Here is a 140896-nt window from a genome sequence, read left to right on the forward strand (position 1 = left end):
CCTATAACGAATGTTCCTATGTGACGAATTACCCTGTCACCAGTCGGCCCGCAACAAGTACGCTTGACAAATCGTCTTCATCCCATATTTGGTTGTAGCACGATTCCCCCGGTGGCAGTTCCCCCGTCCCAAATGCCCCGTGCCATTTCCCCCGAGTGTCGAAATCCCCGTTGTCAAATTCCCCGTCTTGCCTCCCCCGAGCGCCAGCACCCCCGTATGCAATTCCCCCATGTTGCAACTTTTGTGTGCCTCTCTATCCAGTGGCAATCAGTTGATCGAACGACGTTTCATCGACATATCGTTTCATCAAAAGTTTGTTACACCAACTGCTCGGATTAGCTTCCTTTTGTAATAAGTCGCCTGTGTCTGACGCCGCGAGGCGGTGTGGGCGGGTGGTCCGCCTGGATTAACATGGGTCCCTGTGATGCACGTGCGACGAAGCTAGTTTTTTTCACGAAACATGGTGCCGATGAAACGAGTGTCGACGAAACTATACGGACGCCCTTTGATCACCTCCGATGTTCTTTGAAACCAACGCACACTGTTATTCCGTGATCCTGTGTCAGTTCAGTGATTGACAATATTGCAAATTATGGGAGATTTATTAACATGTTAATGTATACAGTTTTGTTGAAGCAATGTCCACTACTTAGATACCGCAATATCGCTGCACCAGCCTCAGGAACTCTTGAATGTTGAGCTCTCCATTGGACAGACGCTGCTCGAGCTTCCTGATGGCTTCGTCCTTCATCTCCCACTTCTTTTGTCGCTTTCGGGCTTGGCCGCCGTTGGATACCTGGAGGAGGGTGACTCTGCTAGTGGCCTAGTCCCGCTTGATGTGCTCCACGAAAGTGTAGACATTGGGGTGCGCTTTCCCGATGGCGTTGTTAATTTTTCTGAAAATAAAAAGCACAAGGATTACAACTCCTGGTAAATAAACATTCTGATTTTTTTATAGCAAATTTATACCATACTGAAAAATGAACTGACCGGTGCCAGGCCTCCTTTAGGTTGTTTGTCCGGGCTCCGCTGTTTTGGTGGTGGTTCCACTGCTGGGTGTCGTAGTTTCCTAAGAGCCAAGTATCCTCGAAGTACAGGATAAATTGTGGGACTCCAAGGGCTGGTGGTGCAGTTGCCTTCAAACCCCGCCAAGCAATACGTACGAACGCTGGCGGGACAAAGGCCAAACTGATTGTCTGGCGTACAAACATCGTTACCGAAGAATCAGCTGGTAAGCCTTGGCAAGTCCGAGTTCTTGAACCTTCCTCCAGATTGCTTGAGCGAAGTGAAAATGGCAACCCTGGTGCCGGATTCCAGGAAAAACGAAAAGAAAAGCCTGGATAAGGGCCAGTTCAAAGTCCGTACGGACAACGCTGAGTGCCAGAGGTGCACGAAGAGAGTCCAACGCCGTCTTGAAGTTCGTGAAGGCCGACACATATACTTCTCGAGACTTCCCAGGTAGAAGAAAGTAGGCGATATTGAAGCGCAAACCCTATTTGACGGCGCTTATTGTGACCAGTTGATAAAACAATGACGGGCAGGAGAAAAACGTGCCATCGATGAACACTTCAACCATTTCCGAAAAATGAAAAAGCAGCTCCTGTGTGCAAAAGCAAAGAACACGGCCTGCACTTATGCTGACGTCGAACAGCAGGAAGCCTCGCTTGTCGAGTGTCTCCGTATGTAGTCTTCCAGGGTTAATCTCGGCCATGTCCCTTGGTAGGCTCGGTTGCTGCTTTCTCTTCTCCCTGTACATGGTGCCCCTCACGCTCTCAAAAGTCGGCAGCTCAGCCATCACCGTCTCGTCAACCTAGAACAAATTGGTCCCGTCACAAACAATGTTCAATCGCGGACACCATGAACACGTATACGCGTGTAATAAAACATAGCATGTAAAGACGAGACAATGTTTTTGCTTACTTGACCCACAAGGCTCAAGATCTCTCTGCTGTACACTTGCGGTGCTGGCAAATGCGGCTCCAACCTAACCCTTTGCTTCAGTGCATTCTTCAGTCGCGCTTCCCGAAGTTGGCTGCTATGAGGTGGATGGTTGTGCTCTGAAACACATAGACGTGATGATGATGAAACGCCGCAGCAGATTTTAGCCTCATTCATTCAGTGCCCTTCAAGCTGAACAGCAATACGAGAGTTTGCGAAAGTAAAAAAGGAAAGTCATTAGCTCACCTTGTGTTGTCTTGACGACTTTTCCGTGCTTCGTGAGAACTGCTGCTTTGCAGTTATTTGTCCAGTATTTGGCACATCTCCAGGCAGTTTTCTCACCTTGGTTCTTCCGCTGAAAGCAATACTTAAATCCGACTAGTACTAAGGCCTCCTTCTCTTTTTCCGTTTTTAAAAATTCGACCCGCATCTCCTGCACCTCAACCTCGTCTGGGAAGCATCCAATGTTGAAAGTTCCTTAAATAGAACTCACCTGGTCGCGTTCGAGGTTTCTTTGTTTTTGTTGACCCTCGGTATGCACTTTTTCTTTCGTCCCGTAACGAGAATCGGGGGCAGAGGACGGGGGGAACTGATAAGGGGATGGGGCCACGGGGTTTTTGGAACCCGGGGGAAATGAGGTCGGGGGAGATAACGCGGGGAATTTGCAGCGGGGATATCGACACGGGGGAATCGGGATTGGGTTATTTCGTGCACCACCCCCATATTTTAACCACCCCTCCACTCCCCTCAAAACTTAAAGGTTCACCTCGCTTCAGGTAGACTACTATTTCGTCCTACACTTTCCATTTTATACAATTTAGTTATGTTTTATTGCAAGATGAAGAACAACCTGCAGGCGAGCACTTAAGAATAAGATTTTTGGGAAAAAATTTGATCATATGATACGGCTAAACAGAAGTTATTTTGTTGCTAATGACAGAACGCGAAAGAATGCTGATGACGTCTTTGTCAAATATAGTTTTGAGGTCGACTACCCTTTTCCTGTGGCCAAGCGAGCGGTACACAGAATGTCAGAAATATTTTATTTATTTATTTATTTATTTATTTTTTGGTGACCCAAAGTCATGCTCATCGCCTTCGCTGGATTGGCTATACAGAACGATAACTACAGCAGAAAGGGTGTTTCATGGCAAAGGATTAATGCTAGCGTCGTTTTCATCGCCACTTTGATTGCCTGCTCCCCTTCTCCCTGTACAAAGTAGCAAGCCGCGACTTACCTCTCAGGTTAACCTTTTCGCCATTTTTTTCCGTTTTCTCTTTTCTCATATTCGCACTATAATTTTCGAGGAGGGTCACACGCTTCCGCCTGACTCGAGAAATAGACAGTACAGATATAAAGAAACAAGTTGAAAATGTATTTATTATTCACGGATTGACCTCTTGGCCAAGTTCAACATTTAACTCGTAGCAATCGCGGCTATGGCATATCAGTGGCGCGTACACTGCGAGCGTAGGGCTGTTTAATAACACTGTAGGCGATACTAGTTTTTTATTTTGATATCGCCAAGTTGTCGCAGAAAAAAGAAGCGTACCTACACATAGGAAGCCTGTAGCTAGAGTAGGCGTTTAAGTACGCTTGAGTCTTTTCATGTAGGTGTCTTTTATGATAATGCAATGAGTGACTCACAAAGGACTCTAATTTGAAGTGAACGTCTTAATTCTTCAACCAATTAACTTAATATTTCGGTACCAGTACTGGGCAATTAAGCTCATTAAAAAATGTCCATCAGGGCAAGTGCACAGCGAAGCACTCACAAACCCGTATCTGGCCAAAAAGGGGTCAGGCAAATACTGTATGTTTTTTTAATATTGATATTTCTAGCTACCAGAGTCTCTTGCAGGAGAGAAAAATTATTTATGACAACAGTTATTTCTGCAAAATTAAAACTTAGATTTGCTGTATTTTAAAATATTACACTAAATAAATAAATCTAAAAAAATTCTTAATGTTTAGTTGTCACAACATATTTGCCTTAGTTAAACAAAAAAGGTCTGGAATGTTCCGTAAATAAAAATATATTCATATTTGCACACCACAAGCCCCTATGAGGGCATATATGCAAACGTTTCAAAAATACGACGGTAATTAAAACACTTTAAAAGATATATATCCATATAATAAATTTTCCCACAATTGCAAGATGTTGCTACGGACGCGCCGTGCCCCCCATTTCCTGCGTGCAAACGTTTTTTTTTTTTTTTACTTCAGGGTTTACGGCGTCAGCTGGTAACCTCAAGCTCTCTGGAAATTGTTGTCGTATCAGCAAACTACTCTGATCTCTCCACGCCCCAAAGTTGGGATTACAGGTCACACATGTAATGTATCGTTTATTGTACTTAAGCGCCTTTTCGTATATCTTATAAAACTATTATCAGCGTTTCTTCGACCATGACTTTCAATGAGTAACATGCCCACTCTACTCCGATCGCGAGGGGGCCTCGCATGTTTCGCATCGACCGGGTGAATAAGCAGAGATTTCGTCGAAGCGACTCTGGAAGCCAGCCACTGCGTCTTCCTGCCGGTTATTTTAAGGAAATATTCGTTTACTGATTTACAAAATTAAAAAAGGGGTCAAATCGGAACTAATAAGAAACCAGCATTCACAGAACACATTGAAACCAACAGCATACACAGAGTCGCTTTCACTGAAGTGTTTACTACACACGCAAATGGTTCTGGAGTTTCGCTTTAATGTTTTCCATTTGATGAGACATTCCTTTCTTAGTTTAATTTTGTCCGAATCATAATCAAAAATACACCCTACTCGCCGTGGTAGATGTTGTAGTAGAATAAAGTGCAGGATATTTTATTTTCACCATCAAGCTTTTTGTCCATTCTGATGTTAGCCTGAGACTGAGGCAGGAAAAGAGGAAGTTTCAAAGTAGAAGAAAAAGGAACAGTCGAGGATACGTCTCTAACACAGCTAAAGACACGTTTATTCGGTCACCCTCTTATATACACTCCACAATCTTCACCACAGAACCTTCGCGACCTCCAAAGCCAAAAGATAACAAAGAACTCATCTCTTTCCACCACAATAATCAAACGACCTTGACAATCCTACAAAGCCCCCTCACCAACACAACCTATCTCCTCTCTCCCGGAAGACGATCGACCTTCGCGTACATAGCACACCCTCCTCCTCTCCTCCCCGGCCCACAATCCCGAAACAACCCGGCAACAAAAGATACCAATCCACCTGATCCAAACCAAAGACACAAAGGAGGAAACCACTTACACCCTTTCACAATCAACAACCACTTAACAAAACTCTCAAATCCGCAAGAAGGTTTTTGCACTGCTGCTAAGCTGTAACGACACTTGACTAATGCAGTTGCCCATTGATTTCATTCTTATTGTTTCCTTTACAACCCTTTTGATGTTGTTTACTTCCCTGTGTATTATTTCTGTTTCGGACCAGCGTGGTATACAATTATTACATTCTTGAACATGTTTCGCTATTTCCGAATCAGTCGCGTTGTTTTTTACATTTCTTTTGTGTTCAGTCAATCTATCATTTATACACCTCGACGTTTGACCCACATACTTAAAACCACATTCCAGGGGAATTTCGTATACCACTCCATTATCACACGGAATAGACTTTTCTCGATGCATTTTTGTGCATTCCCTTACACTTTTGTGGAAGGGCGTGAGCTTACTCAATTTATAGTCGGAACTAAAAACCAGACCAACATCGAACTTTTTTGCACAAGCCTTCAAGTTGTGAGAAATTTTGTGATAGTACGGAATTACAGTAGTTCTATGTTTTGGCCTTTACTTTGGTTCTGCTCTACATTTGTCTGCGAATTTTACGGATAACTGTTTCCCTACGAATTCATCCTGATAACCAGCACTGTTTAGCCTTCTCCACTGCCTTTTCACTGATTCAGCCAAGAAATGAGTACATGATCTGTCCATTGCATTTGTGATTAAAGACCTGACAATACCTGCTTTGACTGTTTTTGACGCCCTTCGACAAGAGTGTAAGGGAATGCACAAAAATGCATCGAGAAAAGTCTTTTCCGTGTGATAATGGAGTGGTATACGAAATTCCCCTGGAATGTGGTTTTAAGTATGTGGGTCAAACGTCGAGGTGTATAAATGATAGATTGACTGAACACAAAAGAAATGTAAAAAACAACGCGACTGATTCGGAAATAGCGAAACATGTTCAAGAATGTAATAATTGCATACCACGCTGGTCCGAAACAGAAATAATACACAGGGAAGTAAACGACATCAAAAGGGTTGTAAAGGAAACAATAAGAATGAAATCAATGGGCAACTGCATTAGTCAAGTGTCGTTACAGCTTAGCAGCAGTGCAAAAACCTTCTTGCGGACAGAGCTGGCCAAATTACTCATATTTTGTAATTAAATTACATTACTAATTACTTTGCTGAAAATTGCTGAAATGTAATGAAATTACATTACAAATTACCACAGCCAGAAAGTAATTAATTACCATTACAAATTACTTTTAAAAGTAATGACATTACTTTAGCATTACTTTTGTATACTTTTGAATATAAAGGAGCTATTGATAACTTCCTTTTACAGATAACTTTATTTACATTATTTACACAGCTGATGGCACACAGCTAGAACTCTCTGTTGCATGTTTACCGATGGATAGAGGAACGCACGCGACTGATCCGTTTCCCACCCCAACCCGGACAAATATTTTTGGAGATGACTGAGGACCCTACGCGGATTATCTCTAGGAGGGGGGAGAACAATTGTCATTGCTCGCAAAATCGCGTCGAGGGCCGTTCCACCAGGGGCCTTAGTTCGACCTACTTCACCTCCTTCGTTTCCCGAGAATGTCGAGCAGAAAAGCTCGAATGGAAGGCACTTACCAGCCCTATTTCTCACAGTGGAAGATAACACAGAGAGGGTACGCAGTATGCATCAGAAAAAGTAAGCGGAAACTTTCAAGAGGGGCCAGAAAACGTCGAATGCAAACCGCAAAACATAGGTAGAGAATCGCGCTGAGCGGGTTTTCATAGTTCAAGAAAGTGGCAGAAAATGTCTAGCTGATAGCGGGCGCGAGAGTCGCACCAGCCGCATTAGCATCAGCAACATAGCGGCGGCCAAAGAGAGTTTTTTGGAAAGGTGTAGAGGAAAAAGAAAAAGTAAAATAAAAAGAAAAGCGCTCTTGTGTATTGTGGACACAAAAAAAATATGCGTGGTGCGAAAAAGTAATTAGGTAATTTAATTACAATTACCGTCGCTGGAGTAATTCATTACATTACTAAATTACCTGCTACAAAAAGTAATGAATTACATTACTAATTGCTGGAACAAGTAATTAAATTACTATAATTTCATTACAGTAATTGCATTACTGCCAGCTCTGCTTGCGGATTTGAGAGTTTTGTTAAGTGGTTGTTGATTGTGAAAGGGTGTAAGTGGTTTCCTCCTTTGTGTCTTTGGTTTGGATCAGGTGGATTGGTATCTTTTGTTGCCGGGTTGTTTCGGGATTGTGGGCCGGGGAGGAGAGGAGGAGGGTGTGCTATGTACGCGAAGGTCGATCGTCTTCCGGGAGAGAGGAGATAGGTTGTGTTGGTGAGGGGGCTTTGTAGGATTGTCAAGGTCGTTTGATTATTGTGGTGGAAAGAGATGAGTTCTTTGTTATCTTTTGGCTTTGGAGGTCGCGAAGGTTCTGTGGTGAAGATTGTGGAGTGTATATAAGAGGGTGACCGAATAAACTTGTCTTTAGCTGTGTTAGAGACGTATCCTCGACTGTTCCTTTTTCTTCTACTTTGAAACTTCCTCTTTTCCTGCCTCAGTCTCAAGCTAACATCAGAATGGTTAATTTCCACCAGCTCGCCTGCGCACTCACTACAATAAGCTTTTTGTACTGGGGTAGAGAACAGCACACCACCTTCCGAGCGCTTCGACATTCTCAGCGCTCAGAATGTTTGTTGGCCCGACTACGCGTGCCACATTCGGTTTCAAACTTTGGTAAAATGTTCTACTACAAATATCGCTTCACCAAATAAACACGAGTAAAACCGGCTTTGCGGCGTGTTACCCAAATCAGCGCAGGAAGCGAGCTGACAAGCCGAGGAATCCGAGATCTGCGCGGTCTGTCCCAGTCTGTCCTACCCGTGACGTCACAAACGATGATGATGATAGCTAGAGGAGCTCTCCCTTTAGTCCAGATACGCCGGCAATATGGTTGGAGGTCACCAAAAATGCGGCTAATTAAAAAAAAGACAAAAAGACGCACTTAGGAAATCGAGGGCGCCCCTTTGATCTATCGCCCAAACGTCCCGTTTGCCGACGCATCCGCGCACGGCGCGACGAAATTTACAAACTGCGTCGTTAGTTTAAGGCGCACACGACGGTGTTTTTGAGACTCCGTGGTGCCTTTTTATACGCTACGACGAAATTTTTAAGACGATGTTACTGTCAGCTTTCCTATCCGATGCGGTCCGCTCCAATACCCCTCTACGACACGCTCCGCTGCGGTCCGCTCCAATACCCCACGCTCCGCTGATGATATGTGGCCCGCTCCATTATCAGCTATGGCCACTTTGCAGCTATCCTATGTTGCCCACTACGATATCTGCTGCGTCCCGTTCAGGAGCGGCGGAAAAAATCTCACCGGAGAAAAGCTCACCGCAAAACCGGCAGATGCGGAGAAAAGCTCACCGGCATTTGAGCGGATGCAGAAAAAAGCTCACCGATTTAAAAAAAAAAAACTGTTAACTTAGCGGATTGTCTGTCACAAGTTGCAAATTAACACAATTAGAATTCGTCACTTCATTAAAGATAAGTGTCCTCTTTTTGTAAGATTCTTGAAGTTTATTTGGCATATTTACTAATTCCTCAGAAATTAGTAATCACCCATTTTGTATATTATTCTATACGCACACTCCAAGGTTTCAAACACAACTGAAATTTTATTTTCCAAAACCTGGACAAACAGGAAAAAAGTTCAAGAAATCGAACGGATAATGGGACGGGAAGACCCCCAAGGACACCTCTTTCTACAAACGTACATTCCGTTAGTCACCAGGACAATAATGGCCTCCCGCGACATCCTTCTCCTCTCTTATCTTAGAACTCTGTCATCCCGACCGAAAACGAACAAGTCTCGCATTCCTTTTTCGAGTTAGTCTCCTTTTATGTTTGGGGCGTGTTTGCTTTTGTGTGCGTTAGTCGGTATAGACCGACACGCTGTTTACAAACAAGCCCGCATTCGCCCACACCAGGTGTGGGCATTGCGCAAGCGCAGAAACCAGATTCGCATAAGGTGACGCTTCTGCGCATGCGCCGTGGCGACAACAGCGCCACCGCAGGAGCATGACGTCAGAGCCGCGTGCTGGTCTTGAGGGTGGGGGTACACTGTGAAGTGGGCGAGGAGGTCTTTTGAATTGTGACGAAGGTCTGTGACATGTATAAAAGACGATGGTTCTTAAATAAATTTCAAGCTGTGTTGGAGACTTCGTTGTTCTGTCCGTTTTTTTTTTTTATTTTCCTAAGTCTAGGGTTACTATGGATTTCATTCATCAGCTCGCCTGCGTTTTTTACCTTTCCTCACAACTTTTCTTTCCGGAAACTTGTAGACACTGAAGGACAGCAGTTTTCACAGCCTAAGAAATTGCCGAAGTTCCTGATCCAAACAAAACCAAGACTTATTAATAGCGTTTTCGTGACGTAGTATTGCGAGCGATTCCATTATCAAACGCTTGTGGTCATCTTTTCCCCTTTCTTTTACTCACATCCCACAACGGAATACAATTATTTTATAGTCGAAATCTATATTTGTGAAAAGAGGTTTTTTCCTTCCCCTTATCCGTTCGTTTTTTTTTCGTATTTAACCAGGTTTTGGAAAATAAAACTTCAGCTGTGCATGACACTTCTGAGTGTGTGTGTCGTTACCTGCAGTCTCGTTTTTTTTAAAATAATTTTTAATGTACATTAGCTCATTTGCCCCCCTACATTTATTTCATAAAGCTACGTCGGTTCTTTCTCATATTTTATTATGTTAAGCCTCCACGCCTGCTTATCGGGTACGCTGAAATAATTTTTTCTCTGAATATTCATTTCTGTTTTTGCTCCAAAGCACGCGAAATAAACGCCGAGGAGTCAGCTTGGGGAGAGACAATGAAGGAGGGTGAACGGTGAGAATTGGACAATCCACAGTGCCAGGACAAGCCGCGCACAAAAGGCGAAGCCCTACAACTGAATAGGCAGCCGGCAACGGCCAGGCGGCGCCAGCAGGGTGAGAGCGCACGGTTATACCCAATCTCGTTGTAACTTGGCAAACGGCGAACGATAAGTTCCACATTGCGTGCCGAATGCTTCGAAATGCGAGACGTATACGAGTGCAACGCACACATATTGGAGCATGACGCAGCGAAAAGCCTGATACTTCTTCGGAGTTGAGGCGCGCTCCTGTGATACGCAGTCACGCTCCGATTGGCCCGCCAGGGCCGTAGCTCTCGCTCTACTGGCACGTTACACGATCACGGCTTCCTGGGATACCCAGTATTTCTTGCTTCGGACACTAGGCTCAGCGGCGCCATCAGAGTAATAGCTCACGTTTGAACAATGCAGCCGCCACTCCCAGGGGTACCCAATATTTCTTGCTTCAGTCGCTAGATGGCGCCAAACCAAACAGCATTGCAGGTTGCCTATACCCTAAGCGATTGATTTTTCACGCGTTTTTTAAGTACCTTCGTGACATGTTTGGACACAACAGTGAAATAGGCTTCTCGAATGAATCTGGTTTCTCAGAGAAGTTTTTATCTTTTACGCGTCTTTTTTACCCTTTATTTTTGTTTCACGATGTTTGGGCCTATTGTCCGCATTAAGCGGACTTTTTTCTTCTTCTTTATTTGATCGCTCCAACGTTTCTTGCACATGACGCAGCACACGGCAGCAGGAGCAGACTGAAGGCGCAAGAATGAGAGGAGGTCACCGGCGGACAGTAGCAGGACGGTGAGGGGAGGATTGGGTATAGAAGGTCAAGATTGTGATCGACGCGCGATACTACATTTTGAAAATGCGTAAAGGTCGATACGCCACGTGTCGCTAAAGTCTGGAACTAAACTGCCGTGTCCCCGAAAGTTGGACTTGATTATTCCAATCTTTCGCTCTCTCAATTGCGTTTTTATAGGCCACCCTCCTATTTATGAGTGAGCTAGAGCTGACTTTCTCAAAGTGATTGTGTATGCATCACCTGTTTAGTGGGTGATTTTATTATAGATACACTAAACACAAATAATACCATCGTATGTGACTATTAAACATTCTGTCCACCTCTGGTTTAGAATGTGTGATTACTGCCCCAACGAGAGAACTCCTAGGCACTAAACCAGTCTTTTCCTGCATCGACCATATATCCATACGAGCGCCAAGCCCCCGGGTGGATAGCGCTGTGATTCATGAAAATCTTGCAGGTCACTACTTTGTTGGTTGCCGAGTAACACGACTCAGCGTCCACTCTGGAACCTAAAATTTCTAATTAGGTCAAAATCATTGATACTGCATTGCTCGACAAATCAATTACCTCATATGACTGGGACGGCTTCCTAGGCTCTGTCAAGAATGAATATTTATCCACGGTTCGTGCAGGCCCTTCACTCTTTAACTGAGGCTTCTAAACGTACTGTTATTTTGAAAAAGCGCAGTCTACAACGCAAATGGCTCAACTTTAATATCCTGGAAAAAAATAAGGAAAAGGATATTTTGTGGAGTCGGTGTAGAAAGTCTCCAAATAAAATAAACTTGAGAAATGAATTTTGGCATGCTAGAAACAAAGTCAACGAAATAATTCGCTGCGCAAAAAGACCGTATTTCAAATCAAAATATCAGGAGGCCAAGCGTAGCTTCTCTTAGATATGGTCATTAATTAATCAATTCCGATGCACTGGTACTGCGCGATCTATTGATCAAACTATCGAACAAAATTTCGGCGCACTGTCATCATCTTTAGTTGAAGCTTTCAACAGCCTCTTTGCTACGTACTCTAGTGTGAGTCGAAAGAATGATGACCACTCTTGCACTTTGCACAACACATCACTAGTATCAGCTTTTCTTCCCACAATAGAGAAAACAGATTTTCATTCTCTTCTGTTTGATTTCAAAACTAACAAGTCACCCAGGGTTGATGGCATTTGCAAGTATGACCTCCGAAAAAACTTCACAAGGATTAAGAATGTTCTTTTAGTTTATAAATGGTTTCATTACGTGTGGTACCATACCCACTGGCCTCAAAGTAGCAATTGGTAAGACTTCGTTTTAAATGAGGAATACGATTTAAAGTTGAAAACTATCGCCCTATATTAATATTGCCCAATATAGGACAATTACTTGAAAAACACATATTTCAATCGATGAGCAGCTTTATTGATAAGCCCGGTATCTTTACGTCAACTCTAAAAGGCATTATCACTGGACGAGGCACCCAACCAGCTCTGGATGACTTCGCTGATTATTTGTACTTATCCTTAAAAAAACATGTTCGCTTGTGCTCTATTTCTTGATGCATCTAAAGCCTTTTATACTGTTAGCCACCAATTGCTTCTAAGAAAGTGACAGAATTTAGGGTTTTGTTGTCTGTTTTTTTCTTTACTAGAAAGCTTCCTTTCTGATAGGCCCAACCTGTAGTAATCGGAGACTTTAAAAGCTCTCGTATTTCTTTAAAGGCGGGGGTCCCTCAGGGTTCTATTCTTTCACCTTTGCTCTTTAATATTTTTGTGAACGATATGGCCCATGTTATAAATGGATGCAAAATTTACCAATATGCCGACGATAACCTCTTTGTCGCGCGTCATATTGATTTCTCTGATTCGCTCAACGCATTCCAGGTCAACTCCACGCATTTATTGAATCGCTTTACGAATTACCTTCTAGACATTAACAGTTCTAAAACAAAAGCTTGTCTGTTTTCACAACCCCTTCAAAAACACCGGGGTAATGTGCAGTGCTTTCTCCATGCATCAAGCTGCAATCCTTGTAATTGTGTATCCATCGTATCAGTTGACCATGTAAAATACCTAGGCGTATATTTTGATTATGATATATCATGTAACTCACACATGTCTTACCTTTGTGGTAAACTACGATCTATTGCCTGTACGCTCTTTAACACTCTAGTTTTTCTGCCTGTCGGTATTCGATTTCTTATTGTGCACGCGCTTGCTTACAGTATATTCCGTTATGGTTTAACGGTGTACGGTAACTGTTCAGGACGGTGGCAAGGGAAAATTGATATTTTACTTAACTAGTGTTGCATATAATACGGATTTGTCTAACCGCGCTGACATCTTTAAAAACCTCAAACTACCGAATTTTTGTTCTCTGTTTATTCAGACCGTGGTGCATCGTTACTCTTGGAACAGTGATTTCAAAACACAAGTTATTTCATCTCGCACATTGCGTCGCTTCTCTTGTTTTGAAGTGAAGCTTTGTTCCACTCGATATGGCAAATGCATGCAAGAACATTATGTCCCGTTTTTGTTCAACGCCCTCCCGGACTCGATTTACCAAGTTACATCATTGAAGACGCTGAAACAAGAACTCAAGTTCTTGAATTTGGACACTAGCTAACTGCCTTTTCAGGAGATGTGTATATACTGCTTGTGAGATATTAGTTTTGTGCTAGTTGTGTGGTAATTTAAATGTTAATTTTTTAATTTTCTTAATTTTTTTATTGTGTGTTAGTTTTATTTTATCTTTGTACCTAGGCAGACAGATATGTCCTTTTTCTAGGGTGTCACACAAGCCTTCATTACACAAGCCTTCATTGGCTTTGATGTACCCGTATTCACATCCTACTTCTCTCGTATTAATGGGTAAATAAATTATTATCAATAATATAATATTATTATTATTATGAACTAAATGAACTATATTCTCCTTTTTATTTTCATTTCTACACAAAAGCTTATTGCTTGACTCCCACGTTTTCAAAATTTCAGGTCTATTTTTTTTTTTTTGCCTTGGCGCCGGTTTTTTTTTTTTTTTTTTTTATCTACACAAACTTCTTTGCTTTGCTTTTTTCCGAGATATAACTATTCCCTGAAGAACTCTTCGAACCTTGAAGCCTGTGTCGTAGAAAAACGCAAACAAGTGTGTCAGTGTTTTTTTTTTTTTGTTTTTTGTTTTTTCTTGTACGACAACGATTGCTAATTCTTTCCAGCCACATCTTCGAGGAGCACTTTTCTAATCGCTTTGGTGCTGTGCATATGACAACGTGCGCGAGTGTATGCATTTTGTATTTACTTCATTTTTTATATCGTAACTTTTCCACGTTTCAAAAACTACACTGTGTTTCCAACGAAACTGGAATATTTCAATACTCGTTATTTTTTTTAAATTTTGTTTATTGAGTTGCATTTTTTACTCCTGTTTGCTTTTTTCTTAATGAAATCTCTAGGCCTGGTCTTACAAGCCCTCGGTGGCTTTGACCAGTCCGACATCAAGTCTGCAAGATCTGCATTCCTAAATGAAATATATTATTAGTATTATTGATATTATTATTATTTAGGTTTTAAGCTTTATCCGCACAAGCCAGTTTTGGCTTTGGCAGACCCAAATCATACTTCGTGGCGTCCGAAAAAATTATAAACCTTCATTAATATTATTAGGAAGGGAAGAAGAAATCTCCGGAGAGCGGTCGGTCTTTTCGAGTGCACTCCGCATTCTAAGCAGAAACTCAACAGCCATCAGCCAGTCCGAAACTCAAGAAAAAGCCCAGGGAATTCGACGGCAACGATCCTCAAGCCAAATCAGGTCACCAGAGTTTTTGCTGGCTCTAGTTCCCGGGAAGGCTTCCGCAGCATCTAAATTCCCGGCTTTCGCTTTCGCTTTAATAGCGCAGCGCAGCTCATCTAGCGCTACATTTTTTGCGGTGAGCTGAAAAACGTTTCTCTTCCATCTGCGCGAACCTTCTGACCTAGTGCAAGGGGGACTACAGTGAGCACCTCTCGAAACAGCATGAAAGTGGCAATGACTGGCTGACCGCTGAACCAAGCCCGGGCTCCATTTTGAATATCTCGCCTGCTGACTTTTAAATGAAGCTTCCATCGATTCTCGGTTCGTCCGAGCGCTGCGAATTTTCCCCAACAACCCCAGCATTCGTCGTATTGAGTCCAACTGTACTACATTGTGCGGCGTCACGTGAGCAAGAATTGGCAAAAATCTTCTTGCTAGCAGCTGGATTAATCTTCTTTTCATCAAGCGCACACTAGAGCCGGCAGATCTTCGTTGGTGGTCACGGTAAACACAGTAAGGGCTCATTCACACTGGAAGCGGATCCGCGTTCGCAAAGCGGTTGCGAACGCGGTTGTATAAGGATTCAGTACAATTGCACGCGCACACGATGACATCAAATGCGCGTGCAATTGCACTGGATCTTTATACAACCGCTTTCGCAACCGCTTCGCGAACGCGGATCCGCTTCCAGTGTGAATGGGGGGTAACAGTACTCTGACTTTGCGGCTGAGCCTGGAAGGGTGTTTCTTGCTTGCTTTAAAGATGATTCTTTTTTCCCGCTTCTATCTTCAACTTCGTCGTAAAGTAAACATTATGGCAGGGTCTGAGATTTGAGCTCAATGCTCCGATTAGGTTCCAAAAACACTGTCACTTTATGAAATGTGCGGATTGCGCGCTGGCCTACCATTTACGAAAGAAATGTTCCGGTGTCTCGGAAGGCACATTCAAAGGAATGTGTGCCGCCGCAAAACATGAGAAATGGCGCTGTCTCGGATGCCGGGGAGAATTGTCTAAATCAAACCTTGAAGGCAATCTTACTCCGTCGTCTCAAGTGTATCCCATTGCCCTTTTGGTAGAGCTATCGACGGTGAATAAAAAACGACCTTCTGCTTGCGTGGAAGGACACCGTTGATTCCCTTCATGAACTACACCCGAAGGTCGACGTTTTATTACCAACGAAGCAGGTGGTCGCCACAATGCGCCGCATACGATGCAGGAGTCAATTAGCTTTGTCTCGTCACAGTATGACTCCCTTGTGACATCAGTTAAATCACGCGCCACAATAATCAAGGGGCTACACGTTGAAACGTGTTCCTTGCACTTCATTGTGTCTGACCAGGCACGTGATATCCAACAGCTGAAAACAAATCAGAATGACACAAGGCAATCTAATCATCTCTCCAGCTTAGGGGTGCTCGGCATCTCATTTTCGATCTAGGAGAACATTATGAATCTTCTAACTTGGCTTGCCCAACAAGTCAACATTGAGGGTTTTCACCCGGCACATATCGTTGCTGCACATGGTTTGCCAGTTCACTCTGGCGCAGTGCCACCCGTCCTAATCCAGTTCTAGTCTGTATCTATTAAGGAGCGCTAGATGGGCCACCGGGGACGCCTGGGTTACGTACCTCATGATGATTCCCATCCTCGAATATATTTTAACGAATATCTCAGAGAATCCAATGCAAGCTATTTTGGATGGCAGGAACCAGAAGGAAGGAAAGTAATGTTAAGTTTGTATGGGTCCGACACGGAAAAATCTGCGCCAAACAGAGCCAGAACTCTCCCCTCCTCCACATCACTGACACTGGTGCACTGGTTCAAACCACTTGGACATCGATGAGTAGCTTTCTTACAACTTGTTACTCGATTCCAGATTGTAATTCATTTAATCATATTTTAGGTCCAATTTCTAGTCATTCCTTAACAACCATTCATGTTAATCTTAGAAGCTTAAGAAAGCATTGGGAAAAGTTCCGAATAGCCGTAAACAACTTAGTTCCAGCTGCAGGTATGTTTGTTTTACCGAGATTGATGTGTCAGCTTTTAAATTTAATCAGTTTATCTTGAATGGGTATAATGCATTTTTTACACGCGTGCCAATCGTAGCGGCGGTGTATTGTTAGTATATTAAAGAGAAATGGCTATCGCCGAGTTCAAATCTCTCTTTCAATATGCAAAATTAGTGGCCATCAAACATTCGTCCTGGACATTCTCTTTATTCTTGTTGGCAGCGTACAGGCCACCTTCGGAAAACCCTTCGCTTTTTCTGGCAGAACTGGACATTGCCCTCAAATACTTGCGGTCAAAAGTGCAATTTGGTTTAGTAGGGGACCTGAATATTGACACATTGGAGCCTAACTAATGTGCAGTTTGTGACTATTTAAGTTTGCTGTCAGACTATGGATTTTAAAATACCATTAACATCCCAACAATAGAAAAAGTTATGTCTGGTAGGTTGGTAGTTTCTTGCATCGATCACATAAATATCAGAGCCCCAGATGTACTTGGGAAAACCGATGTCATTCGTCAAAAGCTTTCTGATCACTACTCGGTAGGTTTTCACTTGGAACATCAACTTGCTGTACAGAAATATAGTAGAAGAAGCTGCGCATGTGTAATTATAACATATACCATAAAACTTGACGCTTTAGGTGCAGTTTTCAACTGGAATGACTTCCTGAAATCTACACAACCTTGTAATGTATTCCCTGCTTTTGTTGCAAGTCTTGAGTCTTTTTATAAGGCCTCCCTGAAAGTAGTAAATTTCAAAAATCGATCAGATAAGCCTTCGGTTGACATGAATATCTTGAGAGCCATTAAGGATAAAGAGGCGTTAATAATAATAGCTTTATTTTTCAACAGTGAGGTAGCGTGTTTGTGGGTGCTTGGGAAGAAAGCTGTTAAAACAGCTTGACTGATCCCGAGCCCCCATAAGCGTAACAACAGCGGAAAAAGTCCACAGAAAAATGATATTATACATCAACAAGATGCTCAAAACCGAGAAGTCACAGTAGAGATAGCATTGATATAACGAAAAATGAAGATATAAGCATGCCACTCAAGTTTGATCGGTTTGGCTAAGAATTATTATGTTCCTTCGGTTACCTGGGCAGACATATTTTCAAGTTCTATGCGTTGCACACAAAAATAGTTGAGAGTGTTTGGGAGGGTAAACGCCGCGGTTTGAAGGCCGTAATTAGTCGTAAGAAATGGGACTTCTTAAGGTGCTGTGACTTTCGTTGTATATGCATATGCATTATTGTTAAAGTCAGATACCCTGACTTAAAGGAAAAAGTAAAAGAAACTTAAAAGGAATTTGGAGCTAAGAGGACAATTCGGTTGCGCGACAAGGAAAGTAAATGTGATGATCCGATCCTCAAACCGTTATTACTTCCAAGAAAAGCTTTTCTTGAAAAGAGGTCCACTCCACGAGAAACCTGGGACTTAGCGAATTTCAAGGATGGACATCTAGGCAACCCATAAATGCCTTCCTACTGAAGTATTTCGGTTCGGAACTGCAGTTAACTATTAATGACTTCCTCAAGCTCTTTGCGACATCATCGGAAACCGCCAGATATTCTGAAGTGGCATCAACTGCTTCTAGTCATGTTGACAAAATATCTCCATCTACTTTTTTGCTGCCAATCAATAAACACACATTCCGACCAATTTCATTTGGTATCAAGCGGAGAATGTCTCCAGGTACCAATGGCATACGAGTTGGATACCGCCGCCGACATTTTGAAACTATCAAAAGTGTCATTCTTTTTATAATGTTTAGTGTCTTGTCATTTTGCAACATTCCTGCTGGCTTAAAAACCGCACTCGTAAAACCACTCTCCAAGTGGAGAACACCAAGTCGGCTGGACTGCTATCTCCCCATCTCAATCTTACCGTGTATAGGCGAAATACTGGACAAACGCATGTTCAATATAATGACTAGTTTCGTCGACACGTCTGAACTTTTATCAGACAGCAAATACGCTTTCAAAGCTGAACGAGGCACTCAGTCCCTGATTTAGGATTTCACCGATCTCATACACACTGTATTTGATAATAACCTATTTGCGTGTGCCCTTTTTCTAGTTTTTCGAGATGTTGCTAAAGCGTTCGATACGGTCAGCCATAAGTTGCTCCTTCAGAAACTTTATAACTTTGGCTTCCTCTGTTCATTTTTTGCTTTACTAGAAAAGTTCTTTTTGGTCGTTCGCAAATTTTAAGTGTTGGAAAATTTTAAAGTTTGTGCCCAATGATAAAAGCGGGAGTTCCTCAGGAATCTGTACGGTAACAATCACTTTTTAATTTGTATGTGACCGACATCTCGAACCGGGTATTCAACTGCAGAATATTTCAGTATGCAGACGATAGTGTCCTCATCTCTCGTCATCTGAATTATGACGAAGCATTCTATCGACAGAGGACGCGACACAGTTAATGAACTGGTTCGACTAACATCTAATTAGAATTATGATGTCCAAGACGCAATTTGTCTGCTTTATAAATCCACTAAATAAATATAATCCAAGCTCGTCAGTTGTTCCTTATAAATCAATCTGTCGTAACTGTAAATGTCTTCCATGGGAGTGTGTATAATATGAAGTATTTGGGCATACGTTTCAACTCAGATATGTCCTCCCCGCAGGGGGCACCTGTGAAAGCAGGTGTTTGGAGAGTGGCGTCTCCACGGACCCCGAGCCATGCGGGTTCGCCCGCCCACGTCTGACTGTGCGTGGCTTTCCCGTGTCTGGGGAAAAGGGCATCCTGGTGGTTGAGCCGAGCCCGGGGTAGGTTTGGACCCTTCGGGGCCCCCCGGGCGAGGCAATACACCACTTCGGCCCCCGCTTCTCATAGACGGGAGTCCTGGTAAGACCCGGCCAGGATGATTCAGTCTAGTCGCCACTCCTTCTACTATCCCCTCCCTTCTTTCACCTTTGTCTTCTCCTTCTTTTCACTCTTCTCATTTCTCTTCTTTCCCTTTCAACTCCTTTGGCGGCAAGGGCTAACCTTGGGTGGTGATAGATACTCTCGTCCAGATCCACACTTGGTTATAGTTTTTGGGTAGCGCTAATAGAGTAATGCTTCCAGCAAAGCCATATTTGTTATGGGGTGTTAACTATTCCCTCGTTGGGCTCCGTGGTGGGCGGCGCGCCACAGATTCCGAAAACCCTTTGCCTTTTTATGGCGCCTCTCTCTTCTCAACCCCGAGCAGAGCGACCCCCGAAAAGGGTTCGCCCCACTCCCCTTACTTTTGAAAAAGCTAATGAACCTGAAAAATATCCTCGATTTCTTGTAGTACACTCCTGAAGTGACACTGTGCATTTGTCAAAAGTTTCTCCCTTTGTGATTGCAAAGCACCTAGAACAAGTGGTTGGAAAATGTTACAAGGCAAAGAAGCTTGCTGGAGACCTCCTTGTTGAGGTAGAAAACAAGTCACAGAGCACAGCACTCTTGAAGATGACAAGCCTGGGAGACTACCCGGTTACTGTCACCCCCCACCGTACCCTGAATACTGTTCGCGGTGTCATCTCAGAAGATGACCTTCTCGAATGCAGTGAAGACGAGATACTCGAAGGTCTTCGCAAGAGTGCTGTCGTTGCTGTTCGACGAATCACCTTAAAACGTGACGGACAAAAAAAACCAACCCGCCATCTGATACTCACATTTGAGCTCCATGCCCTTCCATCCACCGTGAAGGCAGGGTACTTGAACTGTAGAGTCCGCCCTTTCATCCCAAATCCTCAGCGGTGTTTCCGCTGCCAACGTTTCGGACATGGTTCCCGAAACTGCCGCGGCCGAGAAACGTGTGGAAAGTGCGGTGGTACTGACCATGTAGCAGACATCTGCGAAAATGAAGTCAAATGTGTGAACTGTAGCGGAGCTCACCCTGCTTTTTCTCGCTCCTGTCCAAAATGGAAAGAGGAAAAAGATGTCCTCACTTTTAAAGTAAAACATAACCTTAGCTACCAAGCAGCCAAAGAACAGCTTGCCTTTCAAGCAAGGGGTTCTCATGCCCAGGCAGTGTTGAGGGGACCCCCACTGTCTACGGCATCTGTGGAGACACAGACTTCTTCGGAAGACCTGTCCCCTCCACATGGGTCCCCTTCCGAACCTCTGAAGGTGACGCACACTCAGCCACCTGCATGTTCTAAGGGTGCTGTACCCTCCAAGGAGGGTACCACTCCCTCCAAGGTACCAGAGGTGTCATCAGCGGCCCAAGCTGGCCCTTCTGGCAGGGGTCGAGGGCTCTCTCCTCGTGCTTCCTGCAGCCACCTGAAGCCCAGGCGGACAGAATAACCTCCTCCTCCGTCCAAGGGCCGAACGCTCTCGCCGGATGAAAAAATGGACGAGAGCCTACCGCTCTCTGAAGACGACCAGTCTCTCCCTGAAACAGAGTCTCTTCCTCTGGTCTCCTCTGAGGTTGTAGGACGACCAAAGGACACTTCTAAGAAAAAAACAATCCCACGTGTTGAAGCACCAAAAGCCCCGTAAATTTATAGCTTTCTCTGGTATATATATAAATATATGTATATATATTGATCTGACTTCCTTTTAAAATATCAATGTCCGTTTTTTTTCAGTGGAACTGTAGAGGCCTCCTTCCTAACTATGACGATGTGAGCCAGCTACTAGACGATCACGGCCCCATTGCATTTGGCTTGCAGGAAACACATCTAAAAGCGAGCCACACTACTATATTAAAGTACTTCCAGGTGTTTCGCAAAGACCGGTTACAAGCCGTTCATTCATCTGGAGGCGTTGCCGTTGTAGTGCAACGCTCAACCCCATGTAGCGAAGTGACTCTGCAGACTTCCCTGGAGGCTGTGGCAGCCCGCATTTTGTTAGGTCGTTTAATTACAGTTTGTTCCTTATATCTACCCCCCAGTTATCAGCTAAAGATTGAAGAGCTTGAAGACCTTGTTAGCCAGCTCCCACCACCTTTTCTGCTTTTGGGAGATTTTAATGCACACAATCCTTTGTGGGGGAGTGGCAGACGAGATCCCAGAGGGGCTCTCATTGAACGCTTTCTTCTTTCCTCGGGATTGTGCCTAGTTAACACAAATGAAGCCACATGTTTTAGTTCAACAACTCAGACTTTCACTTCCATTAACCTATCTATTTGTCACCCATCATTATTCCCATTGTTTTCATAAAAGGTCATCCCGAATCCTCACGGAAGTGACCACTTTCCCATCATTTTAGAATTTAACCATCTTCCCATGACAGTCCCTACGCGCTCTCCTCGATGGAAATTTGAAAACGCCGACTGGTCAACTTTCAAAGAATCGTCACTTTTGGCATGCACATCACTTGACGATCTCGATATCGATAGAGCCACTGAACATATCACGCACCACATTTTACAGGCTGCCATTCTTTCCATCCCCATAACGTCCTCGCATCTACCTAGGAGACCTAAGCCCTGGTGGAACAAAGATTGCCGTTTGGACAAAAAAGAACAAAATCGAGCTTGGGGTATTTTTAGGCGCTACCCTACAGCACACAATCTTATTGAAATTAAAAGAAAAAGGGCCGAGGCGAGGTGGATTCGAAGACAAGCAAAGAAAAAAAGTTTTAGAGGGTACCCTTCCTCAATTAACAGCACTATACCTGCGAGGGAAGTCTGGGAACGCGTACATAAAATTGACGGCTCATACCGGGCATTCACTGTCCCACTCCTGAGTCGAAATGGAATGTGTCCTGCAAGTCTTGAGGAACAGGCCAACATCCTTGGCGAGCATTTCGAGTATGTCTCCAGTTCCCAACATTATACTCAGACGTTTCAGCGACACAAGACAAATGCAGAAAAAAAAGCTGTTAACACATCAGGTGGCACGCACGAACCCTATAATACTCTATTTACATTATATGAGCTTCAAATGGCACTTCTTTGTCCCAAACAAACTGCCCCTGGACCAGATGGTATTCATTATAAAATGCTTGAACATCTTCATCCATCCACTATGGAGCTAATTTTGTACCTTTTCATAGAGTTTGGCTCGAGGGCCGCTTTCCATCCTCTTGGAAGATTGCTATCGTTGTACCAGTGCTGAAGCCCGGAAAAGATCCCTCTTGTGCGTCTAGCTTCGGACCAATAGCTCTAGCTAGCTGTCTTTCCAAGACACTAGAAAGGATGATTAACAAGAAACTGATGTTTTTCCTAGAACAAAACAACTGCCTTGATAAGTTCCAGTGTGGCTTTCGTTCAGCACGGTCCACTGTCGATCATCTCGTCCGCTTTGAGACCTTCGTACGTGAGGCGTTTGTCAACAGGCAACAGTGTCTCTCCATCTTCTCTGATTTGGAAAAGGCATACGACACGGTTTGGCGTTACGGCATACTGCAGGATTTGTTCGATCTTGGTTTCCGTGGCCGAATTTTGAGTGCTAGACAGAGTTACCTGCAGCAGCGTACTTTCCGCGTGAGGCTGGGAAAAACTCTCTCTAAGGAATTTTTACAGGAAAATGGAGTCCCTCAGGGGGGTGTGCTGAGTGTCACTCTTTTAGAGCGCAGCTCTTAGGGGCCCGTTTCCGGCTTGAGCGGCGTCGCCGTCGGCGTCGGCGTCGGCGTAACCGCGCGGTGCATCATGGGAAATGTCCCATAATGCACCGCGCGAGCCCCCCACCAAGGTCACGTGACCTCGTGGGGGGTCACGTGACCCCCCGAAGTCACGTGACTCCCCTGAGGTCACGTGGCCCCCTCCTCGAGGTCACGTGACCCCCGCCGATGTCGCGTGACCCCCCGATGACGTCATCGTCACTGATGACGTCACCGGCATCCACATCGTCATCGTCATCATCACTGATGACGTCACCGGCATCCACATCGTCATCGTCATCATCACTGATGACGTCACCGGCATCCACATCGTCATCGTCATCACTGATGACGTCACCGGCATCCGCATCGTCATCGTCATCATCACTGATGACGTCACCGGCATCCACATCGTCATCGTCATCATCACTGATGACGTCACCGGCATCCACATCGTCATCGTCATCATCACTGATGACGTCACCGGCATCCGCATCGTCATCGTCATCATCACTGATGACGTCACCGGCATCCACATCGTCATCGTCATCATCACTGATGACGTCACCGGCATCCACATCGTCATCGTCATCATCACTGATGACGTCACCGGCATCCACATCGTCATCGTCATCATCACTGATGACGTCACCGACATCCGCATTGTCATCGTCATCATCGCTGATGACGTCATCAGTGACGTCACTGATGTCGTCACCGGCATCCGCATCGTCATCGTCATCATCACTGATGACGTCATCAGCGACGTCACTGATGACGTCACCGACATTCGCATCGTCATCGTCATTATCACTGGTGAAGTCATCAGTGACGTCACTAATGACGTCATCGGTACCCGCATCGTCATCGTCACTGATGACGTCATCAGTGACGTCAGTGATGACATCATCGGCATTGGGGGTCACGTGACCCCCAAGGTAACGTGACCCCCCCCTGGTTAGTTTAACCCCCCCCCAGTGCCCTTCCCTCCTCCTCCTCAAGAGCTGCGCTCTAATTCGGCGTTACAGGGAGTTGTAAGCGGCTTTCATTTTTTTATCGTCGAACTTAATTCCATTGGCCGTGCAATTCCTCCTTCGGTACAGTATTCTTTATATGTTGATGATCTCCGGATCTCCGTTTCATCCTGTAATTCCTCAATTTGTGAACGTCGCGTCCAACTTGCGGTCAATAATTTGGTCAGATGGGCCGATACAAATGGTTTTAAATTTTCTCCCAAAAAAACAGCTTGTGTCAACTTTTCTCGTCGACGTGGTACTCTTCAGGAACCATCTTTGAACATGTATGGTTCTCCTATTGTTGTAAAAAATGAGCACAAGTTTATGGGCCTTGTGTTTGATTCCAAGTTGACTTTCGTTTCACACATTAAGAGCTTAAAATTCAAGTGCCTTAAATATCTAAACATCCTTAAGGTCTTGTCACATGCATCATGGGGCTCTGACCGACTGTGTCTGCTGCGTATCTATCACTCAGTCATTCGCTCCCAGCTTGATTATGGTTGTATTGTCTATAACTCTGCTCGGGCATCCGTTCTAACGATGTTAGATCCTATTCATCATCAAAGACTGCGACTGGCTACTGGTGCATTTCGTACTTCCCCAGTGCTTAGCCTTTACGCGGAAGCAAACGAATTGTCCCTTGAGTATAGGAGGTTTTCCCTGGGTTTTATGTACTCTGTCAGGGTTCGCTTGGTCGCGGAGCACCCCGTTCGAGATAATATTGAGACGATCAAGTTCCGACGCACATTTGAAAACAAACTTTCCACAGTTCCCCCTTTTTCTATGAGGAATAATACTGCAGCACAATCGGTTGGGATGGATGCAAAGCCTCAGTTAGTCCAATACCCTCCAGATATAGCTCCATGGAACAACTGCCAGATGCATTGCGACCTTACACTGACCAAGTATAACAAAAAGAATGTTCCACAGGAAGTCATAAGGCAGGACTTCTTTGAGCTTCAGACCAAATATCACGAGTATGCCAGTTTTTATACAGACGGGACAAAAAAAGACTCCGTAGCAGGCTGTGCTATGGTGGGACCATCGGTAAATCAGGTGAGGAGAATAAATTTAAAAGCCTCTATACTAACAGCAGAGCTTTATGGTTTGTTGTTAGCTGTTGATTACATAATCAAAAAACGCCTTTCTCACGCTGTAATCTACACCGACTCTTTAAGCTCTCTGAAGGCTGTCGCATCAATGAACCGTGTAAAAAACCCACTGGTTTCCGATTTAAATTACAAGATAATCCTGGCTGCAACGAAAAATTTTGACATAGTCTTACGCTGGGTTCCTAGCCATGTTGGCATTCCTGGAAATGAAGCAGCTGATAGTGCAGCCAGCTCTGCTAATGATAGAGGAATTGACACACACCGAATACCCTACAAAGATTACCACAATTCTCTGAAACGTTGCATCAAAGCAAAGTGGCAGCTGCAGTGGCACGGCGAAACCGGCAATAAACTACATGCAATCAAACCTCTCCTAGGCGAGTGGGAGAGCGCCCGACATCGGGAGCGCTTTTATGAAGTCGTACTGTGTAGGCTATGAATCGGTCATACTCGTCTTACACATGGACACCTCTTGAGCGGGGAGGATGCCCCTGAATGTGTGCACTGTAACCTACCTCTAAGTATTATGCGCATACTCATTGAATGCCCTATGTATGACCAATGCCGATATAAACGCTACTCACTGCTTTATAAAGAACACATTCCACTACACCTTGCCCTACTACTAGGTGACGAACCGCTCATTCCATACAGTTGTGTTTTTAATTTTCTCACAGATATCGGCCTTCTACACCGACTGTGATTTTACTTTCCTAAATTTATTGTCATATTGTTTACACTTATACACATTCATGTTCATCATTTTATCATATATTTCGCTACTATAGCTCTTTCCTCTTCTTAAACCCGAATTGCAATAGTCTAAGCTTGGCGCAATATAGCCTTAGTTGCTGATGCGCCATAAACACCCAATCAATCAATCAATCAATCAGATATGTCCTTGAACACACATCTCACACATATGTAACAAAGTTCAGAGTGTTAGTTGTTTATACTATTTAATCGAAAGGTGTTTATGCCATTTACTGTCCCAAAAAAAAACACAATTTTTTTCACAGCTCTGTACTAGTGCTGTATTATTGAACTCCATGGATGGTCTTTTCAATGTGAGAAATAATTTGGGTTTAAAAAGTAAGGTACGCTATTGACAGCCGTATCTCTAAAGGTAAATTCTTCATCAAAATTTTAATCCTGCATTTTTTGCCGAAGATTGAATGAATACCGGCTTTGTGAATTTTTTCTTCATACTTGTGACATTTGAAGATTGGTCGTGCTGGCTTAGAATATAGGATGTGGCACGATTTTGTACTTTTAATTACCACAGCATTAAAAAATACCCACACAGTGTGCAGTAGGTCGGATGTAGCAAGTACATGATTTTTGTTTAATTCGATTCTAAGTATTTTACAGGTTTTGTCGAACAAAACGCCCCGTATGAAGGTCGCCAACTTGAGCACTCCACATGCTGTCAGATAGAAAAGTAATTCCAATGCATTATAGTTTAGCCTCCTTTTATATAATATAATAATAATATTAACAGTTAAAATTGTAATACATTTATTTCCATCTACATTGGTGGTGAAGGTCGAGGAAAAAGTTGTGAAATGCAACTTGTTCAAGCAAAGCTGATCCTGAATTATTTTACGAGTAAAACTAACAGAATACATTCAGCATTAAAAAAAAAACACCGAGGTGCGGCTAAAAACGACACGTACACTAAAATACCTTTTAGTGTATGTGTCGTTTTTACCCGCCGTCTAAGGGTTTTGTCATGCCTAATAGGGAGTATTCACTAAACGCCATATTTGTTGGTGCTGTTTAGAGCGCATGCTCAGAACGAGCTCACATCAATAGGCTGCTAAGACCGGCACTTTGATGGTGCGGAATGCACGTTGCAAAAGAACTATGGAAGCTCGCCATCAGCACGCGCTCAGCGTTCGCGCACACAGCTATGGCCGCTAGTGTATACTCCCTATACTCACCAGCTGGTTTTCGCACTTGCATTAAGTTTATGAATGCGTTGTTTTAGATTATGCTACATCATTCATTCACAACGTCAATGTTCAATTCGAAGTAGTCAACCAGCGGCTGCCTTTATCCCTCCTCGTCTTTAAAATGCCTCCGAATTAGCTGGAAAATAAGCTGGGCTCTCAGAGGAAGACCAGGCTCTACGTGTTGGTGTTCGAACATGAAGTTTGTCGATTTCTTGGCGGGAAACGGCTTGGACTGTTGATATGGAAATCGCTTTTGGCTCTGCAGCAGAGTGGGAAAAAGCATTGGGTGGGAGCATTGCTTCTAGCTCACGACGAACAATTTTTGCTAGCTATGTTTCCGATGTTGGAGTTTCCTCACACGTGGAAGTGGCTGTCGTGTTAGGGAGCCCGGTGAAGTTCGAAGTTATCCGGCGCTTCTTGACCTCTTCAAATCGCCAGCATTCTTTCACTAGGGTTTCGACGGTGGACCAGTCCTTGAAAACAAGAAGTTGAAAGGCGTCATCAGCAATGCCTTTGAGGATGTGTGAAATTCGTTCGGAGTCGGCTATGACCGCGTCTGCTTTGTGCTAAAGCGACAAGATGCTTTTCACGTACGCCATGTACGACTCGGTCTAGGTTTGGACACGGGATGCAAGTTTTCGTTTTGCAGATACTTTTCGGCCTCTGGGATCGCCGAAGACGTATCCAAGTTGTTTCCTACACATATCCCACGAAGTGATGGTTTCTTCGTGGGTCAGGAACCAGATCCGTGCCGTGCCCTTGAGATAGAAAAGGAGGCTGACCAGCATAATGATAGGGTCCCATCTGTTGTGGGTGCTGATGCGCTCATAGAGGTGGAGCAGCTCCTCGACATCTTGGTCTCCGTTTCCTGCGATATTTCCAGGGTCTCGCGGTTGAGAGAGGATGAGTGGTCGTGCAGGTATTGTTGGAGTGCATTCGGGTGTGGTACCAGTATTGGGCATTTCGGTCTGCAGCGGACTGCGGCGGTTTCGAAGTTCCAGGTTGGGCGAGGTGTAGAGGTAGGGGGAAAATATTCACCTCCACCAAAATGTTATGGTGATTATGAGAAGATTCAATTTACACTGAAGGGGACACCGGAAGAATAAAGGTTCTGGTAGAAAACCAGACGAGCTGCTGCTTCTTCGTCTTCTTTGTTGCGCCGCTCTCGCTCTGCTTTCTCATCTTCGTATCCATGTTGTTTACTTTATATTTGTACAAAGGCTGGGGAAAAAAAAAAGAAGAAGCTTACATAAACTTCAAGCATAAACTTCACGAGCCCTCCGACACACAGGCAATTTGCGAGCCAATATTTTGTGCAATGAACGAGCACACAAAACGCCGCGCACAAAATACTGTTATATGGGAATTGAAGCAACAGTAAAATTCAATACTGGCGCCAGAACAACAAAAAAGGTTTGATTACAATACAATAGCGCGTTTTGAAGGCGAAAAACGATTTGACTATTTAAATTTGGATGATAGGGTTTATATTAAAATTCCCAAATTTATAATGTACATGTGAATGGTTATATTTATAAAACCCTGCGAGAATCAAAAAACAAAAAACACAACATAACAACGTCTCGAAGTGGCAGCCACTTTTTTGTTGTTTTCGCCCCTTTGTCTAGGTGTTTTATAAGCCTGACCATTCACCAGCTAGGCTGGGCTATTACCCTTATTTAAATGTAAATGCGAGACAACCAGACGGGTGCCGCCTTTACTTTTATTGCTTCCTATACTTTTTTAGGTCAGTCATCTTATGAGGGGTTTATAAACCGGCTATATGCTGGTTGCCAACATCACACTTGAGATTTTAATCTTCTTCGTTTAGATGCTTTTTTTTAATTTCAACACGTGGTTGAATTTAGTAAAAAAAAAAAGAAAGCGAGTGATGATCCCAGCTCAACACAGATTCGTGCACCGGATGTTGAGATGAGGCGCACCGCTCTTGCAGCTGTGCTGTATAATTGCTGCGCTACGGCTCGTGAAGCTACACTATACAACCTGCAATGCGTAATGAAAAACGAAAGCTGACGACATGCACCCTATGACTCTTTAAGAGAGCATCCTGTTTGAGCAACGCCCGAGTAATTATATAAGAAAGTTTGTTTGACCTAATTTTCCATTCATATCGTGAAGTGAATTCTTTTGGGACCTAAGGTGGAGCATGGGGAAGCCGAGAACGAACGCAGCATTGTAAGTACTCTGGAATGGTCATGGTATTTCATGATTTATCTTTTTTAGTATAACAGTTGCGTGGCTGTAGATATTTCATGTCGTAACAAAAACTAAATGTGCGCTTTAAATTGGTGATATAAAGAGTTTTAACGATTTGACCACGTTTAATTGTTTGTGTGACGTATGTTTCGCTCGTCCTTTCTACCCCCAAAACACAATTTAACATTTCGCTACCTAGATTGTGGAACTGGAAATCTTATTGGGTTCTATCTGTATTTCAGGATTACAGTAACAACTCTAGTTATATTTTTTAGTGCAAAATACAGTTACCGAAATGTTATACTGGGGTTTAGGGAATGGCTCTTGTAAGACGAAAAAATTTACTGTTAGAAGCATGTGCGTACAAACCGGGGGGTGCTTGTTCCCCAGTTGTCAGAGTGGAAGGCATGTGTTTTGCACCCTCCCCCTGTAACAGCCGCTACGGGTAGCTCAAACACTGGCCGGCGGCGCCCAAGGGATACCAAATACCGAAGGCATCGCCCCCTGGCCCTGGGGGGGGGGGGGGGGGGGGGGGGGAAGTGGGGATGGTAGGGGGAGCCAGGTTGGCCCCCACTAAAAAACAAGTTGGTACGCCACTGGTTAGAAGTTTAAGAAGAAATAATAACCTTTTTTCTAAGCGAAGATTGATAGACTTGACCACCAGTTCACACTATATGCGGAATATGCATGCAGATATCTGATGATATCTATTATGTTAACCGTATGCAACCTGGTAAAATAATCTGCAATTTTAGCTTGTATCAAGATTTGCAGTTGCTAGTCAGCGTAGTCTTTTCTTTATCTGTCCTCTTTTTTATCCTTGTGTTTTCGTTAAAAAAGATTAAACTTTCTACATTGACGAGTATGGACCAAATAGCTCAACAAAAGCCCATAATCATTTCTTTTTTTTATTAATAAAGACATCAATACGAAAAAAGAAACTTTAAATTTCCGGCAATATTGATCTTACCTTGATATATGAAACCTACTTTTCACCTTAAAGGTGAAATATTTTAATTTTCCTAGTTCTTGCAAATTTTTCAACTTTACGACCACATTTCTAACAAAGAATTCTCCTTTGATATATTGTATATCATACTTTACTCCTCTGCAAACTTTCTTTTTATGGCATGTGCCCAAATCTTTGTGAATGGTTCAGGAGCTACTTGAGTTTAAGCAGTAATACTTTTCGTGCTGGCAACTTTTTTTTCGAAGTGTTTTACATTAACTTTTGTGTACCCCAATGTTTGAAACTGGGACCACTCTTGTTTATTTTGTTTGTAAACGGCATACCATCATGCGTCAAGCACTCAAATGTCCTTCTTTTTGCAGACGACATAAAAGTCTTGTTAAATGTCAATGACTATACTGATTGTACTTTATTGCAAACTGATATTGGTGCAATGTCAGAGGGGTGTGGAAACGATGCTTTTTCCTTAAATCCCGAAAAAAACTAAAATGATTTTTTTTTCGAGAAGGCGGGACGGTTTCTTTTAACCTTATGTGCTTGAGGAAAATGTGATAGATCGTGTATCTCTGGTAAGAGACCTTGGCGTCTATATTAATAACACTCTATTATTCACTGCGCACGTTTCTAAGATCGTTGGATCAGCGATAAAAAAGTTGGGTATGATCGCTTAGTTATTAAGTTCTTTCACTTCACCATTATCTGTAGTGCGTCTGTTCTGTAGCCTTGTATGCTCAGGACTTGAATTTGGTTCAATTAGTAGGATTTCACTATCTTTAACACAAGTTGAAATGATTGAGCGTTTGCAGAAGAAATCTATTCGAATTATTTACGACGGATACATTGGTCGGAAACTGTTTTAGTTAAAGTTTGTTGCTGCCTTTATTGAGCCTTGAACGGCTATCAAAAAGGAGTGTTGTTAGATACATTAATTTTCTGCATAAGGTAGTGCATGGTATTGTTAAAACTAAAAATGTACTAATGAATATGGACTTCCATGTGCCCTTCAGAGCTAGTCACTATTTTTTAACATTTTATCCTACTTGAATGAGTGAATCATCGCCATTATTTCGTATGCAGTCTGCCTTTAATATTATATGCGATTGTGGCGTAGATATGTTTCTTGATTTTGTTGGTTTCAAGCTGGCCTTGCAACAGTATCCTTTATCCAACCAAGAGTTAGTGTAAGGTTGTATCTGCTCTACAAACTTTTATTTGTGTCCTTACAAATGTCTGTGTAATTTTGTGCATGTTTGTATTTTAAATAGCGTTGCTATAGACACGAAATGACCGTGCACCACACAAAAGACGTTACAGCTGTTTGTGGGCACTCAAGAAAAACTTGTATATTATAAAATATTATATTGCCTCAAAAAGAAACTAATTGTCTTGCTTTGTTAATGTAATGTTTATATGTAGAGAATAACAAAACAGCCCTCATCAACCGCGATCGGGTCAAAGTACAGTTGACAAGCTGTGAAGCAAATCCCGAGCTAGTGAATCGCTCGCGGCTGGCTGCTCCCAAGTATTAGTTTAGTGTTAGCTTTAAAAATAATCTTAACCTGTTTTTGCAATCTATATTTATTGATAAGCGACGAATAGGGTTTGTTTTAATATGTCTTAATGTTTTGAAATGGACATGCATCAAACCATTATGTTTGAAATAAAAATATATGAACGGGTCCAATATACGCATGAAGACAAGATAACATACAAAATTATATGCACATTATATGTGCCCTATATAATTTCTGAAAGTGTTTATTGGGTTTATTGGCGAAATCATGAAAGAAACGTTTTTTCTGCATATAAAAATTCGCAAAACAAAATATAACGGGTTGACCCTCTGTAAATTTTTGAACCCTCTGTTAAACCCTCTGTGAATACCTTATTGAATGTATATTTTTTGTGCCTTTGTGTTTCGTAAAAATTAAAACAAATTCTTTACAGGATGTGCCTCATCCTGGCCTTGCAAACGGCCGTGTTCTCCGAATCTAGTACAGTTCCGCCAAACATAATCTTCATGCTGGCGGATGATTTGGTTTGTAACATTTCAGTAATTCCTTTTTATGGAATCTTCTTTTGATTTAACACATTCTCGAAACAACGGGCAATGAAGTTAAGAGTAGGCGTAATACAAGCGCGCATATTTGTGAAAAAGAAATAAGCAAGTTTTCACTTCTAACGGTTAACTACATCCCTTAGACTGAAGTTCGTGCTTTTTCTTCATGTGTTAGCTTTGATCAATGTTTTTTCTCGTACTTCTACCGATACACTGTGTGTGTTTCTCTTGCGCACTGAAGACGAAAGCAGGCCTCTTACAAGGTCAGCATAACTTTAGTTTTGAATTTTCCCATGAAAACGTTCTCAATGCACTAGTTTGATACGATGGGACACTGCTGCTTGGTCTGCTGGACACCAGAACTTTACGCTTCTTTCCATTCCAAGAACAGAAGTCGGCACTTTAGGTCGCCCTCACTCACCCTCATTCTCACAGCCACACTCACCCAAGCCCCTCACTCACCTTCACCCTCACAGCTACACTCACTTTCAGCCCCTCACTCACCCTCATCCTCACAGTCACACTCACCTTCGGCTCTTCACTCATCCTCACTGAACCTCACGGCACTCATGCCCGTCACGCACTCATGGCCATCATGCCCCTCACGGACTCACCGCCCTTACAGCCATCACGCACTCAAGGCCCTCACGCCGCTCACCGCCCTCACCACCCTCACGCACTCATACCCCTCACGCCCCTCACGGACTCATGGCCCTCACGCCACACACCGCCCTCACGGCCCTCAAGCACTCATGGCCCTCACGCCCCTCACGCACTCACCGCCCTCACGGCCCTCACGCACTCATGGCCCTCACACTCCTCACGAACTCATTACCCTCTCGGCCCTCATACCCCTCACGCACTCATGACCCTTACGCACTCATGGCCCTCACACCCCTCACAGCCTTCACGCACTCATGGTCCTCACAGCCCTCATACCCCTCACGCACTCATGGCCCTCACGCACTCATGGCCCTCACAGCCCTCACGCACTCACGGCCCTCACAGCCCTCACAGCCCTCACAAAGCTCGCTCACCCTCACACTCATGAGTTTTCCTGGTTCAGAAACTGACTCACCCTCACCTCACTCGTGAAGATGAGGGTGAGTGAGGGTAAGTGAGGGCCCTCATGAGTGAAATTTGCCGACCTAAGCCCAAGACGAGGGAAGGGGGGGGGGGGGGTTGCACACAGAAAAAATATGAACGGAGTGTACCATGATGATTCTAATCTGAGACTAGAGCAGAAGGAGGACATCTTATTTACAGTGGAAGAGAACGTCACAGGGACAGACAGCGTCCTCTGTCCCTGCGGTGATCGGTTGCAAGTGCGCCTGCGCTGAGTTTTGACGTGGAGAGGAGGAAAGCAAGAGGGGAGCCGGAGACGTTTGCAGACGATCAACGCTTTTGTTACCATCGTCGCTGCTGGTGTTGCAAATGCGGAACCATAAACCACTTGATTACAATGGAGCAGTCGGACATTCTTTGTAATACAGGCTTTCCGGCGGAACAGCTGAGATGCCCCACAACCTCTCGGCCGGGATGTAAACCAGCACGGTCTCTATTGGGGAGGAGGACAGACCGTTACGCCCCAAGCGGTTAACTTATCAACTACACGGATGGGGACAACAAATACAATGACGCAGCGCACGGCCGACATAACCGAACGCGGCGTCAGCGTTCGACTGGAGTTCGTGTTCTCCGGTGAGGGGGAGGAGGGGCTCTTTTGTTTCCACGACGGCCTGCATGAACAATGCAGCATGCACGATCCCAGCTTAGCAAAAAAGACGAAGTGGGTCAAGCTCGCATTCTCAGAAGATAGATCCGGCACTTAACGTCGCTTCGTCGATTGTTAGTATTTTTTACATTAAACTGTGCCCCGCGCTCTATTGTAGAAGATGACATGGCCATGCCCATAAGGCCTGTTGGCGTGTGTACAGGCCTTGTGTTGAGTAAACACCGAGCGTGGGGAAAACAAACGGGTCAGAGCGCCCCCTATAGTTCGATCTCCTGCCCAATAGGCAGGCGCTGTGGTAGGCGCGTGTGACGCGGTGGTAAGTGTACGGGAGGTCGTGGTCTGCAGACAGTTCTTGTGTGGACAATATGGGACCACCATACAAGGAAGGAACATAACTCAGAGAGTGTATGCAGAGTTTGGTTTGTAAGACAACTTCTTGAATATTCCCCTGAACTAGGTTCTCTTCTACGCACGTCAAACAACGTATATTATCGCTGCACGAAGTGCCATTCGTTCGATGAAGGCACGGTGGCCGCAGAACGGCAGGCGGCAGAAAGCGGTTTGTCACTGTACCACCAGAAAACCTCAAAACTTTTACCAAAGGCTGCCTTACAATAAGATGCCGTGGCAGCTGCTGTTCCCGAAGAGAGTCCGATGTCTATTATTTGCTTGTAAAGAAATTTTATAGTTAGAGGCTACTGTATTCGATCATTTTGTGTATTCGTTGCCTGATACGAGGTCCCCATTGTGCAGGGCTGGGCGGACGTCAGCTTTCGGGGAGATCCGCAGATACCGACTCCAAACCTGGACGTCCTCGCCTCGCAGGGAATCATCCTCAACAACTACTACGTGCAGCCCCTCTGCGCTCCCTCCAGAGGGGCTTTGATGTCGGGTCTATACCCCATTCACACAGGTATGAGATAGCGTTACCTTGCAAGACAACTTTCTGAGAATCACGCGTTATAGTAGACCCTCTTGAAAAGAGCGCTCCATCTAGTGGCTGCTGCACCAATTATCCTTATCCGCCATTGTTTAGGCACGTATACTCTGAGCACGTAATGGGCACAAGGGTCATGTCGGCGTTCGGCAAGGACTCGGATCCAATCGCACGCTTCGTGCCCAATTAATGGTGACCGCCAGTGTTGCTTGAGAGACTTTTGAGTAGGGCCCATTATCGCTCCGCAAAGATAGTACTTGTTTCTATGTTTATATTGAAGCAGTGAATGCGTACTATTGACATATTTAAAGAGCACGTAAGGCGTGATGATTATTTACCGCTTTCAACGCGCTCGCTGTACGAAAGTTTTTTTTCAGACGTGTTTGTGGGATCAGTTCTCCGCGTTAATTATTATTTATTTACCCGAACAACTAAAGAACTAGCATGGTGTCGGGGGTCTACATTCGGTACTGGCACGAATAGTACCCACTAATGCTCGCTCTATGATGGTCTACAGCTTTATCTGAAATAACAGAAAACGCTTTTCCGTGTTCCACAATTAATTAAGCAGTTCGCGACGCTGCAAGACAATATAACATGGGCTTCCTAACACCGGATCTAATACTGATGGAGTCACACTTTTGAATCATGACGATCAGCAGTTGCTCCTGCTCTGTATTAAGCACCAAGATGGCGTCGCCCATAAAAATTTGGGGGAACAGAGTGTCGACAATCTAACCATAGCTCATTTAGTGGCTCTGGGCTGAACCATTGACCCCGCTTGGGCCTGACTACGGGCTTAGCCCCAAGTCAGAGGGCAGCGGAGCTCTGGAACGAGAGTTTTAAATTTAATAATACAACAAAGTTCAAATCTTTGTATTCTTGGCGCGCAGAGTGACCACAATTCTCATCTAAAAGCGGCCTCTCTCATTCAAATATTCCGAAGGCGCTTTAAAGGGATACTAAACCGAAGTTTTGAGCTCAGAAACGAAGGCTGGGGCGATATGCGGGAAGCTGCAAAACTCAAAAGCATCACTCATACAGCGATATCTCTAACGGATGGCCCTATTTTTGGAAATGAAGTGTGCGATTGAACACGACCGACGAGGCCGACGAGACAAGTGACATCATGATTCTAATTTCCTTTCCTCTTCGCTTCGTCCCCTCGAGCTAGTGAACCGACACGAGGAGGATAGAAGCGAGGCCACTTCCGCTCATTCTCGACTGTTCCAGAAGTATAGTGACGTCATAGTCTTCGCTTGATCGCGCCCTTCTTTTAAAAAAAATACAGCCGTCCGTTTGAGCTATCGACGTACGAGTGATGTTTAAGAGTTAGCATCATGCCGTTCAACGCTTCTGTGGCCTTATTTTGCTCAATCCAAATTTCCAATAAGTATCCCTCTGTGACTTCAGGATGTAACATGACGCTACATCACGTAACCATAGAACATGGCGTCGCAGTGCTAAGTGAAAGTCAGAAAAACACGTGTTTACGTTACCTTACGTCACATGCCCACTTGACTTGAGGTAAGTGTCACATGACGTCACGGTATGGCGTTACGTCATGCGACCATTAGGAAAGAACGGGGCCACGTGACCTCGACGTGACGTTACAGTGTTGCATGACTTCACGGTGTCACGTGACGGCGCGATGTTACGGAACGGCATGATGTCGCGGGACGTTGCGTCACTTTACACCATGATGTCACGTGACGACCGTCACGCCTATTATGGTCGTCACGGGACCTCATGACGTCATCGAGGCTACATCCCAGGTACAGACACGAAAGCCCTAAAGAGCTGGCCTTGAAAATGCCATGTATTGAAAACGTAGTTGGTGCAGTCAACCTCAACTTTCTCTAAAAGTGCAACCTTCGAGAATAATTTGCACATTTACGTGTCTGTTTGTCTCGATCAGGTTTACAGCATCTGGTCCCAGGTCCGGGAGAGCCGTGGGGGTTGCCGACAAACTTGACCATCATGCCTGAGTACCTGAAGAACCTGGGATACGCCACTCACATGATCGGAAAGGTAAGGGCGTTCCAACGCCACCCCTTCGTCTTCCCCTAATCATTCCTTATTTACTTACAGTGGCATCTGGGTTACCACAAAGAAAGCTACACGCCGACCCGAAGAGGTTTTGATTCGTTCTATGGCTATCTTAATGGTGGAGAAGACTACTATGACCACACAATATTATGGGTAAGCACGTGCTTTAGAACGACGGCGCAGTTGGTTAAGATACTATGTGCGCTATATACATGAACGGACTGAGATTAATTTTAGGTTTAGACCTGAGCTAATGACCATGTAGTCCCCGCTCCTTCCACCCCGCTGCTACACCAGTGCAATATTTAGTTATTCGAAGGAAAATTAGAAAATTGTCTCGAAAATTAGAGCAGTCCAGCAATATCCATCTTGGTTTTAAAAGCGCACAAAACACGAGGACAAAGTAAGAAACACAAACGACGGACGAGCGCTCACTCGCAACTGATAGGTTTTATTTAAAACCAAGATTTAAAACCAAGATGAATAACTACCAACTAGCCCAACTTTCGACTCTACTCCAGAAATATCACCCCGGAATAGCAGTGTTCGACACTGTCTTTTCGTGCATGAACTTTCTCATGTTCTCTCTTTAAAGCGCCGACCGTATGGCGCGTTTTTGCTCGCGATTTAGGCGCGTCGGCGTCAAACCGACGTCATTTCCTGCGCGCGGGCGCGCGTTTTCGTGGGAGCGTTGGTTTCTATAGCCGACCCAGAACAAGACGCGCGCGCCGAGGCGTCGAAGCGGCTCTCGCCCAATGAGGGTCGGTCGAACTATGACGTGTCCTGCACAGTACGCTGTTTCGTATTCAGCACATTTCAAAGTGTTCAAAAGCATTTTTATTTTTCATATAAAATTGAAAAGGCGTTTCTTTTGATACACAAACCTGTTTTATTTACTTATTTGTTCATTTAATTCTCACTTTGTAGTATTGTCACGGGTGGTGAGTCGTGACCAATAAACAAGAAATAAACAGAAATAAATAAACGTTTAATGTGGCGAACTTGTGCCAAAAATAAAGAAGGAAACAGAAGAAAGCAGAGCGTCGCGGGCGTCGAAGTCGGCGTGTCAGCAGAATCGAGCGCTGGGGCGAGACTGACTCGACAAGGTCGCGGGCGGCCTCTTATCTAGAGTGAGTCAGTATCTCGAAGATTCGGCGGAGAAGGTTCGAGCGTAGCGCGCTCGGGCGAGAATGAACAAGCACTTTCTAGAACAACAAAAACAGGGATGAACGATAGTTATGTCCGCAGCAAGAGTTGAACGAGAACTTTCTACAAGTCCGTGACCCTGCGCGCGGCATTATCCCCCCCTTTAAAAAGTGCATCGTCCCGATGCAGCACAAAACGAAAAACAACAAACAAAAACAAATCCAAAACAAAAAGGCAGCAGAATCGCGAGCCGCAGTTCACAGTTCACCCGTCGACGAGAGTGGAAAGTTCTATCGTTCGTAATACGGCTTCAGCCGGACGACGTGCACCACCTCGGGTCGCGGCTGACGTCTTGCAGATGGGCGCGTTCCGTCGGGGAGGACTTCGTAGTTCAGATCACCGAGGCGACGAAGCACTTTGTAGGGTCCAAAGTATCGTTTCAGCAATTTCTCACTGAGGCCGCGGCGACGGATGGGCGTCCATACCCACACCCTATCTCCGGGCTGGAAGTGGACGTCCCTGCGACGAAGGTTGTAGCGGCCGGCGTCGACGCGTTGCTGGTCTTGAATCAGGAGTCGGGCGAGCTGGCGAACTTCTTCGGCGCGTTGAGCAACCGCCTGGGCGTCGTCGCTCTCGTTGTCAGATGGCTCATGGGGCAGCATGGCGTCCAGCATGGTCGTTACCTTCCGACCATGTACCAGCTGGAAAGGGGTGAATCCAGTGGTCTCTTGAACCGCCGTATTGTAGGCGAACGTGACGTAGGGCAGCACCTCGTCCCACGTCTTGTGCTCTACGTCGACGTACATAGAGATCATATCGGCGATTGTCTTGTTGAGTCGCTCCGTCAGCCCGTTGGTCTGCGGGTGGTACGCAGTTGTACGACGATGGCTGGTGTGACTGAGTCGGAGGATTTCTTGGGTCAGTTGTGCCATGAACGATGATCCGCGATCTGTAATCAGAACTTCTGGAGCGCCGTGCCGGAGGACGATGGACTCAATGAAAAACTTGGCAACTTCCACAGCAGTCCCCGAAGGAAGAGCTTTCGTTTCGGCGTACCGCGTGAGATAATCTGTGGCGACGATGATCCAGCGGTTCCCCGACGTCGAAGGCGGAAAAGGACCAAGTAGATCCATTCCGATCTGCTGGAAGGGTGCAGTTGGAGGAGAAATAGGCTGCAGGAGTCCGGCCGGCCTCGTCGGAGGTTTCTTGCGTCGCTGGCACTCGTGGCATGATCGTGTGTACAGGTGGACGGTCTTGGGGAGCTTGGGCCAGTAATACTTTTCACGAATACGGGCCAGTGTCCGGCTGTATCCAAGGTGTCCGGACGTCGGGTCGTCGTGACATGCTTGAAAGATCTCCCCTCGAAGGTCGGTCGGTATTACCAGCAGCCACGGCGAGTTGTTGTTCCCGAAGTTCTCTTTGTAGAGTACACCTTGCCGAATGGTGAAGGTCGGCACGGCTCGTGAGAAAACACGGGGTACGGTACCGCCGCGCCCTTCCAGGTGCTCGATTAAGGCTCGCAGCTCCGGATCGTCTCGTTGACGTCGTGCCATGTCATCGGTGTTCACTGCCCCTAGAAAGCACTCGTCATCATCGTCGTCGCTGCTGCCGGAAGGTGTTTCGACAGGGGCCCTGGACAGGCAGTCAGCGTCGCTGTGCTTGTGTCCTGACTTGTAAACCACAGTCATGTTGAACTCTTGTAGCCGGAGGCTCCATCGAGCGAGGCGTCCTGACGGGTCCTTGAGGTTCGCAAGCCAGCAGAGCGAGTGGTGGTCCGTGACTACGCGGAACGGGCTTCCGTACAAGTACGGACGAAACTTCGTGATTGCCCAGACGACCGCAAGGCATTCTTTCTCAGTCGTGGAGTAATTTCTCTCTGCCTTGGACAGTGTCCGACTTGCATAGGCGATGACTCGTTCGGTGCCTTCTTGTACTTGAACTAGTACCGCGCCAAGTCCTGCGTTACTTGCGTCAGTGTGAATCTCGGTGTCCGCATCTTGATCGAAATGTCCAAGAACCGGAGGCGTCTGCAGTCGTCGCTTCAGCTCGTCGAATGCCTGCTGCTGTTCCACGGCCCATTCGAACCTCTCGGCGTCCTTCGTGAGGTTTGTGAGCGGTGCGGAAATCCGTGCGAAATCCCGAACGAAGCGACGATAGTAGGCGCAAAGTCCGAGGAATCTTCGCACGGCCTTTTTGTCTGTCGGCACTGGAAATGACGCGACGGCGCGAGTCTTCTCAGGGTCTGGGCGCACGCCTTTGTTGCTAACCACGTGACCTAGAAACTTCAGTTCGTCATAGGCGAACCGACACTTTGACGGCTTGAGGGTGAGTCCAGCGGTCCGTATGGCTTGAAGAACAGCTCGGAGTCGTCGCAAGTGCTCGTCGAAGTCGCTGGAAAACACCACGACGTCATCGAGGTAGACCAGACAGCTCTGCCACTTCAGTCCTGCCAGTACGGTGTCCATAACACGCTGGAAAGTTGCTGGCGCCGTACATAGTCCGAAGGGCATTACCTTGAACTCGTACAGCCCATCCGGCGTGACGAAAGCTGTCTTCTCTCGGTCCCGTTCGTCGACTTCGATCTGCCAGTAGCCGCTCTTCAGGTCCATCGATGAGAAGTATCGAGAGTGGCGCAGCCGGTCTAACGTGTCGTCGATTCGGGGGAGTGGGTAGACGTCTTTCTTCGTCACCGCGTTCAGCTGCCGGTAGTCCACGCAGAACCGAAGCGTTCCGTCCTTCTTCTTAACCAGTACGACTGGAGAGGCCCACGGACTGCTTGATGGCTGGATTATGTCGTCGTTCAGCATTTCTTGAACTTGCTCCTGGATCACCTCCCTTTCTTTAACGGAGACTCTGTACGGTGATCGATGCACAGGGCGCGCGTCGTCCTCGGTAATGATGCGGTGCTTCGCAACGGCTGTTTGGCGTACCTTCGACGACGTCGCAAAGCAGTCACGGTATTCGGCGAGGAGGTTCATCAGCTGCCGTCGTTTTGGGTCCGGAAGCTTAGAGGCGATGTCGAGTTGCGCTGGCGACGTACCGTCTTGCTGAGGTGGCGAGGATTCATCATTAATGGCGGCGATTTCGGCGGAGTTTCGGAGATCCTCGACGTGGCCAACGGCTGCACCTTTCGTGAGGTGTTGCGTTTCATTCCGGAAGTTCGTCACGAGGACCACAGTGCGGCCATCCTGAAGTTCAGCTACTCCTCGTGCGACGCCTATTCCTCTTCCCAGGAGCAACTGGAGGTTACCTTCCAGAAGAACTTCGCTACGGGTAGCTGCATCGGTCACGACAGGTACGACAACACTTGATCGCGGCGGCAGATTCACGTGGTCGGCAGCGACTCGGACGGCGGCTGACGCAGTTTGGAGTTTCTCTGAAGGCGGAACAGGTGTCCGCAGCGTCAATCTGTTTTCTCCAAGGTCGATGACGGCGCCGTATTCACACAAAAAGTCCATGCCGAGAATGACGTCTCTGGAACAGTCTTGTAGAATGACGAATTTCACAGGACACGTCTCGCCGTGAATTTCGACGCGAGCGGTGCACCTTCCGACAGGCGTGATGAGGTGTCCTCCGGCGGTTCGTATCTGCGGTCCATCCCACGGCGTCGTGACTTTTCGAAGGTGGCGAGAGAGCCTCCCACTCAATACTGAGTAGTCTGCCCCGGTGTCAACGAGTGCCGATGCGTTTTGGCCATCGATAACAACGTTTAGGTTGTTGGACACCGTTGCAGGCGCGTCGGTGCAATGCGGGGCGTCGAGAGAGTGGGAGCGCTCCGGCGTTCTTGGAGGCTGTTTGCTTCCGTCGTTTTCGGCAACGTCACCTCCAGGCGTTGCCGCACTCAGTTTTCCCGACGACGCAGTGGAGACAGGCTCTCTCGGCGGGATCGTGGCGCTGGGGAGGTTGAACGTCGTGGCGATGGGGAGCGGGCTTCACGGCGGAGTGACGACACTGGGGAGGGGGAACGTCGGAGGTACTCCTCGATGTCGTGAGGGCGTTCGCCGTACCTCGGGCGTGGGTCGTTCGGGTGGAACCCACGCAGGCCCATTTGCCGGTAGGGACAACGACGGTAGATATGGTCGGCCTCCCCGCAGTGGTAGCACAACGGGCGTCGATCGGCCGTCCTCCACACGTCGGTCTTTCGTGGAGCAGCTTGTTCTGGGCGGACGTACGCTCGATCTTCATGGCGTCGTGAATACTGCGGCGCTAGAGGTTCACGTCGAGGTGGCGCCGTATACGGGTGAGCAGGGGGCGGTGGTCGTCGGGTAGCTGCGGCGTAGCTCAGCTTCGGTGGTTCAGGAGCGGCGCTGGCGAGAACTTCGGGCTGCAGCGCCTGCTGAAGTTCTTCCCGGACAATCTCGGCGACTGAGGGCGTATCCAGGCTTGTGGCAGCAGGTAGCAACTTCTTCAACTCCTCCCGGACGGCTTCACGGATAAGGTCACGGATGTCGGGGAGGGTGGTGCCCAGGTCGGATGCAGATGTCGCTAGAGTAGTTACGCCAGGGTGTCGTTGGTAGTGTCTGGCGCGGGCTAGCAAGGCCCGTTCCATATTTGTCGCCTCCGTGATGAAGTCGTCGACTGTTGTTGGGGGATTCCGGATGAGACCGCCGAAAATCTCGCTTTTCACACCCCTCATCAGGTGGTGCAGATTCTTCTCCTCGGTAGCCTGAGGATCGGCGCGGGCGCTTAGGCGGAGAACATCCTCCACGAAGCCGGTGATGCTCTCGTTGGGGCCTTGAGTCCTGGTACGCAGTAAGTCTTCGGCTCTCTCTCGGCGGTGCTGGTTGACAAATGTCGCCTTCAGCTGGCTCTTGAAAATGTCCCAGGATGTCAATGAAGACTCGTGATTTTCATACCAGCTTCTGGCAGTACCCTCGAGCGAGAAATACACGTTTTGCAGCCGTTGCTCGTTGGTCCAGCTATTGTGGCGGGCGACGCGTTCGAATTGGTCGATCCAATCTTCAACGTCTTCGTGGAGTTCGCCGTGGAACGGAGCCGGTGTCCGAGGAGCGACGGGTAGGTAGACGACGGCAGGAGCGGCGGGGGCCTGCGACTGGTTGTCCATCGTCGTCTTCTTCGGCTTGGGTTTATCCAGGAGCAAACCGTACTCCGGATCCTCTCCCTTGGTGCGGCGGCTGGTCCGAGTTTCAGGTTCCGCGCTGAGTGGTCTTCTCAGCGAGCTTGGAGTCGGGCTTGCACTGCGGGTCCTGGGAGGGGAACGCTGCACGGGCATGCGGTACCCCGCACCTCCACCAGAATGTCACGGGTGGTGAGTCGTGACCAATAAACAAGAAATAAACAGAAATAAATAAACGTTTAATGTGGCGAACTTGTGCCAAAAATAAAGAAGGAAACAGAAGAAAGCAGAGCGTCGCGGGCGTCGAAGTCGGCGTGTCAGCAGAATCGAGCGCTGGGGCGAGACTGACTCGACAAGGTCGCGGGCGGCCTCTTATCTAGAGTGAGTCAGTATCTCGAAGATTCGGCGGAGAAGGTTCGAGCGTAGCGCGCTCGGGCGAGAATGAACAAGCACTTTCTAGAACAACAAAAACAGGGATGAACGATAGTTATGTCCGCAGCAAGAGTTGAACGAGAACTTTCTACAAGTCCGTGACCCTGCGCGCGGCAGTATTTGCGTCAACATTTACATCGTGTGTTGAGAATTCTGTTATCTGGCAACACTGATTACGCGCGGCCGGTGGTGCTTGGCTTTGTCTGCATGCGGGTGCCCCCGCGTCAACTTCCGCGCGAGCGTTCATAGCGCGTCGCGTGCCACGGTAGTGGCACGCCTACCAACGCGCACCGAAAGACGAGATGGTCAGAGGGCATTGTAGAATACTCCAGGCAGTGGAACCCACGTTTTCTTTTGTCGAAAAGAAGATCTGAGACTTGTGTCGAAAGCCTGTGCAGGAACAACACAATCTCTGCAAATACGGACACCCAACACACCCGCATCTGGTTGTGTTTCTCGTAGAGCGTCTCAAGAGCTTTTCATTTAGTGGGGCCCGCTCAGACGAGAAGATAACGAGGCGCTCTCCTGGCCTTCCTGTCCTACTTTCCTGAAGCGGGAGAAGGGAAGCGAGCTATCCTAACTACGAAAAGATCTGCTACAATCCGTCAGCAAACGCAGACCGCATCGTAAGAATGGGGCCCCCCGAGAGGCGGGGATTTAGTAATTTTTTTTATTTTGCAGCTTTACAAGCCATTTGAACCGATCCGATTAAACAAAGTTACAATAGGAAGGGGCCCCGTCTCCTCGCTCTGGTTTCCTCGCTGCGTACGTGGAGCCCGAAGATTTTTTATAGGGGGGCTTCTATATTAGGCATTTTAAAATAAATGGCCCGCTTCACTTTGTCTCGGAGGTCATCAGGCCCGGGGTACAGCACCTCCCTCACCCTTTCCCTCTATTAATTTAGCACTAACGTTATAGGGAAAAAAAACTCCGGAAGAACTCTGGAAGAACTCGGGTGTAATCCAAGATTAGAAAAGGAAGTTGCATCCCTCAGACTTCGATTTGTGCTGGAAACATAAGGCCACAATGAAGCTTCTCAGCTTGAAAGATGGCATGAGCCTATTGCTGATTCAAGCGAAATGGACACCTCCTGGCGGCTCGAGCAGAAAACTGTGGCGACAGGTTCGCTCGCCAGCCTTATCGAGCGAAAAAGAAATTCAAGGTTCTTGGCGATCTAAAGACGAAGTGACGAAAGAAGCTTCGAAACCACGTGATAAAAATCACTAATATAAAGGCATGCATTGGCGGCCATAGCTGCGTCCATGGCTGCTGATCTCGAGCTGGTGGAAAACTTCCAAAGTGCTTTTGCAATGTCCGTTCCACGCTATAAGATTCTCAGCACTAGCAGTCCATAAATAAGGAGTCAAGTGAAGGCCCCTTCTGTAAACCACCCAGCGAAGGGGAATCGGTGAGCGAAACCTCGAATTGCTGGCACACCAGGGGATCATGTTCAATCCTCATCCCTTCCCGTTTCGCTCTGAAAAGTTAATCCTACCGGCTTGCGGTAGGATGAATAAATGTATTACTACTGTGTGAAGCACTTTAAAAACCTTAGTCTATCTGTAGAACCGCAGTGGCAAAATTTGTCATCGACAGCGGAGGCACAAGACAATATTTGTGGCTGACTGACTTCGCGTTTTAGAAACATACACACAATACTTACGCATAGCAGAACGCTGAAGCACTGCGGGAACTACGCCAGCTTTGCCAACGTAGCATAAAAAAGTGGACGCCGAGTATACGGTGTCCAACACGAAGTAGGCCTATGCAGAAAACGGAACTTCCCATCAGCACAAATGAGTGTATCTTGGTGTATGAAGCATTAAAAAGAATCCGCTGGCTTCTCTAACAGAATTTTTCCAGAGATGTAACCCACATAGAAAGCAGATCACAAGATCCTTGCAGATAATCAGTGCCATCTGATGGCTGCAATATCAGGCTAACCTTGTATATTCTAATGACGGCTCGTACGTCAGCGACAGACGTACAAAAGCGACCGTATTCTAGGTCATATAGTTCGTCCTCTAATCGTTTTAATTTCAATGCTGACAAAATACCACGAGTTATCCAAGTTGCCAGACTTAACTCCGGAAAGTGTCTATTGTTGAGTGTGTTTTTCTTGAAAGTACTTTTAGTGTTTTTGTTTTCTCAATTAATGGTATTTATCTCAATTCATCCCAAGTCGAACGCGAGTGGCCTGGACTTCTGGGAGAACACGACCCCTGTGAGAAATGAGGGGAACCATTATTCGACCGAATTATTCACCAAAAAAGCCCAGTCTCTTATCAAGCATCACGATCCAGCAAAGGTACTCGTACAGAAATATAATCGAACGCGGTGAATATCGCTTCTATTTTCTATCAAGAAAAATCTAATTTTATCAATAAAGAAAAAGTTTTGAAGTACCGGGTGATTGGTAAAGGAGAACAATGTTTTTCCGCCCGCGTAAACAAACTACGTACCCAGATAGATGAAACTCCGTTAGAATGTGACGCTAGTGGTGGTGATATAGAGCGGGAAACGTGGAGAATGTGACGTTAACTGGATAAAAAATAAAAGGGAAGGAAAAAGTGTTTCATGAGCCGACGTCTAGTTAACGTTAATATCGTAAAAACCAGAAAGGATCACTGTAGGCAAATGTGCCAATCATATATACTAAAAAGAAAAAAAATCTCTCGGCAGCAAAAAATATAATATTGTTTTCTTCCGAGATTATTTTTTAAATGAAATCAATGCTACACCTGCCCACAGTAACATTTCGTTAGACAATATTAGGCTTCGATTGACTTTTATCTTTTGATCCAGGTAGCGTCATGTTCTCGAAGTGTCGAATTCTACCTCCACCGCCACAGTAAGGCATAGTCTGGTAAGGGCAATGTTGGCGGGAAAAAGTTCCTCTTTTTTAATGCCCATTATGGAAGTGACATGTCCCTCTAATATTGGCTTTGTAAAATGTTAAGACAATAATAGTTTGACTTTTGTGACACCCATTAGGCGTTACACGTGGCACATACAGTCCCACTTAAATTAACTTGACAGATGTGACCCTTTGTAAAGGCTATAATAGCCGAGTCCTGCTCTGAACATTGGCGTTACATTCAAGAACAGCAAGGAGATTGTTGCTCTCATATCGTTTTGCGAGAAGCACGTCGGCGCCTTATGATGTCCAATTATCTCAAGGGAGCCAGTGTTGAGAAATGCTTTCGAACCCGAAGTGCGAACTGCAAGGGTGCAAATAACCTAGTATTGTGCAAGCACTTAATCCCCGCGCACTTTGCGCTTTTGAAGCAAGACGGCATCACGGCCTCTTGCATTTGACACTTCGAGTACATTGAAAGAATATATATGCTGAAATTGCATATTAGCTCAGTCAAACAAAAGTATGAAGAAAACCATGCGTAAGAAACAAGTGTAATTGAAAGCCAAAAAAGAAAGAGTTTATTGAGCACGTTTAAGAAAATCAAACTTTTAATCACATTCATTTTGTTGTGTAATCCGAAATTCTGTTTGACAAGATTTTGTTGATTTAATGACATTACGTAAAAGAAGTTAAGGCTTTGTGGAACTAAAAGGGGTGCAATAGACAAAGCATGTCAGATGACAACAAGCATGTGCTTTTAATTTATGAGACATTTATGGTCAACTTCAGATAAAGCCAGATTTTGGCTTTCAAAAACAGCCGAAAGCTCACCTAAAGACCTTAGCCATCCATGGCTTGAACGCGGGTATTCCCACGCATAAACACGAAATACCTGTCGATGCGACATTTTCAGTTCCATTGGGAACACATAGCTGTCTCTCGTGAATTCTCTACAGCACTTCACGGTGCCGATGGCCGCGTACAACCCCTGGAATATCCGCTGATCTGAACATTAGCGCTAAACTCGCCGAGCGGTCGAAGCCAAGCCGAAATCGTTATTGATCGGAAGCACTCTTCCTTCCTCTGCGCTGATTCAAAAACGATGACGAGAAACCAGGTCCAAGAATCCGTCGCGCACCTTCTCGGGAGCAAATTCGTGGGCAAATCAAAGCGTTACCACCGACCCACCCTCCTCAAAGATGGACATCTTTCCACCCCTTTCAGTGTTGAAGCTGCACCGGGTCCTCCCGACCTCCTCTCCCCGGCCTCCGGCGTGACTCAAACTTTAAAATTTTACAGCTATTTATTTATTTATTTATTTACGAGCGAAGTTGTATACGGTTGGTTGGCCGTGTTTTTTTATGTTCGTCGACAGAACAGTAGTCGACTGAATAGTCGACAGAAAACCATCGGGTGCGAGTTCTCTTACATCATTTGGTATTGACACTTGTTTCAACGAGAAAACAACAAAACAAGTGTCAAAACCACATAACAGACGACAAGGCGCGCTCGAACAGTGCCAAGAACGTAGCGCTCCCCACATGCATTCACGGTAAAAATGGTGGCTGCAGAAGCTGCGGCGACAACGTCAGAGTACGAAGTGGGGAATGAAGTCCCTAGCCCCTCTAACCATGTGAAGCACTTATGCGTTTCACGACAAAGATTGCGGTAGCATAAGTTGCCTCGGCAATGGAAGCGTGCGAAGTCATTCAAGTAAAAAAAAAATTGGTACAGTGAATTTTACTTTTCCTTCGTCCATCATTTGGTATAGACCCTTCTGCTGTTTACGAACATGAACTGCCGCTTGCGTCCCAAACGACTTCCGGTTGTACCATCTTTGCAAGCCTGTTGAGCTTGCTTATGTCACCAGTGCTAGAAAGCGTAAATGCTACACGGACAACAAAGTTGGAGATTTAACAAGGGCCTTCGGCTGTAAAATATTTCATCTTGGAGGAGGCAAGTTTGTTCACAAGAATACTCGAAATATTTTAACAGACCTCGCACTCCTTCGTTCTTTTAGCGTTCACCTGGAGAATCGGTGGTTAAACGTTACATCTGCATTTCAAGCAGCGGCGTTAAGGTGACATTTGTTCATTCTTTTTTATAAACCGGAAGTTCTCTGGTACGTCAAAAACTGGAGCAGCACCTGGTGGTGTTAGCCGTAAAAAGGTATATAGTGCAGTGGGCAATCGTTGCAGGTGATACTACAACTTCGCCTTCACAGCGTGGTTTGGAACACCAACTTTTTTGTTATCTGATTTTAGTCGTTACTTGTTTTATAGAAGTTACGCTGTCAGCTTTAAACTATGTTGTAACGCGGATGGTATGGGGAGCTCTTAATGGCATGGCTACATGCGCTGTTGTAACGCTTAAGTGTTCTGAAGGAACTTGAAAAGGCGAGAATGCCACGACTACCTTCAGGGTCACTTTCTTGTCATGTCAAAATATAACCTATGTCATGCCTAAACCTTCTGTAGAAGTGACATTAGCCGTGACCTGACTACGAATGCACCGTCACACTTTCACGGAGTTTCAACTTTTTACTATGGATAGTTTATTTACGCAAAAAATACGTTCTTTTTTTTTTTTTTTTTTTTTTGAGAATGATGTCCAAAAACAGTTACAGGCATTTTTTTTATCACAGAAATAAACTCTGGATAGTCAAACGCTTACTCCCTGCCCAAATGTAAAGACATGAGTCATTTTCTAAAATGTTTAATGGTCGGCGACGAAGCTTTTGGACATACAGCACTGAAGAGGGCTGCGAGCCTAGAACGGGCCAAATTTTTTTATTTAAATTTTCAAAACATCATTGATGATTTTAAATAAGATAGTGGTTTTTTTCTGAAACTGGCGTCTGATTCGGACCGCTAGTGTGCAGGAAACTAAGCGTTCGATGATCCATAGATTATTTGTGCGGTAGAAAAAAAAAACGCTACATCTTTGTCGCGGTACTTTGAAATAAGTAACTGTAAAATATGAACTACTTTGTCCATCCACAGCCAATGTTCCTGTACTTGAGTCATCAGGCAGTGCACTGCGGAGATTACAAGGTGGAACTAGAAGCACCTGCTTTGGCTATTGCGCATTTTCCCTACATTAAGGAACTGAACAGATCAATACATGCAGGTAAATTTAAGATCACTTGTACATATGTATGTATAGATGTGTTTAGGCACTAAATTACCGACTATGAGATCTTCGTTTAAGGGAAGCCCTGTTCTGCTTTAAGGTTGTTTGTAACGGGAAAGAAAGAAATAATGATCTTTTAGAACTTTTGATGCTCGTCAAACTGTAACGTAAATACCTAGCTGAGTCAAATTGAACCACACGTAAATATCTACGCACAAGTTAAAACAAAACGGGAGCATGTAGCCTTAAGTATGTCTACTTTGTATATATATTAATGAAGTTCATTACTATCGGTATTACTGCAAGTAGTCAAGCCGAAATATGTCCAATCAAAGACTAAGCAATAAATGTGATTATTTGTAGTATTACTGCACGTAATCATGTAGAAATATATACAAACAAGGGCTAAGCAACGATGCAAGCAATCGAGCAGAAATGTGTCCAACCGAGGACTAAGCGAAAAAATATAGTGAGGCGGTGCAACTCCCAACATAAATTAACCACTTACAGCGTTGCAGCGTCTTCAAACCTCAAAAGGTGACCTGTATGTTTTTATTACGTTATCAAGTGTATAAAGTACCTTTCAGACAGAAGCTCTGCATGTTGCCCGATTCGCAAATCTTTCACATTGAGTAGAGACCGTTCTCAAATCGACCCTTTTTAAAAGTGCGCCGAAAAATGTAGCTGCTGCGCTAATTACCCGAGCTCCCCCCATCCCCTCTCCATTCCTTGGGCTAAGCACGTATTGGACACGAGGTTTACTTCATCATTCAGCGAGGACTCCGATCCAATCCTACACTCTATGCCCAAGAAATTGCGACCGCCAGCGTTGTTTGATGAGGTTTTAAAAAGCGTCCTTCATACTCGGGATCTTGCTGTGCGTTCAACCCCTGACATTCACAGAAATAACGCGTTTTTAAGTTACATACACAGGGAGTTGTTGTTGTTGTTGTTTTTTTCGTATCGAACATTGATTTTTTTTTTTTTTTAAGTAAAAGCCATGAAAGCTACAGAAATGCAGTCCCTGCAAGTGAGTTTTACGGCCCGGTGGACCGTCTTGTTTCATAAAAAATGGAACTAAAATGTGACTGATTAACGAAAATCCCACTTACTTTTTCGATTAAAGGTTTTATGGCAAACGTTTATATTGAAGGAATGGAGGTAATCAATGTTGAAGGCCACACCTGTTTTTTGTTTTTTTTTCTTTTAAATCGTGGATCGAAGACGCATTTAGAGTTATTCATTGTCAAATTTTGTTCTGAATATCTGTCAGTACCGAAACCACACGCTCGATGCCCGCCGGAAGGACAGCCCTCGTGAGACTCCCGAGGGTCACGTGTTAATGAGGAAACTTGCGTCACGTTGGCGGCACGGCGCGTCGGAGCTGAGAGTTGTCGGTGTTCCGTTACTGGAAAACTAAAGCGGTGATCCAACCTTAGCGGCCTCGACAAGTTGCTTTGAAAAGTCACTGAAAAAGTTTTTCTTTTTACTCATTTGGAAACGGCGAAATGTATCCATCCGAGACGTAAGCGAATAATTTAAAAGTGATACGTTCATCAGTTTGGGAAAGTGACGCTACGGACGCATCAGTTTTGTTCGTATGAAAAGCTAAGTTATTCGCGCGGAGAGCATACAATTCCAGATGTAATTCGAGCCTCTCCTAAACGTGCCAGAGTCGTAAATTGTGCTGTTCAGGACAACGGCTGCTTCTTGCTTTCGAGCTGCCTTTTGCTTTACGGTCTTCGACACTGGGGCGCTATTACAAGCTCCACTGTCCTATCGTCAGTATACCACAAAACTGTGCAGTGGCTTCTGCAATGGCTTCCCCGGTGGACTTCAGGTATTCAGTGACAAAATAGTGATCCTGGCACACGCTGAGTATAACGGCGATTCCCAACTGCCCACACGGCTGTGCGCTGCTCGCTTTCTGGGTCGTCGGGTTCTCGATCATGTTTAGTTTGCAAGCGTCTTCACGAAGTTTTACAAGACTGGTTCTGCACATCATATTAGGCGCAGAAAATCCTTTGTTATACGGCCACCTGGCCGTATAACTCAATTGCGCAGTCCGCAATTGTGAAGCTTTCACGCTTTTTTACAGCGCAGCTCTTAGGGGCCCGTTCCCGGCTTGAGCGGCGTCGGCGTCGCCGTCGGCGTCCGCGTAACCAAGGTCATCCCAAGGTCACGTGCCCCCAAGGTCATCTCAAGGTCACGTGACCCCACGTGACCCCCTAAAGGTCACGTGACCCCCAAGGTCACGTGACCCCTCGAGGTCACGTGACCCCTCCCAAGGTCATCTCAAGGTAACGTGACCCCAAGATGGCCCCACGTGACCCTTTGAAGGTCACGTGACCCCCAAGGTCGTGACCCCCAAGTCACGTGTCCCCTCTGAGGTCACGTGACCCCCGAGGTCACGTGGTCGCCTCCCCAAGGTCACGTGACCCCCGAGGTCACGTTACCCCAAAGGTCGCGTGACCCCTCTTAAGGTCATCTCAAGGTCACGTGACCCCAAGGTAACCCCCACGTGACCCCCCAGGTCACGTGACCCCTCTGAGGTCACGTGGGGAACACCTTGGGGTCACGTGACCTTGAGGTGACCCCATGTGACACCCAAGGTCACGTGACCCCCAGGTCACGCCTCGCCGAGGTCACGTGGCCCCCCTCCCCGAAGTCACGTGACACCCCCCCCCCCGAGGTCACGTGACCCCCCCCCGGAGCATATTAAAGAATGAGGGGAGGAGGAGGAGAAGGAGGAGGGGTCTACCCTCCCTTCAGTACCCTTCCCTCCTCCTCCTCAAGAGCTGCGCTCCAATTCGGCGTTACAGGGATTTGTAAACGGCTTTCACTTTTTTTTTCTTTTTTTATCAAATCTAGATTGGGCAACAAAAAAAAAAAGCCTCACCCTGTACACGAGAACTAAAGCCGCCCCGCAAAAACTGAACGTCTTTAAAGGAATACTACAACGAAATGTCGGCGCTTATTTCTTGGTCTAAACGTGTTCAAGGAAGCAGAATCGCATCGGAAACACCAATATCTTGTTGAAAAGGACACAAAAAGGAATTTTAAAACGAATTAAAGGGTTAGCAAAGGGCACCTGGTGGATGTCGCTAAAGCTTCGTTTGTAATGCCCGTATAGGAACCTTGACAGGTAGTGACGATGCCTGTCTCGCCTAGAGCTATACATGCCTTTAACCTGGCGTCATCCCGCCAAATCTCTGGTCACCACTAAGGTGCCTCCATGTTTCCGCTCCACTTTACGATGGCGCCAACTTCTTGTTACCCTTTCCCAGATCCTCTCCCACCGCCATTTTTTCCCACGTCTCATTTCGCTAAACGTAAACAACATTGAGTTGCTTTAGTCTCTAAACACCGGCAATACTGTGAGGCCACTTCCGTTTCCGTTCATAAGAGGAGTCGGAGGCTCAGCGGGATGGCGGTCGTCGTGGCTGTCGCTCTCTTCATTCGGGTGTTTCATATGTTGAAATAGCGAGCAGAAAGTGCGCGTTGCTTTTAGCGAAACGCGAGTTCCCGCGACAAAATGGAACGCAACAGACCGGCATTGACCGCCGAAACCTCGCCGTCGGAACGAAAGCGGTGGGCGCTCCCTAGCCCTATCCGAGGATTAGCGGCGTAGTGCGAGCGCACGACCCGCGAGTGTGACAAAATGCCCGACAAAAACGGCGGAGGTTGCCACGGTACCGAGGTAGGCAACACTGGTTTGTCGGCAACAGGTATCACAAACGTTGTCGCCACCCTAAACAGTGGAGCGGCGGAAACATGTAGGCACCCTAGTCACCACAAAGGGAAGGAGGAACTCTCCTCTTACTGGGACTAGCTTTTGTGTGTCTCAGACCTCGCTATTGTCCCTCTACAAGATTATAGAAGATTAACCGGTCACTCAAAACTCGTACAAAAGCAGCTTTGGTGTTCGTTGCGGTGGCCCGATCGCTGCAGTGCTTAGGCCGCTTTAGTGCTGAAACGGCTACGACATCCCGTCGACGTCAGGCTCGGCCCAGATTTGCTCGTCCCAAGACAATCTACGTCGCGATTGCACGGATGTCATGTGCTCTTCGGTGGTCGTTCTCCGAGCGCTTGCCAGAGTGGCCCGTTTATAACGAAAAATACAGCCATGGAGACTCGAAATACAAACGTGCGATTGTCATTTAGGGATATTGTGGATCGTATTCAGCCTATTTCTGAACACGACGGGAATATTTTAGATTTCATTAAATTATTCCTTCGATATGATGCCGGAGGTGATCATCATGATAATATGAGACGAACTTCTGCTGTTATTTCTTTTGTGATATGAAAAATTGAATCCAAGATCATTATTAGGCGCAGTGTACGAGCTGGATAAATCCGTTGGACTGGTGATGGAGGCGCTGAACAAGCGGGGCATGCTGAGTAACAGCATTGTGGTCTTCAGCACGGATAACGGAGGGCTTCCGTGGGGCGTGGAGCCCAACAGTGGCTACAACTGGCCTCTGAGGGGTTCCAAGGAAACGAACTGGGAAGGGGGCGTCAGAGGAGCCGCCTTCGTCTGGAGTCCTCTGCTGTTCAAGTCTGGACGTCTCTCGAACCAGATGATGCACATCACCGACTGGTTGCCAACACTCTATTCAGCAGCCGGTATGACAGAACTTACGTGTTTGTTTGTTTTTGCGACATTAAAGCTCCGTTGGGCGGTGGTAGGGGATTCCCCAAATTATTCGTTTGTTGTTTAGACAACCGGAGTTAAGTTTGCTAGAGTATGGCGACATTGCTACCCACAACACAGTACGACTGCTAGCCTTGGGTCAGTAACGTGCATGATGCTGATGTGATACACGTCAGCATGCCGGTATGTACGATGCTCATCTAGATCGAAAGTGGCAGGGGTGGGGATTGAACACAGGACCGTTGGGTTCTGCAGCGCGAGAATTCGATCTACGTGCTCTTAGCGGCAGTGCAGTAATAGACTCGTCCGCGAAGTGGGGCCAACTGTGCATTCACAGTGCATTGACAGAGGCACGTTAAACCGGATCCGACACAGGGCAAGCATATTCCAGGGTCGGCCTAGCGTATACTTTCGATAGTCGACTTTTTAAACCTCGCTACTAACATTCTTGTGGTTACGCTGCAAAAGACTAAGAGACCTGCCCGCCTTTCCAATTGCAAAGTTTACTTGCGCTGGCCATAAACCGTGTTCAGAAAATATCACACCTAATTAATTGGATGTTGATTGTGGTTGTGTTCTTACTGGTTCACTGTAAGAAAAATGCGCTGAAAAGTTTTATATTTTATTTTTAGTAAAGCTTACGTAAGCGCACTTACTAACATGTAGGGAGATTCTATTCTCCGTACACCATATCTCAACGCATCTAAGGACACTCGCCGCCTTGTGGAATCTGTTTCACTAGACACTCTACTATACAAAACGCAATCATACGTGAACAGACGTATTCAAGATTAAACTTCATAACAAATATTATTCATATTAATAATTAGAAAAAGATGTGGACACAGGCACTCCAGACGTAATAGAGACCTCGAGCATGCTCCATTTACTACAACCTGTTGTCTTCTTGAAATTAAGCAATCCCTGAACCAGTTAGCCACAGCAGTATCAATATTTAAACCTTCAAGTTTTTGAGTAGCACGTAGTGTGACACAGTGACGAACGCCTTTAAAATTTAAAAAAATCCTCAAAACCTGACGTCTGTTATCAAGTTCGGTAGAGACATCATAATAAAATTCAATCGGTTGTGTCGTACATCAGAAACTTTTTTTCTAAATCTGTGCTGCGAATCGTTTAAAAACCCAGTCATACTAAGATACTTTATTAAAGCTCAGTACAAGATATGTTAAAGTCATTTACACCAAACTGATGTAAGTTAGATTGGCCTATAGTTCGACAGATTAAATTTTTATTCGCTTTTGAAAACGGGCGCCACATTCGCAACCATCGAATCATTAAGTAGTTTAACTCCTTAAAGCGATTTTGTGTGGATTACAAATTACTTTGCCACTTCGCTAGAACAACGCTTCACTACTCTAGGCGAAATTGCATCAGGGCTAGGGGCGTTCCATTCAGCAATATTACAAAGCAAATTGACAATACCACTGACAGAAAGACAAGCTGTTCTATTACTGCATGCTGATCGCCGATAATTCGCCGGAAGACAAATTTATCTGAGCAAAAAACTGACTTAGAAACATTCATGTCGTATTACACCTGAGACTGCGGTGGAAGAAATCGGCCGGGACGTTTGAGACGTTCTCTGTGTCTGTTCCTCCTACTGAAAGTTCTTCCGATTTCTTCCACCGCAGTCTCAGGTGTAATACGACATGATTAGCTACCACCAGCTCGCCTGCACTCTCACCGTCTTTTCACTATTAGAAACATTGTTCAATACAATGGCTTTATCCTAATCATTTTTCACTGGTGTTTTTTTCATGCAGCAAGTTGGGAAGACCTACTTTATCTTTGATCGAACACCATTTTATATACTAGCAAAACCTATTTTTGTTTTTATATTGAAAGTGCAGTTAAACATGAGAAAATCTTTTTTTGACAAACATTCAATTTTTGTTAGTAGAGCAATGTTAGATACCTTGGCTTCTGGAAATTATTCGCCGATTTATTTCTGCACTACTGCGGGTATGCTCTCAATCACTTACGAATCGTACGAATGAGATTGCAAGTGATCCATGGCTTTTCCCTTTTTTTCAGCTCGCTGAGAGTCTTTAAGGCCAAGAATCCTTTCCTTGAATACTAACCATAATTCATTAACGATTAATTTCTCGGTTAAACACTCCAAAGACAAAAAGAAACGATTCTCTAGTTCAGCGGAGATTTTCGTAAAATCTCCCTTCTTGAATAACACCGTTTCGAGACTCATTACATTTAAGAAAACAAGCAGGCGCAGTGGAGTTTGCAACGATTGTATCGTGATTACTAATACCAAGTATAACAGATACGTTAAAGACAATATCAGGAGTGTTACAAAATAATAAATGAAGAAGGTTACACCCACGAGTCGGTTTGGGGACGTTTTGGAGAAAGCCAAGTGTATTCGTCGCAACTTTCATTTTGAAGTATACACTGCTACCGGTGTCAATAATAGGTTTAGTTCCGCATGAGTTTGAAATAAATACCGATAAAACCCGATAGGCCGCCTCGGTGGCTCCGAGGCAAAGCGCCGTTTTACAGACCGTCGTGGGTTCGAATCCCGGCCGAGGCGCCCGCGATCTGGCGGAAACATGTTGCTTAAAGGGTGCTTTGTAACTGAGATTTGGACAGCAAGTCAAAGGTCCCCAGGTGGCCAAAGTAATCCCATTCTTTACGGGGCGTGCCAGATCTCCCCACTTTTGTTTGGCACGTAAAACACCCGAATTCAAAAAAGGTGATAAACTGTTTAGAGGTTTCCTTGGAAAAAAAAAAAATACTAAACTCTACGGGCAGAATATCTTTATCTAGAACCTTATCATGTGTTCACCGGGAACACAGTTTTCTACCTGCTTCTTTCATTGGAACCACACTTTTTGTCTCGTTTTTTTTTTGCGTATAGGTACAAGGTCGTTTTCCTAATATTCGAGTTGCAAATATTCACAACAAAGGAGCCTCTCAGGCTGTGTGCAATTAGACTAGTATTGTAGGATTATCACGATATACTTGATTAAAAAAATATAATGGCGTGTAATAAGCTGGTGTTGTTAAGAACCTAATACAGGTTTCATTGAGTTAACTTATTGGTGGCCATCTTTTTCACTGCGCATCCAGGAGACCGACCAAAATATTAATCATCAACGTCACGCGACACGGTTGCTTCGAAACCAGTGTTGTTTGTAAATCTTGATTCATAGTTCAACGGATTTCAGGAGGAAATGTGTCAACGCTCGGCAACATCGACGGCAAGGACATGTGGAAGGCCCTATCTGAAGACCTGGAATCCCCTCGGCAAGAGGTCCTCATTAACATTGATCCAATAGAAAACAGCTCGGCGCTGATTGTCGGGCGACACAAGGTAGTCCTGGGATCCTTCAACGAAGGGTCGCACGACATGCGCATGAAGGCCCCTGGAGGCTCTCGTCCCGTGGATGGTCTAGACCAGATGATGCTATCGTCTCGAACCGGAAAAGTGCTGAAAGATTTCTACAACGTCCGCCAGCTCACAGTTAGGCCTAACTGGCGCAATGAAGCCGTCGTGAGGTGCGACCGGTACGCCCCCCCGAACAACTTCGTAGCTGCCAGTCCTCCTTACTACTTTGACCTTGAACATGATCCCTGCGAGCTGAACAACTTGGCGGCTTCCAACGTGACGGTGAGTGCGCAAACTAAAAATGTTTACTTCGGAATTGAAACACTGCCGTTGCAAGCGAGGGAGTGCACCAAATTTAAACACAAATAAATACGCACACCATAATTCAAATATTCGCGAAAAATTATGCGCATAAAAATATTCTAGTTCACTTTAGATTAGACTAGAAGCATAAAGAATTGCAGATTTTACCATACACCGAGGAGAAAAAATGCACGTAGGTAGGAAAGATGTGTCGCCTTGTCGGTCGGTCCCTCTGTTTATCCTTTCAGTAAAGTGTAGTTCCAACAACGTGGCCACATTCTGAACTTAGCCATCACTACGCACCACAAAAATGCATTACAAGTATAGAGTAATCAACAAATCCTAAATTATACATCTCAATCGGTACCAACTATTTAGGTAAATTAGAAATGGGGCAGTGGTCGCGGTGTATAAATATTGAAATTGTATTCACTTGAAAATTGCTGCAAGTAAAAAAGGTATCCCGCAAAATAAAACGGTGATTAATAATAATATTAGTGATACCAATATTCTTCTTATTATTATTAATATTATTATTAATATTGCGTATTTTATGGGCCGAAAAACAACCACGCGGGTCTTCACCTTGTCGCACACAAGAAGATAAAAAGAAGAAACACAACATACGCACAGCATCAAATCTACAAAGTAACATGACTACAAATAGTGGGCACACTTCACACAAAATGTAACACAGTTTCAAGTTTCAGCTGGACTATCCAAGTCCCGGCGTAAAACTGAAAGATCCGTCCAAATTTCGAAACTATAGAATGCGATTCTATTAAATGAGATTCGGATACGTGACGGAACGGTGGTTAGAGTTAAGACATGAATTGAATGTAAAAGTGAGTAAAATTTCTGGTAACGCGACAAAGAACATAAAAATCGGAAGAATTCCGAAGTAGGTTAGCACCAATCCAATCATTTACCACACTGGAAAAAAAAAATCATATCACACTTCAATGTTTTATTTCACGAAGACCAAAGTAAAACATTATTAACAAGATATTTATAATCATAATAAAAGCGACGATGAAAGTTTCTGTCATATACAATGCGTATCCCTCTTTTTTGAAACGATTAAATGCTGAAAGACTGTGTGCGTGTTGGAGAATTCCTAACCACTGAGGCAAATTTACGTCGTGAACTAACTAAAGCACAAAATAAACAGAACATTTATACCAAGGTGTTTGAATTTTTTTAGATATACGAGATATAATACCAAAGGTTTTCATCACACGGCCAACAATAAAAGAAACATGAGGAATGAATGACAACGCGCCATCAAGTCACACACCGAGATCTTTCGTTACAGTCACGCGTTCAATTGAAGTGCTTCCCAAAGAGCAAGTAAAATGCATAACAGCGTGTCGTCTGCTCAAAGAGGGAACCTTATTTTTGGTACGATTAAGGAGCAAATTATTCGCCGAAGACCATTGCAGTATGTTCTTCACGTCGTGCCGAAGAGCATTGCAATCAAAAGGAGTGGCAACGAGCATAAAATTCTTAATATCATCCGCAAACAGTAAGAGCTCAGCTTTTTTAAGACATGAGGCCATATCGTTAAAAAAAAATATATCAGAAAGAGAGGAGGCCCAAGAGTAGAGCCCTGGGGGGCATCTGAGGTTCAGCAAAATAGTTTGGAATGTGCACTAAAAATTCGAACATGACCCGTACGATATGACATATAGTTTTGAAACCAGAGAAGTAGTTTAGAACAACGACAGTATAACTATAACTTTTGGAGCCATAGCTCATGATCAACGTATCGAATGCTTTAGACATTTCTATATAAATAGCATCTGCCTCTACCCTGTTCTTAACCAATGGTGCAGCGAAGTTAAAAAAGGAGCACTAGTTGGTTTCAACTTCTGGCACTTTATTGAAAGAGTATAAATATAAGGTTTTATTATTCTTAAGTCTGGTCGGCATTGTAACAAGATATTAAACATAATTTCTTCCTCAGCACTTTATTTAGTTAACGTAACTTAGTATATTTGTTTTTTCTTCTGCGCGTCAGCCATGGTAGACGCGAGGTATTAAAGCGAAACAAAGATGGTGTATTAATAAAATATAAGAAAAAACGAAAAGTGGGCGATGTACGATAAAATAAAATTACATTGTGATAAGGGCTGAATTTTGACGGCAATATAATCAAACGTAGAAATATCAGTTCTTAAATGATTTCTTTTACCTATTGCCATAAATCGTGATATACCTCGTTCCCAATCAGACCTACTTTCAGTAAACACAGACTTACCATGAAAACTGGCTTCCGAACTTGTAATCTCACTGAAATATAACCTTAAGAATCATTGATTCGCCAATGCTTTCTTCTTTTTAATTCATGCTGCCTTCCCCTACGTCATCAGGGGACGTTAATTTTTCAGGCTAGAGCTAAAATCGCCTATGAAATATTTAATTTATTCTATGGTACTATGCGGAGGGCAAGTTCGTCTGCTTCTTGCGCAGGGGGTAGCGGTGACGTCAGAACGCCGAGCCCTGATTGGCTGATCGCGACCCCTTATCTGAGCGTCGTCTGCTCCTTTGCAACGTCGTCTGCTCGCAACGTCGTCTGCGTCTCTCTTACCTTTCCTGCGGCTTTCGGAAGCGCGGAGGCCAGATTCACGAAACAATCTTACGCCAACAATGTGTGTAAGACAAAACTTAAGAACAAATTCGTATTCACGAAACGAAAGTTTCGTAAGTTTTGCGCAGGCTACGATGAAATCCTACGGCAGCTCCGAAGCTGTCTTACGCACTTCTTACGATCAAATCAGCATGGCCGACAGCGTCGCGGTCGCGACGACCCACGGACGTTTATTTCTCTACCTGCGCTTCTGACGCGTCCCGACTTCAAGCAGCAAGAAAAAATTAAGAAGTACTTGACACAGACCACGACGAGCAAGAACGATGGATCCAAAAACACCTGGGAAAAGCTCCAACGGCCACGATTTCACCGAACGCGACCAAACGAGCTGGGCACTTAGGCCTAGCAGGCACTCCGCGACTCGGCGACCGTCTGCCCACGACCGGCTGGCGTGCTGAATGGAATATGCCCGCGCGACCCTTGTGAACCCTTCCCGTATTATACTTTGATCGCTGACCTCAATTTTAGATTAACAGGTCAATTTCTTCCTCTTGTTATCTCCTTGCTTCCCGAGGCAACGGTGACTCTCGCCGGTGAAAAAGCGGTTAATCTCCGACAGACGCAGGAAAGGTAAAGCAGCCATCGCTTTGACTAGCAGACGGAAAGCAGACGACGCCAACTGCGCCAAACCGCCGACGCCGTTAAAGAGTGAGGGGTCTCGCCGCACACGAATGGAGGGAAAAAGTAGTTGGGAGGGAACTTGCGGACACTAACACGCTCATTCTCGGTTCTAAGCAAACAAACCTTGGCGCGTCGGGACACCTCGCCAGTGAGTCCTTTGACTTCCCTCCTTGATGCGTGTCTGCTAGTTGTTAGACAAAAAGAACGTACCGCTCGAGTTATTTCGTCTGCCCTCTCTTAAAGGCGAAGTCGAGTTCGCTCCGAAAGTCGCAGGGAAGGTAAGACAGACGCAGACGACGTTGCAAAGGAGCAGACGACGCTCAGATAGGGGGTTGCGATCAGCCAATCAGGGCTCGGCGTTCTGACGTTACCGCTACTTCCTTTCTCATGCGCAGAAGACGAAAATGAGCCCACTCGCGAGGCGTATATAGCACAACGTCATAACAGGAACTCCAAAATACGGCTTCTTTTAAATGTCATGTAATTGAGTGATTATATTCCACATAATAGTAATTTATGTACTACCATGTGCATTTATGGTGGAGCTGGAGAAAAAGAAAAGTTGTAAAATACGGTTTGTCGAGACCCTCGACGCTTTACGTAGGCTAAATAGCACTGACATATAAACAGTAGACGGGTGATTTCAGATAAGATCGACCAAAGGGTGGCTGGTCGACATTTTTAAATCAACTGATGTTTTTATATGACATTGTCTAGTGTCTGGTATAAACGAATCCACACTTAGTTTTGACCAGAAAAAAAATTTGGAGACAAGAAAAATCGTAAGGCAGGGAGAGGTGGACAGTTGCAATAACGCGCACTGATGGAGGGGGCAATTTTGAAAGTAAATAATTAAAACAATAAAATTAGGAGAATTTTAAAACTTTTTGCAAACAAACTATGGGTACAACGTGCTTGTAATATAAAGTAATAATATTTATTAAAAATTTATTTAGTTTTCTAAAAATTGCCAAACATGCCTGCTCGAACGACAAATGGCAAACTTAGGAAATCTGTATCTCATGAAATAATTTAATCATTATTACATAACTTGCAGACATTATTTTACTAATATATGGCTATTATTGAAAAAATAAATAAGGTATCTGAGTGACACAATAGTTACGATATATTTAGGCAAACATGGGAAAAAATCAAACAAAGAAAAATTCCAATGCGAATAAAAAAAAAAACACCACCTTCGATTTTTTTTAAATTTGGGTACCCTGTTATACTCTATTTCGGCATTCATTTCTATTAAAAACATGTTGCATCATTGCACTGTGAAAGAAGAAACAACTCCCCAAAGAAGGGTCCTTTTTCAAAGCCTACACTTAGCAGTGTCCGATACAAGAAGTGACTCTGAGTTCCAGTTTCATGAAACTTGCACAAATCTTTTATATACATTTATTCAGATGAGGCCATTGATAAAAAGAGCGATCGGTCACACAGTAAAAGGGAGGAGAAACTATATACAGCATTTTACATAAGCGTACAAAGTGGTATCATATTAGAGACTAATGATTTGAGAAAAGATGATGCAGTGTGAAGTTGTACCTTCCGGTATATTTTACATCTAGAGTAAAATAAATAACTTTACTTCCACACACAAAAACAAAGATATAATAGTAAAATATTTAGGTTGGCTGTGTATTTACGATTACAAACAATTTCAGGTGACGGATGCCATAGTGCCTAACTGGAGCAGCTTCGATGCTCTCGGTGTATGAATGAATCGTGGCAAGCCGATATATTTTATCCTGCTCGAGGATAACATTTTGGGATTTTTTTTTATAGTGATCAGATAAAAATTATTGGTAACCACCAACAAAAACAGTAGGTTAAATACCCCGTGAAGAAAAATGTGATAAATAAGATGTCCCTGCATTCAAAATGAGCAGTCCTTGGGAAATCAAATTCGGCACTTTACACTAAGGTTTTCCTCGCTGTACCCATTTAATAAAGTTGCTTCCAAGCAGATCCGACTCTCCGTGCTACATATACGTCACATGTCCCTTCTGTTGATGATTTGCTGAGCCGCCACGCGTGCCAAGACTGAATGCCAGGGAAGGCGCGCACCGTCAGCCACTCTTCTTTTTTTTGTTCACGATACCGAACAACCTCATTTTCGTCCAGATATACAAGATGCACGCCTTTCAGTTTCTTTGATAGAACGCTCACCATTGTCCTGGCCGTCTGAATTGCGCTTACTGAACGTTCTCTCAGGTTGTTCAGCGCGGCCTGGTGCTTCACGAGTCCGCCAACTCCGTCACATGCATTTTTCCCATGTCCAGATGCAGAAACTAACCACTGGGCTTGTGGGCAATCGTCCTTTGCAAATTGGTGAAGCTGGTAGCGATTCTTGAAATGACTGGTGGCGCCGTCCCTTACGAACGTCACGTACGAGTATACCGCAACGTTGTCTTCAACCCACTCCTTCACTTTTTCTAGAGCCAAGCAAGCGTGAGCGGCGTCGTGACACAGGTCCTCACTGATGATGGCAAAGCTGTTTGTAGATTTTCTTGTCGTCACTACACATGTAAATATCGAAACTTGTTTTTTTTTTCCAGTGATATGCTTGCACTTCGTCAGGAAGCACGATGGTCCAGTTTTCAGCAAAGTCAAAATGAAAGACAATGCTCCCGCGTTGCATGCACTGTTTTTCATCGTAGATCACTTTACCTTGCGTTTGCCGGATATGGTTGTGAAGTAACCAACTTTCAACCGTCACTTGGATGACTTTTAGAAAAGTCTCAGGTTCCAAAGTTTTTTTCACAAGGTCGCCGGACTCCCATGTTGCAAGCACAATCTCTTCATCCTCCGGGATATCAAGTTCCTGGAGTGTAAGAAACTGGCCTTTTGGGCAGTGATCACAGTCTCCTTGAAGGCACAGTTCTGTTGCTGGGTCGCACAGAAATGCCGAGTTCATTTCACCAGTGTTGAATGTTGAGCCTGTAACGTTCTCTAGAGCGGCAATGCAAAGATAATAATTGGCGCAGCGCACACAAACGCACACTTCCTGGTGTGGAATACATTGGACCCATCTAGGGCGCAAAGAATAAAATTTCGTTAGCCCAACGCCGGAATCGGGATGCTTGTCTTTGTATATACGGAAGGCCTCTCGTATTGAGCGTGTCATGAAGCGCTTTGGCACGAACGTTTTCTCTCCGTTGAGCATGACAGAGATGACGTCCTTCTGGTTGGGACTTTGGCGCGAACATTGTAGCTCGTCTTTCGTGAAGTACTCTAGGGCAGCAGACAGGTTCTCAGGGCTCACCTTGCACCTCGTGTAAGGATCCGGCTCATACCACACGCCATGCTTTTCCTTGAGTTTTCGGGATTTACTGATGAGGTACATTGAGGCCTGTGGAATCATCTTTTGAACCTCATTCTTCGTCAGTGTTGACGGCAGGAGTGTAAGCAGTTGACAACGTTCCCGGGGAGAGGTGGCGGTTTCAAAGGCCTTCCGAAAGTTGTCCACCCACTCAGTGCATGTGGAGCATGTTGGTTCGGACGACCCCGATGGTGCGTCCCTGTCGTACGCAATACGTAGCCTTGAGCGTATATTCTTGACAGCAACCTGCTCCAGTTCTGTCTGCTTTCTCTTGACATAGGCAGGCCTGTCCCGACTTCTTACGACGCTTGGTTGTCTCAGCGGCGACACATCTGTAGGTAGTATGCTGCGGTTTAGATCTTCAATTGCTTCTTCAGCTGGCACAAATATGTCAGGGCACTGCTCTGAGCTTCGCATCGAGATCTCCTTAGTGATGTGCATGAAGCAATGGTAGCACAGGTAGTCCGTCGCACTCACTTTGGTGGAACAGTCAGGCGGAAGAATTTGCTTCAACGAGTTTAGGTCCAACTCGCCAACACTTCGAAAATTCCGCTGCTTTGGTATAGTCTTTTTGTGTTTGCAAAAGTAATCTGCACAAAACACTCGTTCGGAGCTCCAGGACGTCTTCATAATGTATACATAAATAATAGAAATTAAACCCCAACTGATGGCATATAATTGCCAAGTGAAAGAACTACTGGGTGCACAAGTGACAAGTCCGAGGCTGAGGAGCTCACTCACTGCAAACGTACATTTGAAAAGAGAGGTCACAACTGAGGCTGTCGGCAAAGCTTGATCCACAACAAAGGAAGAAAGAGGGAAAGTCTCCAGACAAAAAATTGTGGTCAGCGGCCTTCGAAAAAGACTTTCCGGAATTGCACTGTCGTCCCTCCACGCGCTGATATGAAAGCACCCGAGCTTCTACCACGTGGTTCATGACACAGCCTGATCCATGTCGGCGACCGGTTCGCGAGGGGTTGGCGGTGGGGTTACGTTGATGGTCACTCGGATTAGCCCTTGCTGTACTGAGCTACCGCCTGCAGTGCCTTATCGCCGGCTGGTGTCAACAACGAGAACACACACACCCTGTCTACACCAAAACTACAAGCGTTCACCGCACACGCGTCGCCGCCGCTTTTAAGCTTTTGTGAAATTACTTTCTTTTGCCGCGGAGAACCGCCTTATCTTAACTACGCGCCTGAAATCCTTCCAGGCGGGCGTACACAATATCAAGCGTTTCGAGAAATGCCCGTGGAGTAGAACTATGGGAAAATTCGGAGCCCGCGATGTCGATATCGTCGCCGTTGTGTTAGTACGCCGTCGCGTACTGCAGTCCCCCGTTGGGGGAGGGGGGGGGGCGGTCTTACTACGATAACATGGCGACAGTGTTTACACTATGTATTTACGCGAGGCTCGAGTATTTGGGGATAATGCTGCCGGTTGGTGTACCCCTTTGTGCCTGATATTATCGCCCGTGACGCCAGCGAGTGAGATGGCGACAGGCATGACTGCTCAGTAAACAGGCGTCGGCGGCCATGTTTTGCTGGTTGAAGCGAACCCCCTTGTCCTTGACAGCGAGCGGGGAAATGCGCAAAAAAGATTGTATCGGCCGTTTTGCCAGAACTAGCGACGAGTGTCGTCTGCGGTTTCCGGCAACTATTTTGCCATAATCGTGAGCTTAGCGAGGAAATGATTTTTGCTAGCCACAGAACACTACCACGCAGAAAGGGAATGCTTGAACATGTTTTTGTTCGGGATATATATCAGGGATATATATGAGAGAGAGAGAGAGAGAGAGAGAGATGAAGGTAAAGCGGAAGAGGGAATAGCATATAGTGTCGCAGGAGAATAAAGTAAACAAAGTTCCTAGTGGCCGATGGCTGCATGATCTTTTCTCGGATCACTAGTCCGTAATATGATACCTCTTTGTACACAGTAGTTTCTCCTTAATTTAAGTGTGTGAACGATTTCTTTGGTTATCATTGGCCTCATCTGAATAAAAATATATAAAAGATGTGTGTTGGTTTCATGAAACTGGAACTCAGAGTCAGTTCTTGTATAAAACACTGCTAAGTGTAGGCTTTGAAAAAGGACCCTACTTTGGGGAGTTGTATCTTCTTTCTCAATAAAATGATGCAACATGTTTTTAATGGAAATGAATGCCGAAATAGAGTATAACAGGTTACCTAAATTTTAAAAAAATCGAGGGTGGTGTTTTTTTTTTTATTCGCATCGGAATTTTTCTTTTTGATATTTTTTCCATGTTTGACTAAATATATCCTAACTATTGTATCACACAGATACCTTAGTTATTTTTTTTAATATTAGCTATATATTAGTAGAATAATATCTGCAAATTATATCATAATGATTAAATTATTTCATGAGATACAGACCTCCAAATTTGGCCATTTGTCGTTCGAGCAGGCATGTTTGTCAATTTTTAGAAAAATAAATAAATTTTAAATAAATATGATTACTTTATATTACAAGCAAGCTATACCCATAGTTTGCGCCTAAAACGTATTAGAGTTCTCCTAATGTTATCGCTTTAGTTATTCACTCTCAAACGGGCCCCCTCCATCAGTGCGCGTTAATGCAACTGTCCACCACCTCATGCATTACGATTTTTCCTGTCCCCAAGTATTTTTTCTAGTCAAAACTAAGTTTGGATTCGTTCATACCAGACACTAGACAATAACATATAAAAACATCAGTTGATTTTAAAATGTCGACTAGCCAACCTTTGGTCGATCATATCTGAAATCAAAAACAGGTGTTCAGTACACATATACCAAGCCAAAAAGAACAAACACTTCGTGAAGTAATGAATTTAGGACAGAAAAACACTACTTTACCCATGAACATTTATGAAACATTCTTCAATTGTTTGGATGGTATTTTAACTAAATCCAGCTTACTACTATCTAATTCGTTAAGTAATTTACGCAGCTTATATCAAATAAACTGAAAGCTGTAATTCGTTCTTCGCGTGACCATTTCCTAGCAATGTACAACCTTATCTTGTACCCTCAAATATAACGAAAGTTTTATACGCGAGGAATGCGACAGGACTTTGTGTCTCCCTCTACGTTACTCGCCAATATAACATGCCTTGAAATGGTTCTGCCATGACTCAAAACATTATTTCTTTAGTCGAGAACATATTTTACATATAAAGCGATATGTTTTTATTCTTCGTAGGAACTTGAGGAGCTCATCAAGAAGATTAAGGAGTACGCCAAGGGAATGGTGCCGCCTGCAAACAAGCCGCTGGACCCCAGGGGACTGCCAAAATACAACCATGGCTTGTGGGGCCCCTGGCAATGAAACTTTTCAAAATAGCACCGAACAATTGTAATATAATTAATGTTTGCATCTTCCTTGTTCTTATTCTGTCTATATTAAGCATTCATAATTACAACGCGCTTAAGTTTGGGTCACACACTGGCGAGTGCTTACGACTGTATGGCTTTAAACTTCTTAAAATCTCTTCCGACAAGAAAATACACTGGCGTCATCTATCGGATAGCCGTGGAACCGTCGGCATTTTCGCATATTTTCCATTTTTTTTAAATAATCTTTCTTTCTTTTTTTTAACTTGAAAAAATACTTATGACAATGTTTTAAGCGACCGCCTATTATAGAGAGTACATGCATACGTTTGAGCTCGTGAATACCGCAAAACCTTTGCTCTAGTAAAATATAGTTTCAGGACCACCTCATAGATGGCGCCAGTGTGCCAGTGTATGTCATCTCGCCGGAAGAGATCGCAAGAACTCGGTCGTAGGCAAAAGGGAAGTGTGCCAACGCGCCTTGCGTCGTTTGAGAAGGAAAAATAAAATATGGATATACGGTAGATGAGCAAACTACCACGATGAATAAACGTGGAAAATTCGCAAAATGGCGGATTATTTGCTGCTGATGAGATACATTTTAAGAGCAAGTTCTTAGTATTAGCAGAAAACAATGCGTGTCCTTGCAAAGTGCCTCCCAATCGCGACTTTTTTGTATATAATGAATGAAGTTCAAGGGACGTAGTCAGATTTATTCCTAAAAGGAATCTTTTTTTATAAATTAACAATGTTGATAATGATATTAAAATGTACACTTCTATTGACAACTAATAATGTATTCGGACTCTTTAATCTTTTAAATCAAGCTTACTAATGCGGCAGCTTTAACTGTACCCTGGAGCGCCGCCGGCGTGGTCCGTGACCGCCGAGAACGGCTCAATAAACGGCTGTTAACATATCTGCCACGCGTCATAGTTCCAAGGAACGCCACTCCGCAGAAAAGACCTCTTCCTGGCGCTGCGGCCCATGCTTGGGTAAAGTGGAGAGGGTGGCGCGGGCCAACGCCTCCGAGAAGAGAAGGCCGTAGCGCTCTTCTCGTGACGTCGCGAAGGAAGGCCATCGGGGGCGCGCGTCGAAGCGAAGGCAACGCGCGTGGATCGACCGTCGTAACGGGTTTTTAGTCACATACGCGTGTCTTATTAGCTAAAATGAAAGCCGCACATAGGAAGGGGTCTCGAAAATATTTTATTACACGGGCAAACTATTACACCGCTAAATAATCGGTATGAAATGGTACGAGGTAGGCGTATAAGAGAAAACATTGAGTCACGCAATCATTGCTGTAGGAATGCATATTTTGCACAGAAATACTACGACAAAATAGCGAGACACGCCGTGATTAGACACAGCAAAACATATCACAGTTAAAAATCAGGTAGACGTAGTCAACGCGGACACGGCTAGACAAATGTCACTCACGATCATGTAAGCGATGTTATCGCGTGCAGTTACTGAATTCTTGCATTACATCCCGGCCACATGGCAAAAGTAATGTAATTTCGATCGAATTACATTATGGGGTCGACAAATCTGCTTGCGACGCTCATATAATCACTCCAGAGAGCGAGCTGATCAAGTCCCATATCATTTAATGAAAATATATTAACTTCTCCGTGTGGCAGGGGTACTCCACTTACTATTTACAGTCAACTAATTTACTTCACCCTATGAGCTCGAGCTGCCTTTGAACAAAATATCTTATTCTATATACAATAATACTATTACCTGAATATACAGTTAAGATTCTAGTATAAATGTGGGTCAGGCAATAAAGTAACATTTGTATAAATAAGCACATAAGCAGAAACAGCGCACTTTGTATAATCACACAAACTTGTTGTTCACCTTCCAGTCAAAACTACAATATTACCACGCATATCTACAAATGTCGACGGAACCGCACACGGATAACGACAAATAAGATGCCATTCTATCACGAAAAAGAAAAAAAAAACGACTGCAGCACTTTACATCGCGTCCCACATGACCAAGAAAGCCCGTAAATAAGTTGTTTGTCACCTGTCGATCGTATCCATACCCCGTATTTTTTTTAGACGTCGTCCTGTCTATTTTCTTTCCCTTCTACGTTTTGATGTTTCTTCTCTACCCCAGTCTCAGGTTAATTCAACATGGTTAGTATCCATACGTCCCACAATATCCGTGACGAAAACATTTGAATACGAACTTAAGTCCCTCTCTCTGTCGAAAAAGAGGTCTATCGATAATCGACCAGTGTCATCGTTGGCTAGTCACATGTCACTCAAACCGTAGCAGTACTTCTTCCGCGAATCTACGTAAATGCCGTAGTTTCAAGCGAACACAAAAAACTACCCGAGACTGCGGTGACGACCAAGAAACTACGGGAAGGATAAACAGAACCACACATACACACACGAGAGCAGCGGCAGCAGTGTGGGAGGCTTAACGTCGTCGACCCATCTCTTGCTCGCGTGCACTCCCTGCGGCGATGACTGGATTTTCTTCGGTTCCCTTCCCTTCTAAAAGTCTCATCGTTCCTTTTTAGACAGTCAGCAGCTCAAACACAACGTAAATTTACCAGAATCGGAGCCCGTACGAGGGAAGAAAACGTCCCGGCAGACCGGATCATTCGAAAAGTGTGGAGATCTGCGGGATTGCACGTAGTCCCGCGGTTACGGGGATAATCATAAATATAAAATTGGTACTTTCAACCTTTGTAGCGCGTTGCATATTACGTTTATATTATACATAAAATAAATTGTACAATACTGCGCTTTTAAAACATATATTAATGTCGGATAAACGCTCACGAACACCCCGCGCCGCTCGACAAGAAACGTTTTTTTCACGCCGATGCCCAGACATTTTTCTCACGTAGTTGCGCTATGCACTTCCTTCTCCGACATTGTGACGTAACGACTCGGAGCGCTACGGCCTTCTTTTTTATGAGGTATTGCGGGGGCGCGGCCGCCGCGTCAGGCGTGGCCGTAGAGAGGGGGGAGCGGGGACTTCCCGCTCCTCACGCGTTCTACGCTCTGCTTTCAGCCATGTCGCGCCGCGGAGGAGCGGGGCGCGCCGCCCGCTGTCCTCACCCACGGAGAAGCGGGCACGCTACCCGCTGTTCTCCGTGCAGCGGACAGCGGGGCGCGCTGCATGTAGAAATGCGCTGCGTGTAGGAATGCTCTCGCATTCCTACACCCATCAGCCTTGATGTGTTATGGGACCCTCTTAGCACTTCAAACCCTTTAGACCCGCCAACCCTTTAGAACTGTCAACCCTTTAGACCCGTCAACCCTTTAGACCCGTCAACCCTTTAGACCCATAAACCCTTTAGACCCACAAACCCTTTAGACCCGTAAACCCTTTAGATCCATAAATCCTTTAGACCTATCAACCCTTTAGACCCATTAGCCCCTCAGAAATTGAATTCTTTATACACCGTTTCATAATTAGTGCAAAACACTGTCAAGGCTACTAACACGCGCATGTGGCTTCATCAAGTGCAAAGGCGTGCACAAAGCTCATCATATAGTCACATGCTTGTGCCAGTAGCCTTGACAGCATTGCGTACCAAGTATGAAATGGAGTATAGGTGTTCACAAACCTGTCGAGCCAGGAATACAGCTTTAAAAAAGCTGCATGGCAGGCCCAGAGGGATGCAAACGATTGACCAAGACAAGATTTCAACGTAGGATGAAAGCAAAATTCCATTTGAATGTTATACGCAGTCCCGTTGACGGTAGGTTTGAAGTTGACGTCAGCCTTCGGGTTCTTGGTCGATAAACGAAGATGGTCACTTCCGCACCTGATCAGTTCACCGTCGAAGTCCGTCGCTTCGGGAATTGGTCAGCTCACCGTCGAAGTTCGTCGGCTCAGGAATTGGTCAGCTTACCGTCAAAGTCCGTCGCTTCGGGAATTGGTCAGCTCACCGTAGAAGTTCGTCGCCTCGGGAATTGGTCTGCTCACCCTCGAAGTCCGTCGCTTCAGGAATTGGTCAGCTCACCATCGAAGTCCGTCGCCTCGGGAATTGGTCAGCTAACCCTCGAAGTCCGTCGCTGCGTGAATTGGTCAGCTCACCGTCGAAGTCCGTCGTTTCGGGAATTGGTCACCTCACTGTCGAAACTGTGGTTCAGCCCGCCGGTGCCTGCTCGGAGCATCGCCGAGCACAGCCGGTCGCTTGTTCGGATCGCAGCCGAATAGTCCTTTCCCCAAGCTCTTCCCGCCCGAGCCTCTCCGCTCTTCTTCCACCACTACTTCAACAGCTTACAGCATGACAATCAGCGTGCGCTTATATTGCTACGGTTATTGAGTTTTTTTGAACTTTTTCTGTGAATGTATCGGTGCATTCTATGTACCTTGATTTTGTTAAACTCGTTAAATAAAACTGACTAACATATGCACACACATTGAATCCGACTTGTACCCTTACGGTACTTCAACTATGTAGTGAATTACAAATTTATATTAAAAGTAAATTGTTACAATTCCTGGTTGTAAACAATAATTGATTACTTACATTGTTATACTTGACTGGATTAGTTTTTGTTACTTTAAGATAGACGCAAAGTCATAATTTTTGCTTAATATTTTAGGCACTAAAGATGTTGAATTAGAAATTGCATACAAATACAACTGGCAGGCTGGAGTTTGTCTTACTTTAACAAACTTCTGTGAGTTGCTTGTATTCTTTGACGGCTATGTTTGAAGGCCCTACAGGTATTTAAAGAAACCTCTTAGAACTTTCTAAAGGGCATTTTATTAAGATACTGACGTGGACCGGAACGCGTCAATGAATCTTAAAGGGTCCTTCAAACCTTTTAAGAAATCTTTGTGGTCCCCCTTAGACCTTTCCAAAGCTTTTGACGGGCCCTTTAGACTTTCCTAAAGGGTACGTCGAACCCATCAAAACGTTTTGATGGGCCCTTTAGACTCCCTTAAGGGGTACGTCAAACCTGTTCAAAAAATTTTGAAGGCCCCCAAACCTTTTAAAGTTTTGAAGGGCCCTTTAGACTTATTTTCAATAGGGGCTCCTTTATTTTTTACCGTGATCACACCGTAAGCACTGAAGCGTCACTAATATAAATGGCCGCAATGAAGCTGAGACTGCAGCCAGAGCTACATGCGCGAGTTAGTCAGCGCATCTTGCTTTGAGATGCGCATTTCTAGCTCGAGAGCTCGTTCGGCAGGAATAACGTTTAAAAGCAGCGACCTCGTGCTCTCGTGACTGTGTCATTGGCTGCAGTCTCAGCTAAGAGGCGAACGGAATGTAGGGCAGCGCAACTGAAGTCAATATTTTTAGCCAAATTTGTGGCACCCTGACTGATTCCGGACTTCGTCTGTAACTGAGAAAACATTATGACCCATCGAAGAACATTTTATTGCCAGGTTTGGAGTAGAACGCATGCCTATACGTTTTTGTTGATTCTTATAAATGCTCTTTAAGAAAAAAGGGAGCGTTACTTGCACCCTCAAGGGAGCAAATGCGCTGACACAACCATTTCTCCCCTATGGAAGTTGCTTCCATAGGGGAGAAATGGTTGTAACGGGAGCAACCTTTTCTCCCTTACCATTAGTCCCTCAAAGTTGCACCCCCATGACTAACTTTTGAACCCCTGCATTTAGTCCACTGGGACTAAATGTTGCGCACTTACCTCATTTATTACTAAATTGAGCCCTTACACACCTAGGTGGCGCTAGTCAACGTCAAATTCAAAACTGGTAAGAAAATATGTTATTGCTGGGGTAGATCTTTTCCGCGCTCATAACATTCACGTATGGACCACGCTTTTCTCACATCTGCACACGTATTCTTGCGCACGTATTATACATTTTAGCATTGACAAGGAATTAGAACACAGATGACACACGCACAACACACACACGATGACACACTTAATTCAATTTCTTTTTCTTTATTGCCACACGCTAATTCAATCGCCACCCCCAAAGTAGTAGTAGAGACTCGTTGTGGCTTTACGTCGCCTAGGTTGGCCTAGCTATTGTCATATGAAAGGAGTCGTTTGGTCAGTGACCATCTCTACCGTGAGCGATGTTACAAATATGGTGCTGCCTTCACATCAATATTGTTCTCCAATATTGTTGCTAAACTTACCAAGGAGTGTATCTCTTACTAAGTAACGGTACACACAGTAATTATTTGTGACAGTCTATAAAACAGCGTCCCCATAGGCTCCCAGCAGCCATGTTCTCGCTTCCCCGCATAGACTGCCCCACTTTGCGCATGCGCGCCTCTGTGGCAACCGCATCGTCTCTTGCGAAAAAACAAACAAACAAACAAAAGGCACAGGTTGTATACAATACAAACAGAAAAGAAAACAGAATGAACCTTTTTTGTGGCTGGAAACGTTTTTAAAATGTTCTACGCGGCAATTTTCAATCAAGTTAAACCAAAAAGAAAATATAAGCGCTTTCAAAGCACGTTTCGAAGCATGCAAAGGGGAAGGACGCCAGGACAACGGTCAAAAGCCGCATGGTCAGTGCATCAACAGTGGCGGCGCACGAATCAACGCTGGCTTCCACGACGTGCTGGAACCAAGGAGATTAGAAGTACTAGGAGGGGGCACGTTGCAATATTGGTGAAGCCTAGTCATAAAAAGTTTAAACAATGTTGTGACCAACGTGACCGTAGATCTCTATGGCAATTGGTGCGAGTGACACGTCACGTGCGAGATGGATGGTTGATTGTAGAAGGACCTCTCCTTGCAGGCTTGCGCACGCTCCGTCCGGTAGGTTTTATCAGATCGAAGGCTAGACTGTGGTGTATTCTAGTACCCCATAGCTAGACGAAGGCTAGCTACGGTCACGTGATGTGGTCACGTTGGCCTGGTAAGTGAGGAGAGTAAGGAGGAAAATGAGAAAGAGGCGAGGCGTCAAGGGAGCATGGCTTGTCGAGGCTACGCGGCTGGCGTCATGCCCTCTCCTACACTTCTATCCTCCTTAGCTGGAACAGAGGCTACGATCGTTATAAAGTGAGCTCCAACCCTTAAACATGGCCCCTCCTGCAATTTGTGATGTTACAATTGTCTGGGGATACCTACCCCCCGCGTTCCGAAACAGTAAAGCCTGGTTCAGACAGTTGCGTTTGACTGCGTTTGACTGCGTTGCGGCAGCGAGAAATTAGGACATCCCTGCTGCTTATATCGCGTGCCAAGATGATTCCTTGAATTGGACTCCACGCTTCATACAAAGCACAGGTGTGCCGGTGACTCGCTTTCGGTACTCGACGCAACGCAGTCAGACGCACTCAAACGCAAGTGTCTGAACCGGCCTTAAGTGCGTCGCTAATGCGGGCAATCGGAATGCAGCAGACACTGCCATCTTGTCCGCGCGTCTTTTGCTCCCACGCTCTTGCTCCCGCGCTTTTGCACCCGCGGCTGCTTTTGCTCCTGCGAGCCTTTCGGTTAGTCCCGGTCGAGTTCAGTTCGTCCTCGGCATTTGTGCACGGCACTTAGCTCGAACCAGATTGTCTCTTCAGGGAGCAAATGGGAGTTCAGGGGACCAAAAGCTGCCGTTAGTCCTTTGAGACCATCTTTTTTCTTAGAGTGGGTGCGCAATTTCAAAGTAAACAGAGAAAAGGGACGCTGTGAAAAAAAAAAAAAAAAGAGCAAGGCGTGTCCTTCGTCTCTTTATTATGATCCCATTTTAAAAATACAATAGTAAGGGTGCAGGCGAGCTGGTGGATGTTAACCATGTTGAATATACCTGAGACTGGGGTAGAAAAAAACATAAAAGTCGAAGAAACAGAACGGGACAGGACGACGTCTCAAACTCAGCTACCAGGTTTATTCAGTTCTCCTCCTTATATAGTCCATAAACAGCCCACTACCGACACAAAAGGGGCGACTCTAACCAGTTCAACCGCCAAACCCTCCAGACAGTCACTACCAACACAAAGGGACAGCCTCTAAACATATATTATATTATGCTATATGTTGGGGGAGATTGCTGAGTTATCTTTGTGAATCGGCATGAAGGCCGTCCATAGCGCTAGTTTGGAATTACAGGGTTTGGCGTTTGGACTGTTTAGAGGTTGTCCCTTTGTGTTGGTAGTGACTGTCTGAAGGGTTTGGCGGTTGAACTGGTTAGAGTTGCCCCTCTGTGTTGGTGGTGGGCTGTTTGTGGACTATATAAGGAGGAGGGCTGAATAAACCTGGTAGCTGAGTTTGAGACGTCGTCCTGTCCCGTTCTGTTTCTTCGACTTTCATGTTTTTTTTCTACCCCAGTCTCAGGTATAACCCTTTCAAAAGAATTTCATCTCTGAAGTTCTATACAGAACAGAATGGGAATCATTTAGAGTATTCTAATTTTTCGTTTTTTATATAAATACGGAACCCAGTTAGAACGCGAGAAGATCATTTTAATTGATACCTTCTGCGTGATCTAACGTATTGAAGGCGCGCTAACCAGAGACTAGATTAAACTCCTTTGAATCATGCAATTGTAGAAAATATTAAAGTTACGACGCTTCACTTCGAGATCAGCGCGAGGTGTCCGGCTGGTGTTATCTTGCTTCTGTTTAAATACGCACAGAAATTGGCGGCTATGGGTAGCGAAGCCTGCTCGGGAGCAGAAGTCTCCTAAAACAACAAATATTGATTTCAGCATTCAAAATATAATTTTAGCTCCAAACATTACTATTTCAGGGACAATTATTTTTGGTTATTAAAAGTCCTATATATCTAGCTAGCAAAGTGCGCTACCAAAAGCGTCGTTGTGGTCGGCCTTCTCCGATTGGCCAAGCAACGGTCATGGCCAAACAGTCAGTTTCGACTAGGTTGGTTTAAGGATGCGATTGCTCCTAACTTCCCCCGTGCTCTTGAATATCACCGTCTAGAAGGGAAGGCAGTAGTGCTGACATTCTTGCATTACCACCGAAGGCCGACGCTGGACACAGTTTGGAAACGAATGCTGAGTCAGCGATAGGCTTCGAGTCCGGTATTTGCCGAAAGTCGACGCAATCGTCGTTTCCAATCTGTGATTAGCGTTGGCCTTCGCTCATTACGACATCTCTACCAGCACTACGGCTGTGTTATCTCCTCCTAGCTAGGAGGTGTTGCTTTGACACGCACCATCAAACTCGTCGTTACAACTGATGATAAGCAGGCAGGATCCCAACTCGTGACGCCAAGGCGATGAAAATACCGGTAGTGACGTCACAGATGGTAGCAACAAGCGGACTCCACCGGAACATCTCAGCATAGTACTTTCAGGCGACAGCCCCATCTGGGTAACATCACTGGTTGTCGTTACCCCACTTCTCTTTGATGGTGGCCTTTGGCAGTACTTGAATTAACTCTTATGTGGAAAAAAGATGCCATCCCAACATAACATTATTTGCGCAAAAAAACTTTCTCAAGATGATTTAAGATATGTTAATCCTGCAAGCCCTGGAATCGGAAATTGGACATTTGTGGATCAGAGATGGTTTCGGAAAGACGTATTTATGAAATGAACTTACACGTGACAGTATAACAGCTGTGACGATTCCCTCGACCACACTATAGCAAGTGGTTGTATGGCGTGAAATCAACGGTTCTTAACCTCATATACGACTGCGGCTGTAATGTATATCACAGTACAGCTTCAGTGCTGTCAAACGGAAGTACAAGTACAGGTACGTATGCGTGCGTAGAGTGTAACACACGTAAACGACAACGTCATCAAAGCTTACTTAAGTTCATCTCAGCCGAAAACAAGATCCCTAAACGGGGAACAATTTTTTTTTTTAAATCACCGATACACGAAAAACAAAAATTAAAACACTTGAAGTAGATGACTTCTGGGCAAACAACTGGTATAAAGGCAGTGGATTCTTTTATATATATTTCCAGCACCAGTAGCGTCACGAAGTACAGGTCTATTTTTCTGGCAAACATTCCGCGCGATATATTTATTTGCTAAACATACAGCGTCTGAAGTATAACTTTTTTTACAATTGTCCGCGTTGAGCGTTTGCATTTATTGCAAAATAAATGAAGAATTCTTACAATAACTACTGAATGTGGATTCCACATTCAGTAAATTCACCATACTTGACAGTATGGTGAAATAAAACAATTAATCTCGCAGCTTTTTCAGGTAATTTGAAGTTAAAATTTATATAGAGGCCGTCTTTAACAAATGTACGGTCTAGTAAAAAGGTGTAGCATCTCTTAGGAAAAAAATATATCTGGCTAGATGTGAAGATTTCAGATATGGCGCATATAAAAAATTGGCCACATATAACCTGATAGGGTATATTTGCCAGATATAGCCTCATAATGCCAGATATAGTCTGATAACCCTGGCCAGGTATGGAAATCCCAGATCTGGCCAGGCATATCAAAAGGACATAAGCCTGAAATTAGCATTTTATATCTTTTTATTGTCTACAATTCTCCCAAGTGCCCCGGCCCGCACTCGAGGAATCATGGGAATGGTGATCCTTCAGCTTCCTAGTGATCGGCAATTTCGACCAATTCCACGGTTACACAGTTTGGAGTGTAATTCGTAGTCACCCTGAACCGGCGTCCCATAGACCTCAAGGACCTGTCATATCCATTTTAAAATGTCTCGTTAATGGCAGCGTTTATGATACTGTGCATGCGATCCACCTTTCAACCTGGCTGAGCCGCAGAAATCTCTTACAATATTAGCATTCTCGGGATTGTTGTTTTGGCAGGAATTGCTTCAAAAGCCGAGAAATCACAACCACCAAAACCGGGATTTAGCTCGGATTCAACGGAGATATTTAAAGCATTTTTAGCGTTTCTAACTTAATATCAGTGTCTTTGAAGCTGTACGAGAATGATAATAATGTAAGAGATAAGTCTGCAGCTTATCCAGGTTGAAGGTTGGACGAAATGCACAGTACTGAAACTGGTGGGACATTTTTGAAAGTGGTACGGCAGGTACTTGGGTTCTGTACGCCACGTGTTCAGGGTGACTCCGAATTATACTCAAATCTGTGTAACCATAGAATTGCTCGAAATTTTCGATCACTAGGCAGCTGAAGAAACGCCGTCCCCATGATTCCTTGAGTACGGGCCGAGGCGCTTGGGGGATATAGCAAATTGTCTATGCGGGCTTAATGTTAACACGTCGAAATAATTAAGTTACATTAAAATCCTCGTGAATATCAGCACAAATAATCCCAAACATAAGCTTGCTAAAGCTGAAGTTTCGGATTCTTTGTGCTAATATTTAGCTCGCGAAGAATAAGTCATTCACAGTTTGCTAACAAAGCACTTTTTTAACTTGTTTTTTAACTTTCTTAATATATTGAAAACCGGCCGCCAAGTAAAGCTGCATATATACGCCAGATAACGCAGTATGTACCTTAAATAAGGCTGTACATATCCCAGGTAAGTTTGTATATACGCCAGATTAGGCTGCATATATTCCAGATAAGGCTTTATATTCGCCAGATATGTCTGTATATACGCCAGATAAGGCTGTATATACGCCAGAAAAGGCTGTATATACTCCAGATAAGGCTGTATATAGGCCGTATTCGCGACTCCAGCAAAACGGACGCCGCCAAGCGGGAAAACCGGGAACCAGCCGGTCCAGGTCGCTCCGCGCCCCTCCGCGTCTCTGATGGCTTTCGCGGAGACGTGTTGTCGGCGCGGTGGCGAACGACGTAATTTGACGACGGTCCGAATATTTCTTAAGTTTGCCTGAGTGATTATTAGTGTGGCGAAGCCTCAGTAGATTGTTTTCTTCTATTACGTGTTTGAAAGCCCGTTTACTCCACAGCACACGGTCGCGTGCTTTCGATTTCTTGGATGGAGAGGAATCACGGAAAAACTTTTTGATTTCTTGTCTGTCTCGAATCACATTCAAAGTGACGACTGCTTGGTAACTGATACTGGAGGAAACACCAATGCTGCAGTCAAATGAATGGGAAGGTTCGATAGCTGTTTTTCTTGAGTTTGGTTGCGTTCGGTTGGCTTCAAGTTTGAGCCACCCACGCCGGTCTGTGCGTTGGCTATTCATCTTGGCTGCTTTTCGCCGAAAAAGCCTCTGGACCCCACTGAAGGAGTCGGGCTGATTTCGCAATTAGTTGATTCGGGAAAACCTGCTCGCTGCATACGATTAATGAGGGAAATTATCCGTTTTCAAAAGGTGGGGGACGAGTTTCGCGACGTTAGAAGCTGTCACGGCATTTTGATCTATTGCGCCTCCCAATATTTATATTATACCCCCGTCAAAGCCAGACACAATATCCGTTTACAATGCTCAGGTTGACCGGCCACAAAAAATACTAATTTTCTCCGTTCAGAATTCGAAGCAAAGTTCAATGCAGAGAGGTTCTGCGTGAATTTCCGATGAAGACTCTCTTCAGTTTGTCTTCGTGCTGCCGGCTAGAACTATATGGCTGAGTTTAGGTAGTATCTCTCTGTCTGTCAACTATAGTTTTATCCAGCAGTTCACCTTATAGCTAGTCAACTAAGCTCATATTTCAACCCGAAGAATATACTAATATCGCTTTAGTGGGACATAGTACGTAATATAATACATAACCCGCTCGTCAAAATGACTTCTCGATTGCTACTAAAACCTGAATTGAAATACGAGTATCAGCTGCTTAGTGGGGCGCCGGCGGGTTAACATGGTCCTTGGCTCAGGAAGCGGTTGCTTAATTTTCGTAATTTTCCTGCAGCCCTGTTGGCCGAGCAGACTGGAGCTGTTTTGTAAACGCGGATACGCACAAAAGCTCGATTTCGCGGACAGATAAGTAGCATGGTCGAGGCATGCGAGTTAGCTGTAAAGTTACTCTCTGTGGAACAATTCTATAGTCATCGCCGCTTTCCTTAGATGCCCAAAACTGATTAGTATATTACCGTCTCTCCGGAGCCCATAGTTTCGGTTTGAACGAAATCTCCGAAACGAAAGTTTGACACGAAAAGAACAAAAAAACACCGGCAAAACAAAACTATGCTTTGCAAGTTTATCTGCACCGGCTACACTTAACCGTCTCAGTTCAAATACCTATGAAATTGGGCATTAAACAAAAGAAAATCTGTTAAATTGAACGCGCCACCTGTTCAGGCGGCCCGGCCGAGCCGCCGCGACCTGGACTCAGCCGCCATGTTTGTTTGGTGGGGGCGCCCCCTATAGGTCGCTGGAGTCGCGAATATAATCATATAGTGTTTGATATGGTCAGATATGCCCAGATATAAGATTTCCATACGGGATAGCAGCCAGAAAAATGGCTAAATTAACCCATTTGCCATAATTTCACTGGATCCGATTGATACATGAGCATTAACTAGAATCAAAGCTGTCCTTGCTGCCCGCTATGCATTCGAATGTGAGCGATAAACCTAATAATGCGATAAATCTACGTAAAAAATAAAGTGCAAGTCTTGTTTCGCTGAAAATTTTCCGAGACCGGAGTATGCCTGCAAGAATTTCAAATGGCGCAGCATTTTGTAGAAAGCTTCTTGTACTTTCATTATTTCAAGGTTTCTGAAACGTGTGGTATTCAGCTTATGATCAATATTCTATTCAATCAAAATTAAGTGAAACTGAAAGCAAATGCTAAGTTTACCATGCAATCTGGCACCATTTGCTATGTGTGAGTATGGCAGAAGTTAAGTTGTCGGTTCATGCCATGAGATATTGATCAATACATATTTTAAACATACTCCCGACCACCCAATATTGTAGTGTATTTTTGTTCTAACAGCAACGCGACTGCCGATTGAGGAATGTAGTTTATCCCAGTCATAAATAAAAATAGGAACAATATTTTTTCCAGAAGTCTCTTCGCAATTCGCAGCCGCAGCTGTTACGGGCTCGTCTCCCCGGTTTCGCGACGGCGTGACCGAGAACTAATTCAGTTTCCCCGCTAAATTTGGCGGGAGAATTGATGTCCGTGACCTGCCGTCACGGGACCGGAGGACGAATTCAGATTCCCTTAACATTTAGCGGAAAACTCAACATCACGTGACCCATGCACTATTTCAGTTTCCCCGCTAAATTTGACGAGAAATTTTATGTCACGTGACCTCGTGTCACGGGACATGCAGCCGAATTCAGGTTCCCGCTAAATTTAGCGGAAATACTGACGTCACGTGACCTATGCACCAAATCAGTTTCCCCGCTAAATTTGGCGTAAACATTGATGTTGTTGAATATTTTCACTAGCGATCGGTCAGAGAGAGAAGACGACGATGATCACGATAACCGCCGGAGAAGCACGCATCAATTTTTTTTTTTTTTTTTTGCTTTTTGCTTATTCGGTGTCGAAACCCGGGAACGAACCAGGGACCTTCACCAGAACCGGAGGACGATCTGACGACGTGGAACGGGTCAGAATAAAACGGACGGCTCGTCGCGCTCAAACAACCCGGCTGATCAATGAGGTCAGTACAGTATTTTCAAACGAAGCCTACGACCTGAAAGACCCTATATTGTTGCGCGAACGATTGAGCAGCAGTAGCGAGGAGCTCAAGACCCTGAATCGGGAGTTGAAACATTTCATTTAGAGAAAGTTGTGGGAGCCACTGGTTTCCCTCCCCCGAGAAGGCGTAAGCCGAGGACGTTCCGGGCGAAGCCGTCTGACTTCGAGCCCGGTCGCTCTGTATCGTGTCGGAGAGACTACGTCACCATGCTGACCTACTCTCTCGCACTCCTCCGCGCGTCTCCCCGATTTCGGGGGAACAGCGACATCGCGCTGGGGAGAGTCGGGCCTGCCCTCCGAGTGGACGGCCGTGTGGTCGAGGAGTCCTCGATTGGACTCCGGGCAACGGGTCGAGTCGCGGCGCGAGCATCGTCCGACTGGCGATGACTCCACGCTAGTGATTCCCCGGGCTCTGAAAGTCGGCGTCCCCACAACCTGTGGACGTCCGTCTGCCGAGAGCCCCGGCCCCGAACTCCTGCGACGACGGGTAGCGGCGTGAGCTCGCCCGATCGGCGATGACTCCGCTCGCAATTACTCCTTTGGCTCTCAGGTCGGCGGGCGATGCGGGCACACTGTGGCCACGGCTCGCTTGACCGCAGTGTCTTGTTGGGGACCCCTGGTACTCAATAAACGCTGCTGATACCGGGATCACCGTTGTTGGCATGGCGTTGGCCGAACCCGGCGCGGCGACCGCCCTCGCTGGTAGCCGTCGGCCGCGCGGTGGGACGGGCATCGGATTTCCCCTTTGAGCACCGGACCGATCTCCGGACGTGAAAGGTGCGTAATCTTCCTTCCTTACGTAATTCCCACAAAATGCATTTTGTGGGAAAATAAAAGGAGGGAGGATTACGCACCTTTACGTCTGGGGACCGGTGCGGTGCTCAAAGGGGAAATCCGATGCCCGTCCCACCGCGCGGCTGACGGCTACCAGCGAGGGCGGTCGCCGCGCCGGGTTCGGCCAACGCCATGCCAACAACGGTGATCCCGGTATCAGCAGCGTTTATTGAGTACCAGGGGTCCCCAACAAGACACTGCGGTCAAGCGAGCCGCCGCGGACACAGTGTGCCCGCATCGCCCGCCGACCTGAGAGCCAAAGGGGTAATTGCGAGCGGAGTCATCGCCGGTCGGGCGAGCTCACGCCGCTACCCGTCGTCGCAGGAGTTCGGGGCCAGGGCTCTCGGCAGACGGACGTCCACAGGTTGTGGGGACGCCGACTGTCAGAGCCCGGGGAATCACTAGCGTGGAGTCATCGCCGGTCGGACGATGCTCGCGCCGCGACTCGACCCGTTGCCCGGAGTCCAGTCCAGGACTCCTCGACCACACGGCCGTCCACTCGGAGGGCAGGCCCGACTCTCCCCTCGCGCGATGTCGCTGTTCCCCCGAAATCGGGGAGACGCGCGGAGGAATGCGAGAGAGTAGGTCAGCGTGGTGACGTAGTCTCTCCGACACGATACGGAGCGACCGGGCTCGAAGTCAGACGGCTTCGCCCGGAACGTCCTCGGCTTACGCCTTCTTGGGGGAGGGAAACCAGTGGCTCCCACAATCCCCCCCTCCTTAAAACATTTGGCACCCCTTTCAGAGAAAGGGGCGCCGGCTCTCAAACCCCCAAAATACAAGGCCTGCGCGCTGACAGCACGAGTGCCAGTCGCGCTTACAAATAAAAAAAACTTGAATCGGGGGCCTCGGCAGTCCCCGGAACTGTTGCAGTAAATGTTCAACATACCGGAGTTGACGACGCTCTACTGGGGCGACGCACTCCGGTGCCGTAGAATAAGTCCAAGAAAAGTTCCTGGATGTCGGACGAACGAAGGCTCAGACACGAAGTCCTTCCGCAACCCAGAGCGCCACTCACTGGGGACGTTGCTCGGCTCACGCTGCTTGTCGTCGACTCGGTGTGGGCCGACCTCCGTCGAAGCGGGCACGGTGACACGCGTAGAAGTTCGCCCATGGTCACTCCCAGGACATGGGTGCAGGAGACCAGCGGCAAGGGGAAACGCCGGCCACTGAAGTCAAAAGCGCACCTCGGGGACGGCATCAGGTGATGTGACCAGGTCCGTATCAGGAAGCCGGGTTCAGCTGGGCGGCTCGGCAAGGTCCGACGACTGAAGAACGACAGCGGCCATCTTGCATGGGCCGGAAGTCAGGCTCCCCCGTCTGCTGCTGCTGGCCGTCGTCGACTGCGCAAACCTCCCGGCAGCGTCAGCGATGACGCACATACGGCAGATCCCGCCCAGTCGCTCGGCGTGTCCCCCGCCGTCGCACGTAGTGGGGGATGGCAGGGAAAAGGGGGGGGGGGGGCACAAGCATCTTCCTGAATGACGGAAAGAAGAGCCCACGCAGCACCCCGAAAATATCTCTTCGCCCTCTCCAGACCCGCAGTATGGCAAGGTCGAAGGGAGAGATCATTGTTCTCGGTCGACACACTGCCACCGAGGGGAGGCAATGGTCCCCAAAAACAGGTTTTGGCCGGGTCCTCATTGTATCTGGACTCGGCTGCCTGCGCACATTAACCGGCCTACCGCAGGGTGGGAGGCTCAAGTTGGAAGGCAGGCCACGCGGTGCTACTAACAGAATTAGAGGGCACCCTGCGTACGCAAACTGAAGTCGCCGGGAACTGAGCCGGTGACCCTCCGCTGCCAGCGGTGGCTGCACCAGGAGCCGGGCCGGGGACTGCGAAAACAACTAACTTCGTAGACTCTTCGAGCTGCACGCATCCCTAGCGAAGCGCACAGAACGAGGTAGCTAAAAAGCCGCCCCGTCTATAGTGCGTTGTGCCATTCTTATAACGCAAAGCCATTACTCTCGGAAATCAGCAGAAGCTCAAAGGTGTCAGCAAAACCAGTCTATCCCGAAGAGAACCCTCGCGCCAACCACAATACAAGTGGCATACAGCGCGCGCGTCCACAGTGTGAGAACTGCTTCTGGACGCCGGCGGATGCGTGGCCTACGGCTCCCGGAGCCCGTCGGTAGCATTACGAGCTACTTGGCGACGTTAATGGCAGACGCACCGCCCGACTCTCCCGGAGAGTTCGACAACTCAGTGTCAAAGAAACGCGCGCATTTACAAACCCAGATTGTCCCGCTGACCCGTGAGAAGCTCTTTGCTGCTAACAACATTCGTCGCTAGGCCCACGGGGGTCAATGCAACGTGATTTCCGTGGCACGGACGCTCTGAGGACGCCGCCAGAGGTGACGACCCTCTAACTAGGTGGGGGTTGGCAGCGGAGTTGGCAACTGTCAGGCAGTGGGGGGACTGTTGCTAGCGACGCCCATCACCAGAGGAGACAGGTACGATAAAGCGTCTCCTGCGGCAAGACACGAAAAAAGAATGAACAAATCGTGACTCACTCAGGTTTCCGGGATGGCTCTTGGACGTGGTTCCCAAATCTGGGCACCGATGGGATTCGCATCATGGTGGCACACAAAGGGAGCCGGCCTCCCCAAGGGAGGCTCCGCCATCTTGGCATGGCGCGGCGGAGCAGTGCCACGACAACGATAGGTGCCGTGGCCCCACGTTGGGCGCCAATTTGTGGTAATTAAAAAGGAGGGAGGATTACGCACCTTTACGTCTGGGGACCGGTGCGGTGCTCAAAGGGGAAATCCGATGCCCGTCCCACCGCGCGGCTGACGGCTACCAGCGAGGGCGGTCGCCGCGCCGGGTTCGGCCAACGCCATGCCAACAACGGTGATCCCGGTATCAGCAGCGTTTATTGAGTACCAGGGGTCCCAAACAAGACACTGCGGTCAAGCGAGCCGCCGCGGACACAGTGTGCCCGCATCGCCCGCCGACCTGAGAGCCAAAGGAGTAATTGCGAGCGGAGTCATCGCCGGTCGGGCGAGCTCACGCCGCTACCCGTCGTCGCAGGAGTTCGGGGCCGGGGCTCTCGGCAGGCGGACGTCCACAGGTTGTGGGGACGCCGACTGTCAGAGCCCGGGGAATCACTAGCGTGGAGTCATCGCCGGTCGGACGATGCTCGCGCCGCGACTCGACCCGTTGCCCGGAGTCCAGTCCAGGACTCCTCGACCACACGGCCGTCCACTCGGAGGGCAGGCCCGACTCTCCCCTCGCGCGATGTCGCTGTTCCATCGAAATCGGGGAGACGCGCGGAGGAGTGCGAGAGAGTAGGTCAGCGTGGTGACGTAGTCTCTCCGACACGATACGGAGCGACCGGGCTCGAAGTCAGACGGCTTCGCCCGGAACGTCCTCGGCTTACGCCTTCTTGGGGGAGGGAAACCAGTGGCTCCCACAAAGTATATGAGAGCGTAATGAATTACGAAGACCAAGTGGCCAGCACTTTAGTGGCACTGATGTACCACATTGACCGGCTGAAGTGCAGTCGGGCAGTTGCGGAAGCTTCAGTGACGTCTCAAGCGGGAGAACGACATCGCGAGGAAACTCCAACGTTGGTGGCAAAGCTACCGAAGCTGGAGATGCTGAAATTCGACGGGCGTATCGGAGAGTGGCAGCCCTTCTGGGGTATGTTCATCCGCACCGTCCATGAAAATGCGCAACTGCGGAACATAAACAAGATTCAATACTTGAGATCACTTCTCATCGGAACAGCAGCCAAGCCTATCGCTGGCATTCAAGTAAGGGACTCCTGCTACTCCGACGTAGTGAAAATTATAAAAGAACGATTTGGCGGCACCAAGCTTATAATACAAGATCACCTAGCTAAGCTTATGACTCCGTAAATTGTCAACTCATCTAGCGACATATTCGCCCTGCGCAATTTATTTGACACGGTTCAGATTCACATCAGAGGGCTGAAAGGTTTAGAAGTCGACGCCATTTCGTACTCGGCTATGTTGTACAAGATTTAATTGAAGGTTTTACCGAGCGACATCGCTATAGAGTAAAACCGGCGGCAAAGCTTCGGTGGCCCAAGCACATCGGCAACAACATCGGCAAGCGGCGACCTAGACGGAATTTTGGGATATTTAAAGGTCGAAGTCGAGATTCGAGAGAGGAGGCATGGTTCAGACCGAGCTGCAAAAAACAGCGGTCGGTCTCTTGAACCCACTGCCATACCATTCCCGATGCCATTAGCAGCAGTACTCCACAATCGTACGAAGCCGTCGCCTACAGATTGCTTTTTCTGCGGCTCGCAGACGCAGAAGATGGAAGAGTGCGACACAGAAAGTTCTTTAGAAGAAAAGAAAAACTAACTTGCTCTAGTCTGGCGCTGCTACAAATGAGCTCATCAAGCACGGAACTGCAGACGGCGTATATCGTGTGGCACGTGCAAAGGGAGGTACGCGGCAACCATGTGCGACCCCTGCAGTTAGAGTGCAAAGGACAACGCCCAAGAGGAAGATTCCAAGGCATTAAATGTCTTCACTGCTGACAGCATCAGTGGAAGGGAGAAGCCGCAAGTCCTGGTGCAGACATTCAGGTTATGGGTCGCCGGTAACGGAGCCCACATCTATGCGAGGGGAATTACAGACGGTGGGAGTCAACGGGCATTGGTCCGAGAAGACGTTTCTCGTCGATGCAAATTGCGGGCGCTCGGTGAAGCAAACCTCAACATTAACATCTCTGGATCAACCCAGCCGCGAAAGCAACAAAGACAGATCGTTGAAGTGAAATTGAAGAGTCAATGCCATCAGACAGAGTACGTCCTAGAAGCGGTGGAGGTACCACATATTTGCAACGACATCGAGAAGCTCCCAGTAGACCTTGGATTTATACAGTCTTTGCAAGAACAAGGCAAACGCCTCGCAGATTCGTGCCTATTTGCAGGAACCAACTCGGCTCTAGGCATCAGCTTGTTGATTGGAGCCAACCAGCTTTGGAAAATTGTCAAGGGAGAAGTCACCTGAAATACAGACCAATAAATCATGGCTGTCAATACGCGCCTTGGATGGACTGTGCAAGGACCGCTTGCATTTATAGACCGGCTTTATGCTGGTTTCAAACATTATATTTAAGACTTTAATCTTAAATGTTTAGATTTTTTTTAATTTCAAAATTCGGTTGATTTCGGTAAAGGAAGCGACTGATGATCCGAGCTCATCACAGATTCGTGCACCGGATGTTGATGTGAGGTGCACTGCTGACAGCTGTGCTTTAAAATTGCTGTACTACGGCTGGTAAAGCTGCACTCTACTGCCTGCAATGTATAATGAACAAAAGGCGAGGGCATGCACCTTTTGACTCTTTAAGAGAGCATCCTGTTTGCGCAAAACTTGATTGAATATAGAAGAAAGTTTGACCTACACTGCCACTCATATCACGAAGTGAATTCTTCGGGGACGTAAGGTAATGACAAAACATGGGGAAGCAAAAAACGAATGCGACGTTGTAAGTACTTTTGAAGAGTCGTGATATTTCATGTCTCTTCTCTTTTAGTATAACAGTTAAGCAACTGTTAGTATTACGTGCCGAAGGAAAAAAACTTTAAGCTTTAAACTGGCAATATGAATGGTTATATTGACTTTACCAGGCTTATTTGCTTCTGTGACGTATATTTCGCTCGTTCTTTCTACCCCAAAACCCAATATAACTTTTCGGTACCTAGATTATGAAACTGGAAATCTTATTGGATTCTACCTGGATTTCAGGTTTTCAGAAATCTTTCCTTGCAAACCTTGCAATCGGGGATTTCAGGTCTCAAGTAACAATTCCAGTTAGATTTCGTGTTTCATAATCCAGATAGCGAAACGTTATATTGGGTTTTAGGGAAAACCCAATATAACGTTTCGTTAAGGTTAATAAGATATAATAATATGTTTCCCAGTGAAACTTGACACACTTGACCACCTGTTCACCTTGACGAATTCATTATATGTGCAAAATGTATGATGATATCTTGATGATTTCTCCCGTTTTCATCGTATGCAACTTGGTATAAAAAGTTCCAAAATTTTGCTTGTGTAAATTTTTGCAGTTGCTAGTCACCGAAGTCTTGTCCTCTTCATTATCTTCGTGTTTCTTAAAGGAATATTCAGCTGTCCACATTACACGAATGAAAGGACTATCTCAACAAGAGCCCGTAATCATTTTTTTTAAATTTCTATAAGGCGTCGATAGGCAAAGTAATTTTCTAAATTACATGTACTATCGTGTGATACCTTAAAAATAAAACATAATGTTCTATTTAAAGGTCACAAATAGTTTATGCTCGCTAGTCCTTGCGAATTCTTCAACGTTACATCCAACACGTGCATTTCGAGTGACATTTGCAACAACGACTTCCCCTATTTCACTATGAGACATTAAATTTCCCAATTCATCTTGCCTAAACATAATTGCCGTGTTTTCTGCATGCAATGGTTACATGTAGAAAATAACATAAAAGGGCCGCCTTCAACCGCGATTAAGCCAAATTGCAGTTGACAATGTGTGATGCAAGTTACGAGTAGTCAATCGCACCTGTCTGGCGGCCCGCCCGTTTAGTGTAGTGTTATTAACGGCGGATTTATGGGTGAAGTTTGGGGGAGGGGGTTGAATTTGCTAAGGTAGGACGTAAGGGTGGAAACGTTGCCAAGATGTATTTTATTGGACCAAAATTCGCTATGCCACAAAAAACTAAACTTTGGGTGAAACACCTCAATTTTGCTTTTAAAGAAAGTTAACCTTACGTGGCTGATTGGGAGAGGGGGGAGTAACTCTCCTCCCCCCCCCCCGCCCCTCCGCTCAAATCTTCCCCTTAGTGTTACCTATAAAAAATTTCAACGGCTTTTACCATGCATATTTATTGAGTAGGGATGGAGAGCATTTACCTTAACATGTATTAATCTTCCAAAAAATTTATGTTTCCCATCATTGTGTGAATAATAAAGGTAGATTAACGGGTCCAATAAACATATGAGTACAATATCACATGAACTCATATACTCATTGTATGTGCCCTACCTAATTTATGTAATTTATGATAGGCTTAAGCCGGGAACACATTTGCGAAAAAAGCCGAATTTCGTGCGAAACCCGCAAACGAAAATCGCACGGCAGCTAAGCTCCTTCCCCTTCTCCTCTCCTTTTCCGAAAATCGGGAGCGGTTCGAAAGATCTGCAGCGCCAGATATTTTCGCACGGCGCCTCCGAATTCAGAGCGGAGGAGCTCGGTGAGCGAAAGCCCGGAACGGGACGGAAAGAATTGATACGATTGGCTCGCAACATGGCGGCTCACGCAGCTTCGGAAGCAGCGCAGGCAACATCGTATGCCATCCCTGCGTTCTCATCTCAACCTTCGTAGAAAACCCCTTCTGTCTCTATCAAAGGGTGGTGGCACAAAGGCTCGCGTGGCATTCAACGAGGTTTTAATGGCTGAAGTTTTTAAGAGGCGCGAAATATGAGACGCCAGTTCGCCACACTACCGAACAGCCTCCTGAAGTCGGAGCACGAAAACCGCAGTGCATTGCGATTTCCGCGCCGCGCATTCCACCTGATGTGGCTCGTGTTCCGAAAATCGCAAGCTACGATTTTCGCAGCCTCCGATTTCTTTCCGATTTTCGGTTCGTTTTTTCGCAAATGTGTTCCCGGCTTTATTGAAGATATTTCACAAGACGATTTTTTTTTCTTTTTTTCTAATAGGTGTAACAAAAATGTTACGAGTTGAAACTGCTTGATATCTTGGTGAAGGTATACGTTTTCTTGTAGCTTTTTGGATCGCAATAATTTTAGTTCATTTCTCTGCAGGATGTGTCTTATTCTGGCTTTGCAAACGGCCGGATTTTCGGTGTCTAGTCAACTCCCGCCAAACATAATCTTCATCCTGGCAGATGATCTGGTTTGTACCATTTCAGTAATTCGTTTCTTTTTTTCATCTCGGGTTTTTTCCTTTACGCATTTGCAAAATAACACGCAAAGCAGTCAAAAGTAGATTTAATACAAGCGCGCGCATTAGAAATAAAAAAAAACAGGTTTTCACTTTTATCAGTTAACTGCATCTCCTAGACTCAACTTTGTGCTGATTCTTTTTTTTTTGTGTTGTGATGGGTGTTTTTTTGTTTGTTTTTTTCATATATCTATTGCACCTCTACCGCGGTACTCAGTGTGTGTTTTTTTTGCGTACTGAAAACGGTAACAGGCCCCTTCCCTACTGAAAAATCCATTTGTATGAGAAATTTCTCGTGTCCAATAAACACATATGAATCATAAAAGATATATAAAAACGTATAAGAGTCATATAAGAAGTATATAAGAACTAAATAAGATATATAAGAACCATATAAGCAACTTATAAGAAACTTCTCACAAGTTTCTTATATGGTTCTTATATGTTCTGATATTTCCTATTAGCTCTTATATAGTTCTTATATGGTTCTTATATGATTCTTATACGTTCTTATATATCTTGTATGGTTCATATGTGTTTATTGAACACAAGAAATTTCTCATATAAATGAGATTTTTCAGTAGGGTTACCAGGAGAACGATACTTTGGTTTAATATCCTTCTACGAGAAATTTCCCAATGCAATACTAGTTTGTTACAATACGTCCAGCAGACCAAACTCAGCAGTTTGGTCTGCTGGACGGGGTTAGGCATGGGCGACCGGGGTAACCGCGCTGGGCTCCTTACTTCCACCAGGGCCCCGCGGTCGCGAGGATCCCGGCAAGCTATCAAGCAATCAAAGAAACTTGGGGGACGCTTAAGCTTCGCCTTTAAGAGTGGAACACGATAGCGTTGTCGGGCCCCGTCCGTAAAGCCTTCTCATTGAACCCGCGCTCGTTCCTAAGCCGTGCAAGCGTGTGTGCGTGATCTAGTCGGTAGTATCACGTGTCACGTGACATCACATGACGTCACGTGTTTTTATTAGAATTTTGCCCTGTCAAATTTGGCGGGGCAAATTTTTGCTAAGTTTTCCGCGAAAAGTTTTTGCTAGATTTGGCGGGAATATTTTTCGCTAAACTTGGAGGGAATCTTTTTTACTATATAAGGCGAAAACGCTTCCGCTAAACTTTGCGACCAAAAATTTCCACTAAATTGAACGGAAAATATTCCCGCCAAATTTAGCGGGTTGACAGGGTCATGACGTCACTGTCACGTGTGACGTCACACGTGGCCGCGTGCGTTGCATTATGGGATTTTTTTGTCCCACCGACGCCGGCGCAGACCCCGACGCCGCATGTTTTGTGACCCGCGCTGCTAAACGCTGACGCGTTAAAAACAGAAAAAAAATGTGTTTTTTTGTGACAAATGTCAAAAAGAATGCAAGAAAAACCTTTTTCTTTTCTTGCTATAGACCATTATCTTGCAGACTCCGGGGAGTCTGCAACACTCGTAGAGGCGAAAGACTAGATAATATACAATATTGAGGACAAACTGTATACTCTAGGAATTGTTTTAGATTTAAGTAAAGCATTTGACACTATATAACACGACATACTGCTAAGAAAACTAGATACATATTGAATACGTAAAGGCTTTTGGCTCTCTTAAAATATATCTTCAAAATCGACTTAAATATTTTAAAATGAAAAACATTGTCACAAGTATCTTGCAAATAAAATGTAGGGTCTCACAAGGTTCGATCTTGGGTTTCCTTTTGTTTCTCCTCTATATAAATGATATTACAGCCCTTCCGGGATCTCCTGACCTTATCATGCATCCGGATAACACCAACATATTCTTCGCAGCCTCTTCCAAAGCCCAGTTAGAACTCATGACAAAGAGCTATCTACCCGCCTAGCTTCATGACTTCGAGCAAGCAAGCTAAAATTAAAGACAAAAAAAAAGTACATATTATTTCCACCTAAAAACAAATGCAACAGTACCAACATACTTATACATTTTAAAGATGAAACTATAAAACAAGTCCAAGAACAGAGATTTTGAGGAGTTTGGTTTAATCAAGAGCTCAATTGGAACAAGCATGTGCATAAATTAGGTTACCAGCTTTCACGGTTGGTTGCATGCCTGTATAATATAGGGAACCTTATGCCAACATTGCTAAAGAGAAACAAATTATTTTTTCTTTTACTCTAGGCTCTGTCATTGTCTCTTAGTGTGGGGCACGACATCGACATGGGTTTCACTGACGTCACATCGCACACTTTTGACCACCATGTAAGAGGAGGAGAGGGAAGCTGCTTTTGTAAGAATTTTGAGTGGCGGGTTAATCTTCTATAATCTTCTGGAAGGAGAATAGCGACGTCTGTCCAAATCCGGGAGGCACAAAAGAGGACCCTGATAAGAAGGGAGCTCCTTTTTCCCCTCGTCTCTGGTAGTCATCGGAGCGGTCTTTGACCGACATCACGAGCAACCCATGTATAATTCGCTGCTCACACTGTAGAAAAAATAATGTTGCGCATACTTAAAAATTATAAAGGTAAATTACAAGACCTTCATACCACGCCACTTTTTTAAAAAATATGCCATACTCAAGGCCAGTCAAATTTATGATTTTAAGTTGTTACAACTGATTCGCAGACAAAAGCTACACGTGACGGATGTACGGAAAGTAACGCATGCATACCCTCTTCGACACGCACATAAGCGGCCCTCTCAGACCCGTACAAATTATGAAACGCAAACAATAGAACGTCAAGTCAGTAAAGCTTTGAATAACATTAAAGACCTCGTAGATTTTAATAACACTTCTACTAAGTTTAAAAGGGTGCTCAGGACACTCATGTTGGGCAGCGGCATTCCGTTATTCTCTGAACCTGTATATAAAAAAAGCATGCCGGAGATACGTAAGACTGCTTATATGTAGGAATGCGAAAGCATTCCTACATGCAGCGCATTTCTACAAGTAGCGCGCCACGTCTTCCTCCTGCACACGGCGTTCCGACGGTAACGTCACGCTCCCCCACTGCGCATGCGCGGAGACTGCCATGACGAAGCATCTGCGCTGCGCTCCGGCGGTGTTTTATTGCGTTCTATGTCTGGAGGCGCGTCCGCTTTGACATTGAGCGGCGCTTGCTTGATGACGTATTTTATGGCCATCTTTCGTGGACAACGCCGCCGCCTTTTCTTGTAACGAGACATGTAAGGCTTTCGCCTTATCAACTACTTGTTTTTCTGGTATATTCTAAGTATGATTAGTTTGTTTATCAATATGCTACGTGACCTCTGTAAACTCTGTGCTGCTGGAAAGCGATGCATTGGGGAGAAAGACCTCGTCAGGTTTCAGGCCTTTAGTCCCTGTCTCCATTTCGGTTGGTTTCGTAACAAAACATAACTAAATAAGCATAAATATAACAGTCGCCACCTTTTCTTTCCTGACCCCACTGTCCCCGACCTTTGTGTGCGTGTGTATGGGGGGGGGGGGGGGGGGGGGGGGGATCAGAAAATGTGATCACGTGGGGCAGCACCAAACATTGACCGGATCAAAGAGCACGATAGCTTCTACCGTTTGTCAGCTTGGAAAGGAGGGGGGAAGTGGGGTAGAGAAGTAGCGTCGCACGTGAGGTAGTAGTTTTTCTCGTTTCGTTTCATGGAACATGTTTCTAGACAGGCTGTCCCGACCAGGTAGTAACGCGATTTTTAGTTCTTTAGAAACCGGTAATGAACACTTTTAATAGAGGTGTGCCGGAGAAGGAAATCGATTTGTATCTATTTATGTTTTATGCTTAAACGCAGCCTTTTACGCGAAGTGCATACATAAAGTTGGCTCTTTTGGTAAATCCTCAAAATATTGCAAAGCACACGAACTAGACAGCGATTTGCTCGAGTCAAACAATTGCCTCAAATGAGCACGCTTCTTTTTAATGAAAACAAACACAGAAGAAGGTTGTTGTTTTCACAGGATGGCATATAAAATTACCTGATATTGTTCAAGATGTTTAGCGCCAGAAAATCGCGAAAGGTTGCGTTTTAAAATGGGGCGTCCACAGCCTACAACTTAGGTCCTACTCGTCTATTCCTAGAAGACACGCCTGGTTCGTACCAGAATTGACATCAAATTGCTTGGAAGAAAAATGAAATTTGCACGGCATTTTTGAGCAACGGGTGTCACGTCATTGTGTCGTAGTTGCAGTGCATGCAGGCTCAAGCTATTTTGGCCTTTTCAATCGCCAATCTTCCTCCATAGACATTTTCGATAAGCTTTTTGCGCGCCGTTAGGAGAAGTATAAGCGCGTCCCCTTCCCCTCTGAGAAGCAGATGTTCAGAGTGCACCGTCCTTGTGGTGTACGCTACTATCATCCCTTTATACACCTTTTCAGAAAACGCTCCTAGGCCGCCGCCATGTTGCTGAAGCTGATGCGGCTGGTGCGACTCTCGCGACCTCTATCAGCTAGAGATTTTCTGCCACACTCTTGGACTGTGAAGGCCCGCTCAGCGCGGACCTCTACCTACGTTTTTGCGGTTTTGCATTCGACGTTTGCTCGGCCCTCTTGAAAGATTCCACTTCATTTTTTTTTTATACGTGCTGCGTATTTTTTGTGTTATCTTCCATTGTGAGAAATAAGGCTGGTAAGTGCATGCCATTCAGCTTTTCTGCTCGACATTCACGCGAAAGGAAAGAGGAGAAGGACGTCGAACGACCCTCGACACGATTTTGCGAACATTTTTCTCGCCCCTCCCAGAGGTAATCCGTGTAGAATCCTCAGTCATCTCCAAAAATAGTTGTTCGGGTTGAGGTAGGAAACGGGTCAGTCGCGTTCGTTCCTTTGCCTTGTTGCTGTTGTAAAAAAAGGAAGCTCTTCCAAAACGTGCCCCAAAACGAAGTCATCTAGGATTCCGTCCGATCGTCAAGATGTGACTGTCGCCGACTGTGACTGTGTTATTTGAGATCTTTCTCAAATAAATTCCTTTCAGATAACGCTGCATCGTGTGGCAGGTACAATATATTGTTCGAATATTAACACTTTCTAAATTTTATGTCCGTGTCCTGTCCATCGGTAAACAGGTTATTTGAGAGCGTGAAAAATGCATGCCTTTCGGCTCTCTTCTGTTGCAATTTATTTTTGACAGCTAATCGCTTTGTCATATGACATGCGACGAATCGCGCGGTGCCGTAAAAACCTATACTAAAAAAAAGAAAACACAAAGAATTAGAACTATACATTCGAGTCGTGCATTTGTTCTGTTGCGCGCGTACCCAACAAAGATAGTTTATAGGTTTTTTATTGCTTTTTTTTTTAATTGGGGTACAATGCTTTCTCAGTGACCCCGGGAAAATACATGCACCATGAAACACAAAATACAGCGGGAAAAGACGAAAATGTAGTCGCCAGCAGTGTTTGAAACTGCGCCTACGCAGGCTGCGCCTATCGAAATCGCAGTCCACTCGGTTAGAGTTAGCTGGGACGCCGGTGAGAGTCTAGCCTCAAACCCAGTGACTGCACTCGAAAACGGTTTGCTGCCCCTGGGGTCGAGTGTTTCTTGGAAAGGTGTATATATGTACACGTCGCATCAGTTTTTGTACTTTACTCCAGGCAATTTGCTGATTTGGATTCTTCTTTCGTGTGAAAATTCACAGCATGTTCTTGCCACATTACAAGGGTAAGTCCGGTCGAAAACAAAACCAAAATAAATAAATAAACAAATTAGCGGCGTGAAATATGATCACAGCCGAAATATTACGTCAAAGTGAAGCCGCGTACTACACTAAAACTGATTTTAAAGGTGCAACCAGATGGTTTGTAGCGGGTGGCTAGCGGGCTAGCTTTTAGTCAAGAAACACTGGGCGACACGTACCGCAGCACCACGATGACGTCACGTCGCGCCCATACAGGTGATTATTAGTGTCGCCATTCGTCTAGCAGATAGTTTCGGTTTTGCCATAAACGCCCGAAACCAAACTTTGAGCCGTGAGATTTATAAAACTACATGCGATGTGCAAAATAAAATATACACTGTAATTCAGGGGCACTGCCTGAGCGGGAAACAGTCGTTATCCCAAATTTCCTTTAAGATTTTATATATATATATATATATATATATATATATATATATATATATTTGTAGTTTTTACATTTGAACACAACCCAATGTGCACACATATCTAACAATGGGATCTACAATTTAAATTATCTTGTGGATACTTAAGTAATTTAAAACATTTCGCCACATTTTTTTTTTCTTGTGTTTTTGTTTTGTTTTTTGGCCCAAGGCTTCGCGTTGTTTAACGCCGGCCCTGCCATACTCCACGCCTCTTTCCCTGTGACCCCCTCTTAGCCCGAGTTAGGCTGGAAGGGGAGTCACACAGAAGAAAGATGATGTTAGTGTATCGGGGACTTAAATATAACAAGCATATCACACTATAGCCACCGCACACAGAAGAAAACAACACATTGTTCGGTCGATTCACTAACTAAAAAGGTACGGTTCCATATAACGACAATTCAGGCGTCTCTGTGTTTAAAATCATCGATGACAGTTATCCCAAGCTCTACCTGAAATCGCAGGAGAAGCTTTTCCGTCGTTTAGAAACGTTAAAACCAGTCCGCGACATATCAAAAGCAACATTTACACAAAGTTCCTTACACCCCGTACACAAGCCTCAGCGAAAACGGCATTTTCGAGTCGCAACAGTCTTTCAATGGTGCTCCGGCTTTGCACTAAGCAGCAAATCGGCGGCCCCCAAGGAAAGAACCCAAAGGTCCGGAATGCCGATGCTCTAAAGCCACACTCACACCGGTCGTATATATCGCTTGAAAGACAGGGTGCTCCCTGCCAGGACATGATGCCAGGAGTGTCAGCGAGGACGACTCAAGCTTGTTCGAATCATGTTTCATTTATACGTACGTATGCTTCAAAATATGTATCCGGACTGTCTTTTGTATGGTTTATTAGCTGTGTCACCGAGGCTCGAACATTTCCCTGAACTAGGTTGTTTGTTTCTTCACGTTATACGCGCATATTATCAACGCACGGAATGCCACGCTTTCGCTGAAGAAAGAGCGCAGTCACAGAACGGCAGGTGGCAGAAAACGGTCTCTAACTGCACCGCCACAAAACACCAAAGCTTACACCAAAGGCTGCCTTATAGAAGCAAAGGTGCCTTCACAGCTGCTACTCACAAATATCGTGCGTTGTCCGTTATCCAGTCGTAAAGAAGTTTTATTGTTACAGGCTCGACTGTATAGTCATCGTGTTGGGTCTTTGCAATTGCCCTGACGCGAGGTCCCTATTCTACTACAGGGCTGGGCAGACGTCAGCTTTCGCGGAGATCCGCAGATACCGACTCCGAACCTGGACGTCCTCGCCTCCCAGGGCATCATCCTCAACAACTACTACGTGCTGCACCTCTGCACTCCCTCCAGAGGGGCTCTGATGTCGGGTCTATACCCCATTCACACAGGTCTGAGATAGCTTGGCCTTGCAACATGCTTTCCGAGAATCACGCCTTATAATAGAACATTTTCAAAAGGGCGCTTCGTCTAGTAGTTGCTGCCCCAATCGTCCTAATACGCCATTGATTGGGCACTTACTATGAGGATGTATTAGAGACGATGATTACGCCAGCGTTCGGTGATGACTCGGGTCCAATCACACTCTTTGTGCCCAAGTAATGGCGACAACCAATGTTGCTTACACCAGGCCTAATCATAAGCCTGTTGGTAGAGTTGTTGATACCATATTGTATATTTTCCGACGCGTGTCAGAACGGCGCAATGATCTGCTCTTCGGAAGAGTACTTTGCATGGTACCGTACCGGTTTGTGATGAGATATAATGCCCTCTAGCTTTGAATTTAGTCCACTGCAAGGTGAGACGAGTTATAGCGACTTCCTGTCCGTACATTGCTATCTCCTCGCAGGACTTGTTTTTGCGACTCGATAGCTGCAGCCAGTGTAAACCGGTGACATTGCTTCGTCTGCGCAGTTATTAGGGTGTTTTAATGAGTCGTTTTGGCGCGAACGGCTCGTTCCCGAACGATCCACCAACTCCAATGCACATGCGAGCAGATATTGCGCGGGAACTCGGGAACGGTTTAACCTAATCGTTACAATTTGCGGCACGTGAACTAGAGTGAGAGAATCAAAGCCCTTCAACTTGGCGTATAAAGCAAGAGAAGCTTCAACAGGCAAATAAACAGATGTGGTTGCGTTTCAGAGTGAATGTTAGTATACGAATGACTCTCCGACGACACTGCGCATGCCGTATAAAGCTGTGCGGCTGAAGTTTCGCCGCCCATACGCAGCGCCACGCTTCCCCCTGGCGAGGCGCGGCCGTACTTGGTAGCAGTACAAGGAGAAGACAACGCGGGTGGCTGGAGCGCCTGTAGTGCTGGTCTCGTTCTTCGATAAGTAATGTACTGAATGCAAAATGGCAGAGAACCAGGTATTGCAGTTGTGTACTCAAATGCCACGGCATCGTATTAAGCAAAAAGGTAAATAAACATGTGTCTTCTGAGAAGTTTTATTCGATTCCTGCAAGGAAGATCGCCAGAAGTATGAATCGCCAGCTGTGCGGAAGACAGTCTTAATCATTGTTTGTCTATTTTGTCGCGTGATTCAGTAGTGCAGCAACGCTTAGTTCACACGTTAGTAGGGACTCTTCATAGGCGACACGCAAGAGCACGCAAGCGTTTTGCGTTGCTGGGCGAGCCGTCACTTTGAGGGCGGACTGAGGTCGTACCCGCAGGGCCTGTAATCTGAAGTTGGCGTTCTACGATAAGTCCCTAATGTAGTAGCTACGATGGTTCGCCGTGGCTTGCAAGAGAAAGCGAGTAAGCAGCAAACGACATGAGGTAAAACGATGCAGATAATCGTAGCCCCTATTGCGTTCTAATTTGAACGCATAATGGAAAAGAAATTGGCGGCTGTACTTTAGTGTTTCTGTTTATTATTAGGAGTTAGCCCACAACAAAATTACTTTCCAAAGGACTCTAATAGTTAGACACTAGAACATTCCTCGGTCGATTAATTAGAGCGTGTTGGCAATGCTAATTGAGTAAACTGAAAGAAGCGTGTATGGGGACCAGGACGGGACACCTCACAAGGGTAAATATCTGAAAATCGATGACTTAAATGTAAGCTTAATTACAATTTTTTTCTGAGGTAAGAAAGTAATATTCAAGATCTTTTTCTGGCGCAAGGTGTTTTAGATATGTAAAGTATGACTGGGCTTTAAAGAGCAAACAGAACAAACCAATCTGTAGTCACCCAAAGCTGTGTTTAAAATTATCATTCTGGCGTCCCATAAGAATGATAAAAAAAAGATACAACAATACTGGCGCAAATGTGAGTCAATTGGCGATCACTTTTTTTTACTCGTAAACATATCATAGTGTTACTGACGCACGTGCGTGAATTGTGATTTTACCGCTTTGACGGCCGCGGTACAGGTACGCGAGTGTCGCAGCATGTACTAAAAGTTTTCAATTTTGTTGTTCAACCCGCTCAACATGCCTCAGAACATAACGGACGAGCTGTGGACCTATTCGCATCCCGCTTAGATTTTTTTTTTTTTTTATACAGCTTAGTTTACGGTCTAACAGTGCCTGCCTCGTCATTGGCTTGATGAGCCAGAACTAAAACAGCCGCGGCATGCTTCCTGTAGTCGGTAACTCCGACTTTTTAAGAGCACTTGCCCGAGTTCCAGCAGTGTATGCGACAACACAGCTGTGCAGGATAAGGCAATTTTAACAATATAGCGTCCTCAACTTTGTCCGAATAGCTCTGATTTTCAAGAGCGAGCAAAACCATAAAGAAAACAACTTTCAGCCTTTCCATTCTGGTGAAGAAGGAAGAGCAGCGGAGCTATGCTATGTGCCGCCACCTATGAGCGACGGCGGCAACCAGGCAACCGGCAAGGTGGTTATCTGGTTGCCGCCGTCGCTCATAGATGGCGGTAGCTGTCCAGAGCGTTGTGTCGAGATTTGTTCGTCCACGGACACGGAAACGTGGGAAACAAGCCTTCAACAGCTCCGCTGTAAAACAGCCTTTATCTCGAGGCGAATGTCATAGGCGACGCATTTGCGAGACGCACATTGCTCTCGACAAATATTTTTATGTCAACATTATCTCCCCACCTCGGAGACCTGGCGCACAGGCAACCTTTTTTTTTTGCGCAAGTTCGCGTTCCTAAACAAATATTCACCGTTTTCCAATAGGCAAAATGCTGCAATAATATTGCAACGCTGCCTCAGTATATATTTAATGTGTTCGTCGCCATCGCATCTGGACCCGTACTGCTATGGAGGGCGGTTTTGCTCCAGAGCGCGGCGCCATTAGTATTGCTCCCGTGCGCCCTCTGGGCAGCCGTTCCGCGCTATTCGTGTCTCCAGCTCGTTGCTCGCCCTCCTGTGGCGGAAACGGGAAGCGCTCTAGTGAGGGTCCCCCGGTTCTCCTGTTCAGCGGGCACGGCGGAACTGCTCGCGATCATGGCTCGCCAAATGTAATTTCCGAATGCGAAGAATACACTTCACAGTCCCAATGTAGTGCTGCAGCCGGTTTGGTATTATACCTTACTAGAAAGCTTTAGTGTTGGGTATAGAAGCGAACGCAACCGTTGTACGCTTTGCGTTAGGGCTCGTTCAGACAGTTGCGTCGACTGCGTTGCGCTGCGTTGCGTCGTGCGGCACGGCGCCTCCCTCTTGGCTCGTCGAGAAGGTCGCCATAGCAACAGCTCGTTGCAAGTAGTCGTAACGCACTCCAACGCAGTCAAGCGCAGGTGTCTCAACCGACCTTTAGAATTCCGTGCTCCACGCTGCGCATGCGAGTCGTTGTCATGTTCCAATTAAAGACCGCAATTTTTGGACTCCGCGCGCGCGCAGTGTGGAATACGCAACACTGACAGAAACGCAGAGTGCTAGCGTTCGCTCGCATACGCCCATATCAAAACTCACTACTGTTTCACCGGCTTCCAACGCCAACGAAACGTGCTGCAGTGAGCAGACGTGCAAGCGGGTAGGCGTTCCTTCGAACTGGAAAGGCTGAAATCAGCAAGTCGGCAAAGTGTAAAAATTCAATTTAAAAAAAAAATCTGTAAAAAATGGCAATTAAAAAAAAAAAAAAAGGAAATTTTTTTTTTTTATGGGGGGCGGGCTTGGTTTGGCAGGGTTGGCGGCGACTTTGGAAGTTTTGGTGATTGTCAAAAGTCGCGATTTTGATAGCACCAGAGAAGTAGATTATTTATATGTCGTCGTGACGCCAGCGCTTTTTATACTTTTATATTTATAGTAAATTCTATCTCCTTTCAACAATTTTCTCCTTTCCTTTTCGAGAACGATGAAACCTTTGGGGGGGGGGGGGGGGGGGGGCGGTTTTATGGTTTGTGCCATTCTACGTTCTGTTGCTCAATGAAAGAAGTCCTGAAAAAAACGGTTAAAGTGCAGGCGAGCTGGTGTAAGTTATACATGATGATTGAAGCCTGAGACGGTTTTGATTGAAACCTAGCTGAGACTGAGATTGAGACGTTGTCTGTCACTTTTTCTTCCTACTTCACGAGTTTCCATTTTTAGAACCACAGTCTCAGGTTTAAATCATCATATATACAGAATCCCCTTTCCGTCCTCGTCCTCGATGTTTTGTTCTTTCAAGTTTGCGTAACTTCTTCACCTTGATAATTACGCTTGATTTAAAAAAAATAATCCAATATTAACGCATAAATCGAAATATTAAATCGAAAATAGAGGTTAGTTTCGGTTTTGTCCCAGAATTGAAACGTGCCTCCTTGTGTAAATATTGCGCTGAACACCGTTTTTGTTTGCAGGATGAAGAGGTTACCAGCGCTCATAACACCCTAGCTTCCTCGTACAAGCACGAGTAATTTTTGTCGCTCAGTGAAGCCAGCACACTAGACAGGCTCAGCAACTGGTACACCGGCACGCATCTCCGACGCTCACTATTCGCAACTCAAACGCCCTATAGGTGGCGGCGCGGTGGTTCCAAGATGGCGGACGAGACGGGGATAGATTCTCCAGGATATCCCCGTGCGCCTGCTTGCTGGCGCTGTTCAGCGCGCTAAAAAGAATTTATTTGTCTACAAATGCGAAGCGGTTAGGAAGGGATCATATAACAGGTAACGGAGATGCTGATGCACGTTAGGAAAACGAGCATGCTGATACTTAAAAGTTGCAGAAACCTCAAATTGCGAAGCTTTGTGGCGAGCGTGCTCGTTTTAGGCACCGGCCACGTCACTGTTCGTGGCAGAATATTTTTGGAGGGGGATGAAGATATGTTTGCGCTTTGCCTGGCCATCAGTGCTCTAAAAAGAGAGCCGCGAACGGTGACCGTCAAGCTTCGGAAGAGCAGCGTTCACAGTATTGGTGTCCTCACGAAACAGCCTCACAACTCGCTGATGACCGTCTCCGTTTTATTGTATTGCAACACGTAACCAAACTGCTCTATCGTTATTGATAGAAAGTTTGTTACCGCAGGCTAGCGTGCGGCAGGCACGTAGCCAGGGAAGGGGGGGGGAGGGGGGGGGGGCATGGGGCCCGGGCACCCCCCCCCCCCCCGAAATCTTCCATTCTGCTGGGACTTCCTCTCCCCCCTCCTCCTCATACAGCATTTTGTCATGGGCGCCCCCCCTCTCTCCCCCCCCTCCCCCCCCCCCCCCCCCCCGAAACGAAATCCTGGCTACGTGCCTGCCGTGCGTTGTAGCATTACAACCGCAAGCTCGGGCTGCGCCTTTGAACCACAATTTTCAGTGCGCGCCAATAAAAATAATGTTGAAAAGGTGACAAGGAAAAAAAGCCGTAAAAAACAGCTTGACGAGCCCCGAGCCAGCTGAACCAGCGGTCGCATTGAGGTCAAGATTGTCAAGATTTGAAGATCAGAATTCACCAGTTTAAAATAACTCGCTCCGCCGGGTGGAAAACTGGTTTCGAGGATACTGAGGTGAAACAATGCGCGCGTTCGGAAAGAGACGAGAGAAGCGCTTTTAAATGAGCTTGGGGGTAAACGTCAAGCCACAATAGTTACACAAAGAGCTTTGAGTAAGTTCAAATCAGGTCGCTGCAGCTCAATAAAGCCAGCAGGATCTAGCGTCCTTGACAGGAGAAGTGTCTGTGCTCGCATTTTCCTACCAGAACCTCCTGAACCGACGATTTCCCTAGATGGTCCATTGTGATTGTACGGAGCGTTGGCATCACAATCCTCCGCTGACGGAACCACTCTAGCTTCAGATAAAATGTGGGGTCTGAGTGAAAAATTCGGATAACGTCACTAGCACCCAGTGTTGTACGGAACGGCGTTCCAAGGAACGGCGTTCTTGGAACGCGTTCCTTTTAGGAGGAACCACTGATCTCAATGACAATTGCTGGATCGCGCTTGCCGCTCCCGCAAGTGAAGCCACCGGACTTCACTCGCTTGGGATACGATTTGCCGTTTTTGCTAGCCTTTGCTGCGGTTTTCCAGCGTGCTGTGGACACGTTTTCTACTCGTTCGTCGTCATTCGCCGAAGAAGTTTTTTGAAGACTCTGTGTATTGTTGAGACTTGCCGTCGTGAACACGTGGAAAATTTTACGAAAGTGCATTGTCGCAGGAAAAAGGCACAACGCGTCGAAAGGAAGGGCTGGCGGCGTGTTCAAAGCTTCCTTGGCACGCCGAGTGATGCATCTTTGTGCCTTCGCACGCTTGGATACCGGTCAAGAATTGACGCCGCGCCAAAGTTCTGAACGTGTGTCGCGCGTAGATGCCTTTAGATCATTTATATATATCGGCCACGGAATTCTGGATCGTCCAGCTGTTCCGGTGAGTTGCTATCAATAAAAGGGGGAGATCTGTACGTGTTCTTGTGTACTATATTAACCATGGCTATGTCCCAAATCTACTCTAATAGATTCCGTGGGAGCACGAATAGGGCAACGTTGTGGAGCCAGGGGGGTTTTCGAAAGCAAAAGTACAAGACGGCGAGAATGGAAATCTTTGAAGCGCGGCCGATATGGTCGTGTGCACTCTGCTGACCAATTACAATTAGGCGAGCCGCGCTCAAACGTCAAGTGCAATTAAGTAGGTTGATAATAAGCCAGCACTGATCAGTGATGAGGAGCTGTTGTGCACGGTATTGTGTAAATCGTCTAAGGACGAAAAAAAGACGTACCTTCCCCCCATCTTCCGTCGCTAGTGGACGCTGGATTAAGCTCGTTCCTAAACCGCGAGGGGAAAAGACGCTGATCCAGAGGCACGAACAGCTTCACGCACATTGCACTCGCTAGACACATACACACGGCGTCGGTTCTTGGTCGGTATCCAAGTGTGCGAAGGCACAGGGACACGGCACTTCGGCGTGCCAAGGAAGCTTTGAACACGCCGCCAGCCCTTCCTTTCGACGCGTTGTGCCTTTTTCCTGCGACACTGCACTTCCGTAAAATTTTCCACGTGTTCACAACGGCAAGTCTCAACAATACACAGAGTCTTCAAAAAACTTCTCCGTCGAATGACGACGAACGAGTAGAAAACGTGTCCACAGCACGCTGGAAAGCCGCAGCAAAGGCTAGCAAAAACGGCAAATCGTATCCCAAGCGAGTGAAGTCCGGTGGCTTCACTTGCGCTGCAGCGAACAAGCGGGGAAGCGCGATCCAGCAATTGTCATAGAGATCAGTGGGAGGAACGAAGAAACGCCGCCGTTCCATCTTGCGTCGGTGGATCTAAAACGTGACCTCGTTACATTTTTACTGAAACGGAAAAAGGAACAGCCTTCCTCTTTTTTCGTCCTGTGGGGTAATTTTTATTTTATTTCTAAGAGGGCGATTCTAAAAGTATAAAAAACAATACCTTTACGAAGAGCACGATCTCGTGAACTTTTTGGTTACTTATCTGAGGCTTTATTTTGTGTGGTCCTCGCTTGGTAAATGTCGCGTGCAAGAAAGCCAGTGGACATTGATTCTTTTTTGAGTGCGCGAGACTGTGATAGAAAAAGCAAAGCCTTTAGTCAAATAAAAAGATAGGAAGAGGAACGTTTCAAACTCAACTACTTTCTTTGCTTCCACGAATGGTCATACACTCAGAAAGCTAAGGCCGACTACAGCCATCACTGAACTTCCACAAAGAGGCCTATGGTTACAACAAAATCACAGGTTACCAGACATCGAATGCACACTTGTATCCCAAACATTGGTCACTTAAAAGATAAACAAGAATTGTGCTTTATTTCTTCTCCCGTTGTCTCCCACCTTAAAACTGAACAACAAATCCAACCTTCACGAAGAAGGACTTGAAGTTTTCAAGACTGACTTTCCAAAAGCCCTGCTGTCTCCTTCAGTTGCTCGTCTTGTGGACAGCGACATCGAGAAGCAATTGTTGTTAAGTTCGAACAGGAGACTTCGTTAGATTAAAACGTGTGAGGTTGTTGTTAAACAACCGTGCAATTTGTAGTAACAATACATTTGGCTCGTCCTAATCGTCCACCACGAACATGAATATGGTTAAAAGCTGAGATTTGTAAACTTGAATATATCAACAAAAGAAACCCTGCTTCCGCTTGTTTTCTTCTCCTCGTGCCCTTCCATCAAGGTATTCAAACTCGTGCGTTCCCATTTGTTAGAATAGATAAAAAAAGACTCCGCTGAATCTAGCTAAGTATGGTAATCAGCAGAATACAAATGTAACGTACATGTAATGATACGTTCCATTTTTTAACTGTAACGGGAACGAGTTCCTTTTTTCACGGATGGAGCTTGTAACGGGAACGCGTTCAAAAATTCAGAAGGAACGAGGAACGACATTTCGTTCCTTTTTTCGTGGAACGTGTACAACACTATTAGCACCTTGCTAGCTTCAAGGGTAACGTGCCATCCAACGTTGTATTTTAGTGTCGCACGCATGCACCTAAGTTGTCCGCACTCGTGTTAAGACCAACATAAAATTTTCCCCTGGTGAGCTTTTGTCCGGGTCTGTAAAAAATAGGTGAGCTTTTGTCTGGTGAGCTTTTTTCCGGGATTCTGCATTTCAAGACTGCGTTTTGCTCGTGCCTTGCTTCTTGTTCTGTGTTAGGTCACTTGGCTTAAAGTTTTGTAGTCGGTTCAGCTTTTTTCTGGAGTCGGACGATCTCTAGTTCCGTAGTTTGTTCCGGGGATACATTTTTTCCATGGTTGAAAAATGCATTTCAGACACCAAGTACAAGACAGTGAGAAATGTAATTATGATAGAGGAGCAAATACTCTAGCCGAAACATATATGCAAGATATAAAAATTCCAACAAAAGTATTTGAAATACAGTATATCTCTAATATTGGCGACGTGGGCGACCAAGAGCGTCGCTTCGATCGGCCTTCCACGATTGGCCAAGCGCTCTCTATGATGTCATTAGTAAGATAAATTCTACTTTCCAAAATGACAACAAGAATAATGCCAGATCATGAACCTTGATGGTGTTGGTTTAGGAAGCAGTGACCACAAGCTTCCACCGTAATTTTTTCACACCATCAAAATTGTCGCGGGCGATCGATAATCCTAGCCGTGACGTCACAGATACGAACCGCAAGAGGGAGCCACCGAAACATCTCGTCGCCAATAGTATATAAGATAGGCTAAAATCCGATTTCAAGAAACGCAAACAACTGCTAACATACCGTTTCGAAGTTCACTATTTATAGTATGTCGTCGTTGTTGTTGATCGGCTTTAGTTATACAAGAAACAACTGGAGGTAGACACCGTGCACGAAGAAAAACCAAAGTGAGGTGCTTCTCTCAAAGAGCACAGAAAACAAACGTCGACACTGTTAAGCACGCACTTTGGGAACCACACGCCAATACCTGGATTGTGAGTTTGATCACATATGGACTTGTGAGCTCGATGGGGTTATTTTACGTACGCGGTCGGGTTGCGTTTAAAAGGGGCTAGTTTTGAAATAGACAAATTAAGCGGAACGCGTGGTTACTGAACCACTGTCATGTCAGCGACGACGTGCAGACTCAGTTCTCTCGAAGTTAGAAAACTGGCGGGGACGTTGGTGAATCGCTTGCAGACCAACTTGTCACTTGAAAAACAAGGCCGCAGCGGCCTTTTGTAATCGCCTTGCACCGCTCGCCCTAACTCCTCCTGCTCTATCGGCCAGGTTGAAATGCCTTGAGTGTTCGTCGTTCACGCTAGTCGGGTATCGCAAATCAGAGCTTTTTTTTTTCTGAATTCTTATGCTTTTTTGCAGACGAATCGGTCACCTCAAAACGATTCAATAAACATTAATTTCTTCGAAGTCCCCAAATGATTCGTGCCCTCATGTCCAGTTGCGTCGGCCAGTCCTTCGGGGACGAACCGTTCTCCTTAGCACGACCAACTAAAACTGCATGTCTTGTCATTACCTCTTTCATCCCATAGACCGATACGCTGATTACAAACAAGCCAGCGTTTGCCCACACCAGATGTGGCCACTGCGCATGCGCCGTATCGACAGCAGCGCCACCGCACCGGCATGACGTCAGTTGTCCCGCGTTGGTGCACACACTATAATGTGTCCGGAAAAACGACAAGGTGTTATATGGATTTCTATTTTCGAGAATGTAGCCTAAAGATTTACAACGGGGAATAACTACGGATTTAGCTCGTCTGTGTGAGACAGGACTATAAATGGGGACGCCGTAACGAGAGATGGCGCTAGCGTTAACGACGAAAATAAAACACCTAACACCTATACAGAGCTTCTAGTGCTAAGCTTCCAGTTATCAGCCTTATTTGGCTTGAGATGATGTAATGCTGCGTACACTTCCGGAGTACCAAACCCCGAAATGTTCGGGCTATCCCCAGGTCCGCTAATGCCATCTGCCTACATCTTGTTTGAAGCAGAAGCCGTCACCAGATCCTTTGTCTTCCCGGCGCGCAGACAGACTACAAGTCTAATCGAAAAACCGCGTGTTTTTGGTATGTTCCGAAAACACTCTAGATATATACATTTATAGCTCCTCCTTGACGTCATGGTGACATAACACATTACGTCACGTGAGTCGTGACCATAAGACGTGGCGTCGCAGCGTCAGGTGACAATCAGAAAACCACGGGGTAATTTGACCTTACGCCACGTGACCACGTGACGTGGGATCACAGTATCACATTACGTCACGTCATCACGCAATGTCATGTGACATCAGGAAAGAACATGGCTATCTGATCTCTACGGGACGTCACAGTGCTTCATGACGTCACGGCGGCACGTGACGTTACGGTGTCATGTGACATCACCGTGCCTCGGGACGTTACGTCACTTTACGTCATGATGTCATGTGACTTCCGCCACGCCTATGACCGTCGTCACGTGACCCCATCAGGTCATCGAGGCTACATCCCAGGTGCGGACGCGAAAGCGCCAAGAGCTGGCCTCATAAATGCCATGTTTTTAAATCGTAGTCGGTGCAGTTGTCGCTCCCAATTTTCTCTAAAGCTGCGGGATTTTCACCATCGAGAATAATCTGCATATTTGCTTGTCTATCTGGCTCTATCAGGTTTACAACATTCCGTCCAAAACCCGGGGCAGCCGTGGGGGTTGCCGATAAACTTAACCATCATGCCTGAGTACCTGAAAAGCCTAGGATATGCCACTCACATGATCGGAAAGGTGAAGCTGTTCCAAACCCAACCTTCTTCTTTCTCTAATGATTCCGTATTTGCTTACAGTGGAATTTGGGTTACTACAAAGAAAGCTACACGCCGACCCGAAGAGGTTTCGATTCGTTTTACGGCTACCTCAACGGTGGAGAAGACTACTATGACCACAAAATATTCTTTGTAAGCACATTCTTCAGACCGATGGCGCAATTTATTCAAAGTTGGTTAAGATACTATGCGCGGTATACAGGGCCGGATTAAAAAATATCTAGGCTCTGGGTTAATGAGCATCTTACCCTCACCTCCCTACTACACTACTGGAATATTTAGTTATTCTAAAGGATGTGAAAAAATTTAGTTGAAAATTAAAGCAGTCCAGCAATATCGACACCGAGTACTGGTGTTCGACGAAGTACCCATGTGCATGAACGTTTTCATCTACTTTCTTTTAATGAGAAAGGTCGTGTAAGGTGACGAAAGTCGGGCGGCTCGGAATAAAAAATAGCTTGCACTTTAAAGGGCAAAGATACCCCCTGATTTCAAATACATTAACCAGTGCCGCTCGCACGCTTTTTCATTTACAGCCCTTAACTCATAAAGCGTTTCTCACTTTTGTATATTCTTTCGAAAACAAAAGCGTCTTGCCCGACTTTGAAAATACATAGGCCTTTTCACGATGCATTCATCTCAAAACTTCGCAGTATAAACAGCTGGCCACTTTGGCTGGCTCACATTGGCCATTAACAGGGATTAGTTCATGCTGCTGGCGAGTGTGTCCCTAGCTATCGTCCAAATATGAAGGCAGCTGATTGGGCTTCTAGACGCACATATTGTGGGTCGGAGGACGAAATCTCCAAAAAAATAGGTGAGGGGACTCTTGGATTGTCGATTTCAGGATGCTCAAGAAATAAGCCTAAAGCGAAACACTGGCATTTTCTTTGTACTCCCAGATTTGTCTGAAAATTTGCTAAGCAAGGTGTGATTTTTTGTTCGTCTTCATGTTTCATTATTTCTTGCAACCAACAAACATCGCTGAAGCAGTTACCCCAAACTATTGGTCAAAAATACTTTCTTTTCGTGAAGTTTTTGAGTTTAAAATTTTGGTTCTCATCGGTGTTTTCTAAAACTGAAAGTCTCTACTGGCAAAAAATGAAGAAGTGACACCAGCAGCAGGCAGGGATTAACTTTTTCAACTATGAAATTCGTTTCGAACTGATTACAAGCAGTTTCATGTAGTCAAATAAATGCTTTGGAAGCTTGGTCCAGCTCCCTCGCAGCACTGCGAAACATATACTCGACATGGGCCATTTAGTAAACTGTCTGGTTGACGTGCAAGGCTCCCTGCAACTCACGGCACGGCACTAAAATCTCAAGTATATTTTAATGATAATTTTCGTGTCATTTTTATTTGCCGATTTCACGAAATTATTTCCAAATTTGGCAATAACGAATAATATTTCACAGAAGGAAAGTCCATGAATTAAAAAAAAAGTATTTAGTTAGGGTAGGCAAAAAAATCTCCGGACAAATAAGCCGGACGGCTAAATTAATTGACGGCTCACATTTTTGTTATATCCAATCCACATGAGTCACGCCACAGCAGAAATAAACTTGACCCAGTAAGACAGAATGAATCACTGCGTTGTCAGCGTGTATGCGCAAGCATTCATTCCAGTAGAGCCAATCAAGGGCCAAAGGGTAGATCCCTGTGTTCGTGTTCATTCTACCTTCATAACAAGCATGACGCCGCATGAACCAATAGGACCTTGAGACTATTTGTTCTCTATGGGAGAGTGCCCTATACAGGTTATTTATTCTTAAATACAGGCATATCTATTGGCGAATTCCTAGAGAATGCGTTAGCATGACCCTTGGAACGCCACAGATGTCCCCTTTGAACCATTCACATTTCTCTTTTGGCTTTCTCTTTTGACCTTCCCTTTTGCTTCAACTATTTTTTGTTTCCTCTTTTTTTCCTCATTATGGTGTCAGTGTTAGCGTTTCCCAAAGCGGGATGTGTGTGACGTTTCCCGAGGGTTATGCTAATGGGTTTTTAAAAATTCTCCAATGAATCTTGTGTAATTTTTTTTTTCACCACTATTCTGTACACTGCTTGCCAGAGTACGTCGACGCTTTTGGATTCGGTCATTTATATCACTCGTGGAAAGAACCACATCCATACCACTCGTGAAAGAAACCGCATCTATATCACTGGTGGAGGGAGCCGCATCCATCTTTTTAAGTACATACACATATATCACAGCCAACGCACAGCTACTACAGAAATCTAGAGCACCGGGTACGGCTGACCGGCAACTGAGCGCGCCCGTCCGCCGCACAGTGGCGCTGGGCACAAATTGGACACTATAATTGCATCACTTTTCGGCTCAAATTTCACTAGAAGCCGAGCGCTGACGCAGCACTCGTTTCCAATCCGTGTACATCGTTGGCCTTAAAGCTCATTTATAAGGAAGGTAGCGACATCATCACCCTCCCTCTCTGACGCGCACATTTTTAATCCTTGTTTCACTTTCGCACTCGCGCATGCACGCTAGCGCCGCCTGGATCGCTCCAAGATAACTGGCGGCGAAGCCTTGACGTTACACTTTTGGCGTTACTTGATTGGAGGCAACACTTCCTTCCCCGTGCACGCTCCCTTCTCTTAATATTTTGCTCTTTCGCACTCTCGCGCGTCGACCGTAGCGCCGCCTGGATTGCTCCAAGATAGCAGGCGACATTCCTCAAAAGATGTCGCTACTTTTCCGTATAAAAGGGCTTTAGGTGGACTTCTCTGATGACGTCGTGTCGTTTGTTATGTAGGAGGTGTTGCGCGGCGCCTCCTCCTCTCTGGCTTCGCGTCAGCTGTGCGCGTTACTAACGAAAACGAAAGGGCTTATTTTGACGAGAACCCGGCGGTGTCTGTCAGTAAGCACTGAAGCTTCTCAGCGTGAAAGGCGCGGCTTAAGCCTATATAAGCCACTCCAGCGAAGTCGACAGCACCTAGCAGCTACAACAGAGAGTATCGTGGCGGAAGGTTCCCTCGCCAGCGTTTTCGAGCGAATCAGAAATTCAAGGTGCCTGGCGGTCTGAAGACGAAGCCACAAATGTAGGTTTTAAAGCACGCGATGAATATTGCCAAAATATGAGGTATGCATTGACGGCCATGGCTGGCGTCCATGGCTGAGTCCATGGCTGCTGAGCGTGAGCTGATGGTGAACTTCCACGGTACTTTTGCAATATCCATTCAACGCCACAAAATTGTCAGCCCTAGCTGCCTAGAAATTTGAGCTCGTTCTAAGAGTGTGCTGTAAAAGGCGCGCTCAAATTTGACGTCCCGTTAGTACGCCTCGAGCAATCCACCCAACAGGGAATACCGGAGAACAAAACATTGCTTTGCTGAAACACCAAGGGAACATGTGCAATCTTCATCCCTGCTCGTTTCAATCCAAATATTTCATCCTTCCGGTTTGCGGTCGTGTATTACTACTGCGTAAGACCTCTAGCACTCGAACTAAAATGGCAAAATTTCGCATTGACAGCGGAGGCACCAGACGACCGTCATGACTGACTAACCCTTAGGGCTGACCTGAAGCTACTAAATGAGCTATGCTTAGAGTATTGACACTCCGTACCCTGATCTGCTAGTGGGCGCCGCCATCTCGGTGCTTTGTGCTGAGCAGGCGCAACTGTGGATTGTCACAATCCAAAAGTGCGACTTTCACAACTTTACACACGGTTTTAGGAAGCTGAGATGATATATGTATATATTTATTTATGTTTTGCTCAGTCGCGAACTGTTCTAACATTCCTGGAGGACGAATAAGCGTCTTCTGTAATTTAACATAAAGCTTCAAATAACTAGCAATCCAGATTTTAAGCACCAAGGTGACTGAAGTGTAGTTACTCTGAGGCGTAGCTTATTTAGTTGCTCTGGGCCTGGGGTCTCAAACACGTGGCCAGAGGGCCGCATGCGGTCCGCGACTCGCTGGGACGTGGCCCCCAGGCCCATCCGGCCTCCAAGTCCCCGTTCTCATTCCTCGGACGCTAGAAATGACATGCGCCAAGGTGATCTCAGCTCGCAGATTTTTATCCGCTCGAAACGTAACTCAGCTTTTTTTAACGTATTCACATAGTTTACACTTAGATGTATTAATGTTCTCTGGATTTCACCTTACTGTTTGCTTTCCTGCTTTTTGTCATTTTAATCATATGTACAACAATTCAGCCACTAGACTGCAAGCGTGAGCTCTAGGTTGAAGAACAAGTCTCGGCTCCACGAACTCTCAATCAGCAGGGGCAAGTGCCAAAAACAAAGATATGAGCTTCAGATTCTCGCCTTCAAAAAATATCAGCATTAAAATGCAAAGATTTTTCACTGTTAAAAGATCGTCAGTAAAGCAAGATGTGTCCTATTAACACTTTTCTTAGACATGTAAAGCTTGGTTAATTCCTGAGTGAATTGAGCGAGGGAAATGTCAGTGTGCTTGCTCGCTTGTCCTATTAGAAACCTCAACTATTTGGCGAGGCTGTGCATTTTAATTCTTGTTATCAAATGAGATCTGGGCTCAAAGTAGTCCTATATACAAATCAAAGCTAAAGCTACCACTGGCAAAACTGCGAGTTTACAAAAAGCATAAACATCGAGGTCCCTTCTCGCACGTTCATGTCTGACATGAAACAACCAAATGGAAGACTAGCGTCTTGACTGCACTGGCTTCGAGTTATTCGCACCGCTAGAATAGAAGGCCTGTTTTTAATTTTTTTCTTCATCAGCCACCAAAGAGCCGTGATGAGCATGACTAGATATTACACACTCTGTTGATGATAGTTATCCTAGTTGCAAGACTCAATTTCGTAGTGTCTAATGTTGAGTGTGTTTGTCTTGAATGTAATGTGAGTGTTTGTTTTCTTTTTAATAGTGTATATCTAAATTCATTCCCAGGCCAACGCAACCGGTCTGGACTTTTGGGATGGCATGACCCCAGTGAGAAATGAGGGGCACCATTATTCGACCGATTTATTCACCGAAAAAGCCCTGTCCCTTATCAAGGATCACGATCAAGCAAAGGTAGTCGCACAAAAATATAGTCGAACGCAGGGAATACCGCTTTTAATTACTATCATACCAATCACATTTTATCAACAAAAAGAAGTATCAAGGAATGGGTGTTTAGGACAAAATAGAAAATCGTTTTTTCGGCCCGCGTAAGAGAATCATGCATGGCGGCAAGCTGAAATTCCGTGAGAATAAGGCACTAGCGGGGGTGACATACAACGCGAATGTTTGAGAGCGTGACGTTAATTGGATACAAAACTAAAACGGGGAGACAAACGGTTGTTATAAGCCGAAGTCTAGTGAACCCTAATATTGTCAATATCAGAAATGACAATTGTGGACGCAAGTGGCATTTATATAATGAAAAAAAAAAAAACTCTCTGCAGCGAGAAAGAATTTTTTTTCTTTCCTTGCTTAGAAGTGTTGTGTATGTGTGTGTTGTTGTTGTTTTTCCAAATAAATAAATCCTACAAGTCGCCAAAATGCGATTTGTTTAGACAACATTGGCCTTCGGTCTAGATATCATGGAAATTCCGTCTTTTTATTTTTATCTTTTGAACCAGCTAAGGTCATGTTCTTCAACTTTCGCATTCTACCACCAAAAATGGGGGTGTCTGCAAAAAAAAAAAAGAATATATATATATATATATATATATATAGGCGTAGACTTTGGGGGGGGGGGGGGGGGCTCGTGCCCCCCCCCCCCCCCGGGCCATGATCCTTACCGACACGCTGTTTACGTGGATTACTGCTTCAGAAACACAGGGGCCTAGGTTCTACCCCCAGAACTTCGCAGCTGGCACAAGCATTTTGTTTTTCAGTTTTGTGCTCACCGCCGCATGCGCCGTGGTACCGGCGAGGAACACACGGCTACGCTTGCACGGTGATTGACATTGACACACAGCGACGGACACATGGCGATATACATACGCTGCAAAATGTACCCCCTAAAATACACTACTGATAATTGCCGGTGTAAAAAAAAATTCCGCGGAAAAGCACCCCCCCCCCCCGGAAAACTTCCCAGCCTGCCCCCCCCCCCCCCCCCCCCCCCGGGAAGATGGAAAGTCTGCGCCGCTGTATACAAATATATATATATACATGTATTTTTTATTATAAAATCTAACTACGTATCTTTGAACGCTGTGGAGCTATAGCGGTCTGAAACGTCAAAGTTTCAAGACGACCGGATATCTTCCTTAGGAGTTATGAGTCATTTTCTAAAAGTTTTAATGGTAGGCGACTGAGCCCTTGAACATGCCGCGGCAAAGGGCGCTGCATACATAGAAAAGACCAAATTTTCTCCTGAAAATTTAAAAAAAAAATAACTCATGACTTTTTAATAAGATAACGGTTAGTTTTGAAATTTCGCGACTGGTTCGGACACCGCTATCGTGCGAAAAAACAAGTGTTCCGCGGTGCACACTTTATTTTCGCGGTAAAAAGAACAAAAAACAATAATCTATTTTTTTAGGGGCGCTTGAGGGGGGGATAAGCTGAACCTTTCTTACGTTATTTTAAGATATGTCACTGTAAAATATGGACTACTTTGTCCATCCACAGCCAATGTTCCTGTACTTCAGTCATCAGGCAGTCCACTGCGGAGACTACAAGGTGAAACTGGAGGCACCTGCTTCGGCTGTCGCACATTTTCCCTACATTAAGAGCCAGAACAGATCAATACATGCAGGTAAATTTAAGATCACTGTTATATGTGTATGTATATGAATATGTACATGCACTAAATGATTGTGTGGGCCGATGATGAGATCTTCGTTTAAACGAAGCTGTGTAACGCTCTAAGGTTATTGCTCTAACGAGAAAGAAAGAATTAATGGTCCTTAAAAACTTTCGTTTATGCTCACCCAATTGTAACGCCATACTTAGCTATGTAAAACTGACTCACACTTTAATATAAACGTACAAGTTAAAACAAAACAGAATCATGTAGCATAGAGGTTGTCAACTCTTGCGTTTGTATATTTACTGATGAACTTGATTACTCGCAGTTTTACTGTAAGTAATCGTGCAGAAATATACAGAACCGAGGACTAAGCACTGATGCAAGTAATCAGAACAGAAATCTGTCCAACCGAGGACTAAGCGCAAATATATTGGCAGACACAAGAACTGCAAACATAAGCTGACGACTTGCGGCGTTGAAGCGTCTTTGAATCTCCTAAGGTAACGCGTGTCTTGGCTTACGTTGTCAATTGTATAAAGTACGTTTCAGACAGAAGCTTTGTATGTTGCCTCAAGAGAAAATATATCAGATTGAATAGAAACCATCCTCAAATAGACCCTCTGCAAAAGTGCGCAGATTGATGTTGCTCCTGCGCCAATTAACCGAGCCCCCATGTCTCTGAGCATGCATTGGGCATGACGGTACACGTCATCGTTTGGTGAGTAACCCGATTCAATCACACGCTATGTGCCCAAAAATGACGACCTCGAATGTTGCTTGATGAGGTTTTGAAAAGTGAATACTATACTCGTGAGTTTGCAGTACTTTCAACCCCTGATATTTACAGAAATATTTTAAGTTGCAAATATATGGGAACTAACAGAAGTGTTGTAAGTTGGGCGAGTTGGTATGACGACATGATAAACAAAACGTGCCCTGCGTGTCTTTCACAACGTTTTCCTCTTCTTCCTTTCGTGTATAAATTAAGTTGCGAGTCAGCGCTTGTGTGTCCTGCATGTTCCTTTTCTCTGTCCTTGTCTTTGTGTGCGCTGTTCTGTTTATAATGGGAACTAAGGTTACCACCCTAAGACTGAACGACTTGCATATGATGCCGGAGGTAATCCTCGTAATAATATGGGAAGCACTTTTACAGTCATTCCTTGTGGATATGAACAATTAATCCACGTTCATTGTCAGGCGCAGTGTACGAGCTGGATAAATCCGTTGGGCTGGTGGTGGAGGCGCTGAACAAGCGGGGCATGCTGAGTAACAGCATTGTGGTCTTCAGCACGGATAACGGAGGTCTTCCGTGGGGCATAGACCCCAACAGTGGCTACAACTGGCCTCTCAGGGGCGCCAAGGCCACCCTCTGGGAAGGGGGCGTCAGAGGAGCCGCCTTCGTTTGGAGTCCTCTGCTGTTCAAGTCTGGACGTCTCTCGAACCAGTTGATGCACATCACCGACTGGTTGCCAACTCTCTATTCAGCAGCCGGTAAGATGCAACATGCCTGTTTTTTTTATTTTTTTATCTTTAATGTTGTATTAGAGGGTAATAGGGGATTCACCAAATTAGTCGTTAGTTGTTTAGACAGGCCTGCAAAGAATGGCGACATTGTTTTCACTGTGAATGAAACATTTAGCCTGTATGTTGCGACTGGGTGACTGGCGTCATTAACGCGTTCATCACACCGCAGTGATACACGACCGTGCGATGGTCATACAGATAGATTAAAACGGGCAGGGTTAGGGATTGAACACAGGATCTTTAAGGACTGCAGCGCGAGCTTTCGCTTAACGTGCTCCGAGCGTCGGTAAAACAGCGAATTCGCCTTCATCAGGCTCCAGACGTTAAGTTTTCCGCCTCGCATTCATTTACGACAAACATATATATATATATATATATACATTTTTTTTATGTTCCCGTGAAGGAGCGGTTATCACTTAGCCCTTATCACATTTCTTTCTGGACACAACATTCCTCATAAAATTCGCTCACAAAAATTTCGTACGAACCAATTTCTCAACTTCCGGTTGCAGCTTGCCATTTCCTAGTGGAACTTTCTGCCTCATAATATTTCGCAAATGACAGCTAGAACAAAGTTCAAAACATCCTATGAATTATTACTCTGCGGTACTCATGAATGATGCTTGTGTGCGTTTGAATTTTTTTGCATTGTATTTATCGACATGGGCTAGATTGTTGTGGTTCTGTTTTCTAAGAAGTACGTTATTGCATGTTGCATTTTGTGTCACCAAATCTTGTATCCCCCCTTATATAGCGCCCTCATCAGGCGACCTGGAGGAATGTTCAAATAGAAACCAGTAATAAAAGTATAAAAAAATTGAATAGACTCGAAAATTTACCCCCAACCCTGTTTTATTTAAATCCGAACAAACCGAAAACCCCGGTTTGAAGGTGACCTGCAGAAAAAGGAATGTTTACGGACAGAAATTATTTATCTAGGACACTTCATTTCTTCGGAACCACACATTTTATCACGTTCCTTTTTCTTATGGGCACCAGGACGTTTTCCAAATATTCGGGTTACGCGGGTCTAAACTATTTATAACAAAGGAGCCTCTGGCTACCTGAGTGCGATTATCCTAGTAGGATAAGATTATTACTAAATATTTGGTTTAAAAAAAAGCAATGGATGGTGTATAATAAGCTTTTTAATCGTGTTCCTTTTCACAAATGATCCAGGGGAGCGACCAAAAATATTAATCATCAACGTCAGGCGACCAGGTTGTACGCAACCAGAGTCGTCTGTAAATCTTGATACATAGTTCATCGCATTCCAGGAGGAAACCTGTCAGCGCTTGGCAACACCGACGGCAAGGACATGTGGGAGGCCCTATCTCAAGACCTGGAATCCCCTCGGCATGAGATCCTCATCAACATTGACCCGACGGGCAACAACTCGGCGCTCATTGTCGGGCGGCGTAAGGTAGTTCTGGGAACGTTCCAAGGAGGACAGCACGACCTACGCATGAAGGCCCCTGGAGGCTCTCGTCCCGTGGATGGTCTAGACAAAATGATGCTATCGTCTAGAACCGGAAAAGTGCTGAAAGATTTCTACAACGTACGCCAGCTCAGGGTTAGGCCTAACTGGCGCAATGAGACTGTCGTGAGGTGCGACCAGTACGCCCCCCGGGACAACTTCGTAGCTGCTAGTCCTCCGTACTACTTTGACCTAGAACATGATCCCTGCGAGCTGAACAACTTGGCTGCTTCCAACGTGACGGTAAGTACGCAAACTAGAAATGTATACCTGTCTCGCAATGAAAATACTATCGCTGCAAGCGAAGAACCGCACCACCTTTGAACACGAATAAATACGCACATCACAATTCAAATGGTTGCGGAAAAGTATGCACATAAGAACATTCTAGTTCACTTTAGATTAAACTTGAAGCATAGGAAATTTTAGCTTTCACAATACACAGAAGAGAAAAAATGCAGGTAGGTATGAAAAATGTGTCGTCTTGTCCGTCTTTGTGTCAATCGTTTCAGTAACGTCTTATTCCATTAACGTGGTCATTTTCTAAACTTCGCCATCACTACGCACCACAAAAATTCCTTACAAATACAGAGTAATCAGGTCATCAGGCACTGATCCAGAATGTGTAACGTCTATCAGTAGTATGGAAAGTATAGGTGACCACGCCCTGATCCATATTGAAACTTCACAGAAGGTTAACCGCTCCGCGAATATTCCAAAGCAAATATTCGTATTTTCGCGTGCTAATAACGATGGGATGACGGCAGCCATACTAAACTTCGAAAGATATTAATGTCATCTCATGACGAGAGAACCGCAAGTGAAAACTGGCTCCTTATTAAAAACATGTTCATAGAATTACTTCACACTTTTGTGCCAAAAACTGCTATTCCATCTGACCTTGCATCTCCTTGGTTTACCAACAGTCTAAAACGCATGTTAAACAAAAAGAAAAGACTATTCTTAAAAGCAAAAAGACTGGACGACTTCGCTGCTTGGTCATCATATCGCTTTCATTCAAAGTTGTGTAAATCCGAAGTAAAAAAAGCAAAATTAACATTTTTTTCCGTCACCCTACCTAACATTCTTTCCACGGACCCCAAGAAGTTTTGGAAAATAGTTAATCCAAAAGAAACTAAGAATAGCCCTTCGTTCCTAAACGACCAGGGAGAGGCACTTAGTGATGACCAGACGGCCAATTCGTTAAATTCATTGTTTTCCAGTGTATTTACACGTGAAATATTTGCACTGCCATCTTACTCTCTATCTCATCAGGAAATATGCATGCCTCCAATCTTATTCATCCCGGAAGGAATCCACAAGGCAATTCAAAACCTGTCTTCTAATAGCGCCCCTGGAAATGATGGTATCTCGGCCAAACTACTAAAAATGACACAGCAATCAGCATCAAAAATACTCAGCGCTCTTTTTCAACAAAGTTTAAATTCTGCTGATGTACCAGCTGACTGGCGATTCGCCCGAGTTCAACCCATTTTCAAATCGGGCAAAAAATCAAATCCATCAAATTACAGACCTATCTCACTCACCAGTGTGCCGTGTAAGCTTATGGAACACGTTATTTATTCTAATATTATCTCATACCTGGATTAACGCAACTTTTTTTCCCCAACCAGCACAGTTTTAGAAAGCGCCACTCATGTACTAGTCAACTGTTTGAGTTTGTCACGGATCTTCATTTTAATAATCATTCCTCACTACAAACAGACGTTATATTTATAGACTTTGCCAAAGCATTCGATACGGTCCCCCACCAACGACTACTTCTAAAACATTCTCTCCTCCAGATTAACCCTGTAGTAATAAAATGGATAGCTTCGTTCCTAACAAATAGACAACAGTCAGTTTCGGTGAATGGTTCTTCATCTAACTCAGTCCCAGTATCTTCAGGCGTCCCCCAAGGTAGCGTTCTCGGCCCCCTTCTTTTTCTCATTTATATCAACGATCTTCCCTCTTCGATTACCTCAACTATCCGCCTATTCGCAGATGATTGTGTTATTTATAGAAAAATCTTAGACCCGACAGACCATAACGTCCTCCAAAATGACCTTGATGCTATATCTTCCTGGTGCTCAGAATGGCAGATGACGGTTAACCCCAACAAATGTAAACAAATGACCGTTACTACGAATTCAAGCAAATCATACAGCCAATATACATTACTCATGCAGCAACTTGAATGTGTTTCACTATACAAATACTTAGGAGTAAACATCTCTGAAACTCTCTCATGGAAACAACACATCGATAACTTAGTCACCAACTCATTTAAATCCCTAGGTTTCTTAAGGCGCACCCTACACTTGGTTCCACTTCAACAAAACTGCTAGCATATAAAACAATCATTCTCCCTAAACTAGAATATGCAAGTATCATATGGCATCCGCATCCAAATTATCTTTCTTTGAAATTAGAATCTGTCCAAAGCAAAGCAGCCCGGTTCATATCAAACGACTTTTCGCCTCAAACTAGTGTCTCAGCTTTAAAAACAAATTTGGGTCTCACTCCATTGTCTACCCGGCGCAATATTTACCACATATGTTACTTTCATGACTTATACTACAGCAACTCGTGCTTTAAAAACACCTATTGTAATTCCGCACATTATATTTCTCCTCGAACCGATAATTCCTGTAATGTGCAGCAATACCAGTCACACACTAATTCCTTCCTGTTTTCACCCTTAATATTATCGATTACTGAATGGAATAACTTGCCAGACGAGAGGGTTACTAACACAAATCACGTTGAATTTAAAACAATGTGCGAGCGCCTCTGGCATGAATAGTACATGTACATGCTTGTTTGTTGTTTTCATAGTCGCTTTCCGTTTCTCCATATTGAAATTGTTGTTTTATACATAGTTACGTCCAGTTCATAATTGCAGTTGTGTACGTACGATGTGATTTCCTTTTTGTAAACTGTGCTGGGCTGATTGCAAGGATTTTGTTATACCAATGATTGTGTTTGGAAAATTGTGTTTCTATGTTGTTACAAATGCATGTACCAGCTACCCCCCTCATGTAATGCGTCCTCAAAGACGCCCTTGAGGTAAATAAATGAAATGAAATGAAATCCTAAATTATATATCGTAATGATACAAAGGACCAGAGACGAATCCAAGGGAGGGGGCGACGGGGGTGGCCGCAGCCCCAAACTAAGTCAACCCCCCCCCCCCTTCTCCCTTCCCCCGTCAAGTACTTGTACTCTGAACTTGGAGAATCACTCAGTCGAGTGGGAGAATAGTATCCTTACAAATTCCCCCCCCCCCCTCCACACACACACACAAACGGAGTTCTGGATTCGCCCCTGCAAAGGACTTTGGTTATTTAGGAATGGGGCAGCGGTGGTGGAGTTTGAATAATAAAATTATTTCCAATGGAAGATGTCTAAAGATGAAGGTGTGCCGAGAAGTAAACTCCTATTAAAACATTATTCATAGAAGACATTCTTACTCTTGAGTCTGGTCGGCCTTGTAGCAGAAAATTTAACATTGTCTCTGTTCCCGCAATTTATCGAGTGAGCTTAACATTGCATCTTTTTTTTTTTCCCCCTGCCGATCAGCCATGACCAGCGCGATGTATTAAGGCAACACAGAGATGGTGTAGTCATTAAATAAAAAAGTATAAAAAGTGAACGATGTACGGCATAGAAAGACAAAAAGGTAAAAAGGAAGTTATTTTTACGGCGAAAACCTCAAACCAAAAATATTAGTTCTTTGTTTTAAATGAGTTATTTTACCTATTGCTGCAAATATCGATATAGCTCGCGCCAAATCAGAGCTACTTTCAGTAAACCCCAACTTGCCGCGATAATTGGCTTCGAAATTGTCGTCTCAATGATATATAACCAATATTTAAAAATTATTCATTCGCCATTTTTTTTAATGCATGCCATGCCGTCTTTGCTTATTTTATGATGTGACGCCATTATTTTTGTATAGAGTTAAAATTGCTTATAAAGTATATCAGTTATTCTAAAGCGCTATATAGAATAACGTTATAAGAGGAACTCCCAAGTAGCGCTCATTGTAAATGTCATGTAATCGTGTGATTGTAATTATTATATTATTAATTCGTTTATTTACATCATCCTTGATGGTGGGGGTGAAAGAAAAAGCTATAAAATACAGCTTGACAATGCCCTTTAACCCCTACCTAGGCTTAACAGCAGAGGCGTAGAAACAGTAGACAAAACAAACAAAAAACAGAAGTTCAGTACACATATACAACCAAGAGGAACAAATACATCGTAAAGTAATAAATTAAGGGCAAAAAACACCGCCACTTTAATCATTAACATTTAGTAAACAATCTAAGTTGTTCGGATAATATTATAACTAAATCCAATTCACTGTGATATAATTGGCTGGATAATTTAGGCAGCGTATATCTAATCTTCTGAGAGTCATAATTTGTTCCTCGTGTGACCATCTCTTTACGATCTAAAACTTATCTGATACTCTCAATTATAACGAATGTTTTTATGAGCGACGAATGCGACAGGACTTTGTGTCTCGCTCTACGTGATATGCCAATCGAATAAATCTTGAAAAGGTTCTGCCACGACTGGAAACAGTATTCCTGTAGTCAGAAAACATATTTTAAAGATAAAACGATATGGTTTTATTCTCCGCAGGATCTTAAGGAGCTCATCAAGAAGATTGAGGAGTACGGCAAGGGCATGGTGCCGCCTGGAAACAAACCGCTGGATCCCAAAGGACTGCCACAAAACAACCACGGCTTGTGGGGCCCCTGGCAATGACAACATTTTAAAAGAACACAAAACAAATATAATAGCATTTACGTTTGAAAAACCAATTTCGAGTATGCTTCCCTTGTAAAGAAAGAAGTATACTTAATTTTTTGCGAATAAAAACAAGAAGGACGTTCTGCGACAATCACACTCTTTCTATCGCCAAATGAATGTGGTTGTCTGTGAACGTCCTCCGTGTTTTTCTGATTTCTATTTTAAGTATTCATAATTACAACACGCTCGATTTAACCAGTAAAAAATATGTTTTGTTGATTATGCGCAGCCCAACATGCGCAGAAAGTCCCACAACCCGAGACACGGAAAGACTCGTACTGCCCAGATTAAGCTTTTCATTTACACCGCATGGAGAGCCCGTCATTCTTCAAGAAGACATAATTACCGTTGTAACTGCTCTAACTATATATATATATATATATATATATGGGTGAGTTGTGTAATTCAACGTTACCCCAGGCCATATTTCTCACATAAGTAATTATGATATAAGTATAGAACCTCGTTCATACGTTGTTGGTTGACACGTTTTCTCGGTTGTTACGTTCACCAGTTCCTGTCCGGTTGAACATCCCATAGGTACATGTGCCTCGATTTTTTGTGGCGTTTGCCCTCCTGCCTTTTTTGTCCAAAAACTGCGTTCTGCTACCCTCTTCGTTCTGTTTCGTTTCCCATATTTTTTACCTCTGCCTTTCCCCCGTCACGCTTTTCTGTTCTAAGTTTCATGCCCGGGCGATCGTGCTCTTTAACTAGGCTGATAGGGGGTTAAAGCTTTTGAAACAACCCGAATATAAACGTAGAATGGCATTTTTAAAGTATTTCGAATGGTCGCCTCTCTTCTCTGACCTTGATTCGACATAGCGTCCCCTCCTCACCGCCAGAGTTAGGCAAGATCTTTTCAGCCGATCACAGCTGGTGGGCTCAGAGAGCTCCGACATTTTCGCATCCGTCACGGAAGTGAAACTTCTTCATATTGGTAATGTATAAAAAAAGGTTTCACACCGTACGATGGACGATTGAACGAAATTTACGCTCGCAAAGTGTTAAATTGACGGCTGTGACGGACTATAGACTGTTCTAAACTACGGCATGTAAAAAAAAAAAAAAAAAAAAGCAGCTTGTGAATTGATTTTTTTGCAGAACGGAAACAAAGCCAATGTTTGGAAAGAGTTTCAACTCTTTCCAAACATAGTCGTGTTGCGTAGTCGTGTTGAATAGGCCTCAATTGTATGGAACTGTATTGGAGTAAAAAATTCAGGTGTAATTGAGAGTGTTCAACGTAGGTTCGTTCGTGTTTTGTTTGATCGTTATTTTCAACCGAATTATTTCTATAGCTATGAGAGGATTTGTGAACTCGTGAAGTTAGACTCGTTGCACAGCAGGAGAACAATTTGTGAAATGACATATTTGTATAAGGTATTAAATGGTATAATTGATTCCCCAGAGCTACTTAGCGACATCTACTTGCAGGTTCCTCGTAAATCTTGTAGACTTTATACTTTATTTTACCCTACCGACGTTTACCATGTTGCACCCATGACACACCTACAACTGACTTATAACCATTTAGAACAGATTTGTGCGAATGCTAGCTCCCCCCCCCCCCCCCCCCCCCCCGCCTTTCAGTGCCCAGCTGCACCCCCTGGAGTGCTGCACCCGGGGCGGTCCGCCAGCCCCTTGTGGCGCCACTGCTTGGGAGTAACATTCAGCTATATGTGAACGCCGTAGAGAATTTTTTCCCCAATACATAAAATTGAGAAGCTCGAGGCGTAGACGTTACCGAGATTTCACCATGGTAATTTGCACAGCCGCCAATGTCACACCAAAGCAGGCACGCAGTTAAAATGTTTTTTTATTCATTTTATAGAAAATTCACAACATGCACACCAAATATTAAAAATTACAATTATATATTTCTATAAAACAAAATGCAAGCCGTTTACAATTCCCTGTAACGCCGGTTAGAGCGCAGCTCTTGAGGAGGAAGATAGAAGCGTACTGAGGGATAGGTGACTACTTGAGGTCACGTGACCTCAAGGGGGTCACGTGATTTTAGGGGGTCACGTCACTTTAGGGGGTCACGTGACCTCAGGGGGTCACATGACCTGGGTGGGTCACGTGACCTGAAGGGGTCACAACCTGAGGGGGTCACGTGATTTAGGGGGGTCACGTGACTTGGGGAGTCGCGTGACTTTGGGTGTCACGTGACCTTGTGGGTCACGTGACCCTAGGGGAGGGGTTACGTGACCTCTGGGGGCCACGTGACCTTGGGGGTCATGTGACCTTGGGGTCACGTGACCTTGTGCTGGTCTTGGGGGTCACGTGACCTTGGGATGACCTTGGGGGTCACGTGACCTTGGTGACGGCGACGGCGACGCCGTTCAAGCCGGGAACGGGCCCCTAAGAGCTGCGCTCTAAAACGAAGCATGTAAAAAAAGAGACGTTTCAAAAACACTTTTGCAACTGATTTACCAAGAAACAACTTCATGCAAAAGCAAAATATATCAAAATGTGCGTTTTGAAACTGACCGTCCTTGTGTGCGCGCTTGAGTTTCAAGGCAATCTGCCATTCAATACTGTTCGCAACTGCCGGCAGCTGTGGTGTCTGTCGACAGTTTTATTCTGCGGGGCGCAGAATGAAAGAGACATAGTCGCTGTGGACTAGCAGGTCAAAAGGGTTTATCTTACACTAAGGTCAGCAACGTATGTACAAAATGTGAAAGCCGTTTACAACTCCCTGTAACGCCGAATTGGAGCGCATCTCCTGAGGAGGAGGAGGGGAGGGTACTTAGGGGAGGGTAGGCCCCTCCTCCTCCTCCTTCTCCTCCTCCTCCTCCCCTCATTCTTTGATATGCTCCGGGGGGTCACCTGACCTCGCGGGGAATGGGTCACGCGACCTCGGGGGGGGGGGGGGGGGCGGTTCGCGTGACTTCGGGGGGGAGGGGGGTCACGTGACATCGGGGAGGGGGCCACGTGACCTCGGGGGGGTCACGTGACCTCGGGGGGTCACGTGACCTTGGGGGTAAACGTGACATGGGGGTCACGTGACCTTGGGGGGTCACGTGGGGGCCACCTTATGGGTCACGTGACCTTGGGAGGGGTCACGTGACCTGGGGGTCGCGTGACCTTGGGCGTGACCTTGGGGGTCACGTGACCTTTGGGAGGGGTCACGTGACCTGGGGGTCACGTGACCTTGGGGTGACCTTGGTTACGCCGACGGCGACGGCGACGCCGCTCAAGCCGGAAACGGGCGCCTAAGAGCTGCTCTCTAAAAGAACACCAACCAGTCCGCCATGCCAAGCCATGCACAAGCCCGCGAGAGTCTCACCGCGCGTGAACTACCTCGACGTCTTTTTCTTACGCGCGTGAACTCCGACATGCTATATCCAACATCCCCCTTTCTTAGAATAGAGGGAACATAGCTGGACTGTATACAGTTCTACAAGTATTTCTTGAGTTCCGCGAGTTCACAGCTCTGGACACAAGAATTGCTCCAAAGCCCTCTTCACGATGGCTGAAAACGTTTTGGAGGAATTATGCACTTCCCACTATTAGTGTGCTCGTGTGTTGGGTCGTAACACGACGTAGGGACTTTTGTACTTGTAGATGTGTCTCCACTGTCATCCATAGCAGGCGAAGACTGCTCCGGAAGCGGTACTAAGTGAGTGCGGTCACGGCGTACGGACTCTCTCTCAGTTTCTACCCAGTAGGATCTGGGCTCATCGGCCTGACCACTGATGACGCCTTGGCGCTGGAGGTCTGCCAGCCAGAAGTCTGTACCATTGTCTAGTGGGGACAGGTCCCGGACGCCGTGAGGCCAGTCGAAGTCTTGCTTCTGTTTTCGACGACTTTCTCTCTCGAATAGCCTCAGGTGTTTCTCGTCGGGAGTATGAGGACGAAGACTCTCGGAGGCCACTGGGAGAGTCGTACGAAGCTTCCTTCCCATCAAGAGTTCGGAGGGGCTGTACCCGTTTTTGAGGGGGCTTGTTCTATATGCAAGCAGTGTCTCGTAGGGATCTTTTGATTTGTCTAAGGACCCATTTATTATTTTTACCGACGCTTCGGCGAGCCCGTTGCTTTGAGGGTAGTGCGGACTCGAGGTCACATGGCGGAAGCTATACTCTTGTGAAAACTTCGCAAATTCAGAATGGCATGTCTTAGAAAACTGTGGTCCGTTATCTGAGATAACCACTTCCGGAATGCTATGTCTGGGGAAAAGAGACTTGCAGTGGTTGACTACCGCGGCTCCGGTAAGGCTGCTCAGGCGGACTAGCTCTGGGTAACGCGAGTAGTAGTCAACCACTATCAGCCACCACTGACCACTGAGGTACAAAAAAGTCCATTCCCACCTGTTGCCATGGTCTTTCAGGGAACTCCATTGACTTCAGTGGCATTTGTCTGTTTCGACTGTGTTTTAGGCAGATGTGGCACTATTTAACAAGATTTTCCACGTCTGCGTCGATGTTGGGCCACCATACAGAACTTCTGGCTCTTGCTCGGCACTTTTCTATGCCGAAATGTCCTTCATGAAGTTGGACGAGGACTGACTTTCGGAATCTTTGAGGAATGAGGATCCTGGTTCCGCACATCAGGACGTCTCCGCCCATAGCAATGTCGGATCTGTGAATCCAATAGTCTTTAAGGTCGGCTCCTATATCTCGGCGACTTGGCCATCCAGTCGCACAAAATTTGCTGATACGTTGGCATTCCTTGTCCACTTTCTGCTCAGCAGAGATTTGCTTAAGGCTTGGCGGAGTCACCGGCAGAGATGACGTCACGTGGTATACGAAGCCTCGGATCTCCTCGGCGAGCTCCGTCGTTCCAGGCCGTTGAACTGGAGACCTAGACAGGGCGTCAGCCGCGGTGAGATCCTTTCCTGGAACGTAGGAAATGGTATAGGTGTATCTTATGAGACGCATTCGCATTTCGCATCCTCTGGAGCCGTGGCGTTAAGTCGTCGAGTGTTTTGGATCCGAAAATTGAAATCAGGGGTTTGTGGTCAGTTTCGAGTTGGAAACTTCTCCCAATCAGGAAGTCTCGGAACTTTTCACATGCCCAAACTAGGGTGAGGCCTTCCTTTTCAATTTGCGTGTAGCGGCGCTCGGTGTCGGTAAGGACTCTGGATGCATACGCGACGACCTTGAAGTGTCCGTTTTCCTGCTTTTGTCTCAGGACGGCACCAAGGCCGTACGACGACGCCTCAGCCGTGAGAACTGTCTGTTTCTTGGGGTCGTAGATGCAGAGTACAGGATCCGATGACAGGAGAGCCTTCCACTTTTTGAAGGCTTCCTCTTGGGGGCTTTCCCAGACGAAGTTCTGCTTCGACGACATCATTGACGACAATGGCCGCAACACTTCGGCCATGTTGGGCACAAATCTTGCTAGATATGTTTCCATCCCCATCACGCGCCTCAGCCCTTTTTTAGAGGTAGGGTGGGGCATCTCGGCAATAGCACGAAGTTTTTCCCTGTCGGGCCGCACCTCGTCATTTTCAAGGATGTGCCCCAAAAACGATATGCTGCGCTTGCTGAACTCCCATTTGTCTTTGTTCAGGGTAACTCCGGCTGCTCTGAGACGATCCATCACTTGTCGTAGTCGTTGGTCGTGCTGCTGTCTTGTCGACCCCCAGATGAGTACCTCATCCATATGGCAGACGACTCCATCCAGACATTCCAGGATCTGAGCCATGCGTCGCTGGAAGTGTTCGGGGGCGGAAAAGATGCCAAACGGCAAACGGTTAAAGCAGAAGCGTCCGAATGGCGTGATGAACGTAGTCAGGAGCTTGCTGTTTTCGCTGATTGAGATTTTCCAGGACCCAGAATTGGCGTCTATATTGGAGAACATTTTTGCACCTTGTAGCATACCCAGAGTGTGTTCCACGGCAGGTATTGGATGCCATTCTCGCAGTATGTACCTGTTTAGTTCTGTGAAGTCCACGCAGATGCGGAGTGCCCCAGGTTATTTTGGCACAACTACCATTGGCGTGCACCAAGATGTTGGCTCCGTTACTGGTGATATCACTCCTTCGTTCTGCATGCGTCCAAGTTCCTACTTTGTTTTCTCGCACAACGGCAGGGGTACCCTCCGAGGAGACGTAAGCGCGAAAGGCTTAGCTTCTGGCTGTAGCCTGACGTCGTATTCATCTTTCAAGGTTCCTAGACCTTGGAAGAGGTCAGGGTACTCGGATTCGACGTTTCCTTTTTCGATAACGCCGATGCGTGCAGCGAGTTCAGTTAGAACATCAAGCTTCTCGATGGCAGGCTTGCCTGGAACTGGTGACTTCAGGCTCTGAAGTACGTAAACTTCTTCAATGCTTGTTCGTACGTTGAAAGTCATGTGCATCTGGGCCGTGCCGACAACGATAAGTGGCTTACCGTTGGAGCCGTCGAGGGGCCGTTTCGCTGGCTGGAGCTGTACACCTTCGAACAGATGACGGAAAAGGCCTTCTGGAAGCACTGTTTCATCCGCTCCTGTGTGGGCTTTGAATACAACATCATTGTTATTGACGACCACTGTGACGTCCCAGTTTGAAGACCTTCCGTGGCTTGTGAGACCCAGGAAGCCTGGTTCTTGGTCTTGAACGCTGCGTACAGCTGGCGCCGACCGACAGACGGTGGCGAAGTGTCCTTTCTTTGAGCACTGTCTGCAAGTAGCGTCTTTTGCCGGACATACATTCTTTGAATGTCGTTCGCAACCACACCAGCCGCAAGAGCTTGTCTGGTTCTTTCCTTTTTGGGACCTTTGCAGTCGTTAACGGTAGAGGGCTCGATGCACCAGCGGGGCTTTTTGCGAGGGTCTTCCTTGAGGACGGTCGATGTTTCCCGGTTCGCACGTTGTCTATTGTGACTTCGCTTAATGGCTCCTTGTGCATTACTGCTTGTTGCAGATGGACGGCCTCGTGTTGGCGTGCCACAGTCAATGCTTTCGTATAACTTAGATCCGCATCGAGCTGCAGTTTTTCAGAAACTTTCCTGTCTTTGAGGCCAACGACGAGCCTATCTCGGATAAGCTCCTCTCGAAGGACTCCGTAGTTGCAGGTCTCTGCCAGAGCATGTAAAGCCGTAACAAAATCTTCGACGGACTCACCGTCCTGCTGAATTCGTGTGTTGAAACGTGCCCTTTCAAAGATAATGTTCCGACGGGGAATGAAGCAGGCGTCGAACTTGCTCAAGACTAGATCGAACTTCTTCTGTTCAGTATCGCTGATCTTGAACGTGTTGAACACCTCTTCAGCCTGTGTATCCATCAGGTAAACTAGCGTGTCGACTTGGCTGGCTTCTGGCCTGTCGCTCAGTCCCGATGCCGTGTGGTAGCGAAGAAATCGTTTCTTCCACGTAGGCCAATCATTGGGATTCGCGAAGGCAAACGGCTCCGGCGGCGTAATCTGGAACGACGTCATGGCCACGGGCGTTTTGTATCCCAGCTGCGGACCTGAAGCTTGGCTGTGGCCGGGTGTATCGGCGCTGCCAGCATTCGACGAATCAGGAACTCCAGCTTGAGACGTTGCCATTGCTGACCTTGGACGTTCGCAGGTTACCGGGAGGATACATCATCATCAGGCTGGCTCACTTCTGACACCATGTTTTATCCTGCGGGGCGCAGAATGAAAGAGACATAGTCGCTGTGGACTAGCAGGACAAAAGGGCGTATCTTACACTAAGGTCAGCAACGTACGTACAAAAAGAACACCAACCAGTCCGCCATGCCAAGCCATGCACAAGCCCGCGAGAGTCTCACCGGGCGTGAACTACCTCGACGTCTTTTTCTTAGGCGCGTGAACTCCGACATGCTATATCCAACAGACACTACTTAGAAAATAAAAAAAAAAGGGGGGGGGGGGGGGCGGGGGGCTCAGGAGGCAACACAGGAAAGCAAAAAGACAAACCAAAGCTTGGTACAGTATGACTTTTTGAGAAGTGAACGCACGCAAACAAGCTGGTTGGGTAACATCATGATCTAACACCCCGAGATGAGGAAGTTGGTTGGGTCTCTCTTGACGGCTACTATCTTTGCGGGTGCCTGACGGAGTATGCTCGTTGTCGGAAGCGTGTCTAGTGTTGCAGGTACTTACCGCCAAATTCAGAAACCTCACTCAAACTACACTCAAACCGAAGGGCCCCTCCACTTCCTCGAGGAAGGCGCGAGGGCCGGCGCTGGCCAATCGCGAGGACGGATCCGCCGTCGCGATTGGCCAGCGCCGGCCCTCGCGCCTTCCTCGGGGAAGTGGAGGGGCCCTTCAGTTTGAGTGTAGTTTGAGTGAGGTTTCTGAATTCGGCGGTTAATTTAGCCCGTCAAGCCACGTCTGGTCAAATATTTTCGACGTCATGTAAAGTTTCCTTTACCTTTTCTTGTTTGGGGATGACCGAATAGCTCTTCTTAATACTTTCTGTCGTGCTGTCCGCTTTTTCTTTTTTTTTTTTTCCTATTCCCATGGTTTAAAGATATGATGATTTTCAACGTCCTGGAATAGAGCAGCACCGTTGTACTCACATGTTGGTCCTAGAGAATATCTCTTTTTAGCTGGCGTCGTGCGGCAAAGCCCCTGTGACGAAGACAAGCTAGCTCAATTTAAGCGGATGTTTCTTGTCACATTTCTCAATTGTTGGTATTAATTATTCCATACAAAATTTTGCCATCACACGTTAGTTCAAGAAGTTACCGCAAGGAGTTAAGGAAAGTTTCAATGAAATAAGAGATGGAATTTTTTTTAAATATTGACGCGCAATTTTGTTACTTTTAAAAAGGGGAGGGCGGTGGAGCTTATAATCAGAGAAGAGATAAAACCCATACTTCGTTTCAACTTGCGTTGGACCAAAGCAGACTCTTACTATCCATGCCAGCCAATCCAGTGCAGGGAATGTATCTCGTGACTTTGTTCCCCGCGCGTCACTGCAGCGTCGAGTGATCCCGACAATCACGTGGCACGCACATGGCAGTGAATTGCCTGCAGCCTGGATTGGCTCGTAGCGTCAGCAGTGGTCCATTGTGAGGTGGAAAGGAGTGTAGAAGGATCTGTCCTCGGGAAAGTGGTCGGAGAAATTCAAAATAATTTATTTTGAGGAATAAAAGCGTTCTCAAATAAATTAATTGTACACACGAATGTAAAACAAAAAGCTCAGTGACACAAACCGCGCCCTAAGGGACTTAGAGACCTCTCTTCTGGCAATTTCTGCCTTTTCTGAGAGTTTCTGCCGGACGCTCTCGGCACTTCCTGTGACGCGATCTGTTAGATCCTTCAGCAAGGGATCAATAATTTTCCGGAACCCGGAGTCATCCATCATGCGAAATGACCGGCCGTTTGTGGTGACGAGCTCGACACATGCGGGCATAACTTTGTTTCCGGTTAAGTTCCATGTTACACCGGAACCCCGTTGTACGACAGATGACAATGTTGGCTGCTTGAAACGTGTTCTCAGCGACTGACTGGAAGCATGGTTGCTACTGGTGGACGGATGTTGCTGCCCGATGGCATCTGTGCCAGAAGAGCATCATACACTGCCTCGTGGCGTCGCTGTACGTGGCGCTCGAGGTTGGCAGTATGCTGTCTGGAGACCCGCGGCCCACATTTGTGGATTCGGCATACCGCGTGGTTTTTTTATCAAAGTGTCAAATTTGAAATGCTTCCGTACTGGGTTCTTCTTCGGATGCATCATCTTGAGATGTAGCCGTTGGAGCCTGTGCAAGAAGATCGGAGGCATCCGTTTTATGGAAGCTCATTTTAACGAATGCCGTTTTAGAGACTCCCGTTTATGCGCCTAGGAACGAAGAGAGAAGAGGAGACGAGAGGGTATAATTAGAGTGTAGACCTAAAGCTAGGTGCCTTTGTCTCCACTGCACTCGTCGAACGAGCTAGAACGCGGAACGTCTGCGTGCACCGTTTGGCTTTCGCATTCAAACGCGTTCGACGAGTGGCGTGCAGACAAAGACAGCTAGCTTTAGGTCTACCCACTAACCATTCGAATCAGAGCTCGGCGTATTGACGTCCCCGGCCGCTCTTGCTTCCTCATCTCGCTTAGTTTCTGGGCGCATAGAATCTTTTTATAGAGAAACCCAGTTTAAAAAAAAAAGGGCGATGAGCCTCTTTTTAGCGAATTCGGCAGCCGGGAAGCAGCGTGTACGGCTGGGCCAGGTGGGTTTGCATTTTTGTAATGAGCCGGCGCAGACTGTTGCCGGGAAGCGGCGGAAAGTTTGCCGGGGAGTTAACGCGCAATTTATTTATACACGCGGGAAGTAGGGTGTACTTTTTTAAACAGCTTCTCTTGAAGGATATATTGAGTTTCTCTAAACTAATGCTACGTGTTTTCTAAAGCGGACTTCGATAAAACGTGACATTCTCCAAAATGCATTTCAATGATATGGCGTTCGATCTACCATAGTGAACCCCGAAAAAGGTAAAGAAAAAGCGCAGAAAATTAGCTCGGGCTGCGTAAGTTATATAATCCACACCGTGCAGCCTGGTACAAGCAAGCTTCCAAACTGCTTACTTATTATTTCGAATTCCTACCCTATGTGATGTCACAAGAATACGAATGCCACGAGAAATATATGGTGTAATAAAACAATGCAGGATTTCCGCCCACCCCTTACAACCGAATGAAGATGAGCGCCGATTGCAGATGACCAATTGGGCCCATGACGAGGAGTGCAGATGAGTGCCGTCACAACATTACTTGCGGGGTCGTTTCAATCTGACTGCCTTTCCAACGGCGTGCCATTTTCTTTTATACACTTTTCACCGCGCGGTCACGAAAGTCTGGCGACTGGGAGCAGGCGGAAACCAGTCGCTGGCGCAGCGTTTCTTCAGCAGGGGTTTCCTTCTCGCCACAGTGAATACCAATCACGCGGAAGGCATGCAAACATTCGAGAAAGGCGTGGGGTTTTCCATGCTAGAACGTTCTTCGTCTAACCCTGGGCCTCAGGGTGGCTCCGCCGAGGTCGGATCTCCGCTCTCTGTGGCTCTTTGCTCGCTCTTGTTGACCGGCGTCTCGCGTCTTCTCCTTCGCTCGCGGGGGTGCCGCCTGTTGGCCGCGTTGGGAATCGGGAGCCTCGTAGAATTTTCCAGGTCTTTCCCGCCGGCGGGCGCACGCCGGGGGCATGCGGTTTAGAGAAGCCCGGTTTAACGAACGCCGTTTTACCGACTTCAGTTTATCGAATCGCCTCATAGACAAGCTCAGTTTAGAGAAAAGGGTGATGAGTGTCCCTTTAACGAAATCGGCCGCCGCGAAACATCGTGTACGGGTGGGCCAGGTGGGTTAACGTCTTTCTAATGAGCCACATCTTTTTAATGAACCACCCTGGAACGGAAGAATACCGCTATGTTCAATGCACTCTTCGACAAACAGAAAGAGGTGTTCGTGTGTCACTGAATAAAAATATATCTTCAACGCTGACAGGGAACGCACTTCGCATTCCCTGCTTGCCCCTTAAGAAAATCTATCATATTCAAAATATCGCATGATGAACGGATTACGGAAATCAAGAGCGCTCAAGTACTTATACAGGAAGCTAGCCGCATATTCCCTGCTTGCCCCTTAAGAAAATCGATCATATTCAAAATATTGCATGATGAACGGATTAAGCAAATCAAGAGCGCTCGAATACTTACACAGGAAGCTAGCCGCGTGTAATTGAAAAGATTTCCCCTCGGTAACAATAACCCTCAAGGGGTCCCCAATTTTATGTTTTTTTTTTCTTCTTTTTTTTTTTTGTGGTAAAGAAAATATCCGGTTGCAGTTTCTTGCTGGCTTTGTCACATTTTAGCAACCCTGGCACTGCTAATGATGGTGGACTCACTTGCGTAAAGTTCTATGTCACCAAGGCAAGAGAAGTAACACATAAAAACTGCAAAGAAGTGAGTTCACCATCATTACCAGAGGTGAAAGCCCGCACTATCAAGATGTGCAGTGCCATGAAACCACCAGGGCTGCTAAAAGGTGTCAAAGAAAGCAAGAAACTGCAACTGGACATCTTTACCGCAAAAACACATAAAATCGGTGCCCCCTTCATGGCGATTGTTATTGAGGGGTTCTTGGCAGTTATTACGTTATCCGTAATAACGGAAGGGCCTGCAAAACGAAGCCGAATAGGATACAGTTGAAAATTCAGGGAAACGAAATTCCGGAAGTAGACACAATGCGAGTGCTTGGGATGTACATACAATCCAACAGATGCAACAAGGTAACGCCGGACAGGTTGACGACATCGGTCCAGCAAACTATACGGCTCATTAAGCGCGTGGCGACTAGGCGACAGGGCATGAAAGAGCGCGATGCATGTCGGCTTGTTCAGGCTTTTGTAATCAGTCGGATCGTGTACGCCACTCCTTACCTAGACCTCAAGGAGGCCGAGAGTGAAAAGCTGAATTGTTTGATAAGGCAGGCGTACAAGGCGGCTCTTGGTCTCCCCAGGAACGCGTCCACCATGAGACTTCTACCTCTCGGGGTTTACAACACTCTTGAAGAGCTCATTGAGGCACATCTCACATCGCAAGAGCAGCGGCTCAGGCAGACTGAGACGAGGCTCTGCATCCTGAGAAGCTTAGGCATGAGGAGTGGAGATCCTTCAAGCCAGATGACTTTACCGGTAGAGATGCGCGAAATCATTCGCGTCAAACCTCTCCCCAAGAACATGCAAGCGGGTCGTCACGAAGGCCGGAGGAGGGCCAGGGCGAAGACGTTAAGCAAAAAGTATCAAGGGGACGATAGTGCCGTGTACGTTGATGCGGCAGAATACAACCTTACTACAGGCCAACATGCTTTCGCTGTGAGTGCGGTGAGCATCTCGCGCAGGGTAGCGGCCACGGTGATCACGGGTCGAGTGGAAGAGGCCGAAGAGGCCGCAATAGCACTAGGGATTGTTCAAAAGAGCACCAACACCATTCTAAGTGATTCCAAAACGGCCCTTCGCAATTTCTCGAGGGGACGTATCTCCACCACTGCATACAAAATTCTTAGCACGATGCCAAACGATAGGAAGGAAGTGGATCTGGTATGGGTCCCGGCCCACGTGGGCGTCCCGGGGAACGAGTCCGCCCACCAATATGCTCGAGGTTTTGTCAGCCGAGCAGGTGATGGGGACTTGGACGTCGGGGCTTCACGAGGTGAGGCGCTGGATACGTATCAGGCCATAACCAACTATTACAGGGAGCTTAGAATGAGCCTGCCTCCTCCGCACGTTTCGCTCAGCCGAGAACAGGCTACCACGTGGCGGCGGCTGCAAACGCGGTCGCAGCCAAACCCGTGGACATACGCCAATATCTTTCCCGATCTAGTAAACCCGTGCTGTCAACTATGCGGCGAGCCTGCCACCTTAGACCACATAATCTGGGACTGCGCGAAGGATCCGCCTCCGGCAGATCTAGTTTCATCTCCCTCACTTGAGCAATGGGAAGCTGTGCTGGCCAGCCCGGACCTGGACGTCCAGTCCCGGGCCTTGGCAAGAGCGCAAGAGGTCGCCGACAGACTTCAACTGCCGACCATGTGCAGCAGCTGAAGGAACCGAAGAAGGTCACCATCTTACTGACAAATAAAGTTTTCTCTCTCTCTCTCTCTTGGCAGTTTCACGCGGTTAGCCACCTGTGTAAGCATTTGACCGCTCTAGAGTAGCGCGATCCGCTCATCGTGCGAACCTACGAATGAATCATCGAGTTTTTTTAGAAAGGGTGCGCAGTAATGAGAAGTGGATTCTCTGTCGACGTTGAAGAACTTTTTTATCCAGTGCCTCGTCACTAACCCGTTTTCATTTGTCAGAGAGTGCATTGAGCATAACTGTACTATTCGATATCCCAGGGATCCCGTAGCATTAACGTCGATGATTCTCTAGAGTTTAAACATTTTGCTCAAAGCATACATCTGTTTGTTTTGAAGGGAACTTCTTTGTGCGAAACAGGGGCGTTTGCATCGTCTCTTGTGTGGCGCTTGTTTTGTGCAACATTTTTCGCAGTGTTTGCGGAGGACCCATCTCATAGAAACTGCCGGACTCGAACAAGTTTAGCCTTCAGATACGAAGATGATTTCTTCGTTCTGAGTAAACAGGTTGACACACTAACTAGTGACGTGACTGAGGTGTTGCAGGTGTTTGGGTCATGTTGTCGTGGCTTAAAATTCACGCAGGAGGAGCCCAGTGAAGGACGATTGCAGTTCCTTGACCCTGGGGTTAAATCTACAGAAGGACCATAATTGCTGAATGTATGAGCCAAGTTAAAAAAAAAAGGTATACTTTTGTTCAGATCCGATACTTCAAAAATAGTAAAAAGAAGCATAGCCTCTGTGTCTAGAGGTAACTCGTAAGAAGTCATCAAAGAATAGTGCCCATGAAATTTTCGAGAAGCAAGTAACGCGGCTGGAGAGAGCGAGTTTCCCTCCAGGCACTCTGGCTGAGGTGACAGAAAGCCTGGTAAAGAAAATTAAAGGGTTACAGAGGCAACCACGCGACAGGAATACGGCGAGGCCGGTTTTAATTCCTTGTATGTACACCGTCACGCCTAATCTTAAGAAAGAGACAGCTCAGTACGATGCACCCGTGCTTTCTTCACTGCACCCAATAAGCTGTTGCGGTTGTGCCGTAGAACCAACAATCTCTGTGATTCTAACAGATCCTTGCAAAACCAGGCACCGCAAGAAATACACAGAAAACACTACAGGAGTCGCGCATGAAATACCCATGTCACGCGGCTCTTTGTATATCGACCAGACAGGCAGGTGCTTTAATGATCGTGCGCGGGAACACGCCGCGGCAATGCAAGCTACCCCGTCGGGAAACCTTGCCACTCTTGGCAATCGTCGCCTGTGTGAACCGTCCATTAGCGACAGGAGGTTTTTTTGCTAGGTAATAAGAAAGGGTTCCCAGAGAGCTACATGACGCTTTCAAAATTAAAGCAAAGAGCAACAAGTGTACAGGTGACACGTCACTGTTTTTATTGGCAAATAAGTGTTCTTTTTGTTACAAGAGTTACACCGGAATTAGCCGTGACTGTCTTTTCTGCCACGGCTATATATATGTTGTTGTTTTTTTTTTCATGTAAGAGTTAATTGCGAGTGTGAGTGTACTTGTTTTTGGCGCTTATTCACATGAACAGCAATTTGAGATGGTTTCTAGGCACTGCACTTTGCAACAATAAAATTGTACAAATAACAAGGCCTATAAACTCGCCCGTCGCTTTCCGTGTCACTGATGCATGTACGCACTAAATGCCACAAAAAAATGTCTCTGCGGCACAAAGAAAAAGAAAAAACGCTGAAGGTATCGAAGGAAGAATTGCAGTTTTCACAGCATGGTTACTATGGCATATCTCTGTCGGTAGGAGCAAATACAATTTGCAACAACCACTCCCGAGTGAACAGTACTGAATAAGAAAAGCGCAGAGTTCGATTGTGATTTTTTTTTTCAATTCCAAGCTTCTTCAGTTGAAACCGAGTCGACTCTATACAATATTCTAACAACCGAATGCACGGAATTAAATTTAAAAATCTAACTTCAGGAGATCTGACTATTCCACTTCCATTCAAATACTTGCGTATTTGCATCCCTATATTGTACAATGCATAGGAGCCTCTTTTACACGGAAAAATGGCAGCAGTACAACGCACTAAAGATGCCTTTTGAGGTCTAATGGAGGCCAGCTTCTGTAAGGCGTTCAAAAGTATACAGTATATAGACAAAACAAAAACAAATTTACTTGACCTTTTCATCGTGAATGAAGTGGATGACAGCCTGAAATAGGAAGCGGGCAACGTTAAGAGCTTGTCTGGCAACAACAAGGACAAACAGGGGTATAAACGTCGCGTCGGACCAACAACGTAGGGCACCTGGCACGCCTCAACCAAAAGCCCCAAGTTGGATTTATAAACCGGCTTTATTTGGGCTGCAACCATTACTTTTTAGACTTTAATCTTCTTCGTTTAGATATTTTTTTTCTTGCAGAACACTGTTGTATCCGGCTAGAGAACGGCTGATGTTGAGAGGCGAAATAAGTGTGGACAGGATGTTGCACCGCTCTACAATTACTGTGTTACGGCACGTGCAGCTAACAGTACAGCCTGCAATTCGTTATGTAAAAAAGGTAGGGGCATGCTCTCTATACCACCTCAAGAGAGCATCCTGTTTGCGCAAAACCCGATTAAATATATAAACAAAGTTTGAATAAACTTCATCGATAGCATGAAAGGAAATCATTGGGGACCGTATAAGGTAATAACTGGAAATGAGGACTGAGAAAACGAACGCAACATGGTAAGTCCTCTAGAAGAGTCATTGCCTTTTATGTCTTGTCTCTTTTAGTGTAACAGCTAAGCGGCTGCTGATATTTCATTCCGAAACAAAAAACGTACACTTTAAACTAGTGGCATGACCTGTTTGATTTATCTTACCACATTAAATTGTTTCTGTGACTTATCTTTCGCTCGTTCTCTCGTAAGACGAAAATATTCTGTGTTAGA

General features: G+C 45.7%; 2 protein-coding genes and 1 pseudogene across 2 annotated transcripts; 2 read left to right on the plus strand and 1 right to left on the minus strand.

The window, feature by feature from the left end:
* Nucleotides 1-599: 599 nt before the first annotated feature.
* Nucleotides 600-1211, minus strand: LOC121833006 (annotated as a pseudogene).
* A 31241-nt stretch (nucleotides 1212-32452) lies between these two features.
* Nucleotides 32453-68190, plus strand: LOC8042382 (arylsulfatase B). The gene is made up of 9 exons (XM_002415452.3): nucleotides 32453-32542; nucleotides 35052-35211; nucleotides 37154-37266; nucleotides 37327-37437; nucleotides 46122-46247; nucleotides 49802-49928; nucleotides 54267-54560; nucleotides 57792-58234; nucleotides 68065-68190. Exons 1-9 carry the CDS (start codon nucleotides 32453-32455, stop codon nucleotides 68188-68190), a joined length of 1590 nt encoding a protein of 529 aa, XP_002415497.3.
* A 23056-nt stretch (nucleotides 68191-91246) lies between these two features.
* LOC8042383 (arylsulfatase B-like) lies at nucleotides 91247-124454 on the plus strand. Its single transcript, XM_040214562.1, has 10 exons — nucleotides 91247-91336; nucleotides 98644-98803; nucleotides 109829-109941; nucleotides 110001-110111; nucleotides 110733-110744; nucleotides 114874-114999; nucleotides 116551-116677; nucleotides 117869-118162; nucleotides 119473-119915; nucleotides 124329-124454. The coding sequence occupies exons 1-10, from the start codon at nucleotides 91247-91249 to the stop codon at nucleotides 124452-124454; spliced, it is 1602 nt and encodes a 533-aa protein (XP_040070496.1).
* Nucleotides 124455-140896: the final 16442 nt, after the last annotated feature.

Source organism: Ixodes scapularis, unplaced genomic scaffold (assembly GCF_016920785.2).
Source record: "Ixodes scapularis isolate PalLabHiFi unplaced genomic scaffold, ASM1692078v2 PGA_scaffold6__148_contigs__length_123643588, whole genome shotgun sequence".
NCBI lineage: Eukaryota > Metazoa > Arthropoda > Arachnida > Ixodida > Ixodidae > Ixodes > Ixodes scapularis.

What these genes read in the sequence shown, in the direction of transcription:
- LOC8042382 (XM_002415452.3), top strand. Translation starts at nt 32,453, where the DNA reads ATGTGCCTCATCCTGGCCTTGCAAACGGCCGTGTTCTCCGAATCTAGT. An exon ending in TCTATACCCCATTCACACAG is followed by an intron (nt 35,212 to 37,153) that starts GTATGAGATAGC and finishes TGTCTCGATCAG; the next exon opens with GTTTACAGCATCTGGTCCCA. An exon ending in ATGACCACACAATATTATGG is followed by an intron (nt 37,438 to 46,121) that starts GTAAGCACGTGC and finishes ATTCATCCCAAG; the next exon opens with TCGAACGCGAGTGGCCTGGA.
- LOC8042383 (XM_040214562.1), top strand. Translation starts at nt 91,247, where the DNA reads ATGTGTCTTATTCTGGCTTTGCAAACGGCCGGATTTTCGGTGTCTAGT. An exon ending in AGGATCACGATCAAGCAAAG is followed by an intron (nt 115,000 to 116,550) that starts GTAGTCGCACAA and finishes GTCCATCCACAG; the next exon opens with CCAATGTTCCTGTACTTCAG. An exon ending in TGGCTGCTTCCAACGTGACG is followed by an intron (nt 119,916 to 124,328) that starts GTAAGTACGCAA and finishes TATTCTCCGCAG; the next exon opens with GATCTTAAGGAGCTCATCAA.